Below are 139,042 nucleotides of genomic sequence, written 5' to 3'. Positions count from 1 at the left end.
GCCCATTGCGATAAACAGTTGCACGCCCCTGCATTAAACCAACGTCGAGTGTTGAATATAACTACCTAGAATGACATAAAATTTACCAAATTGCATCAATTCAACTAAAAATTTACCCAATTAAACTTTAAAAATAAAAATATGAAACGTTTGCAACTACAGTAAAACTCGGTTAATCCGGATTCGATTTGACCGGCGATTCCATCCGGATTAGGCGAAGATCCGGATTAACCGGTGACGTTTCCATCAAGCCTGACGTTATCTAGATGTTTGTTTGTTTGTTTATTGGCCGCTGCGAAAAAATATGTACAATAAATCAAAACACAATGTACAGTAAAACTGTTGAAAAGTTTACAATAAAAAAAAAAACGAGTAAAAAATGATGGTAGCATCACAGCAGCGGGAGGCTGCGAAGTGACCGTTCAAGGTCTTCAAGTCAAGCAGCCACCCTTAACTCATCAATGATAATTATAATTGAATAATTGAGACAAAGAGATAATAGTACATAAATAACGGTGAAGCTGTCCAAGATGATAAGAAGTCAAAAAACTGATTAGTAGGTTAATTTAGCATTTGTTTAATATGAGTCAATAATTTTCTTTTTGTACATTCTTTTAAAAGTTGTGAATGAGGATTTGCGAATTTCATCTGATATATTATTCCAAATTTTTGCGCCAGAGTATTTTATTGAGCGTTGTAGTTTTGTGGTTGTGTATCGATAATAATAGTAATCTAGGTTGGTCGAGTTTCGAGTAGAAAAGTTGTGAATTTGGTTACATTTTTTAAAGTAGTTTTGAAAAGTGTCGGGTAATAAATTAAAACTAAACTGATACATAAACTTAGCAATTTCAAAGTTGTACAGATCTTTTAACTTTAGGATATTTAGTTGTTTATAAAAGGGTGTGACATGGTCAGCCCATTTGCCTTTCACAACAGCTTTGACTGCCTTATTTTGCAAAACACCAAGCTTTCCAATATGTGTTTTGTATGACGACCCCCAAATTGTCAGTCCGTATATGAGGTAAGGATGCACAAGAGAATAGTAAAGCTGAAGCATAGCTTTGGTAGATAAACAATGTTTTAATTTAGAGAGTATGCCAACAGATTTGGAGAGTTTGGAAGATATAGCATCAATATGAGGAAGAAAAGATAGATTTTTGTCAATTAAGATACCAAGGTATTTAGCAGTGTGAACATTTTTTAGTTGGGTATTGCCGTAAAATACTTCAACATTAGTTGATTTTTGGTTGGTCTTGGGTGCAATTATTAAAAAGTTAGACTTAGAAGCATTTATCGTAAGTAAATTGGCTGTGATCCAACGTTTGATTCCTTTCAGTTCAAGATTAATTAAATTTTGAAGACTTAATAAATTATCGGTTTTAATAACCAGACAAGTGTCATCAGCAAATAATCTAGGAACAGAAGAAACACAGTTAGATATATCATTCATATAAAGTAAAAAGAGAAGCGGTCCTAATATGGACCCTTGAGGGACACCAAATTTTATTTCTTTTAATGTAGAATTTTCTTGACCAATAGACACAAATTGTTTACGATTTTTCAAGTAGGAAGTAAGTAAGGCATTGGCAACTCCTCGAATTCCATAATGATCAAGTTAAATGAAAAGTTTTTTATGATGAACTGTGTCAAAGGCTTTTTTAAGATCTAGTAAAACAAGTCCAGTCAATTCATTGTTCTGCATTTGCTCGTATGAGGAGGTAATAATGTCTAAAGCAGAATGACTTGTTGAATGGTTGGCACGAAAGCCATACTGAGTAGGCGTTAAGATCGAATGCTTATTTATAAACGGCGTCAAACGTTTGAACATTAACTTTTCTAGAATCTTTGAAAAGCATGAGAGTAGAGAAATTGGTCTATAATTATTTGTTTCGAGTTTGCTTCCAGATTTATAAATTGGAATGACTTTAGCAATTTTGAGAACATCTGGAAATATGCCATTCGAAAATGCGTGGTCGAAAAGGATGGATAGAGGCAAGGCTATGATAGTCGAAGAGATTCGAAGGAAATAAGGCGAGATACCATCACTCCCTGCTGATTTATTTAACTTTAGCTGATGTATTTCTTCTATTATTTCGTACACGTCTGGTGGTTCAAGGAAAATAGAAGAGGAAACACGGTTGCTTAAAAAGTCTTTAAAATTATTTGTTTTATCAGTTTCGACTTGTTCTGCGAGGTGGCTTCCGATATTGGCAAAAAAGGAATTAAAACTCTCAGCTATTATTTTTGGATCGCTTTCCAGTTTATCATCAACGCGAACACAATCAACATTTTGGGTTGTTTTCTTTTTATTGGGCAAAAGAGAATTTATAATACTCCAGATTTTTTTTGGTTCATTACTGTTAATGTTCAGTTGGTTTTGAAAGTACTGCTTTTTTGCTATACTTTTAATCTTTGTTAGTTTATTTGAGTATTTTTTGTAAATGTATTTTCCTGTTTCGCCTCCTGTTAGAAAGTGAGTTTTGTACATTTTTTGTTTGTTTCGTATGGAAACAAGCAATCCTCGAGTCAGCCAGGGTTTACTTTTTAATTTAGTTTGTCTACGAGAGAGTTGTTTAAGTGGAGCATGTTTATCAATTACGCTAGTGATTATTTTCACAAAGCGAGCAAACTTCAAGTTTAAATTATCAGATGTCAATTCAGACAATACTGGTAGTAATTCAAACATATGATTACTAAGGTCATTACAATATAGCTCAGGGTTAAAGTGCCGTTTGTCTCTGACAAAGTAGGCATTTGAACGAGAGCAGTTCTTTAAACCAGAAATAATACAGAATATAGGATAATGGTCCGAGAGGTCACTAGTGATTATACCAGGCAGGATAGCGTTTGAAGTGTCATTTGTTAAAATGTTATCAATAGTTGATGAAGAGGTATCAGTCACTCTGGTTGGTTCAACTATCAGAGGGTACACTCCATTGCTTTCTAGCATGTTTAAATATTCGGTCACACCAGGGAGATTGCAATTAGTGATGTTTATATTAAAGTCCCCAAGAAGATAGTACTTTTCATTCTTTTCGTTCAGAGTGGTTAGGGAATTATTTAGATCTTGAACAAAAGAAAATAAATTAGTTTCTGGGTGTCTATAGAGTGCACCAACTATTAGTTTAGATTGAGTGGTCAAGTTTTTGATACTAATCCATAAGTTTTCACAGTAATCGGAATCGACTTTACAATGATTTAAAACAGAAAAAGAATAACGGTTGGAAACATATATCATAACCCCACCAGCAGAGGTTAACGAGTTTTCATATACAAAGTCGTAGCCAGGAATAGCAATGTTTACCAATGGTGCTGTTTTAATGCGAGTTTCAGTGATACATATGACGTCAGGAAGGGTTTGTAGTGTCGTAAGAAAATCGTACAAAGAATCATAGTTTTTTTGAATGGACCTAATATTAATATGAAGAAATGCTATAGTTTTATTTTGGTTTCTATAAAGTGCTGGAGAATTTTGTTCGTAATAGTTACTTGGGCTAATATTCTGTACAAGTGACTTGTTTAGAGTTTCACACAAATCAAAGTTGTCGTTAGGATTGCAAATGAACGTGGCTGGTTGACTTGAACGCAAAAATTCAAAAGGATTATAATCAATCGAGCTAGACATGAGCAAGCAATTTCAGGCGCATTCTTAGAACAACACATTAGTTCAGGGCTAGTCGCTTTCTATTTCGGTGTCAGAGGCAGTTTCCAATGAAGATGGAAGAGTATCGGTAAAAATCACCGAAATTGAACGCATTAGTGTGGTCATCTGGCAATTCCGAGATGCGCGATCACCACATTGGCGACTCAGTGATAGAGTTCTTTTGAAATGCATGTAAAATGAATGCATTTGTAGACTCTGCGTCTAACGCAAGAACACACTGGCAAAAGTTACATCTTCAGACATGCGTGTCGGAATAATCCGTAGTCACTCAAAACTTTTGAAAACAGTTACCAAAGGCGAGTTTCTATGGAGAACTTACAAAAAAATTACGTTTTAGGGGAGACTGGGGTTAGTTGGAAATTTTTTTTTTTTAAGTGGAATTTAAAACAATCGGTGCATAACCTGACCACTTAAAGCGGCTTAAATTATCACCTGTGGTGTTCTCTATCATACAACTAAAAATAAGTATTCAGTCAATTAAGTTTTAATGCAAATTTAAAATAAACAAACATACAATTGATTTTCCAACTAACCCCATGCTTGGGGTTAGTTGAAAAACGTCAGTTTAATGCCCACTAATTAACTGAATACTCTTTTTTCAACCAACAAACATTTACATGGTGTTGTAAGAAAATATGTTTACTTGCTTTGAAATCAAAATGCAATAAATTCTACACCTAATCACCGTAAAAACGTTTTTTAATAAACTCATTCAAAAAACTTGTGATACCGTATATATTGCACTTTCCAAGCTATTCAAATTAAAATTTTACCAGTATATCTGCTTAAAACAAATACATTGGAGCTTATACTACTTACTATCGTACCACGACGATATACTCATATCATACTACATCTTCATACTGTTATCAAAACATTTTCCAACAAACCCCACCCACTATTTTCCAACTAGCCCCATTAGCATATGACAAACTATTTTCCTAAAATATTCAAGCATGGTACATTTGGCTAAAATTTGTTTATTTCTTGGTGTTGTAGAACACCTACAGCTGACACACACCAAAAAACTTCTGCCTATCTTTAACGACATCGACGCAAAAGATGTTTCTTAAAACGCCCAAAATTTTACTTCGAAAATACAAAATTGTCAGCCAAACAGGCATAACTTGACTCAACAAATCGAAACTAACATGGATTATGTGTTTTTATAAACTACATCATATGGTGGCAGTAAATATTTTAAAAAGTCATCGAGATTCAAAATAATGATAATTTTTCAACTAACCCTGCCTTCCAACTAACCCCACTCTCCTCTACGTTACGTTTTAGCAGTGACGTTCGGTGGCTTAAACCATTGGGAAAGCAACTTGGAAATATGCTGCAGCAAGGTAGTAGGCATGAAGGGCGTCACCGTCGGGCGAAGCCCGAAGGCAACACTTCCAGCGGGGGGTCTGGGGGGCCTCCCCCAGAAAATTTTGAAAAACTCTTCCAATTTGGTGCGCTCTGAGAGCATTTCCAAAACAAAATTTTCGGACTTTCCCAGTCCGAGGATAAAGATTTAATCAATCAATCAAACTGGGACTAGTCTAGAATGTTGGCTACGTTTTTAGACTGAGCACAAAAACTTATTGTCAATGTCATCTGTAAGCATTTAAGACATGCATTGGACTGGTGCACTAGTAAAGAGCAAATAATTAGCCTATAAATTAAGCTAGTCCATTCTTGAAGAACACAAGTAAATTTGCTCTGAACTTGTGATGTCAGTCTATTGACCCAAAAGAATTTAAAAAACACTTGTGCTGTTTCAGTAGCCTACTGGTTGGTTAATGTACCCTTTGGAATTGCATGTTTTATTGCAGAATCTATGTTTTTTTTGGTAAGAGAACCAGCTTTATTTTCAGCCTACTCAGTAGCCTATAGTTACAAGCGCGGAAATCACTCATGCGTAGAGGTTGTATTCCTTTCGTCTGAAACCAAAAGCAGCCGCTATGAGATACGCATTGACGTCACTGGGAAAGCACAACTAACCATAACACATCTGATTGGCTAAGCAGCTGGTGACGTTTTGCAAAACGATTGAGGATTGGATAAAACGAAGGCGTTTTTTGATATTCTTGAACCTGGGAAAGCAACTTTGAAAGTTGATTTCCCTGGAGCTTCAGTGATGGTTTCTGACAAAAGCGTTTGCGTTAATTGGCATTTATAGGCAAGACATGCGGTTTGGTGAGGACTTAGACTACTCACAAGCGTTACGAGTAATTCTAGTCACGAACACAGTAATTTTCAAGTTAAAATAGACTTGATAAAAATAATAAGAAGTTAAACCTAGAATTCAGTCATTATATTTTGCATAGTTTTTGCTAAGGTAAGCACTGCTTTCCTTGCTTTCCCTCACCGATCGTCACTGCGTTTTAGCATAAAATGGCAAAACTGTCGTGCAAATCCGAATAAAGCGATAGAGAAAGCGCAACTTCAGTATGCCAGGCGAAGATCCGGATAATCCAAAGCTGTTTCTCAAGAAAAAGATTACAAATCATTTGTACTTCCAGTTTTATCCGGATTAGGCGAAGATCCGTTTTAACCGAGTTCTACTGTAAATGTGTTGTAGCTATCTAATTTCTGCTCGCATTTTAATTTTTACAATAAAAGTACCAATCTAACACAACTGCAAAGAGTATGTTTTGCTTTATGCACGTGGAAATCTTATCTACAAAACGGGCAATCGTCGTTCAAACGTAGCCGCTCGGCGACACTTTTTTCCAATGCGTTGTAAAGGCAAATCGATCCTTATTCAGTATAAGCCACCCCCTGTTTGCTGTGATCGGTAAATAGTGCTTCCATTAAACTTGCTGTAGTTTCCTCGTTTCTGCTCCGATTTTAACAATTTTGCCATCGTTGAAAAGCACGATCATACATCTACACGAATCAATTAAACAGTAGCACAAAATAAATACTAGCTTTATCTTGTGATAACTTAAACTTCACTAACTTGTAACAATTCTCAGCAACTTAATTTTTGCAATAAAATCATTAAATCTTTGCAAACTAAAAGAATATGTCTTGCTTTATGCACCTGAAAAGTTTCAGGTTTATATCTTATCTATAAAACGGGCAATCGTCGTTCAAACGTAGCCGCTCTGCGACACTTTTTTTCAATGCATTGTAAAGGCGAATCGATCCTTATTCAGTATAAGCCACCCCTTTTTTGCTGTGATCGGTAAAAAGTGCTTCTACTAAACTTGCTGTAGTTTTCTCGTTTCTGCTCGGATTTTAACAATTTTGCCATCGTTGGAAAGTACGATTATATATCTACCCGAATCAATTAAATGCAAGCACAAAATAAGTACTAGATTTATCTTGTGATAACTTAAACTTCACCAATTTCTACCGATTCTCAGCAATTCAATTTTTACAATAAAATCATTAATCCTTTGCAAATTGAAAGAGTATGTCTTGCTTTATGCACCTGAAAAGTTTCAGTTTTATATCCCATCTACCAAACGAGCAATGGTCGTTCAAAATTAACCGCCCAGCGAAGCTTTTTTTCAATGCATTGTAAAGACGAATCGATCCTTATTCAGTATACGCCACCCCCTGTTTGCTGTGATCGGTAAATAATGCTTCCACTAAACTTGCTGTAGTTTCCTTGTTTCTGCTCGGATTTTAACAATTTTGCCATCGTTGGAAAGCAAGATCATACATCTACACGAATCAATTTGCTACAAATCCAAAACAAGTGCCATCTTTTTCTTGTGATAACTTAAACTTCACCAATTTGTACCGATTCTCAGCAATTTACTTTTTAGCCTACAATAAAATTATTAAATCTTTGCAAATTAAAAGAGTATGTCTTGCTTTATGCACATGACAAGTTTCAAGTTTATATCTTATCTACAAAACTGGCAATCGTCGTTCAAACGTAGCCGCTCTGCGACACTTTTTTCCAATGCATTGTTAAAGGCGAATCGATCCTTATTCGGTATAAGCCACCCCCTGTTTGCTGTGATCGGTAAGTAGTGCTTCAACTAAACTTGCTGTAGTTTTCTCGTTTCTGCTCGGATTTTAACAATTTTGCCATCGTTGGAAAGTATGATTATATATCTACCTGAATCAATTAAATGCAAGCACAAAGTAAGTATTACATTTATCTTGTGATAAATTAAACTTCACCAATTTCTACCGATTCTCAGCAATTCAATTTTTACAATAAAATCATTAATCCTTTACAAATTGAAAGAGTGTGTCTTGCTTTATTCACCTGAAAAGTTTCAGGTTTATATCCCATCTACCAAACGAGCAATCGTTGTTCAAACTTAAACGCCCAGCGAAGCTTTTTTTCAATGCATTGTAAAGGCGAATCGATCCTTATTCAGTATACGCCACCCCCTGTTTGCTGTGATCGGTAAATAGTGCTTCTACTAAACTTGCTGTAGTTTTCTTGTTTCTGCTCGGATTTTAACAATTTTGCCATCGTTGAAAAGTACGATTATAAATCTACCCGAATTAATTAAATGCAAGCACAAAGAAAGTATTAGATTTATCTTGTGATAACTTAAACTTCACCAATTTGTACCGATTCTCAGCAATTTAGTTTTTAGGCTACAATAAAATTATTAATCCTTTGCAACTTAAAAGAGTATGTCTTGCTTTATTCACCTGAAAAGTTTCAAGTTTATATCTCATCTACCAAACGAGCAATCGTCGTTCAAACTTAACCGCCCAGCGAAGCTTTTTTTTTAATGCATTGTAAAGGCGAATCGATCCTTATTCAGTATACGCCACCCTCTGTTTGTTGTGATCGGTAAATAGTGCTTCTACTAAACTTGCTGTAGTTTTCTCGTTTCTGCTCGGATTTTAACAATTTTGCCATCGTTGAAAATCACGATCATACATCTACACGAATCAATTAAACAGTAGCACAAAATAAATACTAGCTTTATCTTGTAATAACTTAAACTTCACCAACTTGTAACGATTCTCAGCAACTTAATACTTGCAATAAAATCATTAAATCTTTGCAAACTAAAAGAATATGTCTTGCTTTATGCACTTGGAAAGTTTCAGGTTTATATCTTATCTATAAAACGGGCAATCGTCGTTCAAACGTAGCCGCTCTGCGACACTTTTTTCCAATGCATTGTAAAGGCGAATCGATCCTTATTCGGTATAAGCCACCCCCTGTTTGCTGTGATCGATAAATAGTGCTTCCACTAAACTTTCTGTAGTTTTCTCATTTCTGCTCGACTTTTAACAATTTTGCCATCGTTGGAAAGCAAGATCATACATCTACACGAATCAATTTGCTACAAATCCAAAACAAATACCATCTTTTTCTTGTGATAACTTAAACTTCACCAATTTCTACCGATTCTCAGCAATTTACTTTATACAATAAAATTATTAAACCTTTGCAAATTGAAAGAGTATGTCTTGCTTTATGCACATGAAAAGTTTCAGGTTTCTATCTCATCTACCAAACGAGCAATCGTCGTTCAAACTTAACCGCCCAGCGAAGCTTTTTTTCAATGCATTGTAAAGGCGAATCGATCCTTAGGCTATTCAGTATGCCAGTTGATGTGCAGTGGCGTATCCTGGTGGGTTGAAGCAATACAAGTGGTAGGGGGGTTAGAGTGTGCCGAAGGCACGCGTATTGTAGGGGGGTCCGGGGGCATGCCCCCCCGGAAAATTTTTGAAAAATTACACTCAAATAATGGGTTATAGCGCTTTCTGAAAACACTTTTAGGGTAATATTTGTACGAAATTTATTAGCAGATAAACAGCCATTAACTTATTAAAGATAGCTCTTACACATGAACGGGCAAAAACTGCGGCTAAAATTAGAGAACCGAACACTAAAAACTCAGCTATACAAAAACTCAATAACTACACAAAAACCCAACAGAGTAAGCCATTCTGAAATTGCTTCCACAAATTACAATAGTTCAAAGAAACGTAAATCGCGTAGATTTTGCGCGATTTACAATTTGCAAAATTTATTGGTGTCTTTCTGTGTGTCTAAAACAAGTCCTTGGGGGTGTTAATAGCCAGATGTCTTGGAAAACGATATAAATTTCTACAAACTTTATTATATTTTCAACAAAGGGCTCAACTTTGGAATCCAAACTTGGAAAATTTGAGGAGCATGGCCCTTTTCGCCCCCCCCCTGGCTACGCCTATGCAGTGCCGGTCTTAGGGTATTTCGGGCCCTGTGCGGAATATGCTTTGCTGGCCCCTATGACAATGATCCAATTCAGTAGCGTAGCTAGGTATTTTGAAAGGGGAGGAAGGTTTGACGGCCGGCGGACGAAACCTGAAGGCTTGTTTGCCGAAGGCGACACTCAGTGGCGGGGGTCTGGGGGGCCTCCTCAGAAAATTTTGAAAAACTACTTTGAATTTGGTGCATTCTGAAAGCATGTTCAACAAAAATTTAGGTATGAATATTATTGTAAAATGGTGCTGTCCGGTGACATAGCAAAAGGACAAGATCATGTTTTCTTTGGCATTTTTCGAATTGAATTGAAATTTTTCCATTGGAAATGACAAAAATTACTGCATTTTTTGAGTAAATTGCGGGCCCCCTAATTTGCGGGCCCTGTGCGATCGCACGGTTTGCACACCCCAAAAACCGGCACTGCGCCTATGCAGCGGATCACCTTCTTGTTTGCCCTCGGCTTGCCACCCGGTGCAGTAGGTGGGACCTGTCAGTGTATAACTCCGTTGCGGAAGAATGTGTCAATCTGTGGTGTACGGTATCAACAAACTTTAGAAGACTCGATAGAAGAAGAAGAACTGCATCATATCTAACTGACCATCTTGTATCAGATAATGTCTTCAAAACAAGCAAACCATCTAGCTTTGCAACAATTCAAAAAGTTCAGCGGCAGAACGGCATGTTTCAACAGGACATTTACCGATTAAATTAAGTGAATGTGCTGGGCAAGGGACATATTGAGCTACACTACATTTCTCGCGCAGAAGAGCTTGAAGACCGTTATACTTGCCACTCATATTGGCAGCATTATCATAACTTTGACCCGCAATCCGTACCATTTTCGGATATAAAAGTATCAAATAAATATGTTTTTTGTTAAAAAAACGAAGAAAAATTGAATAACTAGGATTGGGCAGGGGTGCTGCAGCACCGCAGCACATATGGGTGTGCCGCCCTTGCTTGTTTGAGATACGAATTAAAGCAGTAATCTCCAGCTGTGCAACTAAAAAAATTAGATTTTTTTTCTTTGAAGTGGGGGCCCCCACAAGTGGGGGCCCTGGGCTTCAGCCCAGTCCGCCCCCACTTAATCCGGCACTGGTATGTCTTGCTTTATGCACCTAGATAGTTTCAAGTTCATGTTTTATCTACAAAACTGGCAATCGTCGTTCAAACGTAGCCGCTCGGCAACACTTTTTTCCAATGCATTGTAAAGGCGAATCGATCCTTATTCAGTATACGCCACCCCCTGTTTGCTGTGATCGGTAAATAGTGCTTCTGTAGCGATCCATTATTTCAACATATAAGTTTTCCTGCCGTTTACTAAAGTTTCTGTAATTTTCCATGCAACACTTCCACTAAACTTGCGGTTAAGTTTGAGCGACGATTGCTCGTTTGGTAGATGAGATATAAACCTGAAACTTTTCAGGTGAATAAAGCAAGACATACTCTTTTAATTTGTAAAGGATTAATGATTTTATTGTAAAAATTAAATTGCTGAGAATCGGTACAAATTGGTGAAGTTCAAGTTGACACAAGATCAATTTAGTACTTACTTTGTGCTACTGTTTAATTGATTCATGTAGATGTATGATCGTGCTTTCCAACGATGGCAAAATTGTTAAAATCCGAGCAGAAACAAGAAAATTACAGCAAGTTTAGTTGAAGCACTATTTACCGATCACAGCAAACAGGGGGTGGCTTATACTGAATAAGGACCGATTCGCCTTTACAATGCATTGGAAAAAAGTGTCGCAGAGCGGCTACGTTTGAACGACGATTGCCCGTTTTATAGATAAGATATAAACTTGAAACTTTCCAGGTGCATAAAGCAAGACATATTCTTTTAGTTTGCAAAGATTTAATGATTTTATTGTAAAAATTAGGTTGCTGAGAATTGTTACAAGTTGGTGAAGTTTAAGTTATCACAAGATAAATCTAGTACTTATTTTGTGCTACTGTTTAATTGATTCGTGTAGATGTATGATCGTGCTTTTCAACGATGGCAAAATTGTTAAAATCCGAGCAGAAACCAGAAAACTACAGCAAGTTTAGTAGAAGCACTATTTATCGATCACAACAAACAGGGGGTGGCTTATACTGAATAAGGATCGATTCGCCTTTACAACGCATTGGAAAAAGTGTCGCCGAGCGGCTACGTTTGAACGACGATTGCCCGTTTTGTAGATAAGATTTCCACGTGCATAAAGCAAGACATACTCTTTGCAGTTGCGTTGGATTGGTACTTTTATTGTAAAAATTAAAATGCGAGGAGAAATTAGAAATCTACAACACATTTAGTTGTAAACGTTTCATATTTTTATTTTTAAAGTTTAATTGGGTGAATTTTTAGTTGAATTGATGCAATTTGGTAAATTTTATGTCATTCTAGGCAGTTATATTCAACTCTCGACGTTGGTTTAATGTTTTTATTGTAAAAACACAGTAAAATTGTCAAAAAATCCATTTCCATTCCGCTTTATCATCTTCATTTTGCCCTTTTTCAGCATCCTTGTTTTCATCCCTTCTGTAGTAGTTGCGTCCGTTTTGTGACGTTAATGGCCATTCTGCTACGGCAATAAAAATGCTGTCGCAGAATTAGCACTTGAGAGAGAGAGAGAAACCTTTTATTTTGTCTGTTGCGAGAAAAGTATACGGTACAAAATATAGACAATGCAAATAAAATAGCACCATAACTAGAATCTACAACAGACAGGAAGCAGCGAAAGACTATATTAGTCATCGAGTCAGCTGCTTCCCGTGTTTTTAATGTGACAAATGTCAAACATCGGCATTACGTTGAAACCAAGATATGCGTTAAAATAGGATAAGCTTAAGTTCCGTAAAAAATGAAAACAAAAAGTTGTTTACTGCTGCGACAGTCAAGTGAATTGCTGTGATTTTATTCAAATAGAATCAAATATTCAAAAACTTGAATAGGACAAAAATTGTTCAAAGTTTCTTCCTGTGTTATTTACTCGCAGCGGGAGTTTAATTAGCAGAAACATCGCACCAAGACCTCATCTCAGACTATTCTACTTGCTGTGAACACTCACGCAGTCTTCGAAATTAGCATATTTTTACTTCGTCAAAAACGTTGTCGAGACCAAACGGCACAAGTTTAAATTGCCTCGGCAATTGCTGTGAACATTTATTATGAAAAAATTGTACCAAAACGAGAAGCGAAAAATATACTAGAGTAGTCTATCACGACCGCACTGTTTGATTTGTTGTGATATAGTACTGTAAATACCAAAAGAAGCGATAAAGCGAGCAACGCGATACGCACGCTCTTACGCTAATTCACATTAAATAACTCATGGGGGAAAAGTAAGTTAATTTGGGGTTGATTCAACGTTTGAGTCTGCACAAATCAATTTAATTTTCCCTGCGGGTTATACCGTAATGCGTAACAACAATGCCCAATAAGAAATTTACGTTTGTCTTACATTAATTTGACCTAACTCCCTTATTATGGAATCGTGCCAAGGATCTATGTCCAATTTTCCATTCAGGTCATGATGCAAATTTAAAAAAAAAAGGCAGTGGCTATTTGACCGGCTCCGGTCTTTGAATCTGAAACACTATTTGACCGGTCATGACATCACTACATAAGCGCTTTTTTCTTTTTCTCTTTCAAAGCAACAGACGAGAAGCGCCGATATAAGTTCTAACTTCAACACGTAATCTTCAACTCAGTCCGTGGCGCGTGCGATACGTTTCCGGCTGCCACTCTAGAGGGGATGAGTTCGATACTATCCGGAAGCATTCTTTTTTTTTTATTTAAATTTTGACCCGAAGCGCATTTTTGTGGTCAATTTTTAATTTGAGTAGCCTACAGCCCATTTTTTATGTCTTTTCAAATGTGAGTAATAATGTTAGAGTTTTTTTAATTTGCTGGAATTTGAGAATTTCTCTTGGTAATTTTCCGATTGTCATAAGTGAACGTGTGTTGCCGAACGACCCTACATTATTCTCTCAAGTTAGTTATATACAATACTTCTTTAAAAAATGGTTTTACCGTTATCATTTCTTTTAAAAGAAGTATTGTATATAACTAACTTGAGAACTATACTTGAGAACTATTAACTAACTTGGACTGTAGGCTACTCAAATTAAAAATTGACCACATAAATGCGCTTCGGGTCAAAATTTAGATAAAAAAAAAAAAAAAAAAATGCTTCCGGATGGTATCGAACTCATCCCCTCTAGATTGGCAGCCGGAAACGTATCGCACGCGCCACGGACTGAGTTGAAGAATACGTGTTTAAGTTAGAACTTATATCGGCGCTTCTCGTCTGTTGCTTTGAAAGAGAAAAAGAAAAAAGCGCTTATGTAGTGACGTCATGACCGGTCAAATAGTGTTTCAGATTCAAAGACCGGAGCCGGTCAAATAGCCACTGCCAAAAAAAAATGCAAAAGATTTAGTCCTTTCTATAGAATTGTAACCGATTTGAATTGCCAAACAACATTTGTGTAAAAATAACTTGTGCAGTGCACTTGAATTAATATAGTATGATAACTGAGTGTATCATCATGCCTTCGTGGTATTGTTAATCCTTCCTTTTCTGGTCAAGTGGTTAATGACCAGTCTGGTTGACATTCATTATACTGATAGTCCTGCGTTCATGGTTCGCTTCTTGCTCAAGTCACACTTGTGGTGGAGTGACAGAAAACCTATTGCTACATTAAGACCTTAGCTGATACAAAGCGGCATTTAATATAACTTATCAAACGTTTTTTTCTTTGTCAATGGTGAAATGGTATTGAACTTGCATCCTCATAAGATCACTAATCCACGCATTTACCGACAAGGTGCTAGCTAGCATTGAAAACTGGAGCTGGATTGGAGTCAGAGCATGGGGTCAGAGCCGGAGTTTGTGTATTTTTGGAAAAATTGGTTCTCCTTGATGTCATCCAACCATCGTTTCAGTTTTCCCCCTTTTCCTTCCTTCTTTCCCTGTTTGAATACTTTTTCCAAGCTATGCTTTGATATTAAGCCAATTATAGAAGAAATCTTAGCTTATTGGATTAATCTTATGATTAAAAACTAAAGATTAAAAATTAATCTTATGCTGATTTTTGTAACTTTTATATTTGCAGGTAAATAATTTAAGTGTATGAAGTTATTATGTTACAACTGAGGCATTGCAGTTTGACAGAAACAATGTTGAGGACACTGAAAGTGAAAGATGGTCATATTCCACTTTTGGAGAAGCTTGGAGAGATGCAAGAGTTTATGGAATAGTGAAAGGAAAGTCTGGAGAAAAATGGATTGTGCAGTGGGACATTGATCATACTGAAACAAGCATAAGAACAGATAAGTTATTGCTAGATGACGCTTGTCACAATGATATGTCCAGTAAAAGTAAAGATGCAAAAGAATCTGATGTGAGTGTGCCGGATATGGATGTGAGTGTGTCGGATATAGATGTGAGTGTGTCGTATTTAGATGATCCCACCTATGCACCAGTAGTTCCAAAGAGTATAGTTGAACCATTGCTAGCAGACGAAGAAATTGACAATAATCTTACCAAAGAAGTAGTTACTAAAGGAAAAGCAGGGTCTGCTACTATTCGGTGAGTTCGATTCGGTGAGAGCCTTTTCGGTGAGAGCCCTATTTGGTGATTTTTTTGAAAATTATCGGGTACCGTAGCCTAATTATCATTGCCGCTTTTACATCGTTTTAACGTCACTAAACGTTGAAATAAGACCCTAACCCTAACCATTAATCCCTAACCCTTAACCCCTAACCATATAACGGCAATGATAATTAGGCTACGGTACCCAATAATTAAAAAAAAAAATCACCAAATCCGGCTCTCATCGAAAAAGGCTCTCACCGAATAGGGAACTCACCGAAACGGGCCATTCCGGGAAAAGCAGACTCTGCCGATAAAGTTGAATAACAGATGGAGAAGAAGTGTGTTTGTGTTTGGATAATAATGAATAAAATTTTAAAGCAACTTATTCACGAACTGAGACTAAACTGTGCATGGTAAAGAGATTGGCCAAGATGAAGCGATTTTTTATTGTCAAAATTATGAAAGACTGCTTAGACTGGACACTATTTGATACAGATATCCATAGCCGTGGAACATAAAACAGATCTTGACATTGAGCACCGCCAACTTCAGTAAATCAAGGACTGAAGCAAGACAACCCCAGTTGCTGCAGCAAAGAAAGCGAAATCCAAGTAAATGGAAAAAGATTGTGAAGAAAGTGCAATTGCAGAGTGGTAAGCAAAGAATTGGAAGCACTGTAGAAGATTGTGAAAAAGCACCACTTGGGAATATGAAGCCATGTTGCACTCATTGCAGGTTCAAGTGTGGTGAAAAGTTTTCAGAAGAGGCTAGGAAACTAGTTAATGCACATTTTTGGCAACTTGGAGACACAAATCTTCAGAGACTGTTTATTACTAAATGTGTTCAATTAAAAAGAAAAAAAAACAGATTAAGGAGGAGAGAAAAATGTAATTAATCAAAACTGGAAAGCGAAGAGAAAGAGTGAATAGTAGGCAGTCCCTTTGTGGCGAGCGATGTGACACTAGGGACAGTTTTCAATGGCATGATTTCTGCTGTTACATAAATTTTGTCCTAACTTCTTGTGTACCACTGCATAGTGTATGCATTTTATGTCAATGTTTATTGTTTAAAGATTTCATTTGAACCTGGAGTTTTGTTGAGAAATTAATCACAGAAATGATGATTTTGTTAAGAAAAGTCATGTGTTAACATTTCGTTGTTCATTTTTTTTTTCAAACCCCAAACAGGTGTTACTGCTGTATAACATTAACAAATGCTTTGCTCTTGATTATTGGAACTATTTAAGCTTTAACTGAATTTAATGCTTTTGAATACAAGTCAAGATCTGATGAAGACTATAATAACATAAGATCTGCCAATAATCCAAACACTGTAAAAGTAATATCGTTTATCCAATGCAAAACAAATAAACAATACAAAATTATTGTAAGCATAATAAGTGCAATCTGCCGAGCATTACATTTACAAAGTGATATGTTACCATACAATATGTTTCTGTTTGAAGGCACCACCTCTTCACCACATACACAAATTGTTGAAATAGGCTACAAAACTCCATTTGCAGATGACTACATGATTACAAACAATGCCATGCTCTTTCAAAAGCACCACATCAAATCCAATCCTGGTAGTGTAACGGTCTATGTCCAGTAGTGTAACGGGCTATGTGTTTTACAACCGGTTGTTACTTTGAGAACCTCACTGGGCTATGTTCGAAAAAGGGTGTAAAAAAATGGGGGGTGGCACACAATTTTGAAAAACATCTAGTTGTGTGCAAACCAAAGAAAGCATGGTATGGTTGTAAGAATGTGGCACTGGAGTTTGATCCATTTGACACAAAGACATCAAAAATATTCAAAAAGTAAATCGTTTTTTGCATTTATCTCAGTTTGATGATTTTGGACATAACACCATTTGGTTTTACCTCAACAATATCTTCACATACCAACGTTTTTACTTTGGCTACATTGTAGGTCTGAGTTTTGAGATTTCAAAAAATAGGTCTGTAAAATAATTAAAAGCGATGTTGTGGACAACTTCAGTTCTTTTGGTTCTGGTTTTTGTTGGTGCTGTCTTCTCTACAAACAATGAAATATCAAATGATGATTGCCCAAAATATGCCACAAAGTAAGTTATTATTTTATCTGTGATTTTGAAGGGTTGCAGTTTAACAGTTGGTCACCATTGTTGCATATAACATCTGTTTGAAATATGTTATTGAAATTGTAATAAAGCAAATACAGTAGTCCCCGCTTATTAAGCCCAATAGACCCACCCGCTTATTAAAGCCAATTTGGTCTGGTTTAGAATTACTCCCATTCATTCCTGTAATGGTTCTGCTTTATATGCACAAAATCTCGTTTAATAACGGTGCGACACTGATGAGCCCAGCATCATGGGCGAAATACGTGTCTATCGCTGTCAATTCTTGCTACAAATCGGCTGCCGAGAAACAGCCCGATTTTCAATTATATTTGCTTGAATTTGTGTAAAAAAGTGTCACAATTTACTATTTGTTTTCTTGCTTTCGACAATTTCATGATTCATGACGCTGCTAATTCAAATGTTCTACCACAAATCATTTAACCTGGATCTCATTTTACTGTGTTATATACAAAAACATGGCTGCGTTATATATATATACAAAATGCAATTTTCAGGAACAATCTTTCGTTGTGTACAGTTGTTAACAGATTTTGAAAGTTTTAGCCATTGTCCAGTGGTTCACAGTCAATTATGTTTATAAGAGTGGCAGAAATTCGTCCTCGCTTAATAGGCCCACCCACTTAATAAGCCTAAAATCCTCCAGTCTCGAGGTGGGCTTAATAAGCTGGGACTACTGTACTTTCAAGCATGAAATAAAATTCAGAAAACCTAAGGTCCATGTGCGTACTTGCAACCATTGACGTAATTGTGTCCACTTCATAAATTTGTAAATATTTTGCAATTGAAAATAATTTAACCAAAAAAAATTTAACAGTTTATTTATTAATAATGTTATCACAACTTGTATAAGTTTTTATTTTTTTACGCCAACTATATGTGACTTGTTTTTTAGTTTGACTTAAGACATATATTAGGCATATTTGCTGTTTACCATAAACTTTTTTCTTTTCAGATGCACCTGCACATCTGGCATGTATGATTGCTCTAATGCTGATCTTGACACAATGTTGAATAGGACCGAAGAAGATATACGAACTCTTGATATGAGTGGAAATAATATTGCAACAACAATGGTTTGTGCTCTGTACCTGATTAGTGATTGACCATTTTAGTTCTCGTTCCATTTGCATGTATATTTTGGTTACATTGAAAAGAAATTGCACAATGTTTTTTTTTTCTTTTTTACATAGCACTGTCCACAATTATATAAACTAAGTTTTTTTTTGCTGTATATAATTGAGCCGGGCTAGATAATCTGTTAATCTATATTTTATTACGCATCACTTTTGACATCTTTTTTTTTTATTTGTACAGGTTTTAGACGCACCAGCATTGATTTATCTCAGCTTGGCAAACAACAAATTGAAAACTTTGCAATTTGACACTTTTGATAACCTGGATGAGCTGAAAACACTAGTACTGAGCAATAATTTTTTATCAAGAATAACTGATGATATATTTGAATGGAATCCACTGAAATTAGAAGTATGTTTGTGTTTTTTTATGTGAATTGACAAAGTCTCCAAGTTGGCTTTAACACTTAGACCGAGAAGTCCTGCGGTAGAAATTGTTCATTCTGTGTATTTCAATCAATGCAATCGATCATACATACAACCACCATACAACTAATGTTTTTTTTTTTTTCATTCTTTATTTTAATACGTAACTTATGGGTAAAGGTTGGTTCATGAGTAACATGGGCCAGCTATTTAATACATTTTCTTTTAGACATGCAGTATACAGTTATCCATCAATACGGTACTTTTCTTGTTGCAGACAGTTCTGTGTAAGTGCACCTATCTGATGGTTACTTCCTTGTACGGATAGCTGAGCAACTTAAATTTTCTTGCTTTGCAGGTTTTGAAACTAGATGGAAACAAAATTGAATTTATCCAACATTTTCTTTTTTATGACTTGGAGCAACTTACCGAACTTGATATGCATAACAACAACATTACTTTCATCCACCCCCATGCTTTTGTACAGTTGAAAAAATTAACAAAACTGAGGTTAGACGGAAACCACCTTCATACGTTTGAAAGCAGATGGTTTAGAGGCCTTAAAGCTAACATGTTCTCGGTAAGAGTCTAATTGCTGTGATATGGTTATTGGTTAATCAACCCTTGTGTGAATGCTCTTCCAGTGTGTAGCCAAGTTCATGTAGCCTACGAAAGTACTGTACGTGAGTTCAAAAATACATTTCAATGTGCTTTTTATTATTCGCTAATTTTTTAAATCTAAGTCAGAAGAACCGAAACGCTCAAATTTATATGAAATAATTAGCTTTAATTGACTGAAGGTGAAAGTATGATTGTTCATTCTTTCAGCATATCTGTCAGCTACGCTCAAAATTTTGATCTCAAGAATTAGCCAAAAAATGCAACATTACATCAACTAAACGCAATAACATTGCTGATCACAGTAATTCTAGGTCATATAGCGTTGAAATCCCGGCTTATCCAGGATTATCACAGTTCTGAGGAGAAACCTCGAAACTGGCAACTACGACGCCAATCGGCGTGTGTACGCTTGTACAACGTATTTGTTGCATCCGTGATGATTTAACGTAAATGTGACGCGAAAAAATATATATACTCCATACCGAATCTAATTCAAGATTCGAATTATTCAAATAGTTTAGAATTCGAATAGATTCGGATTCGTTATTCTAAACTGCCCATCCCTGGACGCAAATTGGCAACATCACAAGACAACGATGTTCTTTGACTTGTAAGGACCATGTGGTGATCGCTTTGGGGTTCGTTGCATAGCCCGTAGCTTACAAACGCTGTCATGATATACTGATATAACCAGCTCATTAAAAACAACCAAATTATATGTTTTTTTAAACGTCTAGCTACATAGAAACGATGCAAAATTATTCATTTTTGCTGCCTGTGTAGTCTTATCAAGCCTGGCAAAAGCAACAACCTAACAACAAGCGCCCTTGGGTTGAACATTACTTGTCGAATAGATTTTTGTATGACTGACTAGTGACTATACAAACGACGTGGTTTAAATTTTATATGTTTTGATTTTAAATTATGATAGCCTATTTAGAGAGTTTGCGCAAACTCTTTATTGATTTTTCAGAAACCGTAACTACGATGTTTGTTTCTTCCCTGATGCCCCTTTTCAATCATGGCGGCCTATTATTACTAAACACTACTATTATGACACAACAATGCAGAGAAATTGGATTGATTGAATTTTTACAACTAAACTATGCCAATTCAAAGCTTTTTTTATATTGTGCAAATAAAGTCAAACTTAGCATTTGATCTAACTCCTTGCTAATAATACCAAAACTGCTTCTTTTTGCAACTCTAAAGTATTGGCGAAAATATTGGTATCCGTACATCTCTAGTTTACAAGCCTTAAAGCAGCCGGCGGCCATCGCGGCCATGGCCGCTAAGTAGTGCTTGAATGACCGCCGGTGCTACCTCCTCCGTCGGCCAAGTTTGGCCGCCGGTTTCTTCTAGCCAATTATTTAATTTCGCAATAGAATGATCGTTGATTAAATGTCGAAAATATGTAGTATCAAAGAGTGACGCAGAATTGTATGTTGTATGGAATATATGGAATATATGTTGCTGTTGTATGGAATATATCCAGCTGCGATCACCAGCGCTGTAAGTCTTGTTTGCAATTCCCGATGTTTATTTTAACGAAGTGTTAATCCGAAGTGCTAATTTACATCGGCTGGCAATATTGTCGTTTTTATATCGATTCAATGTTGTCGGACATTGAATCGTTGTTAAAAAGGAGAACTAGGTTAGTTGACATCCGAGTGGAAAACACGTGTCTTCATAGTTGAAAACGCTGTGGGTTAGTGACTTCACACCCTCAATGTTGACATCATAACGGAATAAATGGTCAGGTTTTATGAAAGACGGTATGCAGTTGAAACAATTTACTGAGCTACGAGCAGTTAAAACAATTTAGGGTCGTTAGATGGTCCGGCAATACCGGATTACAATCCCGATAAAGCATTTAATGCATGGTACAACGATTCTATTGCAGGACGTCGCCCAGACTTCAACAACGCTAAGTGATCATTTTAACATTGTTGCAAGTTTAATGCTATTTACTTGTGCTATCATTATTGTATTTTGGCCTCCAAGCACGCAGATTTGGCCGCCGAGAAGGAGCTCTAGGTAGGCCACGATGGCTGCCGGAAAAAAACACGAGTTTTAAGGCCTGAGTTTATTTTGTTTTAGTTGTAATGTAACTCTTTAAGCGGTTTACCTGTTATTGTAATTAGATACTTTGTCAGATTAGAATGTTGTTGTCATTTGTTGTAATTTTTGGCACTGTGGCTTTGAGTAACTTGATCCATTTGTTGTGTGTAGCATTGTATGTAGCTAAAAACAAGATTTTCGTGCTGTGGAGAGTAATCTCTTGAGACGAAAGAAACTTGCTTAAGGGATATGTGGGCTACCAAATTCCCTGAGATGATAAGTTACCTAATGCTGCTACAGATCTTTATTTTTAAATCAAAGAAATCTTCGCTATAACTGAATTAACTCTGCCTTGTTAGTCTTCAATATGAGGTACATCATAAAACCAACTGACAAGTGATAAATTTTATACAATACGATGTACTTCAAATCACAACGGGGTCCTCTATTTTGATAGTAGTGTAGCCTATGCAAGCCAAAAAGTTTGACGCTTTGTATTTCTGTACAAGGCTTGCAAAGTACTTTTACTTTGAAACTTCTGCTCTAAAAGAACGAGTTTATAATCATCATCAAATTTTACAAACATTTATTGAGCATTTACAACTTTGATTTATAAGGTATATGATGGTGTGTAAATTCGTCTTAACTGGACTGACTACATCCTTTGCTTTGGTACAATTCCTAAAAGCTTGACCTTTTTACAGTTTGTAAAACATAATTTAACTTCATGTTTGATATTATCGTTTCAAGCTAATAAACATGACAGCTAATCCTTGGGCTTGTGACTGCACCATGCAACCGAAAGTGAAGTGGTTAACGAGTAAGAAAGCAAGATGGATTTCCAAGGTCATGCCAAGTGAACTTGAATGTGTACTGTAAGTTTGTCATCTGTAATCTGTTCACAAAATTTAGCCTATATATATACTAGTATAATATATGTAATGGTTAGATTTATGTTTTCATGTCTTTCAACTGTTCTAATGAGACAACTGTGAGACGAGTGCGACATACAGTAGTTATCATTTCTAATTTCAAAGCAACAAGCATGAATTTGTATATAGAACAAAACCTGACAGAGCAAATCCTGATGTTTCAGACCTAAAAGCTTGGCTGGTACCAAAGTGACCGCAATAGTTGGAATGAAAAGGGAATATTTGGAATGCAAGGATCCAGATATTACCGGGATATCAGAACCTACTACTTTATATGTACATCAAAGCATTCAGCTTGACTGTGTTGTCAATAAAACGAGTAAGTACATTAGAATTCTTATTTCGACCGTTAACCATAGCAATTCCATATCCAGTTAATAAATGCAATTGAAAGTGTAGAATGGAAAGTAAAACGCTTGTGACCAATGCTTTGAGGAATGAAAACTGTTTAGTGAATACAGAGTAGTTTTATATTCAATTGATAAGTTTAATTCATTATGCTAACCACAAGTTTACCATACCCGATCTGTTGAATTGTTATACGAGTAGAGAAAGAAAACCCCTGAGGAGATTTACAATACAAACATCTTTTTCGTTCAAAATCTCTCTTTGCAGAAGGAGAATACTTTTCAAATTGTTTTTTTTTATTTAAACTTCCAGAATTACCAGTTCCCAGTGTGATGTGGATTGCTCCCAACAAGGATCACTACAACCTACAGACCGCTGACAGATTCGAGGGTATCGAGGTGTTTCAAAATGGAAGCATCATAATCCACGATGTGAAGTTAGATGACGCTGGAGAATATAAATGCGTCGCCACTAACAACCGTTCTTCTGTTGAAGCTTCCACGAGTCTTACCGTTATAAACAGGACGGAAGATCACCCAGTCGTAAAAAACGACCACGCAATTCAAACAAGTGTGGGTAATTTTTTCTTTCAAGACGCTTAGTTTGACTGCACTCTTGTAAAACTTTAATGTGTAATCGTTTGTGTGTTGTGGTTGCAAGGTTTGTTCTAATGTGCTTCATTTGGTAAATGTGCTGACAAGAGAGGAACAGTTGAACAGATCCAGCCTGAACATTTTAAATGCTTACAATGAGAAGTATAAGAACTGGCTCTCTTACACACACTCTCTGTTTCTATTTATCTCTCTGTCTGACTATGAAATGTTTGTGCTTTTCTTTACATTTGAAGTTGTTTTCCTTTTATATTGCACTTGGACGTTCAACGTTTAAGTGAATCTGTTTACATAAAAAACTCAATGAAGGTTAGTTATCCACGAAGTACATTGCTCAAACGCCAGAGGTTGCACCATTGTTGATGGACCTCCCCGTTTCTTTCTTTGCAGAGCCGGTTCTTCATCTACTGAATTACCGTAGTGGATAGATGTGTTTTGCTTTAATTTTTTTTGTCATTTTTTGCTTTGAGAAACATGTTGCTGTTGCACAGGACCGTGAGGACGCAAAAGACACGAAAGTAATCATCGACAACAAAAGTTGTCCGAAAAAGTGCACTTGTGTTTCACAACATGTTGATTGCTCCTCGGATGATCAGAAGAATGGACTGACAGGCAAGGAAAAGTTCTAATCTAGCTAGAAAAGTCTGTTTTTTGTACAAAAAAAAATCAACGAATGATAGTTTTGGCTAGCATTGAAACTATGTTGCCTGTTTAAAGTATTTTTGTTAGAGCTTCGGTAGAGAGTTTGTCTTGTTGAACCATAGGCATACGAAGCCGAGCAACGTGATCAAGTTTAACATCTTCAAGTTTATTACATTTACATAAAACTACGCAACAAATTAAGTATCGAACGTTTTCGACATCACAAGATGTCCTCTTCGGGAATAACATATATACAGTTTTACTACATCTGAATAAAATACAATGGTTATTATAACTATAAACAGGAAAAAACAAAAACTGCACAGTACTTCTGACTAGCTCAAACTCAACGATATGTCGATATATGCTCTGCGAGAATCAAAGGTAACTGCATCAAAAGGTGTTGAACAGATCACATGATGTGGTAGAAAGGCAAAGTGCGAAAAAAAAAACTAATTTTAAAACACAGAGAGCAAGAAAGATGAGTCGCAAGCATACAATTGTCTGTTCAAAGGTGGATTGTTACGTTTTATGTACAAGGCTTCTAAGATTTTGGTTTGATACTCAGACCTGCCTCTGGATATGATCTCAAATTGTTTGATGGAAACGTTGTTTTTACATTCTGTACACGAGAAAATGTGATTTTTAATAGCACTTTTTGTATGGAATTCAAATTCAATTCAAGTATTTTTGTGTTGAGAAACTTCCTTTTTGTAACGACAATGGTTTATTGAAGCTTTCGGTTATCTGACAAAAGAACGGCTGTTTCGTTTCACGTTGATACAACATCCATTTTAAGATGATTGTGGACATACCGCGCATGTATAGTATTCTGTGCCTTTCCTATTGGTTGTAAACAAGCCTGGCTGCAAAACCACAATGCGTTGGCGTTGTATTTGCTATTATTAATCACCAACATCCAAAAGTTTAATCTTTAAGATCCTTATGCGTTGTCATACCATACCTATTAGCGTGGCGCAGTGCTAATGCGTTGGACTCGAAAGGTTTGGTGTTCCATCCCCTGTCAGACGTTTCTTATGTGTAGTATTTAGCGCTAATCGGTTTTTCAAGTCCAGAAAGCGGTGAGGCAAACCACTGAGTATAGCCTAGTTTTCAACACTACTGTTCAAAAACTACGTAAAAAACGTTTCTTATACCAAGTCTTTAACCAAGATGTGGCTATGAAACGCTAGCCTATTTCTCTAGCGCTTTTTGAATTAGGGAGATGGACACGGAAAGCAGCGAAAAAGTTTCAATTCAGGAAGTTTCTCCCTTATACAGCTTGGTCTCAGAGAGCAAAATCCATCATTTTTACATTGATTCAACATTTCCAGACGTTGAATCAATGTAAAAATGACAGATTTTTCTGTCGGGGTTGTACCTAATCACAGTTGTGGTTGACATTTAAAATGGTGTTTTGTTTCCAGAAATTGATTATAACCTATTTCCCAACAACACGGTTACTCTCAATCTCGCGTCAAATTCCATTACGAGAGTTCCCGCAGCTCCTATGGACGTGTTCAAGTATTTGACGGAATTGCGGTTGGACAATAATAATATCTCTCATATAGAGAGTCATGTATGTAGTTATCTAAACATTTTTTCTACTTATTTCAAAGATTATTTTCATTCTATGATAACTCGATATTCTTAAAACTATTTGTCGTTCATTTAGTATTTTAGTGACTATACTTAGCCGATGGTTTACTTTTAGTCCAAGCTTTGTGAGCAATTAGGCAAGCCACTCAAACCTCGCCTGGCGTATCAAGCCGTCTAACGGATATACCTCGCTTTAAATCTCTTATTTTTGTACTGCGTCTTTTGAGTTTTGAAATGGTAATATCCGAACATGTAATCAGTCAATGTTTAAAGGATCTGTGTTTTTGTATATCAGTGTTCAGGGTGCTGTTGGTCACTGGTAAGTGTGTAGATCGGGGATTTTTTAATGTGACAGACGAACATAGGAACCCAAGTACACTTTTTTATTAATAACCGACTTCAGCCTTTAGTTCTGAAGGCTTATGCATGCTGCCTAGGCCATCTATTTTAGTAGGCCATGGTCGCAGATTACCTTCACTGGCAGTTTTGAGCGGCTTTACAAGCTCGTTTCCACTGCGGTTAAAACCTTGATGTGGCAAGTCTTCAGCTTGACTCATTGCTGTCTCGTAGTTTCTTGAGCAAGTCTGGTATTTTTATTATTATTCTTGAAAGAAAAGTTGAAACAATACGGTGGTTCAAATGTGGTCATTTCCTGATCTAAATGTACGGTTCTGCATGAAGTTAAAGTTAGGATTAAAGTAACCAGGTCATACAAAAGAATGTGTTTTGATTTAGAGCTGTATCCATCGCGGAAATGTGCTCTCAGCGCTTTACAAAGCAGCTTGTCAGCGTATCCTTACAGAGGCGCAGCTGAGCACCTTATTACTCTGAATTCATTCCATTGTTGAGTGCCGAGCAGGAACATGATAAGAACATAAACCTTATAAGACACACCTACTGAAACTTAAGAAAAAATTATCTGCTCGCAATAACCTTTTGCAAAAGCTTGGAAACTCAAACTGGGGAGCAGATGAGCACACGCTGAAGCAAACAGCACTGGCTTTTTGTTATTCGACCGCTGAATACTGCGCTCCAGTATGGGCTAGGTCAATCCACACTAAAGTAATTGACTCCGAATTAAACCAAGCAGGTAAAATCATAACTGGCACACTCCGTCCAACACCAATCTCCGACCTCTACAACTTAGCAACTATAGCTCCACCTCATATCCGAAGAGAAGTCGCTACAAAAAAGGAAAGAGTAAAACAAATATCCGACCAACGCCACCCTCTCTATGAACACCAACGTATTTCAACAAGACTCAAGTCACGCAAGAGCTTTAGCAAAGTCGGCCCATTGGAACACAAAGCGCGGCAGCTGCACGATTAGAAATGTGGACCTCTGAGCCCGATAGAACACAACATCCTGCCATTCCAAGTCCTTCCGAAAGTCTTCAACAAACTCCCACCCTTGAGAGAAGAGAGTGGTGCTGCCTAAATAGAGCCCGCTGCGGAGTCGAGAGAAATAAAAGCAACCTTTTACCGATGGAAGATGACTCCTGACCCAACGTGTGATTGCGGCCTAGCCAATCAGACGGGTCTGCTACTATTCGGCGAGTCCGATTCGGCGAGTCCGATTCGACTAGTCCGATTCGGCGAGTTCCCTATTCGGCGAGAGCCTTTTTCGGCGAGTGCCCTATTCGGCGAGTTTTTGAAATTTGTGAAAGGAAATTATCGGATACCGTAGCGTAATTACAATTGCCGTTTTTACATCGTTTTAACGTCGCTAAACGTTGAAATCGTGCAGAAAGGAATAAAAATTAAATGTTTAAACTATTAAATTACAATTCGTCATGTCAGTTCAGTTGTTTTTATTTCTGACCATCATATGAAAAACAATACACGTCAACATAGCAAAGGCGTAGAAAAAGGTAGAAGCGACAAAACACGAACGTTGAAACGTGCTTGTGACCGAAGTAAGTTATTGAGTTGAAAGAAACATACGCGCCGACTTCCAGGGGGCGGCGCCCCCCGTAAATTTATGGTTGAAGGGCAACAAAAATGGTGATGACAAGTGGTGTTTCAAAGATAAAACACTTCGTGAAAGAGATTTAGATAATTTAAACGGTCTTAAAGAATGCCGAAAGCAAGAAAAGCCTACGTTGCTCTTGCCCGCAAAACAGCAGCTGATCGCATGGCTTTCTCATACGGTATGGAAGTTTCAAAGTAGATGGTAGAGTAACTTGCACTGCTGGAATAGTCACGTAACTATTCACTGCAATATTAAGTAAACCAGCTAAATTAGACGCGCTATTTTCAACGAGGCCTTCCCGCTGTGAGACAATTATGATTCAACAGAACGCATTGTTTTCTTCGCAATGTGTGAGAATTAAATCGAAAACCGATAAAAGAAAAGGTGTTTAATGGTCTTGGTCGCAGATATTGCCTGCATTAACGACGTCTCTTACCGCTATTATCACCTAGCTAACCTGACATCATTGTTTTATGCGGCCGCTAAGGTTTGACATCGACTTCAACGATCATGGAATGTTACGTGAAAATAATAACGATTATATCCTACACGCAAAAATAAAAAAATGATCTCCTCTTTCTGTTTTGTCTCGTGAGCTTTGCATATTGCTCAACAAGTGCATAAAGTTTAGAATTGACAAGAAATCATTGAATTTGAAAATTAAGTTTGAATCACTGCAAATAAACGTATTCAAAAGTTTTACTTAGGCCGACGCGATTTCACACTTACGTAATCTACATCGACAATGATTTTTAGTGCGTTCATTTTGAAAATTGCCGAGCTGGAGACAACAGCTTGTCCCGTGTTAGTTGAACTTGTCTTTTTGAGGTGAAAATCACTTGCGAACATCTCGACCTTTACTCGAGTCTAGGCCACGCTCGAGTATAGCCTACTGTATTCAATAAAAGACTATAAAGACTTTCGATAAAAAACAGAAGAGAAAACACTTCGCAGTTGTTAACGCTTTGAAAGTAATTAGCGAAACGAGGTTAATAAAACTGATAGCGGGTTTTCACTCTGCTTGAGATCATGATTTTTTGCGTTTTATTTCGATAACTTCACTGTCTTGATCGTTGTTATTCACTCGCACGAAAAGGAAATGAATCGGCTTGTTTTCCAACAGTTCCAATTATGAGCTAACAATATCAAAATTTTTACGACTAGGCGTACTGCATGCGTAAAACTAATCCTTTCAAGCAGCGCTTCTAATAAATTCAGTTTGGGACCTATTTGTTCATATAAACAAGACACTAAGCTTAATCAAAGACTATTTTAATTGAGTAAAATAGCGTTATGGTTATGACGTCATCACCTTTCTCGCCCCCCAAGGTTTTTTGAAAAGTCGGCGCCTATGGAAAGAAATTTGGCACGGTCGCAACACCTTCAGAAAAATTTAAGATATGAAGGGAAAATAAAATAAAGAAAATGTTACAAAAAAAAATAAAATAAATTTTGTTTATGTCTATAAGTTAGTACTTTTGAATAGTTAAAATGATTAGTTTGGATCAACAAATGTGTGGCCTACAGCTTGGATTGAAAGGAAATTATCGGGTACCGTAGCCTAGTTATCCCGACCAGCAAAAATTTGTTCCAAGAACACAGTTCATTTTTACATTGTAGTAACAGAATGAAAAGGCTAACCAAATGTGTGGCCTATCGTGTTAACGTCGCTAAACGTTGAAATCGAGTAGAAAAGGGAGCTTTTGCTGACTAGGATACTTTGAAACTGAGAAACATTCACAGAAGCCTTTCGATTTGTTCCAAGAACCCAGTTAGCCTAACAGTTCATTTTTACATTGTAGTAACAGAATAAAAAGGCTAACCAAATGTGTGGCCTACTGTAGGCCGCCTACAGCTTGGATTGAAAGGAAATTATCGGGTGCCGTAGCCCAGTTATCCCGACCAGCAAAAATTGCCGTTTTTACATCGTTTTAACGTCGCTAAATGTTGAAATCGTGTAGAAAAGAGAACTTTGCTGACTAGGATACGTTGAAGCTGAGAAACATTCACAGAAGCCTTTCGAATTGTTCCAAGAACCCATTTAGCATAACATTTCATTTGTACATTGATTCAACGTCTGGATACATTATCTTAAAAATGCAACGTATCGTAGGGCTTCTGTGAATGTTTTTCAGTTTCAACGTATCCTAGTCAGCAAAGTTTTCTTTTCTACACGATTTCAACGTTTAGCGACGTTAAAACGATAGGCCACACATTTGGTTAGCCTTTTTATTCTGTTACTGCAATGTAAAAATGAACTGTTAGGCTAACTGGGTTCTTGGAACAAATTTTTGCTGGTCGGGATAACTAGGCTACGGTACCCGATAATTTCCTTTCAATCTAAGCTGTAGGTCACACATTTGTTGATCCAAACTAATCATTTTAACTATTCAAAAGTACTAACTTATAGACATAAACATGATTTTTTTTGTAACATTGTCTTTGTTTTATTTACCCTTCATATCTTAAATTTTTCCGAAGGTGTTGCGACCGTGCCAAATTTCTTTCAACTCAATAACTTACTTCGGTCACAAGCACGTTTTAACTTCGCGTTTTGTCGCTTTTACATTTTTCTCGACCTTTGCTATGTTGACGTGTATTGTTTTTGATATGATGGTCAGAAATAAAACTAACTGAACTGATATGACGAATTTTAATTTAATAGTTCAAACATTTTATTTTTATTCCTTTCTGCACGATTTCAACGTTTAGCGACGTTAAAACGATGTAAAAACGGCAATTGTAATTAGGCTACGGTACCCGATAATTTCCTTTTAAAAATTTCAAAAACTCGCCGAATAGGGCACTCGCCGAAAAAGGCTCTCGCCGAATAGGGAACTCGCCGAATCGGACTAGTCGAATCGGACTCGCCGAATCGGACTCGCCGAAACGGGCCATTCCGCAATCAGACGATGAAGCACATCCTCACCAACTGCCCCCTTAGCCCTTCATGTGATGACAACGACCTCAAAAACATCACAAACAATGCTCTTACCTGGCTCCGACACTGGCGTGACAAGCTATGAATGAATGAGGAACATGATTTAATACCACTTTTGAAAAGTCTTAGGTATGACCTGACAGGGTATCGAACCTATGTTCACTGATTCAAAAGCGGACAGTTTTACCAATAAGCCACCGAGTCGTCAATAATAAAGTACGACGTACGTTTTGCCTGATGTGACTTAAGTAGCAAAACCACATCGGTTGCTTGCCACACCATCTTTCATCCACTCAAGACGGAGCATTTACGGGACCCGTGCTAAGTTCTGTTGCGTTTTTCAGGCTTTCGATCATCTGACACAGCTTCAAACATTGACCATGAGAGACAATCGCATTTCTAAATTGCCTGGCAAGCTATTTCGACGTTTGAACAAGCTCACCATTCTTGTCCTGGACAACAACGTGCTGACCTATATCGATGACCACACTTTCTTCGTAAGAACAATAAATAAACGAATGTAGCAACTAGCAATACATGTTATTCACATGTAATGTTGTACGCACGTTTCTAATCTGTTAGTTAGGAAAATCGGCCTATTCTTGCGTCAGTTTTGTATTTTTATTACATTGCATTAACAATCATCATTTTGACGTCTCACTTATGTTTCACAACAGGGTCTATCTCATCTTCAATGGATTTATATCCGAAATAACCTTATACAGTCAATCAGTGATAATGCCTTTGCCTCTGTACCTGATGTCAAGTATGTGATAACCTTGCACGGCATGCACTCATTTGTGGTTCCATAGAAATGAGATTTATAGTCATCAGGGTTACCATTCCGTGCTTATTTCTATGATTTGTGCTTAATTTCGTGTACAATGTGTTAGAAAATAACATAAACGTAATAACGATAAAAAAAAAGATTTTTTTTTTCTGCTGGATTGTCATCTTATGTTTGGTTGCAAGTCACTTCATTCATTTTGGCAGAGTAGTTGTGGTTGTATAATGCGCCACATCCCTAAATGTGGACACTGGACAGAGCTGTCGTCCTCGTCCTACAACTGCAAATGTTATCATTTGTATAGGCAATTTCTAAAAATCTCCATATTTATTGTTTAGGAATTATTTAAAATCTAGGAACTTTCTTTGAGACTGTTTTTTTTATATTGACTGTGATGTAGAACTACGTTGGATTAAGATCAACGACTGTTTGCATTGCAGATTTATTCACATGGAACACAACCAGCTCCCAAATATATCAGTTGAAACTGTCAAAACCTTAACCGAGCCCAAGGTGGGATGTTATCTTGTGCAGTGACGTAATTCATTTTAGAATTTTGCTTTTGTCGTTTCATGAAAACCAAATGTGTCCTGATGATGTATCACAGTTCAGTAACTCTCAAACGTCGCGGTATGTTGTCGTGAGCCGCCAGGAAACCTGGCCAACCGTCTAGGTTTGGTTTCAATGTGTATATGATTTCTGTTATTCACTGTGTCTTTTGTGGTAAAGCGGTCAACAAACATCCTCTATTCAACTGATTGTTTTGAAACGAGTAATCTTTTGATATTCTAGTGTTTTATAAAAAGTTGACCTTGACATGCAGTTACCACGTGAGTTGCCAGCATCTAACATCTCAACTCTAAATCTTTAATTTTCTGTTTTGATTTTTTGTCAGTGGCAGTGGTAGATGTTTTCCGTTCAATGTAACAAAATAATAAGTTATAAAGGCAAAAGTGACGCACTATCTCTGTGAAGAGAATTTCACTTCAGAGTGATGTTGTGTTGACTTCGCCCAATGATAACTGTCATTGGTAGCAGTTAACCTTTGATTCAATTGAAGTAATTGTCTTCCCAAAGCCTGTCCGTTTTTTAATGATTGGTAGAATTTGCCACCCAGCCAGCAAAAGTTGTTGTTTGTTGAAAAATGCCATTTTTTAGGTCCGAGTGTCCGCACTTGCCAAATTGTAGTCAGTACATATATAATTGAACTTTGTGTGAGCGCCGGTTTGGCAATGATTTTGTGTAGTTTCTGGCTCGGTCATTAAGTATCGGTTTTGTTTTTTGGTACTCTTCAGATTGTATTTTCATGACGTATTGTGCAAAATCCTTTTAATGAAATTACAAACTCAAACCTGTGTATTACAACTACTGTATTACATTGTCTGAACTAAATTATACATCGCAAAACCTATACTTAAGATGGGTGTGGTTCTTACAAATGCTGTGTACTACACACATGTACACACACATGCTTTTGTGCAATGTGGCACATGAAAATCTTTGCCATAGACATATAAACAAGCATGTTAAGTCGAAACAAAATCGATGTCATCGCCGATTTTGCTGTGGTTGTCGGAGTGCCAGTGCAACTGCTGTGACTGGAATTGAAGCACGTTTAATTCAAACTCTTGCTTATGACAAGTGTAATTGTGTAATGTGTATGGTTTGCATATATTTCAGGATGCCGATAAACCTGCCGCAATCAAGAAGATATTTGTCGACTACAATTTATTCAACTGCGACTGCCACTTGCAAGGCTTGAAAGATTACTTGAAAGCGACCCCGCAGTGGGACGATTTGTTCGGGGATGGAATAAGGTATGAATGGAGATGCGTTGTCTTCAATTCAAAGTGATACTGTCTGCATATCTTGTATGTAATTTTATTGTGCGATTTAATTGCCCAAAAACATTTTTTTTATTCTTTTCAAACTACAGTACTCTCAGCCGTTGAGTTTTGGTAAGAAAGGAACGAAGTACTGACTTTTCTAGTTGGGCTTAATTGCTTGGACTGTGTCTGACACATCCTAGCCAACGAATCAATCCATTACATTTATTCAACGTCTACAAACGTTGAGTTACTATTGTGCAAAAAAGGACCGATTTGCGAGTTAAAGATTGTCAACAAAGCGCTCGTCATGAATCATCTGAACAACCTTGTCGTGGCAGCGCAGACTATCCATAAACAAAAATGTTTTTTCAACGTCTGTAGACATTCTAACAACAGGAAATATGTATTTTTTTTACAAACGATAGTTAGTTTCACGTGTGGGTTGATAAATTCGATTCCTACACAGCAAAAAGCACATCTGTCTTGTCTGTTTCATTTTTTGCCTTGGTTCTTTCCTTCGGTGACATTTTAATCTATAATCCAGTTTCAGTCCATATTCTTTTTTGCTTAGCGAAGCTTTCATGCCAACCAGTTTTACCCAGACAGCAAACCATCCTTTTTAACATTGATTAAACGTCTGCTGATGTCAAATCAATGTAAAACGATTTGTTGGCTGGCAAGTAGCGTAAATTTTTTGATTTTTTGTGAGATCTCTTATTTTCTAGATCAAGACTTACAAATTTTTAACACAAATTTTAATTGCACCACAGATTAATCACCGTAAATGTGTATAAAGTTAAACTAAAACATGTAACTGCTTTTATAAGAACAGCGCCACGTGGTGAAGTGAGACAGTCAGCATCGCATCAAAAGCATTGTCGATTTTCAAAATACTAGCGTAAGTTCAGCAGCATTTTATTGAGTCAATTGTGCATTTCGAAAGTCAACACCTACTTGCGTGGACAAGCCAACAAACAGCATTGACGATTTACAAAACTAAACCGACACCATCTGAGTCGCTTATGAATGAGTTAACAGATACATGTTTGGTGTCCAGTGTTAACAAGCTGTCTTGATTATGCAGTTGTAGTTATCCACCAAAGCTTCACGATGAATACCTGCAGCACATTGACCAAGAATTGCTTTGTGGTGAAAAGACATCGGATGGTAAATGACCGCCTGTTTTTCTTTTTATGTGGAATTAACCATCCAGAAAATCAGTCTCTTTCTGCATGTAAAAAGACTGAATTGCTAACTCGGTGTCGTTATTAGAAGCCACAATTGCTCATATTTGTTATTTGCTTTCAATTTTACGGCGACGTTTACTTTCACCATATGATTCACTTTTGGCAACGGGCTGTGTTTAATTATTAACATCTGTTGTGTACATCGATGTAATATTACTGCAAATGCTAAATAACTACAGTAATACGTAGTTTGACGATACTTAAAGATATAGAGACTGGCCTTTGCAAACAATCGAATTTCTTCCATCAAGATACTGTCTCTGCTAAGGTTAGAACTTACGTAGTTGCTGCCAGTGCTCACCACAATCTTGCCGTCGGCTATGAATGTTTGAGGAACTTGAAGTTTCGTAACCAACATGGCGTTGTTGTTAACCATCCAGCACATTAGTCCTTTCTTACATTAGTTCAACGTCTGCAGACGTTGAACTAATGTACAGAAGGACTGATAAGCTGCTTGACCTGACACACAATGACTGTTACAGCTACAGCAATGACTGTTTCTGTAGCTGTAAAATGTCCATTGGAAAAACTTAATATTATTAAAGGAAAACCATATATTGAGTTATTATTCTAACAACACATACACCCAATTTACATATGAACAGCAGAGTGCCTAAACAATACATGCCGCAAACAGCGTAGTAAGCACTTCTTTTTAAGACATCTTTGTCTAAATTCAACCTCATGGTATACAGAATAAACAAAACACGAGATTTTTTTTCAAGATTCAGCAATTTTAACCGTCAGTGGTTCTGACGGCGGCAAAGAATGTAACTTCCCCTTCGAGTTCAACAACAAGATGTACAGCACCTGCATACTGGTGAAGGACGACGCATCCATGCCCAATGTACCTTGGTGCGCCACTACTTCCAGCTTCACCCGCGACCGGCTTTGGGGCTTCTGTCCAAAGAGTGAAAGTAACTAGGTTCTTCAATTGTCGCTATGCTTGATGTCCGTTATCTCCTCAAGAAAGTATTTTTAAGACTCTGGAAAACGTCAAACAGTCACGAAATAGTGGTATACGGATTACGGAGGGTAGACTGTGCAAACATTCGATTGAAAACGAATTTTAAATTTGTTTATGATTCTGCTCATGTGTGCCCAAAGTTCATAAAAATTTGCAGAAATTTAAGTGGATTTAATCTTGTAACTCGTTAGTAGCAAAGGTTATTGATCGGCGACATAGATCAAGTCAAATACGGTGCGCGTATATGACACAACGGTAAATGTATCAACTCGACTTCTTTTCTTTCAGCACACGTTGTTGTGACAGTGGAGAAAAAATCTAATCCAGGGACAATGTCAGGATTATGGTTTGGCGGCTTGATTGCTGGCCTTATTTTGTGCGCTGTTATATTTTTCCTATGGAGGAAATACTCCCACAAAGTCGGGTAAGTGTTTGAACAAGATTTATTGTTACTAATATTAACGTGTTTTGATGTATCCTCTCAGCGTGTTCGAAAGTAGACTGTATCATCCTTATGAAGGCGCAGCGTTAGCTACATTTTATTAGAATGAGCAATGTTTAAATGCACAAAGAAGCCTGGAAGATTTAAGATGATTTGTTTGGGTTTCTCAGGATAAGATCGATGAAGTACAGCAACCTCCCTGGCGATGACAATGCTGAGAGGGAGTCGTTTGCCACAGGGACCCGCGGATCGGAAGCTTTCGTTTGAATAATGACTTTTTTTGTGTCGTTTCATCGCAAAAAGACGTTAAACGTCAAGCTTACAAACGAACATATCTTCCAGCATCATTTCCACCGGCTGAAAATTAGTTAATCGATTTTTCACATTTTATATACGGTGCTTGCATTTTTCAATGTGAAAATGATTGCTAAGCTTTCCTACAATGTGAAGCATTTGAACGACAGTTACTGCACGGTAATCTGCTTCTCACGATTCAAGTGTATGTGTGTAGTGCCTTGTATTCAACTGCTTTTGTAAGCCTGCTTTTTTCGCTTCATATACGATACTTTCATACCACCCCGAAACTGGCTTTCTTTGTTGTTTTTGATGGGAGCAAACGTCCCCATGAACACTCTTTTTTTATATCTGAACGGTGCTCAATATCAACTTTTTGTGATTTTCTCCTTAGTGTGATACTGTAAACTGAATGCCTGTTTATGATGTGCTGATTTTAAACTCCAATTGTCACTTTAAGAAATTTTATAATACCACTAACAGCAATTACTAGTCTCCACTTCATGGCAAAAGCATTCTTCCGGTTGGAGATACGGTAGTTAAATATCACCATCAGGCAATGGGATGAGCAGAATATTCGTTTTGAGATTAGTCAGCACCACCCAACTAACATTTTTACAGAATTTCAACCGAGTGAGACATTGAAATTATGAATATGGAAACTTTTGCTAGCTCGCAAAAAGTGAACAGCTGTTTTTGAATAGAAAAATGTTTCAAACTTCATCCTGTCAATTTCTTTCATTGCATTTACTTCCTGCCCGTAGTCTGGTACCTTTGACAATCTCTTGTTGCGGATACGTAATGCAGTTGCACTTTCTTTGCTTTTTGTAAATATCTACAATCTTGCGGATTTAGTTGCTTCTATAATTCTGTGGTAAACAATTTTGCGGTGCATTATTATGATGGCGTTTCCGCCATAGTTGTGTGTAATTCTGCGTGAAGGTGAAAGCAAAAATTGTTATTTCTTTTTAATCAACCCTAACAACAAGGAAAGGAAGCATGGCGAAAGGGCTGCAAAAACTGACGCACCCCTGTTAGCGGGGACAAACGCCAGGTCTCATGCACTAAAGAAGAGACAAACGAAACATGTTCACCATCGGACTTAAGACTGAATTCTTAAACAAATATTAATCATAAATTTCATGACTAAAGAAGAACGTTTACACTCCAGTTCGAGGTATTCCTACAGCGAACAAAAACGTTTTGGTCTTGTCGCTGTTTGAACATGCTGATGCCGTGGTGCATAAAATACCGTTTAAATTTATGACGAACTTAATTATACTTGACATGGATGAGAGTCCTACAGATCCGGATGTGATGTTCACCTTTAACAAGGAATTGTGAATGAGTTATATAATCCATAACAAGTCATTATCTGTACTTTGAAATTCGCAATTGGTGCTTTCATCTTGTGTATTCATATGCGGCTTGGAATGAATCTTGTGTATTAATGTGTTTTACGTACCGTAATTGATTGCAAATCTGAGTTTTGTGCCCATGTCAAATTCAATTTAGGCCTATGTGTAATAACGTCGGTTTGATGCAAAAACTTTTAGTTCTGAATTGAATCTGTACCTTTTTAATTGACGATGCACTCAATGTTCTCACGCCTTAGTAGTGACGCCTTCTGTAGTTTTTCCTGCCCGAGCCCAGTCAGCAAAACTTGCCATTTCTGCGTAATCGCTAGACATTGAAACTTATGTAAAAATGGCAAGGTCTGCCGGCTGTAAACTTTGTGTCTACACAGCATTGTATATTTCTAGCTCTGCCAATATATGTCGTTGCTTTCAATGATTCGGCAAACAGTAAAAAAACATGAATTATATTTCGATGTGATACAATTTAGCAAACCATGTTGAAAGTACAATGGGCGGGTACCAACATCAACGCGAAGAGCTTGAGCAAAATTGTTAGGAATGGTTTCATTGGGTCTTAGCGTGATTCTGTCCATTTGATCATAATTCAAACAGTTCAAAATTAAGTTCAAAATTAAGCGCAAGTAGAGCAGCCCAGTTGGCGTTTTCAGAACAAAGCAACAAATAAAATATGAAAACAAATCACAATAAAAAGTCATCAGAATCTTGGTCACAATCACACATTTAACACGCCGCCATCAACACACAACGTTTCAGATTTCTCAAACTGCCAAAAAATCAGCCAACATGAAAATTTAGCATAAAAGTTTATAATTTACCTTAACCTTTTTCGCTGAACCTCATTTACTTCAAAGGGCCTAAAGGCAACGCTTGCCGACGTCAAACTGAAAACGCTGACAAACAAAACTAGCTAGACACTAAAATGCGACATCCACTGCCAGTGCTATCACGAACGCACGTTGACATTTGACAATAATAAAAAAAAAACTACTTTGAAGCTGCGACTGTACTGCGTCCATGATTGTCTCACTGGCTTTGGAAAGTGCAACAGAGAGAGTCCCTTCGATCGTCACAAAGCCCAGCACCACAATGCTTGATTTATAAGAAATGTTCCGTTCGTTTATTTTCTCCTAAAAGATCAGCCTCTGTTCTAGGGAGTCCATCGTCTTCGTCGTCATTGTCGGACAGGTCGGTAGCGGTGTCTTCATTGTTGGTTTTCAACTCGTGGGTGTAGTATTCGCCTGAAATGGAAGTTTCGGTTCAAAAAGCTTTTCAAGAGCAACTCAAACACCACATTGCACCATTTTTCATCATTTCTCCCATGTTACGCGCAAGTGTTGTAAGTTGGTGCCGGTACATCAAACAAAAGCGGATATGCTCAACCACAGGGGTTGGTGATTAACAAAAGTTGCCTCATTTTACCGTTGTTACACGGCGAAACGACGTAAAAAAGCGATTTTGCTGGCCGGGTCAGACTGAGCATCCGGATGATAATAATTAGGTGCACTTGACGCCGTTTATCCAAAAAATAAACAGCTGCCGCTGTTTGTAATACTTCAGAACAATATAGTTTTGTAATCAGATATACATATAACCTATCAACATCAGTGGCGCCTACTAGCGTTCGAGTAAGCAGCTCATCAATGTGCTTCATTGAATTCATTCAGCTTCATTGAAACAACTATTGCATTGCACAGTATCGTTTGCCAAAGAAAGTCTTACCTTTATGAGATAGAAAATAGCGGAGTAATAAGATGACTGTGATGATCAAAACAAAAGCTGCCACAGCCACCACTCCTCCTATGACAGCCGCATCCGGACCCGCCTTGACAAACATCTTCGTTGCGACATCTGCCAAACAAACAGAATTGAGTTTTTTTTTTAGTAAAGTCAAGTTTTTCAGTTACCGTACTCTTAACCAGAATGAATTTAGTAAACAAAACCGCTTGACACTGGTTTTAACAACTTCAAATGGACCGGTTTTCCTCGCTAGAAGAATGTTCAGACAATCGTCCAGATGAGCAGAGTGCTCACCGCTATTTGAAGGAACCGTCCATCTGGCTCGCGTGATGGATGCACACCGTGCTCACTGCTAGCAACGGTCGCCATTTTTACATCACTTCAACGTCCCCAGACGTGAAAATGGCACCTTTTGAAGTCGTTCAACAGCAACGTAGGTGGGAAATCTATCAGCGCGAGGTATCAACAGCACGCTATGAGTTGACGAAAGCTTAGAAGGAAGCTTTCTCAACAGAACGATAAACAGCAACACACAATATTGCCAAATGCCTTCGATTAAAAATATTGTGGTTGTGTGGGTCATTCTCATGCAAAGTCGTTCACAGACATGCTGTTAGTTTCCGTGCAACTTCAGACTGCAGTTTGCGCGACAGCACATGCCGCTTTTACTATTAGACCCTTATAATTGCGCGTTAGTAGATGAATTAAGGACGAAATTAAAGACGCACTGCATGAAACAACTTGTACGCATTGGCAAATGTTTGAAAAAGCACACTTTAAAAGGAGATGGAATTTACAGGTAATTCCTTCGATATTTTGGGTGGTACGGTACTGCACTGGTATTCGAGCATCAAGACCATCCAAAACTAAGTGTCCAACGATCACTTGTTAAAGTGTTTTTTTCAGTAAGCATAATAAATTGATCATCAATACGAGTATGTTGTTATTAATAGCATTTATACAGCGCTGCATAACGATAACTATATTCCAAGGCTTTATACATGACGATGGTGAGAAAAGAATTCAGTTAGTTATGTTCGGAAGGTCTTCCAACGAATTTTGAATCCTTTTTTTTGTCCATGGGTATTACGGTTGCAATTTGCAAATACAACAGTGTTGGACCTACGACAACTTGTCGTTGTCATGGCAGCGACGATCCACAAAACTAATGGAACTTTTTTTACTAGACATTAGATGTCAGTTGCGACTTCTAATGAAAGTTTAACGCTTTGCTGTAAATTGTTTTTTACGCAGTATTTGGACAATAAAGCATAGCAGTGTGTAACTAACTACCGTACTAAACATTTCAGTATCTTGCTGTGCTTGAAGTCTGCACTTGAGCGGGGTAGTTTAAAGTTTTATCACAATAAAACATTGCAACTGTCTCCTGGAGCACATTTATAATACGCGACAAGGGAAATATGTTTTGAAAGAGGAAGCATGTCCCTCATTCGGCTCAACAAACGCACTTATTTGGTGCAACACTTCCCTATGAGAGGATGAAAAAGAAATTACAAGGCATTCACAAGACTTCAATCAATGCATAACAATTACTACGACACAATATGTGGACAAACAAATTAAGCATGCAGAATTAACACTTTATCAACGTTTTGCAACGTATAATCAATGAAATGTATGATACATGTTGTCAAGTCACCTCCATGTTTCTCTTGTTGGTTCAAAAAGAAAGCTAATTAAACAGGTTTGACGTAATATCCGCTGTTTATGACTTATCGATTATATTATTATGTCGTGGAGGAACAAAACTTATTCCAAGGATAATTTAATGTTTTGCAACGTCAAATTAAAGTGACATCTTCACTGACGAATGCTTGATTGAATTAATCTTGAAAATCAACCATATCTACTTTACGTCATCAAAGCCGCGTTGTTCCAAAAATTGTTTGCTTCTTATCAAGTTGCAAGAGGCAAATAATTTTTTGAACAGGACGCGCTAAGCTTCATTAACGTTTTGTAGCAAAAATCACAAAAATTTACAACTTGCTGAATCAAAGACACAAACCACACAAGAAAGTACCTGCTACATCCGTGCTTTCCCCAGCAGGCATGGCTGAATGCAAAATTACTGCATGTTAGTACGCGAGGTGGGTTAGTGGCAGAAAATTATTTGAGACATCGCATGAAAAGTAAACGATAAAGGTTGAAACTTTTGCGGCTGCAAGTTGGCTTCTGAATCCATTCTTGCCAGTGACTGATAAGATGGATCAGAAACAAAGCAAAGAGCTTGTTCATGACTAAAAGCTGATGGCAAAAATCCAACCATGTCACTTACTATCGCCAGAAAGCAAAGTTTGGTTTGGTTTCATTGCACAACTTTTGCAATTACACTATTTAGACATGCAAAATAATGCAATAGAAGCAATGAAATCAGCCACGATTTCTGCAGCTATTGCATATCGCTGTTGCTTTAATAAACTATTTGATGTTCTCAAAAGTTCGCATACAAAAGTGAGGTGGATGGGAAAGATAGAATAATGAGATGATGAGTATGATGATAAACCTGAGGATTCTGATGAGGAAATGACTGAAAACCGTCAAAAGAAATAGAGTGACCTCTGTTACACAGTTGGAGGGAGTGGAGTAATGTGAAACGTTGTCAACAGGGAGCGAGCAAGAACAAGGGGATTAAGAACCTCTGTAGAAAAGGGGAGTTTAATTCGTTAATTTGAAATTGCCATGCAGCAGACGACATCAATTTTCACCAAGAAAGGTCTAACGTTCAGTGTTCTACAGTGGAATTCTAGTTCGCTTCTTTCTAATAAGAAGCATGAGCGTGCAGTGGTTGCTACAGTGAGTGAAGTGAAAATTTTATACAAGACTATGGGAAAATAAAAAATTAATTGCATAAATTAACAACTTTTTTAGCGTTACGCCGATATAAAAGGACAATAATTTCTCTGCAAAGTGGTAAAGAATTTCATACAAACACTGCACTAACCTGGCGTGGTTGGAGCCTGGGTGGTCACCGGTAGCTCTGCAAACGATTTCCATTAAATATCTTCACATACGAAATCTCACTTCACAAACACAACGAAACACTTGGGCAGCAAGAAAATTTAAAGCGGGAAAATAGTTAAACAGTGTTTGAATCGATAAATTGAACACTATAAATTATTTAAAGACTTTTCGGGCGGTAAGATAGAAAGTGCTGCGAGGCGAAACAAAATGAAAATTACTACTTTATTCTTATCGACATTGAACACGCTTATTTGCATCATCGATTAGCAATAACTGAATGTGTTATTGTTGCAATTGAATTGATTCTCAATCATCATGATTAAGTTCCTTCCTCTCCTCGAGGGTTGGAGGCAGTGAGGTGTCAAGTTTCTTTGTTGTGAGATTTTTCTACTGCAGCTTTGTAATTAAGTCCTGACCAGTCTTTAATATCATTAGTCCAAATTCTTGGTGGTCTGCGCTGTTTCGTTTGCGGTTATCAATATATAAAAAAGATTATCTTGCTTCAAATACAGTTACTATTCCCAAAAAACCTTAACAGGCTGTTTCACCGGTATTGGGATCATCAGAAGGTTCTTATTTAAATAGAATTCAAGTTTTTTCAAATAGATTCTATTTGAATAAGAACCTTCTGACGATCCTAATAATTGTGAAACAGCCTTGGTAAGGTTTTTAGGGAATAGTAGCTGCATTTCATATAATTCGCTCTGCTTGGCTTTTTGCTTAGCATTAACCACTTTTTGCAGTAACAGTATTATAATATGTTTAAAAAGACGATAGATTGTTGAGTCATGTAACTCGCTTGTTTGTATTTACATCTTACCTTACTTTCAAGCCAACACAATCATAACAAGATATTTCCACCAAACATAGTTATGCCTTCCATGAAAGCTATAACAATGAATTCGAAACCTTCAGCTTGTTGACTCACCATACACTTGCAAGGCGAATGACTTCGATATCGAGCCCAGTTCGTTTGCAGCGTGACAAGTAAAGGTTCCATTATTGGTTTCAAAGCCGTCCGTCAATTTCAAGGCTTGACTGAATATTTTGAGGCCATCTGCAGGAGAAAAATATAAATTTAATTGTAGACTGCTCAACAATACTTCGGAGTAAAGCTTTACAAATGTACATTCACAGTTGTACTGAGTCTCCTACAAGTCGGCGGTCGTGAACAGAGCAGATGACAGTGGAGCAAGTGACAACTGAGCTAGCAACGTTTCAGCAAGTGGCTAACGTTGGAAAATGAAACTAAGCAAGTAACAACTGAGCAAGCCGAAGCTTGGCATGTCACAAGTCAGCAAAATGAGCTAAACAAGCAATGACCAAGCAAGTCCGAACTGAGCAAGTAAACCTCATTTGCTGACTTGGCAGTAGCTGAAATGAACTTGCTAAGTTGAAGCACTTGCTGAGTTGTTTGACGATTGTAGTATCAGCATCAAAATTACTGTTTTTTTTTTTCGCTGAGACTTTTCGGTCATTTGTCCGAAATGACTTGAAAAAATTCGGTCATTTTTTATTTATTTCGGTCATTTTTTCTGATGAAAATATTTCCTTTCAAGTAGCTGATACAAACCAAAATTTGCACTTTCTGACTAGCTGCAACATTAAGTTTCGCTGAGAAACGTTGTCGTGTTTTATCTGAGAAGAGAATTGACTATATATTTTTTTGGACATTTTGACCGAATTGACTATATTTTTTTCGAACATTTTGCTAAAAAATCGGTCACTGACCGATAAATGACCGAAAAAAAAAACAGGATCAAAAATACAACGTGTTTTCATTCTGAACCTGCTGAATCACCGGCGGTAATCTACAGATTCACTTTCTCCAATTATGTTTTTCAACAACGATAATTCCTAGCTAGTTGAAAAAGTCCGTTCTTTTTACGTTGATACAACCTCAGCACTCAACGATACAACTCAGCACGGAAAATAACTTTTAGATAACGATACGGAGACGTAAAAGGACAAGTTTTTTTATCACCTTTCGAAACCATGAAGTTGCTGGGGAATGTGGGTCTTGACTGTTTGACAGAAGAGTTCTCGTCGTCCGTTGGTTCAAGTTTTACGTCAGGTTCAAACGACCACGTGATGTTGGGCCTTGGATATCCTTCTACGTCACATCCGGCTTCAAACATTCTTCCTTCCGGATGGATTTGAGTTTTGTGTTCTATTGCGTTGTCAGTGAATTTAATAACTGGAGGGTCTGTAAAGAGCAAGTGATATCAATAAATGCTATGAAAGGGTGGAGTCAGCACAAGGTCTACTGTAAATGATTAGAATTTCAGTCGAATACGGCGTCTACAAATTCTAACGTATTTATTTTCCGTCGTATCTATATCTCACGATGTTGAAGCGATGTAAAAAGGTAGCTTTTTGATTATTCTTTCCGTCCTAACTTTGCGTAACTAAGCATGCCGTACTCATGGGATGAAAGCCAATTCGCAATGAAGAACACAACAACGACGAAACACAATGTTCAACATTCATCTTTGCTGGGTATCGAGCCAGGAACAAATGATTGGAAACTTATAGAGCTGCTCCAAGCAAATATATTTTGGTATATATTGTTCAAGATTTTAATTCGATACGAAACCATAGCAAAAAAGTGGGTTGAAACAAAGCGAAAACTTTCGGAACAAGTCTTGATTCTAACCGGCCAAGTGGCTGTCGCATGTTTCCTTTTATATTCTCAGCGGTAAGCTGATTATTTCATCAGTTTGACAACGACTCACATTTGACGTTCACTTTGCCAACGGGAAGACGAGACGGCTCGGTTTGATTGACGTGTTTGATCCTGCAGTAATACTCCATCGAGTTGTCCGAGCGGAGGAATCGCTTTACAAGAGAGAGTGTGGAATTGGTCAGTCCGTTGCCAACGGCAACATGCTCAATCTTGTTCTCGCTTTTGACTTCATTTCCCTTTGAGTCTTCGAACCTTGAGAGAGAAAATGTCGACATAACTTGACCAGGAAAAAAACAACTTGATATAACGTTTATCAAATGCAAACAGATCGAAATTTTAATTGGTGTCTGTGAGCCAGGGGCGGATCGAGCAAGTAGCGTTAGAGGGGAGATACACCGTAAATAAAGTCACTTTTCTCTGTTTAAGGAGGGGAAGGGGGCGATCGCCGCAATCGCCCCGTCTGAATCCGCCCCTGCTGTGAGCGAGCACACGCAAAATTGAGCAAAAGTGTTCACAAACGCCATCAACACCGATGCGCAAATTAACCATTGGCTGAAGGAATAAAAGAGAAATCTAACATTTGCTCGCTATGCAAATCTGGAGAAGTTGCCCATATAAAGTCTTCAATTTGCAAACATTTGCTTGAGCGAGAAAACAGTGTTCAATTTGCAATGCATTGCATGCTTTCATCGTCGACATCACGAAATAAAACAACTATTGTCATGAGCATGTGCTGTGTTTGTTACCATATCTTGGGAGGTGGTTTCGACAGGCCAGCCGAACATTTAGCCACGGTAGACAATTCTTTTTCGACAACAAGGTTCCTTTCCTGTCGCGCATCCATCAATGGCAATTCTGTAACAAGCAATGAAGTCGTTCAATATGTCACTAAATTGTGTGGGCGTTAAAAAATAAAACAAAAAATGTCATCACGATATGGGAGTTGCTAATGGCTTTCAATGAAATTTGACGTCATTAAATGTAGATTAAATTCACAAGGATGATCATCCAGACAGCAAATCAACCGTGTCCACATTAATTAAACGTCTGCAAATGTTGAATCAATGTAAAAAACAGTTGATTTGACGTCTGGGAAGACACAACTTTTTCATTGACAAAGGTGTAAAAATGATATGGATGTTCAACTGTCACTAAGTCGCAATGTCCAGTTAAAAGTTTCACTAATTTTGGTTATTTTTAAGCAAATATTCAACATTAAAATGCACAAAGATTAAGGTGAGCAAACGCTGATATCACAATCACAAACATAATATCATCGAGATTACATGATATTTCAAGATGAAACGAGCAGAAAAAATATTGTCAAAAATCGATTTCGTTTCGAAATCGCTTTGCGTCGAACAGATCAATAGCAACATTAAAAACGTTTGTAAAATGTAAACTTACGATTTACAAACAAGCTAACAGAGGCTTGAAGCAGATTGAATTGACAGGTGTAGTCTCCATCGTCGGATAACATTACAGATGTAATTTCAAAATCCATTTCTTGCAATTCGCTTGACCAGCTAGTGAAGCGTAACAAAGTTAAGCTTTGGAAAACTTTCTCTCATGCACGATTAGTGTGGAGGCTGGTAGCCACCGGAGTGAAAAAGCCCTTTCCAGACGTTTAATTCTTACAGCTTAGTGTGCTGGTGATACGACATGGTATTAAAAATGACTCTTGTTCCACAAGTTATCGATTTGAAACTGTCCAAGCAACGGTTGTGAGGAAATTGGCAATGTCAATGTCATTTATTCACGAAACACCGTTTCGATTAACAGTCTTGTTGTTTCGAGCAACCTACCCCTTATAAGTTGCAGTAGTATTTGTAGTTCTTTTTAGACATGACGCAGTTTCGATGACTCAGATTGAAGTTGCCACTTCTATTTGTCATGTTGTTTCTTTAGAACTATTCAATGCGCTGGAATCTAGATGGTATTGCAGCCACGTTTGTCAGTTTGATAAAACGTCAGTTGCCCGGAACCATAGTCGATTACAAAAAAATAGGAAAGCATTCAACCTAACAGAGAAAAATAGCAACTTTGAAATCAATGTGCAGAAGATCTCACCCGCTTTTCACACCCGGCATTTCATAATTATTATTCGTGGCAGTGAACGCGAGAACCAGTTTGTTTGGGTTGAGCCACGAATGCACATTCTGCTCATTCGGGTCAATCTCACTCTCTAACTTGCATGTCAGATGAACGTTTGACCATTTGTCAGGACCAATGACAGCATAGCTCGGAAAGCCAACAAGGTCGGAACATAGACCAGCTGCAAAACAAGAAATAAAAGACGACTTGTGAATAAGCAAAGGCTTGAAAAGCAGATAAACAGACTTAATAACGTTTTATTACAGTGGCTTGTACATTTGGTGTGATTTGCAATGATACTTGATGGAATAAGTTAAAAATTTTAGTTACCTCACGGAAAATACATTCATAGTTGCATTTGAGCGCAAGTTGTTTGGTGCAAAAAAAATGTTCAAACTTACCAATCTGTAAACTATCTACCATGGCAAACTTCATATGCATACGATTCTACTGTTCGATATATGCAGTGGACAAAACTGTGGTTACCTAGCTTCCCGCTCATATGTTGTGGCAATACTACATAACATGTACGATGTACGTAAGTAAATTGAATCACTATTATGAGCCCGTTTCACCCTTTGCGGGATCGTCAGAAGGTGCTGAATAATATGCAAAAGAGAAACCAGTAATATTAAGCAGGCGTGGGTAGAAATTAGCATGGCTCTACCCTCTGCAAGACTCACAGAACACTCCAAAATGTAACCATTAGTGAACCATCGAAGCTCTGAGCTGCCTGACCCTGACTAAATCTGGACCGGCTATACCTTGGCTGTTGTTATAGCCGCGGTGCGCATTGACAGCAATTGGGCTACGTCATGAGAGCTTTTATGACACGATTTTCGGCTGCGTTTTAGAATGTAGGCCCATGGGCGCTGTGAGGACAAAGCGGGGCCCGCTATTAGAAATATCTTAGCTTGAATTTGTTGCGACTTCAGACGACACACACTAACCAACTCGGAGCGCTTAATGGGTGCTGTATGTGGGGAAGTGATTTCTGAACAAACTTGAAAAGTTGATCAAACAACAGTAGATAGTAACAAGCAGGAAACAATCGAAATCACGTATTTACCGCCCCCCAAGGGGTCTACAAACCTAAATCCTTTCCAATTCAAAACTAGTTTAAAAAAATGTTACATCCATCATTAAAACAAAAGTGGAATAGCATTTCGACTAAGAAAAAATTCTGTTGTCAACCGAGACGCCATACAACGGCAGTTAAAACGTCTAATTAAATTCAAACAAAAGTAAGCTTAGAAGAAGAGATTGCCGGTGAAGTGTTTTCAGGTGAACAGAAAAACTGTTATTGTTTGAATTAAAATACGTAAAAGCGCCTTGACCCCATATTTGCACATCTTGAAGTCACTCGTCTATGTGATGAAAATTTTGCGTAAAAAGAGACTAAAAGGGAAATATATGTTTGAATTGACGAAACAGCGGACTGACTTATTTTAGGAGCAACAAAATGATAAAATATACAGTATTTTTTAAGTACTCTGTTTAAGTGTTCATGATAGTGCTGTGAAAATGTATTTTGAAGGCTAATAATAAAAATTAGCTTTGATTCAAAAAATCTAAAACAGTCCGGCACATCAAAAGCAACGAGTTGTTCTAGTAACAACAAAATGTCAATTTGTCCTTGGTAGACACACACGTAACCACAAACAATTCAATCAAAACTCGTGATTGGTTTACTAGCATTGATCGGATAACAATGAAAAGTTGCTAATCCTTTCAACAAATTCCAAGCGAGAGTTACACAATGAGAAAGCGGTGAAGACTAACACAAAGCAAAAGATCAATTGAAAATTTCGCATTCCTAACTTGGCGTACATCACAACTTGATTGGTTGATTGTGCGGTAACAACTTGAGGCTTTCGCGGTGCAGGCATCATTCAGCCGGATAGAAACATTTTTGTATTCCCGAATGTTCTTTTGTATAGTTGATGCATGACATTCAAGGTAATTTATTTCTTACAATGTCCAAACATATCCGCTTGGCTTCACTTTTTAATTCTATGTTAATTTGCACCACTGACGCGTCTGGATAAAGTACCAGCTGCAATAAGCGATGTACTAACACATCAATGAACAGAAAAACGTGGAAAAATATATTAAGTTCAGACACATAGATTGACAGTTGTTTGGATTGTAAGGTACTGGTACACCCTTGTGGCTAGCAGTGTCACGTTCACCAAACATGAAAGACGCAGTGATGTTTAGAGACGTGAGTCGTTTTTTTGTGCTCGCTTTTAAAAAAAAAAAAAACATGCTTTTAAAAAATAAAAATAAACGATTGTTTTTTTTTGCACGAACAATGTATCTAAAATTTAAATGTTGGAAGAAAATTTGCATCTTTGCTTCTCTGTAATATTTGTCCTGAAATAGTCAAGACATCGATAAGTACCAAAATAAAACTTTATCTCTAAACTTTGTCTCCAAGTCGCCACCCATTTCAAGTAGCTTTGCGCTGGGTCAAAGTGATGACATTAAAGTTGCTTGTTTCACTTCGATAACTTCATTCACAAGCAACCAAGCTAGAAACGCTAGAAACCAACTTGTCGCTAGAACCTGATATTGGCTGGCAATGACGTTTGAAAATAAAAACTCCCAACATTTCGCTGTAATTTTTTAACGTGAAACAAATGTGAAATGATCTTTTAAAGACTTCGGGCCTGTACCAAGATAAGTTGCCAACACAACTCACCAATTAATCAAGTAGAAAACATAGGCAACCAATCATCTTCGAACAAAAAGTAGACTTCGCCAAATTTAATTAAAGGCAAAAATGAAATGCAACCCTGGTAAGGTTCAGCAAAAGCTTTAACTGGGCTTCAATATTTTACGTCTACCAACATTTCAACAATGTACAAATGACAATTTTGGAAAGAGAGGTGTTGGAAGTGACGCCTGGCTTTCCTACCTCAAGCAGAGGAAGACGACTCCAACAGTTTATCCACCTAAATGAAAAACAGTCGATTTGGCAGCTGAACTTTGGAGCAGTGGTGTACACTGTACAGGTTGATATATTTTCACTTGTTTGTTTTTACTCTTTACTGCAGAAGTAGGCAGTAAGTCCGGCTGACATGTTTAAAAACAAGCGCTTCCTCTTACGAAGTTGAAGGTTCTTATCAAAATAAGGCAACAGGTTACAATTAGTGCAACCCAGACAGCAAACCTGTCGTTTTTTACATTGATTCAACGTCAAAAAACGACAAATTTGGTGTCTGAGAATACATTGAACTTGAAGCACAAGCCATGTTTATTATTCCCATGCCGCAAGTAAACTGGAACATCATTGTACTTGAACAAGTGAAACTGGAAAAACTGGAACACCATTGTACATCGAGGGCTGTATCAGCCATGATACCTACACACAGCCGCAAGTAAACTAAGTATGTTGCTTTTTTTTTTTACAAAAGTAGACCTATGTCACAACTAAGACTGCTTCACACAAAACTATTTCAAAATTTTAATTTGACAAACAATTCGCAATATTTTGTTTCGTTTCAGCGCAAGTCTTTTTGCTTCTAAATCCTTTCCGATCTTCTCACGGTAAAGTCAACTCCCAACAGCTCTTTATGGATCACTAATAAAACGTGTGGACTTAACTATGCAGTTAATATGTAACTTTATGTAATTTATTCTCTGTTTTAAAATATAATTATTGACATCGAAGGATTGAGTAAACTTTTGCGAGAAATTCTTTATCTTGCCATGTTTTCAGACTTTCATAGAAATATTCTAAACAATTCATGTTCAAGTAACAATCATTGACAAGTGATCAACCAACAGAAAAAGGTTCCACCAATGCTTTAAAAACAAATAAAACTTGTAATATTCGAACATTCGATTCCACAAAACAATTCCCGTGCTTATAATTTATTAACAAGTCTTTGATTCGTAGCAAAGTTACGAACGAAATAAAAAGATAGAACTTATTACAGTTGTAGATGATCTGACAAAAATTTATTAAAAATCATGGAAGAGTGTAGGGCCCCTCAAACCAATGCCATGTAATTAATAGATTTTATTGTTTTCGGGGAAATCCCGGTCAGAAAGCATCGCTTGGTCTTTTATCATCGATGCAACCTCGCCAGAGGTTGACACACCGTCGCAAGTTTCTTGTAAATGCAACTGAATGTGAGGCAAACGAAGATCTTCCATCTTTTAAATTTTTCTTTCATTGAAAACTGGCTTGAAATTAGTGGTGTAATTACCGTAAAATCATCTCGAAAGCTATTATTATGAATTTCAGAATAAGTCGATCGTTAGCTGAGATAATGATGACTGCTGCATCATATTTGTTCGTGAATGTAAAAATTCCCGTTGACGTTCAAGTTACAGTCAAACATGGGTACTTCACAAACCGTTGATTGATCACAAATGCAATAGGAAGATTTTTAACCTAGGAGGCTGGAACTGAAGCAAGAAGACATAAATTTACAGGGGTCAATAAAAACAGCAAGCTGGAAAAAATACTGAAACAACTGGGAGCAGAACATTTTCAAGTGAGAGATATTGCCACGCCTTTCCGGCAACGTTGACATGTTTACAAAGCATCAACATTTCCTTCATCATTGTACCCACTTCAATGATTTACTCGCAGTTACCGTTTAATATCGTTTAATTACGAACAAATATTGTGAAGCAAATGATGTATTGTACAGTTTCCGTAAAAATAGAGAAACAAGCCGCTGATGTTGTGAATCCATGCGCTACAAAAAAAACGCATCTACAAGTTAGGCATGTTGCAAGGTTCAAGATTTGTTTCACAACTAGTTCCTGCTACCCTCAAAGTTAGGGCATTCTTCTAGCGCGTTTGCAAATAAACATTTGATAAGTTTGTCATCGTGGTAGTCAGAACAGAACAGCATTCGACCATCGTTAAGCACGCACGTTAATTCAACAAAATCTAATGTTGGTGCCCCGTGAAATTCCGGCATTATCTTCAGCCTTGAGAGTGTGAACATGCGCACTTGACATAAGTACGTAGTTTATTTTAGAATGGAATCAATGTTGCAGTTAGAACCTACTGTTTTACTAACAAAAAGAAATAGTAATACAATTACAAGTATCTAGCGGCTAGCCGAAAACCAGTCCTTTTTTTACATTGCTTCAGTGCAGTACTTTTCTACTTACAATACAAAAAGGACTGATTTTGCTAGCTGGAATAGCTTTCAACGAATGTAATTTATGTCAGTGAGGAATAAACACTGAAAAAACGAATTAATTTCATTTCTTATTACCCGAAGGCTTATTTGTTAAACGGTATTTACACGTTGTGACAGCAATGTCCAAACAATCGCCAGCCAAAAATTTTCCCGAAGCTCGTCAAAAATTAGATAATTTGCACAAAGAAAGATGTTCTGTCATTTCGATACAAGAGAAGTTAACGAACAAGTTTTGAAACGTTTCCATAAACTGACGTCGTTTTGATATGAAAACAAGTTTCACGGTTGAATGAAGCTCAGTCACAGTTGACATTGCCCATTGATTCCAAGTAGACAACAGACGCATCGTGCTATTGTTAAACACAATACGATGGAACCACAAGGGCATCATTTCAAGCCAATTTTTGGCGCTGCCATGAAAAGCTTGTATCGATCGTAGCCTACGTAATACACATATCAATGTGACCTTGCTGATAACAAATTGTTTTGTGATTGTAATGTTACAATTTTGGTAAAGAGGGGATGTTCTTGAACTATAGACAATTTGTATTGCTTTGTAATTTTCACATCGAGATTTCTTAACTCAACAAACAAAAACCGCGCCAAACCACGATTTTCCAACTGTATCGTAGGCTGCATGAAAAACATCGCTGGCTGAGGCATCCTAAACTAAAGATTCCAAAGCACGAAGATTCCAATTCACGAAGACGACGACTATTATCAACGTAATGTAAGTTGGAACAACTATTCACAGATTTTCAATTTTAAACAGTGACACAGTTTTTTCATTGTAAAGGAAGTTATACAGTTTAATTTAAAGAACCCATGCAGGAAGTAATAGGATCTATTCGGGTTTCAATTACCTGTTGAATTACCCACGCTTAGTGACTAAGTAAACTGGGTCTGCTTTGATGAATCATAATTAGGCGCGCAGTTAGGAAATCTTGTAGCGTGAACGCGACGTTGTACGGCGTATAGTTTCATGGCAAAAAAGTACTGACAAATTTAAACACTGTCGCATTTTACCATATAAGGAAACTTGCCCATTGAGCGGTCAGTAATACGCTATACCCTTGAAGCAGTGACACCACCCATTTGAAGCATGAATCAAACGTATTGCTTCTTGCATAAATAAACAAACGGAGGTTTTTAATTGCAAACTGTAAAGTTATCACCTCTCATCACGCAGGCGAACTTTTATCAAGCATGCGACAATCAAGGTGGTAAACCAGAGAATTTTCGTTTGACGTCGAGAAAATCTAATTTAAAATTTAAAAAATTACTATGAAGAAGCAAATTAGTGTTTTTTGTCCGATAACGAAACCCACAAGTAGCGAATCGGTAATTTGACTAAAACGTATTAAGTAGTTTATTAAGATATTGATAAAGTTAAAACATTGTGCTAATAAAAAAGGTTTTCAAGAGTGAACATATAGACAATTTTTAATATTCTCAGTACTGCAAAAACAACAACCAGCACAAGAGACCCTACATGTGGTATCCTGCAAATCTAAGTCAATTTACGCAGTCTTGCGCTATTGGGGTTGAAAAGCGCCTTCATACAACAACAACCTTTGCGTATCCTTGGGTGTAAAACGCAGCATTTTAACCAAGTCACTTTTCACAGAATCATACAATGTTAAAGCATCAAAGATCTAGAGCTCAGTTGTAAATGTACTTAAAGTCGTTAACTGTGTCAGTAGTGTGTCACTATGTACTCAGCTCACTCAACTGTGAAAGGACATGTCAAGTGCTAAAACAAGCAGCACTTTGGTTTGAAAAGTTGTGTTTACAAGCCAAGGAGAGATTTCGAAAAAGGAAGCTGTCTGACTTGGTACAACAAGAACCAGTAAAAAAAATGACGTCATTTGCTTCAAAATAGAGAAATGAATGCAGTCATGCCAATAAACGGTTTGTAATATTTATCACCTTTCAGATTGCTGGCAAGTCTGTGAACGCTTGCCGGCTTGAGAAGAAAAGATTGTGGAACTGATTTAATTATTTAACCACTAACCACTGTTCCATGATGGTGACACACACCGCATAACTGCAATGGCAATTTTACAAACACTTTTTAACAACCTTTATAAATTTTGTATTACACGATACACACCGTACCTTTTCCAACTAATTAAACATCTTCGACATTGGGTCAAACAACTAAATCTTTCGGCAGAAACGCGAGTGACTGGTTCAGTGATTCTTCTTTCATATTACTACCAGTTACAAAAATAATACCTTTCTGTCACGTGATTTCACGTGTCTGCTTTAAGATGGCAAACGATCAACTCCCATCCACAGAGTAACATAAGGATTCACTCAAAGACTGAAACCAGAGTTTCCAATTTGAAAACAAAAAAATCTTTAATATATACATACGTAGCCTATATAATAGGAAAAGAAATACTAAATTGAGTTCGACACAACTACCTAGGAAGCAATTTTCACGTGCTGAAAGGTATGTGCGTGTATTTTACAGATTAGTAGATAACCTAGTCTTGATTTGTATGGAAAACAATCGTAACCAATCAATTTACAGATTAAAAACTCATAAGACACATATTTTTGAGAAATCTTCTGAATTAACATTGTTCGCAATATATCTATTGAAGAATCTTTCACGTTGTTGCGTTATTTTCAAACCTACCTGTATCCGTTCTGCGTGTGATCGTTATCTGCTAAAATATAAAATATACAGAGCTCCGGCAATCAACCATCCACTCAACACATTGGGTCTGCTACTATTCGGTGAGTCTGATTCGGTGAGTTCCTAATCTCTAACCCCTAATCCTAACCCCTAACCCCGAACCCTAAAACGGCAATGATAATTAGGCTACGGTACCCGATAATTAAAAAAAAAAATCCCCCGTTAAGGGATCGGACTCACCGAATCGGACTCACCGAAACGGGCCATTCCGCAACACATTGCACTCCGAATAGTTGTGACGCGACACCACAATGATCTGGCGGCAACCGACGCCAAAATGACCACCCTGATCTGGGTCGGGTCAAAGATTCTATCTTGTACCCAAAAGCGATTTTCACCTGTTTGCTTTTTGTTTCAATCTAAAACAGTTGTGATGTTAACCCATGAAACGAAGCAACTATGGTTATTGGCTATATCAAATGTGGATGAGAGTAGGCCTACAGTTATAGAAGAGAATGGCAAATATGTATATAATTAATCACAAACCCACTTCAAAGCTTGAGGTGCGTTTAATTTCTTTTAAATAAAAGGAGAACTGGACCGTCTTGAGCTTTTCACTTATTTACAGTTACAATATGTTTATTTAACATTTGCAGACATTCAGTTTATACTGAGTTTATAAAAATATTTAATGCTATAGTCACGCCTATGCTTAATACCAGTAAGTGTTCGATTTGAATTGTAAAAACATACTAACTGTTCATCGTCATTCGTCAGAAAACAAAAAACCGCACACAGATTACAGCTGGGAATCGTTTTGTTTCGTGATTAATACTAAAATGATACTTTCCTGACTCGGCTTGAAGTGTAACACTAACATAGCATCATTCTCCTGCGAATCATTACCATCACATACTGTATCTTCATTTTTAAGTTATCATCATCCGTTACTAGAATTGCTTGTCTTCTCAAGGTGGAAAGACTATAGCTCTAACGACTGGCCACTTAATAACAAAATCTGAAACTGCCAACTTGTCCGAACGCACTAAAAATATATTATATCGCCTATTACATTAATACAAAGTGAAAACCGTTTTCCAGCACTACAATAGATATTGGATATGACAGGGTGAAAGCATTACCAAATGAAGACGTTAATTTTCGTAGGGAGACATTCATTCACACATTGCCACTCATCTGGAGTGTGGTGTTGAGATTAGTCTCCTGCAAGGGTTAACGGGGTCGCCGCGAGAAGGCTCTCAACATGATCATTCAGAAAGTGCTAACATTAACAACTTCAAACCTGAAGAATCACACACAAGTAGAAGATTGCTTAGCTCGTAAAACGCATTGATGTTGTTTTACCAAATCAAATCACTTCATGGCCGAACAATCGTTTCTAATTATTAGAATGAGCAACGCTTGTGCTCACATCGGTATGTCAGAATCGCAGCAGTGTTACTGCTAGTGGTAGAATAGTGCAACTGGGCACTTGACAAGAGCATGTCGGTATGATAAATACATTTAGATTATGCTTCTAAGTTAATACGCAAATACGATAAATAGAAAATGACCAGCTTGGGTTGAAAGCACATTTTGCTCTTGAACGCTTCCATGCGCTCTATCATTATATTCATCAGATTAGCAAGCAAAAGGTGGTAAAACAACTTTACGCTGGCGATATTTCGACATACATCAAAACAAAGAACACCCGACTTAAAGTTAGGTTAAAAACACAGCTTGGGAACAAGTGTTTTATAATACCATACCTGAATACGGAATAGTTCCAAGAAAACATTAATCAAAACTCAAATAATTATCAAGTTTAATTTATGCAAGATACGTGGCATGAAAAGCATCCACCTCAGACAAGAAGTGACGAAAAAACAATGTTGAAACAAAGCACAAAGCAAAGTTAGTTAGAATCGAATCACATAAAACTGGCATACAATAGATAACTATTGACATGGTAACATTTGTATTTGCTTTGTAATGAACCTACTGTATAAGTCTAAATAATACAGTTAAACCAAAATAAACAAGTCTTTGAAATAGTCTTACAAACAGCAGAGACCACAATGCTACTCTACTGTTAACATATTAAATTTTCACATCTTCCTGATAGTCTGGGAGCCTACGACCAGGCCTGGAAAAAATGGGGAATCCGGGAATGACATTCCCGGGAAATTTGTCGGTTCGCGGGAAATTTTTACCGGAAGAATCACGTTACTAACGTCTTTCGTTCACCGTCAACCGTCATCGTAATTTGCTGACACATTGCAGTTCCGACACTGATTCGTATCACTGCGTAGTGCGTATTTACGATTTCCAACTTGTACCTCAGAGCTGAACAAGTTCTTAGCAAAATTGCGCAAATATTTTGCAGTAGTCCGCCCGAAAGCGTCGTAAAAAGCACGGGAAGTGTAATTGAAAAAATTCGAATGTTTGCGGAGGTACAAAAACATCCACAAATAAAAAATAAAGACATTAGCAACGAGCTGCTCTTTCACTGGAATGGGCCTCACATAAGCAAGTGTAATGGCATCGTGAAACAAGCTCTTGACCTACATTTCAAAGGAAAACTATGGCATTTTAGTACTAATGACGTTCGCTCGAAAATGTACAAAGTGTCTGCTGTGGTAGATAGACCAAACAACAAGAAATCGTCCCCATTTTTTATGTCCTGGTAATGTATTTGTAGTAATTTCGCATGGGCAAAACTTGCTTGCGGTTTCTTTGATTTACAAAAACAGCTGTTTTAACATCGTAATTTTGATTTTGTTGTCAAATTAATTAATGCGTTTTCGTTATTCTTCGTGTAACCCACTGGCTGTTTTGTAGGTTACAGAAGTAATTTTCCCAACGTCTTGCAGGCCTCGAAATATCCGGCGGTCATGACCTCCGGAATGACCTCAAATGTCTGCCGAAGCCGACTCATTGGTCGGTCATAAATGACCGCCGCAAAATTCCTGACAAAAATAGAGCTAATACAGCAAAAATATATTTTAAATTTGAATTGTTACAATTGTTTGTTTAACCCGAACAAATACGGAGCTGAAACAATAAGAAGGCTACAGGCAATTGTTTTAAAGATCACATTAGAGTGGCGTGGTTAACGAGCTGATGGCAAAGGTAGCCATTTTTACATCATTTCAACGCCTTGCAATGTTGCCTTGAAATAAAGTTGTCTGAACTTTTCAGCAGGATATGTATTCTAATTTTAACAATGAGGATTATTTCGTTACATTGATCGTTTGTTAAAAAGAAACGTCACAGAGAAGCAAGTCTCAGCTGGGTTCCGCACGTGCTAAGGCGAATGTGGCGACCTTATTCACGCTGATACTGATAGAAATAGAATTTCTGCACAGAAGGGAGGGTGTTAGACACATTTGTCTGCTGTAGAAAATCTTCTTCTACAAACACGACTACACAATACTGTAGTGTGATTTTGTGCAAAATCTACATGCAAAAAATATGTCCGGTTGAGATATTAAATGTCCGCTGAAAGGGCCAGTCCGGTAGGACATGCTTGACCGCTGGAAAAAAATACAAATTTCGAGGCCTGTCTTGTGTTCTCACTCAGCGAAACTTGTTGTGCATTCAGCCGTCTGGCCGTTTTTTTGTGCTATATGCCTATATCGCTTAATAATTAGTTATGCTATTCATGCACATTGCACATACTATCAACCCGTTCAAGCATGAAGCATATTGTTAACTTGTCAAGTACGTAACAAGCGGCTCGTGATGTCGCATTGTTTCATGACATTCACACGGTGGTCGGTGAGTCAGTGAATCTAATTTGTAAGCATGCGGCGTCTAATTTATTAAGCTATTGTTGTTGGCCAATGTATTCCGATCAAAGCGGGCACATCAGGCACAAACAGTGCGCCATGCCTGCTTACGAATACGATACCAAGATTCTTTATTGGAACTATGAAGCTACAAATGGCCGTCTACATTTTTTGCTTGAGGCTTTTCGCCGGAAAACTGTAAACGGTGTAATTATGACGTCATTATCGTGATTGTAAGCCGCGGGAAATTTTTTCGCTAAAAAACAGATTCCCGGGAAGCTAAACATTTTTTCCAGCCCTGCCTACGACAGAAGATTTCACCCCATAAGGTACAAAAGGTTTGACCCCTTGAAGTTACTGGGGTCAACCATATCACTCACAAAAAGTATGGAAGATTGACCGCACCGGGTGGATCTGGACCCTAGAGCCCCCTAAAAAGCCCAAAAAGGGGGTTAATTTCACCCCATAAGGTACATGGACCAAACTTGGTGAAAACGAAGTTCTATGTCAAAACATCACAAAAATATCAAATCTAACAATATTTTCGAGTGGAAAGGTGATGTAAGACCCCCCCAAAGTGACCCCCCCCAGGGGGTTAATTTCACCCCATAAGGTACATGGACCAAAGTTGGTCAAAACGACATCTTATGTCAAGACATCACAAAAATATCAAATCTAACAATATTTTCGGGTGGAAAGGTGATGTAAGATGCCTTCAAAGTGACTTCCCTTAATGTGACCCCCTCGGAAGGTTTATTTCACCCCATAAAGCACATGGACCAAAGTTGGTCAAAATGAAGTCTTATGTCAGGACATCACAAAAATATCAAATCTAACAATAGTTTTGGGAGGAAAGATGATGTAAGACTCCCCAAAGTGACCCCCCAGGGGATTAATTGCACCCCATAAGGTATAGGCTACATGGACTAAAGTAGGTTAAATCGAAGTCTTATTTCAAGGCATAACAAAATATCAAATCTAACAATATTTTCGGGTGGAAAGGTGATGTAAGATGTCATCAAAGTGACCCCCCAGAGGGTTTATTTCACCATAGAGTACATGGACCAAACGTGGTCAAAACGAAGTCTTATAGGACCACCTCGGGTCCTATAAGACTTCGTTTTGACCACGTTTGGACCACAAAATATCAAATCTAACAATACTCTCAATTGGGAAGGTGATAAAAGACCTACCCAAAAGTGAATCTCTTCCTATAGTTTAATTTACTTCATCCCTTACTCGAACCAACCTTGGTGTAACGGAAGTGCTATACCAGGACAGTACGAATGGATTAAATCTAAAAATATTTTTATATAGGTTTTGGTGAAATACATTCACAAGCTGTCCCATGATGCATGAAATGGAACTATAGCCTACTTTACAAAAAGTTTTTGTATAAATCATATTCAGTCAATCGAAAAAAGGCAACAGGACATGACAATACATGGCTTTGTAACACCAAAAACAGAATATACATAAGAAGCATATAAGCTACAGCTACAGTAGCCAGAAAATTGATCCAAGATCTTGATACGACCACTAAATGTTGACTTAATCGAACAACTGACTATCCAAATCAAAACGTTTCGAAATGAATCATTTGGAACGTTAATGCAGGCAATAATGAACATTTTCCAGCTGCTACAATAAATAACCCAATAAACCCAATGTAGTAAATTTTTGTTTAATGCCATTTGCTTTATGTCTCCAATCAGTTATTGTAACTATTCATTCATAAACAGAGATTGTTTGTGTAAATGGTCGTTTCTTTATTCTTCATTGTCACTGCTGTCGCTTTCACTTTCTTCGTCTTATTCTTCAGATTCATACAATTCTCCTGTTATATACAGAGATAAAGCAAGTTGTCTGCGATGTACCAGCCCCCAGCAATGTGGTTATCCGCACGTCTGACACTAACTGTCTTGTAGCTTAATTGGCCTAGGTCGCTATGAAACTTTTGATCCTTTATTAAAGATATGGATAGAAGCTGGCTTGCAAAGCAATAACACGCAGCGGTGCATCAACATCAACCAAGTGCATACCGCACTTGGAGCGACGATTTGCAAGTGTTTACCTACATATCATGCCTTTACAGGTTCTGATTACACCTCGTCATTTAGCAGGAAAGGGAAAGTGCGGCCGCTGAAATTACTCCAAGGAAAGCACGAAGCGCAGGCAGCTTTCAGCCAACTCGGACAAGACAAAGAAATTAGTGAAGACACTATCATCGCAATAGAGAACTTTGTGTGTAACATGTACAAAAACAAGAAAATTAATTATGTCAACGAAGTCCGTTTACAAATGATTTTAGACAGCTACAAACCCAAAAAAGAGAATGAAAGGATATCATGCATACCAGAAGCTACTGTAGATAGTATAGTACTCTACCACTTTGTTCACGAGTACTTCTCCAGAAGACAAGGCGCACACATCTCATCACAAGACGGTGGTTATCTTCAACTAGAAGTGAACAAGCAGCAACATCGCTGCTAGAGTATGGCTGGAAAGAAGAAGGAGGTTGTTATAAAGTGGTGTGGTTTGAAGGTAAAGCTTCACCTACATCTTTAGATGTCTCTGCGTGGAATCTGATCTCATCCAGGAAAGTCAAGAAGAAGGTAAACAGCATCGGATGTCGCTTGGGTTACCCTTTATAAATATAAAACTTTCTCCTGGTCTTCCGTCATTTACTTTGTTACTGTAAACATTAGCCAATAACTGGCTGTAAAGTTTCGTTTTAGGAACCTGTAACCAATAGTTTCTGCAATCTTGAGAAAAATGCCTGGGTGCACTAAATAACTAATAAATGTAGAACTTTTTCCAGTTTATAGTAAGTTGCAATGTTGCATTATTCGAAGAAAAATAGACGTCTGTAAAAGATAATAAAATTACTGTTGTATGTTACGCATATCTGTAGTGCATAATAGCAAATGTTTCGTACAGTCTTTATTTTTCTGTATATAACAGGAGAATTGTATGAATCTGAAGAATAAGACGAAGAAAGTAAAAGCGACAGCAGTGACAATGAAGAATAAAGAAACGACCATTTACACAAACAATCTCTGTTTATGAATGAACAGTTACAATAACTGATTGGAGACATAAAGCAAATGGCATTAAACAAAAATTTACTACATTGGGTTTATTGGGTTATTTATTGTAGCAGCTGGAAAATGTTCATTGCCTGAATTAACGTTCCAAATGATTCATTTCGAAACGTTTTGATTTGGATAGTCAGTTGTTCGATTAAGTCAACATTTAGTGGTCGTATCAAGATCTTGGATCAATTTTCTGGCTACTGTAGCCTATATGCTTCTGATGTACTTTCTGTTTTTGGTGTTACAAAGCCATGTGTTGTCATGTTCTGTTGCCTTTTTTCGATTGACTGAATATGATTTATACAAAAACTTTTTGTAAAGTAGGCTATAGTTCCATTTCATGCATCATGGGACAGCTTGTGAATGTATTTCACCAAAACCTATATAAAAATATTTTTAGATTTAATCCATTCGTACTGTCCTGGTATAGCACTTCCGTTACACCAAGGTTGGTTCGAGTAAGGGATGAAGTAAATTAAACTATAGGAAGAGATTCACTTTTGGGTAGGTCTTTATCACCTTCCCAACTGAGAGTATTGTTAGATTTGATATTTCGTGGTGTCCTATAATACTTCGTTTTGACTACGTTTGGTCCATGTACTCTATGGGGTAAAATAAGCCCTCTGGGGGGTCACCTTGATGCAGGCCCGTAATTATACATTTTAGCCTGGGGGGGGCTCAAAAGCTGTTGCGAAGTAAAAGGTAAGGTTGTTGCACATAACATTTGTAGTTGCAATGAGTCTAATTTGCGGTTTTTCGGGCAAAGGCTCGGCATATGTTGTAAATTCACAAGGTGCTAGATAGCAGTAATTTCGAATGATTGGGATAATTTCAGCCAAAACATGGGTAATTCCAGCCAAAATGATTGCAGAATAGAATCTCATACTTTGAGCTTGGGGGGGAGGCATTGCCCCCCCCCCCCCAAGCCCCTTCGGCAATCATTTTGGAGGTCACTCTCTGGGGGTCACTTTGATGACATCTTACATCACCTTTCCACCCGAAAATAATGTTACATTTGATATTTTTGTTATGCTGTGAAATAAGACTTCGATTTAACCTACTTTAGTCCATGTAGCTTATATTTTTATGGGGTGCAATTAATCCCCTGGGGGGTCACTTTGGGGAGTCTTACATCATCTTTCCTCCCAAAACTATTATTAGATTTGATATTTTTGTGATGTCCTGACATAAGACTTCGTTTTGACCAAGTTCGGTCCATGTACTTTATGGGGTGAAATACACCTTCTGAGGGGGTCACATTAAGGGAAGTCACTTTGAAGTCATCTTACATCACCTTTCCACCCGAAAATATTGTTAGATTTGATATTTTTGTGATGTCCTGACATAAGACTTCGTTTTGACCAAGTTTGGTCCATGTACTTTATGGGGTAAAATACACCTTCTGAGGGGGTCACATTAAGGGAAGTCACTTTGAAGTCATCTTACATCACCTTTCCACCCGAAAATATTGTTAGATTTGATATTTTTGTGATGTCCTGACATAAGACTTCAGTTTGACCAAGTTTGGTCCATGTACTTTATGGGGTGAAATAAACCTTCCGAGGGGGTCACATTAAGGGAAGTCACTTTGAAGGCATCTTACATCACCTTTCCACTCGAAAATATTGTTAGATTTGATATTTTTGTAATGTCCTGATATAAGACTTCATTTTGACCAACTTTGGTTCATGTACCTTATGGGGTGAAATTAACTCCCTCTGGGGGGTCACTTTGGGGGGTCTTACATCACCTTTCCACTCGAATATATTGTTAGATTTGATATTTTTGTAATGTCCTGACATAGAACTTCGTTTTCACCAAGTTTGGTCCATGTACCTTATGGGGTGAAACTAACCCCCTTTTTGGGCTTTTTAGGGGGGCTCTAGGGTCGAGATCCACCCGGTGCGGTCAATCTTCCATACTTTTTGTGAGTGACATGGTTGACCCCAGTAACTTCAAAGAGTCAAACCTTTTGTACCTTATGGGGTGAAATCTTCTGTCGTAGGCTCTCGGTCTATGATGAGTCTCAGAATGTACAAAACCATATAATACGACCAAAGTGAAACACCAATAAAAAAATTGCTAATCTTCTTGTAAGGTCTCTTAAAGAAGTGGTAATAGCTCTGAAAAGTGCTAACTGCACAAATCGATAAAAAAATTAAAATATTGATAGTTTCAAAGAGCGCCTGTACAAGCATATTAGCAACACTCAAGGCAATGCTTTTCAATCTTCAAAGCTTGCAGCAGTGCAGCAGACAAAAGTCTTTCTTAAAAAAAAAAAAAAACTCCACAATTTCAAAACATTTCGGTAAAACTGTGCATGGGACATGGTACCTAAAATGAACTGCAACTGTGAAAAAAACAGCTGTTCGTGTGTGCGTGTGGAAAAAACAAATTTAGCAGACCTTCAAAGGTTGGCACTTTGGTATAGCCTACATTTTAGCATATTGCGCAAAACAAACCTGAACAACAAATTATGTTACACAGACCTACATCAGAAATATCTAACATTGTGGCATTGTACTAAAGGGATCAGGACATTCTGGCACAGCCGACGTGTCGCAGGGACATCTCACCTCAAGACTATTTGGCATGAATTGCCAACATAATGTTTTTTAATACGCACTTGAAATGCAAAAGTGATTCCATATTTTTGAAACAAGAAATAAACAAAAACCCACAAGTGGAAGTAAGATGAGTCCACTATGCATTAAATAATATTGGTTGGATGTGGTAAAGAACTCAAACATAGGGAAGTTTGTGCTGAAATAAAACTTATTTTTTCATTCTATTTTCATTTCAAACAGCATTACCCATTAATTTTCCAGCTGTTTTAATCTAATCTTCAGCACTTTTTATCCAATACTTTTATCCATTGCACTGTAACTTATTGGCTGTAGCTTGTATTTCCTTGTTTCGAGTATTGAATAACTAATGTGTCACAACAAGCATCTGGTGCAGGACTACTCAACTAGCAGACCGCGGTCCGAATCCAGACCTTCTAGGTGACAGTAGGTGTTCATGGTGGACCTTGAGCTTTTGGAAGAATAACCTCATTGTCACGTTTCAGGGCTTTAAACAGATTTCTACTGGGAGAAAACAATTTTTACTGTGATCATCCTAGTAGCTGGGAGGCTTCGACCCCCGTACTCCCCAACACTGTCTCAAAAATCCAAGTCGAGTTACATTTTACGTAAAAAAGCGGTTTGGTACAGGCACTGATAGTTCAACTTTCATGGTTGCGTGTGAAATAACTTATTCAAAGGACCGCTAAAATTATTCAATTTATCAAATTGCACCTTAGATGAGAATTGAACACTGGTGAACAAAAATATCTGTATAAGACAAGATATGTTCAATAGATGAAATTGAAATGTGGCCGAATAGTCTTGCAATGAAATTTCCTAGTCACAGTCAATTGTCTTGCACATAGTCGGCCGTGCTAGATTGTCATAAATCTGTAACTGCATAAATAGGAACTTATTTTTTCACGGAAACGTTAGCTAACAATATTATAACAAAACCTAACACAGTATAACTCACCTTGGAAGAATGCAAGTACGACAAGAGCTATCTTCATGTTTTGATGGTTCATTTAAGTCTTCTTGACAGAATTAAATGACGCAGTTTCATAAAAATTCAAAACAATGGTACTGACTAAAAGCTACAGCACTGTATCTGTGAAAAAATAGAACAAAATTGATGATGCCTATTACCTATATCAAGCCAACCCAGCTGATTATAGTGCAAAGTTGCAAACCCTTGAAAACAGGCTATTTGATTGATTGAAACTTTATCCTCGGACTGGGAAAGCTTCTTGCAGAGCTTAATCCTGGCAGTTTCGCATACTTGTAGAGGCTTTGAATCACTGACGCAGGCCCGGTCACCGAGATTGACAGAGTGAAGTTTCCAATTGTTGAAGTCTTGTTGCCGAGGAACTATTCCATCCATTAGATGCCGCTGAATGGAGAGCAGCCCTTAACGTGTGTTGCTCAAGCGCACACCCCGAGAGTCAAACCAGCGCCGCTTGATCTTGAAGCTTCTTCGTTCCAGAAGTGACGCGCTAACCAATTGAGCTATTTTGATCATTATAACCATTACTGAAGTTGTGGCAAACACATAGATTGATTGCCTACTGGTATTTGGACACTAAATAACCAAAAATTAGATTGATCATTTTCAGTAGTAACTCATTCCTTTTTGATGTAAAAAGATTGATTGAAAATAACAACTTGAATTTTGTGCTTCAGAAATAACCTATGCAAGTTTTAAACCTCACAAGATTTCTTAAACTTTGCCCAGTTGAATGAGGTGCTGATATATCATACATTCCACAAATCAAAGAAATGATTTGCGAAATTGAATAAGAAATATCACCAGTACTACCATGAAATGAGAAGTTCAGCATAAACATGAATAGAGATAATATCACTAATTAGCATGATATATATCATCTTTTGCTACGATTGTGTTCAGGTTTTGGTATTTAATTCACAAACAAAAAATAAAATTATTGTGCAAGATGAGTACAACGATTTCATAAAACTTTGATCTAATATACAATACTAATTGATTATATACTACCGTACCTTATTCTACAACACTAGTGCCATAACCATACCCACGTCCACAAAAAATATTATTCTCCTCATTTAATTTCTGTCAAAACGACATTTTGCAACAATGAAAATACTAGAGCTGGTGTACAAGTCTCCTCCTTAGCCAAAAATACCACAATGTCATACATTGGAATCAACACCACAAACATAGGGAGAAACTACTTTACCTTTTCATACACTTCACCCTACTTTTTGATCAATTTTAATCATTGATGTATGTCATAGCCTAAATGGACAGGGCAGAAACTTGTACAATGTACACCAGCTCTGAATATACTACATCCATTTTGAAAAATACTTTAACCAATAGTGAACACATGAGAGCCTTGGTGCTCTGCCTCTCAAAACCAAAAAACATGCAATTTTTAACGTTTTAACAAAACTTCCTGTTTTCTTTTACCTAACCAGCACCATGAGGGGTTCAACCTATTTCGTCCCCTGAACACTTTGTCTCTTAAAAAGATTGAGAAAAAAATACAACAGAGCCAAAGTCGCTGATTGGAGTTGTCGCAAACATGTCAAAATTTTTACCTTGAAAAAATCGAGAAAAAAATGTGCAAGCGCCGTTCGCTGATTGGAGTTCCCGAAGCAGTTGACCAAGCTAAGAATCTTGAAATAATAGTTGATAAACCAAACTTAGGGTTAAGGTTATTTTGATAAACCGAACCTCACTTTCGGGTTAGGGTTATGAAATTAAGATTGTAGCCCTTTCATTTCAAATGGTCACAAGCTGCCACACCTGGAAGATCTATTCACTTCCAACTAATATTGCTAGACAAAATTACAAAGAAAAAGTCACACTTATTTTGTGGTGGCCCATAAAAATTCAATTCTTAATTCAAGGTAAAAATGTTACAATGTTAGTGGAAACTCCGATCAGCGACTTCAGCGAATGCATCCAAATTCGTATCCTGAACAATTCGTACTTTGAATTTGTACCCTGAAAAAATCGAGAGAAAAAATTAAAAAAAGCCGAAGTTGCTGATCAAAGTTTCCGCAAACAAACAAAAACTCTTAGGATCATTACCGGAAATTTTAAAATGTTTGCGGAAACTCTGATCAACCCTAACCCTTTTAAAATGTTTGCGGAAACTGTAATCAGCGACTTCGGCAAACTCTTAGGATCATTACCGGAAATTTTAAAATGTTTGCGGAAAAACGGAAACTCCGATCAACCCTAGGTAACCCTTTTAAAATGTTTGCAGAAACTGCAATCAGCGACTTCGGCAAACTTTTAAGTTCATTACCGGAAATTTTTAAATGTTTGCGGAAACTGCGGAAAAACGAAAACTGCGATCAGCGACTTCGACTTTGTTCTATTTTTTCTCTCGATATTTTCAGTTTGTTTGTTTGCAGAAACTCCGATCAGCGACTTCGGCTTTTCTTAATTTTTTTCTCGATCTTTTCAGGGTACGAATTGAGGGTACGAATTGGTTAGGGTACGAATTAGGTTGCACCCGACTTCAGCTTTGTTCTATTTTTGTCTCGATCTTTTCAGGGGCCAAAAGCGGGAAACGAAGTGTTAAGTGGACGAAATAGGTTGCATCCTACCATGGGCATGCTTGTTAACAGAAGTATGTAAAATATATCTTGTATACTACAAAAGAAAGTGGAAAAACGTTGGAAAGAATTTCAAAATTTTGTTTAAAGGCTACCAGTAGGCTTTGCAAGACAATACAAGACTGTACAAAGCTTCATCATAAATAAATTATTCAACTCCTTTTGTATTAATCAAAAGAATGATTTAAAACTTAACTTCAATTTGAAACCAAACTTTGATACTCTAACTTCTGCAGAAATCTAGTTTTTAATTTGACAATATAGGCTACGTACGGTACCGATACTGTAGTGTGGGACACTGTGGGTCTTACAAAAAACAACAAAAAGCAACCAATTCAAGGCTAAACTTGTCAAAACTCTTCTAGGGGAAAAGTTTCCCACACCCCCTGACAGACTGTTTGTCTTTTAATACTTCAAAGTTTTGCATTTTTCTTACACTTCTAAACTCTGGTGACCACAAAAAATGTTTTTGTAGATATCATACCCACTCCCAGGGATATCTGAAGAAGGGGATACAAAGGCTTTTATTACGTCTGACAATAGAAGGGCTTTTGTTTATCGTAAATAATCTGTGTTTATCGTAAAATGACAATTGGCACCGATACTCCGATAGTAGTTTAATAAATCTTGTTATGATAACTTGCGTTGCGCTATTAGCATCAGGCCTGGATATTCACAGCATTGCTCATGATTGCTTGTTAATTCAACTACCCATATACTTGCTTTACATCTAGCCTACTGCAAAGGCTTTGTTTAAATAAACAGCTTACTGGTAACTTTTTAACTGTCTTTGTAAACAAGTATTCTTTAAATATGCTCTATGTAACGTTTACTAACTGTCTTTGGTAGCTGACTGTACCAGTTACACCACAAAACTGTCTGCAATTTTGAAAAGAAGCTCATGTTTCACGCGCTACAAACTACCGCCCTGGTAGTGTCATGAGAATAGGGCAATCGCTGCGAGCCAATCCTTACAACCTTAAGTATTTACCACAATTACCCTATTTTCATAGTGATGTAAGCAAAAACTTGGGTGTTCTCATTTCCCTACTGAGGACAAACTTGGTAACCTACAAATGAGCGACACTTGAAATCTTGAATTGAATAGATAGACAAATTGAGAAAATAAAACACGATAGAAAAGCTGAAACAGTAGTGATGCCAGACGCAAACAAGTGACTTTCTCCCCTGCCGCTCCAAAAATTCAACACCTAAATTTTCCCACCCAATCAATCATTGTAATCATTTTATTTTTCCTCATTAACGCGTTAGGAACAAAAAAAGATACTACCAGATACAATAGTTGATATAGCAGCACGCCAATAAACTGGAAAAGGTTGCAAAACCTTGAAAGGTTTAAGATATGCCTAAATATTAAGTTAGTTTATGCAGGAGGTATATGTCTGTACCTAGCACGGCCACAAACCTCCCACCCCCCCCAAAAAAAAACAGCAAAAAATATAACGAAAACAAACAGAAGCACGAACAGATTGCAGATATATAGTGTCTCGCAACAGCCCAATGGATTCTATTTCAATATTTATGCAGATGAGCAGCATGATAAAAATAGGATGGAGAAAGAAAACCGGACATAAAAGAAACCCATCTTTTGGCAAAATTCCGTTTTGATGAGGCCATGAGAGCATGGTGTTGAGCTCTTTTTATTGTCAAACTGCACATCACACAGTAGCCTACGACAATTGAGGTTCGAGATCGTTTAAGTTACTGTTTCTTGTCCTGGTGGATCGTGGAATGGATGAGCTGGTAAAGGCTAGCTAAATACAGTATAAAGTTGCACTTTTGAACTCTGATAAATTTGGTTAGTTTTGAATTCTTATCCCCGGACTGACAAAGCCTATATGATTATTCCTGGCAGTATCGTACACTTTTAGAGGCTTTCCATCATGCAGGGCTGGTTACCGACATTGACAAAGTAAAGTTTCTGATTGTTGCCAGGGAATTATTCCATCCACTAGATGCCGCTGAATGGAAACAGTCCTGAAATGCGTTGCACAAGCGCACATTCCGAAAGTCGAACTGGCGTCGCTTGATCTTGAGTCGGGTGCTTAACCACTGAGCTAACGGGGTAGACTCGATGAAAAGCACTTGTTAATTGTCCAGTGAGTTAGTTGATTTACGTGCGTTAAGTCAATGCTTTCGTTAATATGTATTCAACAGAACATCTTTTTGTTCATTATTTCATTCCAGACATGTTTGTCAAAGATTATTGCAAGAAGTGGAAATTTTTTAATCCAAAAGTAAGCTATCCCCTAAGTTACACCAGGGTTACTCAACTAATGTTAACAAATGTCCCGTTTCACAAGTTGAATGTTTTTAGCGGTCCGGTGAATAAATTATTTCATATGCAACCACGAAAGTTAAACTATCAGTGCCAGGCCAGTACCGAACCATTTTTTTTAGGTAAAATGTATCTCGACTTGAATTTGTGACAAAGTGTTCAGGGGTCTTGGTGGCTTAGCTACTAAGATAATCACAGAAATTTTTGTTTCCTCCCAGTAGAAATGTGTTTAAAAAGGCCCTGAAATATGGCAATGAGGTTATTGTTTGTTTGTTTATCTTTATCCTGCATTGCGGGAAAGCGGACTTGAGCGCTATGCATCGGTGTACGCCTTCCGACGCACACCTGACCCACGCTGCAGCCGACGGCAATGTCTGTTTCCGGTTGTCTACTCTACTTATGACTTAAATTTGGAGTACCAAATTTACTACCCATTACTCGAAATCGATCACTAGGTAGAGGCAATTATCGTAAAGTTTCTTGCCCAGAGAAACAACAGCAAGTGCGGGTGGCTGGAGTCGAACATGCAGGCTCTCGACTGCGAGCCCAACGCGCTAACCACTCGGCCACGACTACCCATTACTCGAAATCGATCACTAGGTAGAGGCAATTATCGTAAAGTTTCTTGCCCGGAGAAACAACAGCAAGTGTGGGTGGCTGGAGTCGAACATGCAGGCTCTCGACTGCGAGCCCAACGCGCTAACCACTCGGCCACGGCTGCCGATTCTTCGAGAAGCCCGAGGTCCACCATTAACACTCAGAAGGTCCGGATTCGGACGGCGGTCTGGTAGTTGAGTAGACCTGCCCTACACTCATATAGGCTAACTCCTAACTGCGTAGTGCGTACACTCGATTGGGGTCACTTGCAAATTTCTTCATGTCAAGGGATTAAGATAGTTCTCGTAACTTCTCGACATGGAAAATCAACTGTGAACTTGGACATCCTTAGCTTATTACTAAAGACATTGATGACTGCGTTGTGGAAAGACCTAACTACAGCTGTCAAAATCACGCAAGGAACATGCATTGAACCAAGGGTGGGCAAGTTTCTTTGTACTGCTGATCGTTTCAAGATAGTGTTCACAAAATTATTGACTTGACTCGTAGATAGGGCTAAGTTAATGTCAGGGTCACGAAATGTGATTGATTAAAGCGTATCAACAAAGCAAAAAACGTCGTTTGCAGTAGATTTAACGCTATTAAAATCATCTTGCTGACATCACAATGTCTGAAACTTGCGCAGTGAAGCACTTATGAAACCAATCTAAAAGCTATAAAAATAAAGAAATCCACAAAAATCGTTACATAGCCTAATTTCATTGAAGTCAATTTGTGACAAATATGAAGAATATTAACATGTTTTGCTTTTATCTGCGATAGCAAAAAGTTATAGGCCGACAATTCAAAAATTCAAACAACAAGAAGTTTTAAAACTTAATTTTTTTCAAAATTGAAATGAAATTAAGTTACTTGAATTATCAGAGCCTTTCTGATCAGAGCAAGGTTAAAAAATTGATTTAGAGCATCGTTTCGCAATAAAATCATCAAAATGCAGCCTAGCAAATGAGAGAAAAAAAAAATTAATCGCGTGTAGCCTACTACAAAAGGCTACATAAAAACAAAAAGTATCAACAAGTTGTGGACATCCAAAATGACTACTAGCCTATAACAAATCTAAAAATAGTCTACAACACAGTGCTTTGCCATTTAGTACAATTAAAGCTATTTAGAATGACTTATAAAAGATATGAAGAGATTTTAAAACAAAAATTCGGAATTATAAAAAAGCAAGCTATTTTTGCAACAGTGCAGATTTCGAGTACGTTATTGAAAAAAAAACTTTTCACAAACCAGGGATATTTATATCCCTGTCACAAACTAACAATTTCACAGCTATTGTAATGACAAGTTAAGACCACTTCTACACATAGTACTGTAAAGGTTATACAAATGCAAACGTTTCATATGTATGCTTGATTTTAGTTAAATTTGAATCAAACTAATAAAGTTTGCTGTCGTTATTTCAAATTCAAGCTGCATTTTCGTCCAAAGCGGATCGAACACTTCGAATTTTTTGCAAGATTTAACTGCTGTGAGTAAGTTTATCGACTTGTGGTGACGCTGTGAGGCAACTTGTAGTAAACTAGTTTTATTCGGTTTTGAAGCATACGAAACAAACATGCCGTACTTTCAGCAAAATCAGCGTTTGGAAATAATAAATTGCTGTTGAAAAGACTCGAATGCGAACCACAGCGAACGTAGAAATTGCACAGCAAAACAAAACGACTATAAACTTGTACGAACAAACAAATTAGACAAGTTTTTTCTAGAAATCTACAATACTAGCGGGAACTAATCCAAGTTTTAACTCAGAAACGATCAGCTAAAAAGCCTACGTTCGTTGGTGACTGTAACGACAAACGTTTTTTTTCTTGCGTTTGCTGACTGTTATAAACTGCTAGGAATATAATACAAAGTAAAACCACTTTTCAAACATTGCTTACAAAATTGCAACAAAGGTTCAGTCTAGTCACTTTCGTTCACAGTAGTATCTCTACAAAAACCACTTTTCCAAATTTCACACCGATTCAATGTCAATACGTCTCAACATGTTGAAACTGCGCACTAGACCACTTGACTTCGCACCAGTCTACGTGACTTTATTGGGTGACGACATTTCTGCAACGATGGCTTTTTCACGTTCGTGCCTATCGCGAAGGCTTTTCAACAGCTCCCAATCCAGCATCTCATCAGCTTTTTCGATTTCACGTGATTCGTGATGCGCATCATGTGAAGTATCATCTTTTCGCTCGCGAATCTGTGAGACTGTCGGGATCACTTTCGGCTTCGGAACTCGTCGTGCGTATTCTATGGCCTGCGATAAATAAATGGTTGTAAAAAATTGAAAGGAGATTATATTTGGTTTCTTTAAAGAATGCATGTTCTAAATTGACCTAACACAAAATGATGGTGTTGGTAAACGTCAATCACCGGTTAAAAAAAATGAACTTTTGCTTTATCAAAGTAGAAATACCACAATAGTTTCATTTCCAATTCCAACTATTACTGCTATGCAATAGATTGAGCTTCGCTTTTAGCAGCATGACCGATGCTTACTTCACAATGTAGATATTAACGGGCTAAAACAGGTCGTTAGTATTTACATTGTGAAGCATTACTGTGATAATATGCAGAATAGGATGCATTGCTAATCAAGCAGCAACAGTTAACCGGCCTCGTTTTAATGAGAAATTGATTTTGTTACAAAAACATCTTCAGTCTCACAACGTCAAGTGATGTTATTAATGTCAAGATTTCTTGAGAAAGGCTTTACAGGAGCCGAAAACACTCAAATTATTTCTTTTTATTTGTTTTAATGATTTTGTTTGAAATATATTGCTGCAAAATTTGTTGGTTGTTCTTTAAGTTTATACGATTGCAATAGAACAAAATCAATTCAGGCAAGACCCTAAAAATCGTGGAACAGCGCGCCCTAGCACCATCTAAATCAAATTAGTTTTGAGCAATGCAGTATGCACAGCGGAAATCATGTACATTTCCTGTTCAAGGAAAAGAAAATACTTGATAAAACTACACATTTAGTAAAATCCGTCGCATTTCCATTGGTTTAACGTATTTAATCAATATAAAAAAGACGGTTTTTGCTAGATAGCAAATTATTTTTACTCAGGTAGCAAATTAGTGCGTTTTTGCATTGATTCAACGTCTGCAGAGGCAATGTAAAAACGCACTAATTTTACTAGCTGGGATAGCATCACGGTATATACCGGCGGGTGGTAGAAGTATGAAGTACACCCTTTGGGGCAGACGGCTAAAAGATAATGAGGACAAGAACAAACCCTTTCTCGTTTCTCTTGCATTTCTTTTTTCTTTTTTTCAGTATCTTTCCCTAAGGTGAAGCGATGCCTCGCCTCGAGCACAATGGCCAGCTCAGGCATGTCGCTTTCGCCCTCTGGTGACTTGGTCGGTGCTCCGGTGACGTTGCTTTTGTGTTGCTGGCGGATGAATTCCGCGTATTTCCGAGCGCGCTCTACTTTTCCCATCTGTGTCGAAAAAAGAGTGCGCCACAGATATTTAACAAGGAACTAAATGTACGAGGAAAATATTTTCGCTCAAAAACCTGAAATTCTTGACCCTTCACAAATCTGAGCATGCAACAAAACGAAAAAAAAGTCATTTTATCTCGAGCTCAAACCGAATAGGAAACAGTAACAGAAGGAAAAACTACATAACTTCAACTAGCATACGGTTAATTTTTATCAGTAGCTGTTACCTTAACTTTAGCCGTCAAAAGGTCTGGTCCAAGACCACCTAAGTTGATATCCCGTTTCAAGCCTTTGTAATCTTCCAAAGTGTATTTCTGCAAGTCATACAACTAATTAAACCTATTCATAAGGATAACTGCTTACTTTACAATCAATTTTAGCCGCCCTCAAGCAGTAATCAGACAAAGTTACGTAGTTATTTCAAAATCTCCCATAGTTGATTGGTGGTACAGAACTTGTAAATAGCGAGTAGAAGGTAGCAGAAAGTCGGACAAAAAACTGCCGATTCGAGCTATGAGCATTGAGCAACCTTCTCGCTTTTTATAAATAATCTTTCCAACGCAAAGTCTATGATGAATATAAACTCCAGATTCCAGTCATTCTTAAACTGAGCGGAAATTTCTTTGTTCTTGACTGTGGAGTGTAAATCATTTACAAAAACTGACGGTGGCAACATTAGTTGCTAAGTTAAAAACAGTGCTAAAGTTAGCACCGTTGACTAAGAAATACCTTTTGTTTTAGTGTCTGCTATCTGCTAAACGCTTGCGTGCATTTGGAACCGAGTTAAATCTAACCAACTTGCTTTATAAGGCATCAAAGCTGGCTTAAACTGTGCTGTTTGTTATTATTACAACCACTCGCCTTGTATGTTGGTTTTCTTTTGCTCTTCTCATGCTGCCGGAGGTAGCCACCTGGAGTGGTTTCGGAATCAGAGATGCTGTGTCTCGGAGTCGGCTCCATGATCCCGCTGTCATTGCTTGAATCTATCTGAGGAGGAGACGACTTTGCTCCTAATATGGGAGGCAGGCGAGGAACAGCTTGCATCCGATTGGATGGAGATACTGAAAAGTATAAGAAAAAATTACCAAGTTTCTCACGGAGTACCTCATGGGATACAGTTTTGTCGTACATTTCAGCACTTTTTACTAACATCTAATGTTGTAGCAATGTAGTTGTGATGTTTCAAACTCGTATGAAACACGCGACAACATGAGCTTACTTTGCTCGCTGGCCTTGGAGTAGACCTGCTCAATGTGGTCATTGTGAGGAGGGGACACGGATAAGAACTTGCGTTCATTTGATCTTCTTTGAGGAGGAGAAGGCGGCAGGGGCATCTTGTACCGAGGATCGTCGATAAATCCTCCTCTTCCAGGATAGGAAGACACTGCTATAATTTTTACATTGTGATATTTGGATGGGATAAGCGGATGTTGAGGTCAACCTGTGATCTTGTGTCTAATCACGCAATTAAAGACCTTGTTGGTAACATATATGGTTGGTAGGAATACCGCAGCGCTGCGAATGCCGATGATACCAATTATTTCTAACGTTCCATCACTTTTTACAATTAATTTCTTTTTGGAACCCGAACAAGCGTCGAGTATCAACGTTTTGTCTCATATCAAAACAGAAAATAGAAAAATGGGAAAGAAACAACAAAAACGGTAACAATCCATATTAGATTTAAAACTCTTTTCACATTATTCGGATGATTCGCTTTGATCAAAGATACAATTACCCAAACTTCAAATACGGTACACTACAAACCATCTTGGTATGAAGAGTCCTGGTTGTTTCTTTTCGGGCTCAAGGGGGCCACGTGGCTCGGGGGTAAAGGCATCTTATGACTCGCTTCAGGTTGGTTGCGCTGGTGAGCAAATCGTTGTTGATACACCTGCAGGAATAACGTAATCAGATGTCGACACAACGTTATCACAAGACAGATTAGCACATAGAGGTGGATCCGGCCACCCTCGGTAACAGGGACGTCACCGGTTAAAAACTGGACTATTAGATTAAGACAACTGCTGCCCACAAGCAACAATAATTGCGAGTCGTTTTTTCTAACTTTCTGAAGGTTTATGCAATTATTCCACTGCAGCGATATGCACCTGACAACTCACTGATAGCGAAGCCATTCTTATATCATTTTCATATCTAGATTAATTAAACACAGTCAAGTATTTTCCCATTCCAAAGTTGTCAGCAGACCTTCTAAGTATTAGATCTAAAACCTGCTAAGATAAAATTTAATCTTAACTGACACATCATAGACTAAACTTACCTTCATCATGAAACTTTGGTGGTAATTTTGCACATCTTCGTATTTGACTTGGTGGTACACAGAAGGCTGCTGCATCTGGTCATAGTTGGAATGTTGCTTAAACTGTTGCCCTTGTTCGTACATGTCTTGATTGAAACCTGCTTGTCTGTGCTCGGTGCCTTGATGCGAAAGGAACTGCTCGAGTTGTTCATTGTCTGTGTGTTGTGCAGGGTAAGAGCGGTTGGAATCGCTGTAGTCACTGGGATGATAATACTGCTGATCTGGAAAAGCAACGGGATGTGGCGGTCTCATGTGATGAGGACGTCGATCCAGAGTCTCAGGACGGAAGGATGTCCGACTGGAAAACGGGGAAAACGCGGGATGGTCACCGAAGTCGCTTTCCGCAGCTGGACCGTGTCTTCTTGGAGATGCAAATCTTGAGCCATGATGACGACTGTCTGTTACAGAATGGTCGTCTGCATGACCAGGTGACGTATATTCTTGTTTCTTTATTATCCCTGCGACTTGTGAAGGGGAGAAGAGTGGCTTAGAAACTGAGTTGTTCCCAACTTCCCGCAACGTCTTTCGCGGAGATGGTTGGGGATTTCCCGAAAACTTGTCCTCCCTGGCATACTTCAGTCGTTCAGCCTAAAGCAATGTAAGCAAAACACAGCTCAATAATTCGATTAACAACCACGCCAATGTCACGGAAAGATGAAATGATAAATTAATCTCTTCCAGACAAACCGGCGCAGTAATTGAGCAGTTAAAGTAACCAAGTTTACTTTTTGGACGTGGACTTATGGAAATATCATCGAGCTTTACTAAGCGTTCATTAATGAAAGGGAATGTTTTTTTTTTTGCAAAAGAGAAGTTGTAAAATTGGCGAATAAGAATGGCAACCACAATATAACATGAATGAAAAATGTGTATGCTTATTAAGCGCGTATATAAATAATAAGTATGCAATATTTGTGCAGCACGTATAACAACAACAGCACATATCCAACGTCATGTAATAATGGTGGTATGAATGGACTAAACTAATAAGATTAGGATAAAATGACTTCAACCAAAAACGAAACAACATATCAAACATATCATTTGACTAAAAAACTTGATAAAAGAATTTGGTCAAGTAAAAGCATAAGAAGCAGCAATGTACCTGCTCTCTCCATTGGTCTTCAACGGAAACATTCAATTGGCCTTCGTTAGTGTAAAGTGAAGGTTCAATGTCTTCTGTTTCATATTTCTTCTAAAGTTAAGGATGAGCAAAGGGTGTTAGAAAGTCGGCAACTTTTGACAATTTCAAAGCAAAGAATAGTTAAATCGGAGTTCTCAAGCGAGCAGGAACTACACCAATCCAGACAAGGCTACTGACCTACTACTTTGGTGCGGTCAAAATCTACAATAAAGTATCACTGAAGGAGTAAAGGGAGACCATTTTGTTCCGTCATGAATGAATAGATTTTGTTTGAAAAAAAATGATGATGACCTGACTTTGGAAAGTAGGCAAGGGCGAATGAGAGTTAAACTTTAAAAACCAATGCAAAAAAATTCTATTGTTTTAATGCAATGTATGTTGATATAAAATCTAGAACAGACGTCCTTAAAATACAGCTGTTGAAATACTATTATATATGATACCTTGACATTTCTGTTTGAATCTGATCTAGGGCGTCGTGGGGAAGCTTTGACCTGCTCTTGTTGCTTGTTCTTTTTCGAATACATTTCCAAATAGGAAGCGGAGTTGCTTTTTCTCCCTAATCTAAGAAAGTTAATAAGATTGCCCATAATTGATCTTTGTTAAAGTTGCAGCAAGAATTTCTTTCCGTACCTGGACAAATACTTTCTTTGGACCAAACTTTGAAAGTTTGAGAAAAAAGGGATGTGATACTGTATAAGTATTAAGTAATTGAGAAAAAAAATCCTTTTTATATCTACGATAAACGTATGTCTTTTACGACAGGGCGTCACATAGCTATCAAATTTTAGTAATGTATAATCAAACTTTCTAACTGCAATTTTAATAGATTTCTTTTTGTTGGGGTTCAATTAAACAACACGGTCCTTTGTTTTCTTGTGGTAAAATTAGTATCATCACGTTAAATCCTGTGTTGTTGTTTTTTTTTGTTTTTTTTCTTGTTCTGTGCATTTTTGGTACGACAAAGTACAGTAAAGTCTTTTCCAAAGCTAAGTTAGGTGAATCAAAATTACCGATTTAAAATGAGCTTCAAATCATAGTATTCTAACCTTGCTTTATTCAGTTCAATGTAATCCTTGTTAGACCGAGGAGCTTTGGGAGGAGTAGGCGCGAAGTTCTTCAGAGTCTTAGGGGTAGCTGCGGATGATTGGCTGCTGTTTGAGGAGGTTTGTAATTGCTGAGACTGGGTCTGTTGAATCGGTGTGGCTGGAAGAGAAAAAATAACAAATATTCATCTTTTAAATGATGCAAATGCTGGGCTTATGAATGGGAGACGACCAAGTCAAATCACAGTACAATCTTATGTTCAGGTAGCGGGCGACAAATTGTATGGTGCCAATCACTAAATAAGCTTTGTGGTCCATTGGCTTGTGGCGGGGACGTAGCTTGTTTTTACCAAAATTAATATTATCACTCAAAACCACAAAAAACAGCTCTACACAAAAATTGTAGTACACTCCTTTCTGTTTTTCCATCTCATTTTCCGGATGTCGGGGTAGAACGAGGTCTAGCAAGGCACATCCTAAACTAGGAAGACTAAAAGACAAAACTGTTGGACCATGACCGTGGTGACATGTATTACCTCGAACTTGTTGAGTGTGCGGAGCAGGTACGTTGTAGCCTTGCGGATCGTTGGTCGGAGGGTTTGTGGCGACTTGGTAGGCCTGATCAAGTTCGTCAAATTGCGGTTGAGTCTTACGTTGATAAGAAATAGGAGGTTTCAATTTAGATCTGCAAAGCAAACAAATCTGCACATTACAGTGAGTGGATGTATTGTACGAAGTTAACAGCTCGAAAGAAAAAAGCAAAGTTATCTCAACTGTTATGTTTATAAAGGAGTGGTGGGGAAGGGTACAGAAATTTATCAAGCAAGTAAATGGGTTTCAGCATACCAATCATAATAACCGTAAAATAAAATAAAAATAATCTATACATCTTAGCCTAGTGTTTAGGTTTTGTTAAACTTCATATATATTAGAAACAACACCGCTAGAAACGAAGGCATTGAGACTGTTATAAACAATTCTTTCAACAGCGACCTTCAATACCTGTCAAAAAGAAGTCGCAATGATATTACTAATATTGTTACGATCAAGGAAGTGTCGGTTTCAGCAGTCTAAACATTTTAATTGCCATGGTCTCATGCGGTATGGTTTACAAGGCCGTAGCGCAAAATTACGCTTGCTCCAGATGCATGTTAACAATGTAAAATGTTGCCGAAAACATTTTGTAAGTACGGTGCTTTACATCAAAGGTGCTTTACATGGTCATGGGTACGTACCTGGGGTTCGGAGTGCTGCGTTTCTTGGGGATTTTGGTGAAACTCTCTTCGGACCGTTCACTCTCCTCCGCAACTGACAATGACAGTGCTGTTTAATTTTTATTTGCTTTTTTTAATCCTACGGTCACACTGAGCCGGTTTCATATGATTTTTACCTTGCTGAGTCGATTATGACATCACAATTCTATTTTTTTAATTACCAGAGTCTCAAAGTAAAAAGTTCGAGAAACTTGTCACTTTTTAGTAGTAAGGCTTAAATCGCCCTTGTTGCACTTGCAAGTGTTAATTGTAACAGTAAGCCGATTTTTGTACTATTTTTAAAACAAACCAAGGAAAAGTTTTTCTCTTTCCTTCTCAGTTTGGTGGCTACGCAAATTGAATGGATGGTGATTGGTGATTCCCAAACACTATCTATCGATGCATTAATTTCAACCTTTGGTTTTGCTATTTTTTACTTTTGTTGGTGCCAAATGCGTGTTTGCTTTGTCGCTCTCTACAGTCTACATGTTTGCGCCAACAATAAAAAATAAAACTGAATTGTACAGCAGTATTCCAGTGTCATACTTCATCATTGGGAAACTAGAGGTGGAATCTTAAGTTTAGCAGAGCAAATTTTCAAGTTAAACAAATTGAAGACATGGCTGGCAAATTGCAAGAACCACTTTGTTGGTAGATTTTTTTTTTTTTAATTGATGTTTTAATGACGAAATCTTACAAACGCCTTGATAGGCAGGTTTGACCACTCCTACGGAAAAGACTGTAACAAATTAAGCAAATCGATCTTGCACAATACACGTATAGAAAACATCAGTGGCCTATGTTAATCTTTTTGTCGTATCCAGGCTCACACCATGTTGATGAAGATTTTGCAGAATAGTAGGGAAGGCAAAAAAGCCAGTTCACCTTCAAGCGCATAAGGCACAACGGCATGCTCTCGATCGGTATCGAACCGATGTCCCTTTGACTGCCAGGCAAGACCTCTCACCACTAGGCCACGAGATCAATGGTTAAATTACAGAAAGTTAAGTTTGTTTTATTGAGCGAGAATGAGGAACACCTCTACCAACCTGTTGGCCACTGACGCTCCAATTCTAACATGCGGTTGAATTCATCTTCGTATTTCTTGTTCATCAACAGCAACCGACTGGGGTCTGAACTTAGTCTAACTGGCGAGTCTCTGCAATAAGCACAAAGAAAAAAAAGAAGAAAATTAAATGCTGGGCAAAACATCGCTAAAAACAAAATGCTCAAACTTGCCATTTTTAAGCGATCTGCTCGCATGTAATTAGCTATCTTCAATACGTGAAACTAACTTTGCATGATTTCACAAATGCATCTGTCCAATGATAAACGCTAATCCACAAAACTTGACTTCTTTTTTTATATGTCCCATCAAAGTAATAATACAGTATCGAACTTGTTCACGCCTGGACACAGCAAGCCATCTTAACTCTAAAGAACGCGAATCGTAGCCAAGATTTCCAATACATGAAAATGGCCACAACAAACTGAAAACTGTGAGCCAGGATCAGTTTAGATCCAGAAATCTCCGTCATTTACCGTTTCAATACATTTAAACAACGTAAAAGTTGAAAAAATATGTGATTAGAGTGCAGTTGGTACAAAGAACCATTGATAAAAAAAGCTTTCATAACTAAACCAAAACCCACTCCTAAAGTGAAGAGTGTTGATACTAACACCACTTCACACAATCACCCAACTGTGTGCTTTCTATTTACGCATAGCCATAAGGTACCAGCAGTAAGGTAATATAACATACATCAGTGGTTGAAGAAAATGTGTGGACATGATAACACAAATGAAATTACAAAAGATAACACAAAGAATCAGATTGATTAAGGCCATTTTTAACAAGCAATCTAACGTTTCTTAAAGTTGAAAAGACATTAAATGTTTCTGTGTTGGCATATGCTGTAATGCTGATGAGTGATGACGTAAAAATCAGGGTAAATTTATTGCTGAACCATCATGTTCTCACAATTCGAAAGGAACAGCTTGGTGAATTAAGCTGATAAAATCAGACTCTAACAATTGCTGAGCCAATAATTAGGCAAACGCGAATAAAGAATTCCAACTAAAGACAACTGATACTCTTCAAGCTATTTGGCAATCTTTCATTGCCACTCATCTAAACTCATCCAATGGCAAGATGCTCTTAGCGGACTGTAATAATAATAATACTAGATGAGGAATTAAAATAAAAGAGCAATTCTGTAATGTTTTGCAGCGAGGATATAATATTCCATCTTAATGGTAAATGGTTTTGTTAACAACAACATTTTTCGAGTCAGTTGTGTCTGGTGTACAATATTAGTTGTGAAGACGTTACCGCAATGCACAAGATGCAAACATACTTTGAAGGATAAAGACTTTCATTGTGAACAATTATGGCTCCCTTGGGTTGGCTCCCCAATGTTGTGACATCGGAAGAATCCATGTCGTGTTTGCCGTTGATGTTTACGTCACTGGAGAGAGAAGATCAAAAAAGGTCAAATTTTTCACTGTTAACTTTAGATGTCTTTGAATAAAATGTTACTTTATAGTCGTTGAATTGATGCAAAAAAAATATTTCTTTAAACTAAATTAGGTTCTTATGTAATGTCAGAGAACACTGAGCCCACCTCGAGGGAGCACTGCTTCTAATTCTATTTTCTTTTGTAGGATTTTCGTTCGTCCTCCATTCCGGATTATACCGCAGATGAGAGTATGGATCGCTTTGATCGGACTGTTCTTTAGCTGTCGGTCTGTGAAGTTTTAAATGTAAACTTTAATACACTGATGTACCGTAGGCCTTTCGGGAGCAACTAAATTACAAAAAGATAAGCAAAAAGACTTGAACATATGAAAAGGAGAAAAATCTTGAAAAAAAATTGCACACCCAGGAATAAAAATTTCAATAACAATGTCAAAAACTTCATCTTAACTAACATATTTTAAACCACACACCAACGTAAAGTAATATTATATCAACAAAAATATTAACATTTTCTTCTGCTTACTGATTGGGTGGTGGATAATCGTCAACATCAAAGGAAGGATCTCTTTCGTTGAAAGATAACGAATCTTCTAGCGCTACAGTTCGAATGTCATCATCGTCTGAATCTTCCATCGATCTCGGAGAATTTAAAGAGTCCTGAGAGGTGGGGGAATCGCGGGACATCCCGGAAGCAAGAGGAGGTTGATATTCTTCAACTGTTCTCTCTGTTCGACATCAAATATACCATCAAAATTATTTGGTTCAGATTTTTTAGTTCCATATGCACCTGAATTACTTTCAAAGTCAGATGCACGTGGAACTACATAACAATTTATCCTTGTTTGTGTGTTGAACGAATACTGACTTTTATCACTTGATTAATAGAAATAAATTCCAGTCTCTTGCAGACGACTTTCTTTAGTTTTAAAACTCAACGTCACAGTTTCATGATTTAAAAAAAATAACATGCGCAGTTGCACAGTGCACACACGTTGGTAAAATCACAAGACAAACATGTAAATTGTTTATTTAACACGATGAAACCTATCCAGTCACGTTACATTTCTTCTCAAACAAAATCGTGAACCCTTACAGCACACAAACGTTTTCAAATTATCTCCTTAGATTTTGCTCTTAAAGTCAGTTAAGAAATCACCAATGTAACCAGCTGTATCTGTAAACCAAACGCTACAACAAGAGCAAACACTGCTTTTATTTTCAAACAGAAGAAATCGCATGTTTGTGGCCTGAAGTCGCATTTTAGAAATGTCTGCATAGAAGTGGTAGAATAAATAAAACAATGAGGCTAGAAATTCAAACATAAAAATTACGTAAAAGTTGCAATTAGATTACGTATGCTCAACTAAGCATGACAACTCGCTGACTGTACAACAGCTAGGCATTTTAGAATGCAACCTACATCCACAATTAAAAAACTTACAAATGTAGCAGCATGCATAGTATACACTATTTAACAAATATAATTACCGCTTTCGCTCGGAGAAGCTTTAGGTGACGCAAATGTTTTGTTAAATTGAACTCCTTGCAATTTCTCGACAATTGGATAGTTTTTTATTGAAGATTTTCGTCCCCCTTGACTCTTCATCTGAAACATCACCTTCCATATCAAACATTGGATTTAAATACAACACAACAGCAGCCTATGTCATATACTACAGGCCGAAATGTGTATTGCAACAGAACAAACCGCCCCGTTAGCTCATTGGTTACGCACCTGGCTCAAGATCACGCGACGCTGGTTCGGCTCTCAGGGTGTGCGCTTGAGCAACGCATTTCAAGACTGCTCTCCATTCGGCGGCACCTAGTGAATGGAAAATTCTCCGGCAACAACACTTCATCAATCGAAAACTCCACTCTGCCAATCTTGGTAACTAGCCCTGCATCAAGAACCTCTACAAGTATGCGAAACTACCGCAGGAATAACCTATCAAGGCTTTGTCAGCCCGAGGATAAAGATTCAAAAACCAAAACCAACAATAAAATAAATTACATTGTGTATGTGAAGTATAGCAGCACTTCTGTTTCAGTCCAATTCCTGTGGTTATTTAAAATAATCTCACATGATGAAATTGCTCATTCGAAATTAATTTTGCCATGGCAATAGCCACAACCCTGCGTGTACCAAATTACCAACTAAAACATGGACTCCTCATTTTACCATTTTGATTTTGTTTAAATCTTCTTGGTCATAAGAAGTTTCACTCAATCTGTCCAGACTAAGATGAAGCTCAGCTTGCAGACTGTCAGTAATTCTGTTGGAATCATGTTGTAGAACAGGGTTTCTTTGATTCGGATGAGATACATCTAAGAAGTATAATTTTTCTGCATCATTGACACAACTAAACTATCTTGCGATGTTTATCACATAACATAAGTATGGGTATTTGAGCATCTCTAGTTTGGAATACGTAATCATAAAGACTACAGAGTAATGTACACAGTACAATCAAAGACTTTTTCAACATCACCGTTTTATTCAAATCAATATTCCAAGATCTGTTAAACCTAAGCTGCCCAGTCAAAAGCATATCGTTTTATAGTTTATACAATCACATTTGTCATAAGGTGCATGGTAATGTAGCATAAAGCAAGAATATTTTCAAACAATACATAAACATTATGGCTTATAATTGAATTACAAACATATTTTAACTTGTTCTGCATATGTACAAAGGTTTCATTGTGTTTAGTCAGTAAATATGAGGCTAAGCTCCTTTTGACCAAAACACAAAGGTTTCTTTACTACACCATATGTTCATACTTTTTAGTCGTTGTGGATTGTATTGGTTCTTAGCCTGAAATTTCTGTTTTGAGAGAGGTGAAAACTGTTTAATTTGTCGTCCACTGTTTGTGACAAACTCTTCTTCATTATCAATGGTACGAGGATGAGGGAAATCCACACGATAAGTGTCCTGAAAACAAAGAAAGCATTACTTTAAATAGGCTTAAAACTAGTTTCTGTAACAACATGATAAAGCATTGTATTAAGATTATTTTATAAAACTAACAGTACATCTTTTTGTGAAATTTGTTGGTTCTTTTCTTTCCACAAGGATAAGACTTAAACTGAGTAAAGGCATAAGAGTAAAGGCAGTGGCTGATAGTCAGAATTAGTGGTGCTATACTGACGCGCCCAGCCTCATGGCCAAAACATGATGTCTATCACTGTCATTCTTGCTACAATCGGCTGCCTAGAAACAATACATCTGTCATGTGCTATGACGATTGGTGTTGAAGTCAGTTGGTCATTGTTTTATGCGGCTCTTTTGTTTGGCTTGAGGCTGCTGTATGTTAGGTTATGTGTTTTCAGGGGTTATTGCTGTGAAATTTTGTTGAATCAGTTTATTACTAGATTAGGTGACATAGTTCTTCTATTTCGGCACAGTTGTTGATCTTTGGATTATAACTACTTATGAAAATAGTCTCATTAAAGTGCAATTGTACCGCGTTGTTTTCTCTGGCAATGATTGTAAATTCAAAGTCAGCGAGGCACTGTTGTTGATGATTAAAGACCAAACTTTAATCTAAGCTAAGATGTTCTTTCAGGCAGGAGTGAAGTGGGCGGATTGCGCTGCCTATGTAGCTTTCCCTGTATATGAGCTTGTAGACACAGTTCTTGGCGGTACACATGTCATCGTTCCATAGTGGGCAGTCTTGTAGCCAATAAGGTTTGAATATCCCAGGAAATTCTTATGATATCCTATGACTACAAAACTGTGTTCCAAAAGCTAATGCAAATCGCTATTACCACAGCAAACTCTCAGCATCAGGCTAAAACAGGTCATTAGCATCTACATTGTAAAGTTACTAATGTATGTCATACTAAAAGTCAAAAAAGGGTATATGCTAATTTTTAAGCAATGATTTTTACAGGATGTTTTCATTGGCAAATCTTCTTTGAATTCAAATAGGTCCATTTTAGCAGCTGATGAGTATATGGCAAACAGTTTCGACACTGAAAACTGATTCAGCCAACATGGAAAGGAAAAATGTCGCTTCAAAGCATTCAAAGCGAGCTTGGAAACAATACAGAAAATACTGTAATTTAATCTTAAATTTTTTGAGTTTTTTATCTTTTAATCTATCTATGAGAAATTCTGCCACTCTCTCACTAAGATGAGAAAACTAAAATTTATCAGTAGCCTAACTAAAACCTTGCAACAAATTTTGATTAATCAAAGAATTCTGTTTTATTGTCATTCATGAGCCACAGTTTGGCATCATTGAAATAGTTTATGCTTAACACTTAATTGATTGATTGTATGTTTATTCTCGGACTGGGAAAGCTTCTTGCAGAGCTTCATCCTGGCAGTTTCGCATACTTGTAAAGGCTTTGAATCACTGATGTAGGCCAGTCACCGAGATTGACATAGTGAAGTTTTTGATTGTTGAAATCTTGTTACCGGGGAATTATTCCATCCATTAGATACCGCTGAATGGAGAGGAGTCCTTAGAGTGCGTTGCTCAAGCGCACACACCAAGAGTCGAACCAGCGCCGCTTGATCTTGAAGCTTCTTTGTTCCAGAAGTCACGCGCTAACCAACTGAGCTATCCGGGCGGACTTTATTAAAAAAGTAGCAATTGACTACTTATTTTTTGGATTTCAATTTTTTTTTATTCAACAGAGTGAATGTATAACCATGTATACATGATGCATGCAACATTAACTGGATTAAAAACAAATATAAGTAAGCCTGATCATAACAGCACTACTGATGCCATAGCTTACAGTGATAGTTACAGTACAGTCTAAAACATACCTCATTTTCAACATCCAAAGAATCATTTAAAGACATTTTAACATGACAATACACAACTACTGTATTCTAACCCAACAAAAGAGAAAGTATATTAAAATAAAATGTTTGAATTAACCTTGAAACTAGCCACTATAACAATACAAGGAAGCTTAATTGAAACTTATGCAGATGGTTAATTACACATTTACACTAGACCAGTAGTTTCAACCTGGGGGTGGCAATTCCCATGGGAGTCATAGTCAGAAAAACTGTAAATTATATTAAACAACTAGGTATGAGATTTCACACTTAAATCAAACAATAACAAGCTGAGTAAATTATTAAAAACAGTCTGTGGTAGAAGCTGCCAGGACAATTCTGTTGCAACAATGTGTGATAGCCTAATTTATTCTAATTCTACTACTTGCAGAATTACTTTTTAATAATTCACCTTTACAATAATTTGGTCTATGGGTATACTTTATTGATAAATGCTATTATTACTACAAAAAGTTTTCAATGGCAAGCAAAGCGAATTAGATCAAAATGAGTTACCATACTAGTTTATCAAAAACCTTTTCAGAATTTTAGTAAACTAGTAACTAATTTTGATGTAATTAACGCATTGACATTTATGTATCTTATACCCAAAAATTCATTAGAATATCAGGTGATTTATCTTGGTTCTTCTAGAAAAAAATCTGGAGCGTGGGCACCCTAACAACTTTCAAAACAAAACGACAGACAAAGTTGCCAGATGCAAATTTAGTTTTTGGTCAAACCTGGTTAAACAACACCTAAAAAGCCGTCAAATCCAGATAAATAAAATCCAAACGTGATTTCAAGAATGTTTTGCTCATTGCTTAAGTTAATCTTATTCATAGTGCGAATATGCCGTAAAATTCTTTCACATCTAAAAAAGTGAAGTTCTTCTTGCAAGCGGAAGCTTTTAAAATGAGGTTTTGATTTTCTGCATTTACTACAGTATAATTTTTTTCAAAAATTTTTCACTATGAATCAAAAAAAATCTGCTGATCAACATTTCAAAATTTTTCAGACGTCTTTTTATTGGTTAAGTAGGCTAAGGTAAGGGTTATGGTTAAACCACTCCAATCCAATGCACTCGAATTTGGTAGCAAAATTAGCAAGCTGGCAACTCTGACAACTGGCTTGGATTTACAAAGGAGTTCAAAATTTAATGCTTGCATTATACACAGAAGCGGCCAAGCCGGTGGTTCTCAACCTTTTTTCTTTTGTGGCCCATTTTTGTTTGTATAAAAGTTCTGTAGCCCATTCAGTTTTTATGTAAGAAAAAAACTTCAAAAAAGGTTTATAAACAAAAAGCAGCAGAACATTGTCTTTGGAATGTTGCTGGAATCCCCTTGTTGAATCCAGGCGCTGACGCTTCACACTATCTTCTTTTCGTTAAAAAAAAGTTCACATCTTCATCTATGTAATTTGGATAAACTTTTTCCAGGTGAAGTCTCAGTTTTGATGGCCTCAATGAATGATGACTAAGAACTTTACAATATAATGCACATTGTCCTTTTTCTTCTCTGTTATCAAAAATTGATGTACATACTGAATATAAGTTTCATCAAACTTAAAGCATTAAGTATTGTCAATTCCTCCCCAAAAAAATCCACAAAATAAAATGCTGCACGTACTAAAAAGCGGATCTGCAGAAGTTCAACAAGGCTACCGCTTATAAAGATGGCTTAATTGTAACCACAAACTAGTTTATTACATCATAAAGTGTTGTAAAAACTGAGTTGATGTAAAACTGTATGTTGCAATAATTAGAATGATGATTGCCACTTTGTAGCTAAAAACAGCAGCATCATTCATTGTTACTAAACAAACAAACAACGAAACAAGTGTAAAATTGACTATAGTGACAAAAATGAAACAAAATGTTTCAATAAATCTTTCAATTTATTAAATATGTCTGTGGCCCACCTCGAAATGCTTCTATGGCCCACCAGTGAGCCATGGCCCACTGGTTGAGAACCGCTGGGCCAAGCCTACCATTCTTTGAGGGGAAAGCTTTGAATACTCATCAGCAGTGTAGAAAATTTTAAAACGTGAAAAATCTTTCTCAGATAAATACCGTTGGTCACAGCGGAAAACCATAATATCTCCGTGAGAAAGTTGCAACATAAAATTCCTGAATCCTTTCGTCTGTATGCGATGACACCGAAAAAGTACTCTTCTGAAAACGTCTTTTCACGAATTGCCTTTCAGCAAAGCATAGCCACAGGCTGTCAAAAAGGGAGAGCAACACGTACACGCTAAAACTTGTCAACACAATACAGATTTCTGGGATAAAAGACGGAAATTTCGTCTAGTTGGTAAGCACAAGCAAAACAGTTCTAATATTCGACCAACCTTTTCAGCGACAATTCTAAAATGACGAAACTGACTTGGGACATTTCAAAACACATCACTTGCATCTGTTACGTAATTGTTGGTAGTATTGCTATGTCATTCCAGCACGAGGTAAATTTTGGCTTATGCAAAATTTCGTAATTCAAGATTTAAGATGATAAAATAGTTCACAGGTGCTACAAAAGAATGATGAAATCTCTGCTCATTTCTTAGCCAAATTCCATGACGTAAAACGCCAGGTTAAGTAGACTTTAACGGTTTTATGTGACGTTTGATTTGGCCTTGGGGAGCGATTGTTCATAACAACCGTACGTAATGGAAAGACTGGCTGAGTGGCTGTGTTTCCGTAGTTTAACACATGTCATAAAATTGATTTAAGCTGTAAAAGCACTAGGCACTGTGCTTGCAACACCATTACTATTATTATTTGTCGCCTTGTTTTGTGGCATTCCAAAGAGCTTTAGAACAAAAGGAAATAAGATTCTTTTTAACTGTTACAAAAGATTGTGAAAACGTTTTTAGGCTTACAGAAGTGTTCAAAAAACATTGCGTTGTTTTTCATTTGCAAAAATCGGTGCGTATTTTCACACACGTCACATAAGTTGGAATTGAAAATAAAAACTCTGCCATCGGTTTGTCTGAGGCATCATCATCATCATCCGTTCAGTTGCTCTTGACCCTTGATCATTTTATAAATTACGGTAGCCTACCTCTTTTTAAACCTCTCAATTCTTCACAATCTCCTGCAAATAAATAATAATAAGCATCGAGTTGCTGGGCTGATGCAGTCGTATGCTTGCTGTAGTGAAAGATCCAGAGTGGACTTGTTCATGTGGCCCCGTAAATCAAAAAACACATGCAATTTTGTCCATTTTTCTCGCTCCCAGCCAGCAATGACAACTGGGTCACAAATGGGCAATATTTGGGTTCCAACTTGGGACCCAAAAACTCCCAACTAGGCTGCCAATTGTTTATCAATTAGCCAATATTTGTCCGCGGGCTCCAGTCTTCATCCGACTTGGCAACTCAGTTTGAAAAAACGTTTCGAAGCAGTGTCGAACTGACATCAATTGGAATCTGAATCACAGACAGACGTGATAGCCTACGCCACTGAACCTCACGCCACAAACTTCGAGTGGTTGCCTAATGACAGCGGCTTTCTTTGTGATTGAAGAGTCGGAAATCTGTATAATTGGTTTGGTTTGGTTGGTTTTGAATCTTTATCCTCGGACTGACAAAGCCTTGATGGGTTATTCCTGGTAGTTTCGCATACTTGTAGAGTTGTAGATGCTCTTGACGCAGGTCCGGTTACCGTGATTGGCAGAGTGAAGTTGTCCGATTGTTGAAGAGTTGTTGGCAGGGAATCATTCCATTCACTAGGTGCCGCTGAATGGGGAGCAGTCTTGAAATGCGTTGCTCAAGCGCACACCTCGAGAGTCGAACCAACGTCGCATAACATAACCTTTGAGCCAGGTGCGTAACTACTGAGCTAACGGGGCGGACTTTTCATTGATAGCCTACAGCTCTCACCACCATAAACGGGATTTCTTCAACTATCTTCTTCAAATATAAACATTCCAGCATTCTATTTGAATAAGATAGGCTACTAAAGGCTACAAGACATTAAAAAGGACTAAAGAAAATACATTATAATGTTGAGAAAAAGTTAAGATTAGTATAATCTGGATGAAAACACAAAATACAGCATACTGTGGACACTATCTGGATCCCATCCGCCAATAGTGGCGTGACAGGTAGGCTACCTAACAGCAATCCTAGAAAAAAGATTGGGGAGGGCAACACAGTTTCAGAAAAAAGCAAAAATTCAATTCTAAAAAAAATGGACAATGTAAACACCAAGGTTCTAAGAAGCAAATAAAGGGGCTGGGAGACTTTTTTCAAAAAGTTTTGAAAAAAAATTGTCTTGTTTTTGCGTAGACTGTTGTGGTCCAGTATGTACCGGTAGGCATGGAGAAACCACGTGGGCCTGGGCCCACCTACTTTACTTTCTGGGTGGGCCACTTTCTAAAGCCAAATTTCTTTGAAAAGGTAGCGAAAACAGCAAATTAGAGAGGGAATTCCAAAAATAGGTCTTCACTCATTTGAATACAAACTAGTTTGATTATCTTTGATGGCTCAATTATGAAATCCAATATTCAAACTTTTCTGTTTAGCCCACTATGATGGGCAGCACGTGTGGATGTGGTTGCGTGTGATTGGTGGAGCAAGAGCAATCTATCAATCCATATAATTATTCTCTATGGTCTCTATGGTCAAAACAATGATATCATTGCATATGCACGTAGCCGGCTGTATAATGCTGCAGATTATTACTCCCAAGTGGTATTATAACTGTGTGTGTATTGCTGCCTTTTTATTTGTGGGTACATAGCCATATTTTGTACAGCACTATAGAGCAATTTAACAATTTTGTAAACTGTTTGGCCTAATCGGGCCCAAAAATGGAATTTTCGCTTGTTAGCACGAAAGGCAATAATGAAAACATAATAAATTAACGATTTCAAGTATTAGGAATGCAACAATGTTATGGGTGGAAGTTGGATCGACTTTGACTGCTGCGCCTCTTGGACCCACCTACTTTTTAAATGGTTCCTCCATGCCTATTATTAGGCTAATAGAGGGTTGACTCTCAAAACTCCTCTTTACGTAATTCTCGCCCCTGTGTAGCAGTAGGCAAGGGAGTAGTCATTGGGGGGAAGGCAAAGGGGGCAATTGCCCTTTCCCGAAATATTTTTTATAAACATTTCAACCTGTGTTATAGCATTTTTGGCAGAGGTTTACCATTGATTTAGGCTGGAAGTACTCTCAGAACGCACAATTTAAAAGTAAATTTTTTTCAAAAATTTTTGGGGCCGTAGCAGCCACTTGGGGGCGTAGCAGCCACTTGGCGGTTCTGGCTCTACGCCAGGGGCGGCAGGCTGCAAGGGGGCGGAAAAATGAGGCTGCACAGTGCACACAGCACGAGAAATGAAGTAATGCAAAAATAAATAAAAAGTAAAACAAGAAAATGATTTATATACAAAGAGACAGCTAGCACATCTTAAAAAATTTAATGATAGAACAACAGCTAAAAAGCTCGAGTTGCTTCTTGCGTGATGTTGGATAGCTGTAGCCTGTACTGTACTCCGTCTGTTGTTCAATTCTTAGTAACATTTATTACGTCATTCTCAGCAGTAGTTTCTGTAGTCAGACCTCGTGTGCAGTAAAGCTGAGATACTGGTGTATGTTATTGTTTTAGCGTAGTTAGATGGGGAAGGCAGACATAGTGTTGAGAGTTGGCTGGGCACTACAGATTCAGTTTAGTTAGGGCAGGATAGGTTTTCTGCGCCAGCATCATAATTAGCTAGATGTTTATTTAGGATTTGAAATAGACTACCAGTGTGTCGTTGGGAAAGACTCTTCCGGTTACTTAGAAGACTTTTGGCGGCCAGGGGTGGTCACAGCGGTAAACCATAATCTCTTCGTGGGAAAATTGTAACATAAGATTCCCGAATCCGTTCGTCTGTAAGTAATGACCGAAAGAGAAACACTCTTCTGAAACGTCTATTCAAAATTGTATTTCTGTAAAATTAGCCACCTGGCTGTCGAAATGGGACGCAACACGGTACGCCACTAAAACCTGTCACTACAATACAAACTACTTAGATAAAGACGGAATTTTTGTCCAGCTAGCAAGCACTAAGCCAACAGTTAAATGTGCGACTAACTCTCAAGCAACCATTTCACGAATGACCAGAAGAGATAGCAATATCTCAAACTCACGTACGCAGTACTGTGACGCAATATTGAAAGACATTGTCACGCAATTCAAACAGGTGTTCAAAGGTGGTGATCCAATGTTTCATGTTTAAACAGGTTTGACACAAGTCTTACGAACGATGGTGCAATTTTGGCTCATTTTTAGAAAAAATTCCATGACGTAATACGCTAAGATTCAGTAGACTTGAACGGTTTTTATATGACGTTTGATTAGATGAACCATTGTCGGGAACATAGCGGCCCCTAGTTATGACAGTCTGACATGGCATAACTAAAAAAGAATTGACGACAATTGTGAGCCAATGAATAAAAACACATGATACACAAATTGTTTGAATCACTCACGTTTAAGTTAATACGCTAATACAAAGGGCATGCAAAGAATAAACAACAATAAGAATAAACACGACGATACATGAAATTGGTACCATAGGTAGTAGGTACACGCAAAAATGACGCTATATACAATGGTTGCGATAATAACCGACTGTTCTGGGCTCAAACAAGTGTCGGCCACCGCAGACAAAACCAGGCTCAAACCCTAACACTTAGGTGTTCTTTACGGGGGCGAGGCACGAAATATCCCTCAACACGTAGTCTACTTTCACTTTCCCCGTACTCTCATCATAGTTGCAGACGGCAACTTTAGCTCTACGAACCACAGGCTTCCCTTTCCTAATTTGTTGAATTACCTTATGCACCCTCCCAAGTTGATACTTCCCACGTTTACCAATGTCTTGGAGAGAACCTACCACTACAAGTTGACCAGGCTCCAAATTCTCGGCCATTTTTAGCCATTTTTTCCGGCCCTGAAGACCTGGCAAGTAAAAATCGATCCATTTACTCCAAAACTGCTGAGAGAGTGACAAATTGAACCGATAATCCCTTCTTAGTTGGTCACGATCATGTGGTTGCCCAACAGCACAGTATGGGTCTAAGTATGGGGTCAAAAGTGAGGCAGAGGTGACAGGCCCGTAGCCAGCCGGGGGCCAGGGGGGCCTCGCCCCCCCTGAAAAAAATTTCGCCCCCCCTGGCAAAATCCCAACATTCTTGAGCAACAGCTGCAATTATAATGATTTTGCCCATTTTCCTGTTGCACAGCTCCAACTGGCCCAATTAACTACAATTGTTTTGTTTAGTTAACAGCTATGATGATTAAACAATTTCGCCCCCCCCCCCCCTAACTCCTCCTTTGGCAACCTCACTCAACAGGTTCAATTCAACCAAGGCCAACACGTGTTAGGTTGGTAAAAAAATTGTCAGAAACTGTGTAAAATAAAAATGTTTTGGGAAAGAATGATAACCTAACAAAGAGGGAATGGATTTCCAGCAGGCCTACAAACCGGTACAAATTAGGCTATACTTAATTCTTACCATTCTTAAATACTTACCATACTTAATTCATACTTAATTCATACCCATTACTTACCATACTTAATTCTAAGGGTCTGTGATAACCAATCTGTGCAGTGATAAACCAAGTTTGTGTTACAACCCCGTTACATTTGTGTTACAAGTTACAACCCCCCCCCCCCTTTGGCACGCGTGTGACGTCACGATACTGAGAATGATGCTTTCAGTCTCTTTATGCTTGAGCATGATGCTTTCAGTCTAAAAAAATTTGCCTAATTTTAAACAAAACTGCATTAAAAGAGCGAGTTGTGCCAATACCTAACATTCAAACATCTCAGCCAGGAATTAGCAACAAGAAAACATAGAGACTTAGCTTTATTTCCGAAAAATGCTGAAGAAAACATGATCTTATCCTTTTGCTATGCCACCTGACAGCACCATTTTACAGGAATATTCATACCCACATTTTTGTTGAAAATGCTCTCAGAATGCACCAAATTCAAAGTAATTTTTCAAAATTTTCTGGGGGAGGCCCCCCAGACCCCCCGTCGCTGGGTGTCGTCTTAGGCGAACACGCCGTCGGGCTTCGCCCGCCGGTCGTCAAAACCTCTCCTTTCAAAATTCCTGGCTACGCTACTGGTCTTAACACTAAACTGACATATTGCAATTTTTGTGGATACCGGTGTTTAAGAGGTTAAAATGCCAAAATCATTCAAATTTTTTCGGCCCCCCCTAACGAAAAGTTGGCCCCCCTTGCTCTGCGGTCTGGCTACGGCCCTGAGGGGTGATGACAGTAAAATCCCTAGGGTCGTCACTCAAAGGTACCAAAGGGCGTTCATTCACGATCCGAACGGCACTGCCTGTGTACGTAAGCAGTTCAATAAAATTGGGCTTGCGTATTGAAGAGTCCAGAATGTGAAAAAAGTACTTGGTCATATCGGCTACAAAACCAAATTTACCAAGCCGAAATCTAGCCAAGAGATCTGCCAGAGGGTTTAACAAATCAGGACCCGAAAATATTACAACATAAACACAAGTTCCTCGAAATTCAGACTTGCCATCGTAAACAATACGCTATTTTAATTGTGACGTCACAAAGTATGGTAAATACCATTCAAATCCCTTGACATTTCCTGCTTCACCAGCACGCTCAATATAGCCATTGGATTTAAGATCTTTCATGGTGTCAGTAAGGAAATCACGAAGTTCAGGTTGTTTTAAAGCCTTCTTCCTTAAAGCAGCAGCTCTATCTGACGCCAACACAAAATTGTTAGGTAAATCAATATCTTCCTTCAACAGTACAGGTATCTCAAATCGACCATCTTTCAACTCAATATTCGGTTCAACAAGTTCTCCAGCCAAAATGTCATTGCGAGACAATTCACAGGTTTCATTTTGCAAGGTCAAATCCTGAATGACTTTATTCAGGTCTGCTATTTCCATATCACGAGACTAAATTTTACGCTGAAAGCCAGAGATGACATCCGACTCTAAAGACGTCTGTACTCTGCATACGTTAGCAACGCTTTCATCTAAGGGTGACTTACCACCACAAGCCAACCAACCGAGAGGAGTGAGTAAAGCATGCGGTTCACTACGATTCTCACCAACACGCTCTTCTTTAGCACACATCAAATAAGCGTTGTCGTTGCCAATCAGCACATCTACAGTACTACAATCATTCAAATGAAACAAATTCACGTTATGAAAATGACGGAAACCTCTTAAATCCTGCTTATGGGGTAAAGTTTTAACATCGTCAGCCCAAGCTGGGTTAACCACCGAGGTTATATCACAAAACAGTTCATCTGTCTCTAACGACTGGATGTTGAGTTTGACAAGGTCAGCACAAGTAGCTTTCTGACCAGCCAGGGTATCCATTTTAAACGACGCTTTATCGTACGGTTTCAAACCAAGTTCACACGCCAAATCACTCGAAACAAATGTCAACTGCGAACCAGGATCATGCTGACAATACACCAACTTCGATTTACCAGTTATTGGATTCAAAACACGAGCAGCATAGTAACGCGGTTAAAAGCTGCTTTAACATTTCCAATCTTAACATTACGCACAGGAACTTTGGCACGAGCATCATCTTTCTCAACCGAATCCAGAGAATCACGTGACGTCACATAAAAATCATGCAGAAGAAAATAGTGTTTCCTATCGTTGTTAGGCCCACACTTACGACAGTTATTTGCATGAACGCAATCACTAACCATATGCTGGCGCAAACAATTCAAGCATTTGCCAGCTTTCACAATAACATTTCTCCGATCTTTAGGTGTCAAGCGCAAAAATTCTTTACAATTAGACAAAAAATGATATTCAACTTGACCACGTGACGAACAATAAAAACATGCCGGTATGTCACTACGTCTGGCCACACCACCGCGTGGTGCGCCAACAACAGTCGAGTTCTGCGAACTCCCTGAAATCACATTATGATGGGGTTTTGCCGACGTCTGCCTAACCGGACATGAAGGCAATTTTCCTTTGCCAAACTTTTTAAATTGCTGCGACTCACCAGAATCGCCCATTAGCATAATGCTAAAATCAGTCGACTTGCGCGTTTCCTCCCGTACTACAAATTCAAACAAACTCTGAAAAGTAGGTTCATCAGTGCTACCATACTGATCACCTAAAAAGTCAAGATAACGCTGCTTAGCGTCAAATGGGAGTCGCTTAGCTAAATCCAAAACAAAACGTCTTTCCAATTTGTCACGCTGACCATAAGCTTGCGCGTAAAGCAGACACTGCGACAATTCATCTTTAAACTCTTTCAAATCACTGGAAGAGATAGAAGTCAATTTGCTACCATAGCGATACTTTCTAATTTCTGGTTCTGCGAAAAGACCTCCACGAACCCCAAAACGCTGGGACAAGCGAGCTAACGACATTTCTATTCTGTCTTCCTCTGACAAGCCAGGAGTGTCGGAAACCAAATTAGCAATCGTTTGCGCAGCTATTCTAACACAAGCTGCTTGTAACAAAGTCAAACGAGTTCCTTTAAAAGGCGAAGCTGCCATTAAGGCCGTAACACGATTTTTAAAGAAGATAAATGGCATATTATTACCATGGTAACCAATCAAGGCCGCCTTATCGAAAAACGTCCTACTATTTTGGTATTCAAAAAAGCAATCTTGTTGTTGAGAACTCGATTTAGCGGGAGAAGACAAGCTATATCCCTTAAGGGGCTGAGGGGGCTCAGTCACATGCACAGCCCGATCACGATCCTCACACACGTTAAAATCAGGAGACGCGATACGCCTCTCACAACCACCCAAATTACGTATAGCTGGGCGATCAAAAACTAGCGGCGCAGAAAACTGTGAAGGGGGCAAAACATTACTTGTGATAGCGGCCCCGTGACCTATACGCTCTGGGGCAGGAGTTCGGCTATAATTCGCAGGCCTTGGCTCTAGGTCCTTCGGAAGACCCTTAGCTGCGGCCCCGAGACCTCCTGAAACAGCTGGAAAACGTGTGGATTGCACTGGTCCACTTACAGATTGAACAGGCGTCTGGAAAAGGTTATGTAAATTAAACTGTGATTGCTGTTCACTTCTGGAATGCCTAGAAGATCCCTTCTTAGAGCTACGCCGGGAGCCCACCTCTGATCGATATTCAGCTAAAGCTACCTCCTTACGTTGTTCAGCCCTCAACTGTGCGTCTTTGAGTGCGAACTCAGCAGCTCTCGTTTCGGCTTTCGCGGCAGCCTCAGTTCGTACGGCCTCAGCTCTCGCGGCGGCCTCAGCAGCTCTCGCTTCGGCCTCAGCTCTCGCGGCAGCCTCAGCTCGTATGGCCTCAGCTCTCGCGGCGGCCTCAGCTCTCGTGGTATGGCCTTGGCTCTCGCTGCGGCCTCTGCTCGTATGGCCTCCGCTCTCATGGCAGCCTCAGCAGCTCTCGCTTCGGCTTGTATCTGGAGCTCCTCTCGTCTTAGCTGTAGGTTAATTTGTGCCACTATCCGAGACGAACTCCTAGACATCCTAGTGCTTACATTTGAGGCGCTATCCTCAGGATGTATGTCAGCAACCAACATATTTGAGAACTCACTTTCTTTTTGTTCGAAGTTATTTTTTAACGAGTTAAATTCGTGATCTACCCTATCACGAAGTTCTGCCAAGATTGCAGAGTTAAAAATTTTACTCAAAAGAGCATGGAAATGCCGTGAATCCTCTTCCAAAGTAGAGAACTTAAATCTAAAAATTAACAGTTCCTGCTTATCACTCAAAGAACCTAGGGCTACAGAAAGTTCCCCAATTTGAGTCAAAATATCCCTTCTAAGATGCCGGGCCTCTCGAACTGACTTAGCCTCATCGTTACTGGGTCCCTTCCCAGAATGGCCTGCCCGACCGCAAAGAACATCATCAGGCTTAAACTCAGTCGAGTCTACGGCGGTCGAGTCCCTGTCGCCACCGAATGTAGACATATTAATTGTTGGGGCTAAATTTAACAATTAAAAAATTAAGTTACACAAACACACAAAATTATTACAGTAGTTATAAAAAACTTAACTTCAACGACTGTAAAAAATACAAAAAGAATTTAAATGCACAATACCGTAGTTGTTGGGGTATATAAATGAAGTCTTAAAGTTCCACAAAACTTGCTTGGATTCTTCCACTTGAATCTTCATGCACAGATCGATTGTCTTTAATCTTTTTTCTTGCCAATGAATGTCAATGTTGTTTTTTCTTCAGAACCAACAAAGAAACGCCTTTAATTTTTAACTTGAAGTTCTTCTGTACCAACTGAGAAGAAAACGGCTTTAATCTTTTGCTTCTGTAGACTACCAACCAACAACTTCGTCTTTATTATTTTGCTTCAGTACCAAACACTAGACAGAGTAACGTCTTTTATTTTTTATGTACTTCTGTCTTGCCTGTGCTTCTATACAAACACTAGCCAGAGAATCGTCTTTATTATTTATGGTCACAGCGGTAAACCATAATCTCTTCGTGGGAAAATTGTAACATAAGATTCCCGAATCCGTTCGTCTGTAAGTAATGACCGAAAGAGAAACACTCTTCTGAAACGTCTATTCAAAATTGTATTTCTGTAAAATTAGCCACCTGGCTGTCGAAATGGGACGCAACACGGTACGCCACTAAAACCTGTCACTACAATACAAACTACTTAGATAAAGACGGAATTTTTGTCCAGCTAGCAAGCACTAAGCCAACAGTTAAATGTGCGACTAACTCTCAAGCAACCATTTCACGAATGACCAGAAGAGATAGCAATATCTCAAACTCACGTACGCAGTACTGTGACGCAATAGTGAAAGACATTGTCACGCAATTCAAACAGGTGTTCAAAGGTGGTGATCCAATGTTTCATGTTTAAACAGGTTTGACACAAGTCTTACGAACGATGGTGCAATTTTGGCTCATTTTTAGAAAAAATTCCATGACGTAATACGCTAAGATTCAGTAGACTTGAACGGTTTTTATATGACGTTTGATTAGGTGAACCATTGTCGGGAACAAGGGGCTCTTATTGGCTTTTGACGCTAGCAAGAAAAAAAGTTTTAGCGAGTCTCTCACGTTTGGCCCTATGAGAGGGGAGGACATTGTACCCATTGAACATGAAACTATTTCAAAATTTTCTGCAGTCTACTTAGGGCGGCATTTTCAACGAAAGCCAGGGGCGGCAGCATATGCTCCTACGCCACTGGGGAGCCCCCCCCTTGGGTACTTTGTCTTCGCCGACTCGTTACCGGACTCGCTGACATGTGCAATAACGATGAGTTGCCCCCCTTCTCGAAAGTTTGTGCTGGCTACTCTACGTTCCTGGCAGTAGGTTACGGTAATTGCCTACCGTATTTGTGAATACTTTAGAATTTAGATCATGTTGTGTTGTTTATCAAGGAAATGAGAAACACAAAAATTAGTAAACTATTATGCTTTACGATGTGGCGAGCCTTTTCTTTCAACCACTGTCCCGACTTGCAATAAGAAAAACAGATTTTCTCTTTGTCTGAAGTCCCGTGTTGTCTTTCTGTGCCCACACACAATTTAGCCTACTCATTTGGCCTCGTAGTAGGTTAGTAAGTTACGATGTTACAAGAAAGAAATGGTCATATTTTTGTTGTTTCAACTCTTTGAGATATAATGTTCAAAACAAGTTCAGTCAGCTGGTCCAGAAGAGTTTTAAATAATCATAAACGAAGCTACAACAACACGACTTCAGGTTTCGGCATCAAATTACCAAACGTTGAACAAACACAAATTGACGACTATTGCCTTTTTTGTTTGGCCTACAAATGAATTGAAAGCAAGATAACTTCACAAAGTGGCTTCGAAGCAATATCAAGTTATACTACAGCCGCAATGCCACATGTATCGCAGTAAGCTCGTATATCAGTGCAAGCATAAGTAAATTATTGTTCTTATACACATCAGGACGTTCATTAATCAATTACTAAAATAAATAACTGAGGTAAGTTTCAGAGATGCCCTAGCTTATTTCTGTAACGTTTTGATTAAACCAAATCACTTCAAAAGGCGTGCACAGAAATGCAGCTTATTATCGATTTTATTATTCATGTTTAGATATTGAATTATAACTATCAAAAACGTAATCAGACACACATGCTACCAAGCATTGCTAATAGGATAGTATCATTCAAGTCAAACTACAGATGTAATGCGGCAGCAGACGAAGTGGACCGACTTATCTGCAGAATGATGTAAGCCTTGTAGTGTATGACAACGTATGTTTGCTAAGCTTGACTGACCACATCCTACGCCTTGTAACCGCAAATCGCAACAGCGCAGTGAAAGTGCAGTTTTGTACAACCGGCACTTCTATATAAGTCCACGATCGAAGCAATAGTCTACTTAGCATACCATTTCAAATGGATTTGCGACGTTTTCGTCATCACAGCAGATGTTTCAATGTAAAGCAGTTGTTTTAGAATGCAGTTGTGGCCTATGACACGCATTTGCCATTTATGTATGTTTTTGAAGGAGACATGAAAAAAGGTAGCCTAAACGTACATGCTGTTATCACTTGGGCAGTCACAGGTACCAAAGTCAGCAAGAACCATCAGTTTATAGCTGCGAGAAAACGCGTTGTAGTCTAATGCAAGCAAACTTACAGAAAATATCTATAGTAAATAACTAATTTTATATCGGTCGTTTACGCCTGACAAAGTGCTGAGGCGGATACTGAATGTTCTGGCTAGGCGAATCTTCTGGAACGAACGAATGACGAAATGAAGAGGAGGCTGACTTTATGAACAAGTGAGGTCTTTCGCTTCCTTTTCTGATTTCAGTAGCCTAAAGTGTATTATTGTGATATCTTGAGAAACAAATAAACCAGTAATTGATTATTACATTCACGTTATCTGGTAATACCATTTATAATTATAGCTTCACCATGATGGGCGAAGATGTGATAAATTATATGATCAAATTTTTTCTAAAATTAAGACATGTAGCCTAGCCTACCTCACCACACCTAGCAAAATTAAAAAGGTTTCACTTTTTATTATAACAAAAGAAAATGGCTAAGCAATTTTCTATATAGGCCTACTTAAAATTAAGAAGTGATGGGTAGCCTAACCCTTATTGTTTTCGCAGCGTGTGGGCTGACATGTCCTGAGAAGTTTGGCTGATTACTTTATTTTAATTCAGCTTTCATCTTTGAAGATCCTTCTCTTTGCATCAGGGCCAATCCGACCGATGTTTGCAGGAACAAGTCTTCTTTTTATAATCAACGCAATCAATTGTTTTGCAAAGCACAAGAATCTGATTGTTTTTATGTTGTTCTTAGAATGAACGTCTACAGACGTCGAATCAGTGTAAAAGCACGAATTTTGTTATCTGAGACAGGGTTAGGTGGTAGAGTTGTGGTTTAGCAAAAAAAAATCACTTTTATTGTAAAACAGTCTAAACTCTGGCAAGCAGGTGTCATTCAAGAGTAGCCAAGTGCTATAAGTGCCTTATTTGTTGTGAACTGTCGCGACTCAAAGTGTGCAAAGTTCAGTGGTCCGTTGCGACAGAACGAGTTCAAACGAGGTTGACCAATTTAACCGCAAAGAAAGGGTGACTCGTTTTCTTTGTTTCAGCTTTTAATTATACCGGCTCTAGGCAGGAAAAACAGGGCACCGTCTAGTTATCTTTTTATCAACATTTGATTTTAAAAATCAAACAAGCATTTCCTGTTGGCGTTAAACTCTTAAAGCATCTAACGAAACACATTGAAGAACTTAATTAAACCCTACTAAACTTTTATCCCTGCGTGTCCAGTTACCGAAGTTTGTCCTTTTGTTGTTGTCTGTTTCTTGTTTTTGTCGGTGACGTAAATGCTGGTGATGAGCGAGCAGCGCAGCAGCTCTGTCTGTAGTGAGAAAGTGATACTCCAACCTTGTGAACCAAGTGATTTGTGTAGCTGTATCAACTCATCCTTTTCATTAGTTTTGTTGTGTTTTGCACAAAAACGAATAAACGTTCTGTTTTCTGTTGTAATTCAAGCTAGGGTAGTTCAATACGGTAACTAAAAGTTGGAATAAGCTTAGTGTTTTTCAAGTTGAGTCAGAAAGTGCAGACAAAGCAATCAGTGAGACAAAAACGAAAAACTTCAATACACTGCCTGAAAATGAAATTCTTTACAATGTTTCGGTCTTTTCGGAAGCCTTTTTCACCTACAATCGGACCCAAATAGATTCTAAAACAACAGCAATGGCAAGTCGATTAGCTACAAGTACAAGCTAGCAGCAATGACAAGTTGATTACAGAAAAACGAAGCGAAATTTGAATGGAATCAGGTCAAGTGAAGCTGCAACTCAAAAAGTAGGCTTGATGGCTTTACTACAAGTCTACAACATTACAATAACATTTCAATTATGTAATTTCACACAATTTCTGTTGTTTTCAGCTACTTTACTTTATTCTTTATTTCCTTTTTTTTGTTTTGTTCTCTCTATTTTTTAACTTCTCATTCACTCAATTAATCACCAATCATTTTATTTTTTGTCATTAACGCGTCCGGAGCAAAAAAAAGATAGGCCACTACTAGCTACAATAGTCGAAATACCAGCACGTCAATGAACAGGAAAAGGCGTACTGTTGTATTCCGACGAATAAAAATAAATTGATTTGAACTGATGCGTTTCCAATCGTTATGAGAAAGCAAGTATTTGATGACGTTTATTTTACTTCCATGTAACGGTAGCAAAATTGTTTAACTTGTTGCTTTGGGCAGTGTATTTGACGAGCACTTTTGTTAAACACCTTGACAAGCCACTCAGCAAAAAAGTAACTGATTGACCACGAAGATGGACCAAACAAATCAGATGTTTAGAAGTACCGGTAGAAGGCTTTTTTTGTGACCTGTTAATTTAAGATCACGCTGGCAACTTTTGGAAACTGTCCTTCACATTTCCTTAGTCTCAGTGAAACATTATTGTACGCTGTTTCTACGGTAGGAAAACGAAATCTGACGCCAAATTGGAGACAAATGAAAGGTTGTGGCGTTTCTGCGGTGGGTCATTTAAAAATTTTAACAGCGAGGTATTTTTGGCCGGATTGTCCGACTAAAATAGGCCAAGTTTTGGTCGCATTCGAAACAACAATCTTCAAACGATTGGTCAGATCATTTGATTACTGTGCTACACATATGATGGAAAGTACTATCCAATATTAGGGGTCTAATATTCATTAGCCTGCCTTAATTTATTTTTTTCCCAAGAAGCAGCATTAATTACCAGTATGTATGTACGGTGTGAATACTGAATAAGCTATGCGTTACAACAAAATATTATTCTTTTTTTCTTGCAGATACTTAATAGCATATATTCATATTACAACTTTTTATTTATTTTTTGTTTTCTTTGGTGTGCCTAACACAACTTAAATCACAATGTCTTATCGTGTGAGGGCTATGGGAATGGACCGTGAAATTGAACAAAAAACGGAGCAAAAATATTCTCTGGATGATGAAAATGAGATTGTTGAGTGGATTGTTTCAGTGTTGATGTATGGAGAGGGTAAACAAGATTTTGAAGATTGTGATATAGAGGTACCAGAATGCCAAGGAAAACAGGTACTGATGTTAGAGTGATACTTTACATATTTGAAAGTATATACTGTCAAAATGGGAACAGCTGCAATTGCATTGTTATATGAGCTGTCAAAATAAATGAGCACAGTGATAATTAGTTATTGCCATCGGCATCTTGCAATTTCTGAAAGTAACAATGTCTCATGCCTAATACACCAAAATGCGTTTTCTTGAGATAAAATTCCTAGATAACATTGATGACCGTTGTTTAAACAAATCCTGAAGCTAAGTTTGTATTAATTGAGCCTACTAAGGTAAGCATTTGGATAGTTTCTGTTAATAATATGACTTACATTAAACGTATTATTTAGATGAAAACGTTTTGTTAGAGTAGTTTTCAACCAGGTTGTGTATAATCTTGATGCATTATTGTTTGGGTCTTTCGCTGATGCATTGCAGATTTAACTGGGTCAGTGGTAAAGTTTGTATGAGTATTGTTCAACACTCAGACTAGTATGCTACTGCTGGTAAAAGACTGTTTCTATTATTTCCTGTATTGAGGTGTATTGCCTTCTGTGGAGCTTTGCTCTCTTGTGATGCTTAATAGGCTACTAATTTGCCCAACATTAAATCATGAAACTTCAAAGAACCAGCTGTACCCACTCTTTGAATACTACTATTAACAAATCAATGGGCACTTGTGTATTTGAAGTGGTTTAAACTCCAAGTTATAATGTATCACCAGCGAAAGATTGTATTCTTTGAGTTAGATTGCAAATAGGATGCCCTAATAACCTTTGATTTCCTAAATCGGTATCTTTGTAACAATCTTTTGACTCCATTTTGGACTGCCATAACACTAAACAGAAAAATGGAGGTAAACCCAAACAGTTTTCTAAAGACTGCTCATGTTTGTCTGAAATTCAAATGACCTAAGACTTGTATAGACTTTTGTATACTGACCTTGGTCATGATTATCATGTGTTTTAACTGAATTCATTGAAGGCTTTCCAAGCGTGGCTTGCCAATGGAAAAATTCTGTGTGACCTGATGAACGTACTTTTTCCTGGAAGTTGCAAATGGCAAAACACAAGCAGAATAAAGTTAGAGGTAAGAAAAGTCAAAATAATTTTTCAAGAAAGAATCCCTTCTAAATGTTTTGTGGATTTCTGCTTCTTACTGCTTTTCTTTCTTCCACTCATCTACATCTTCGGGTATTTAGCCTTTCTTTTCATGCTTTATTTTCTGTTTTTTTACCTAATGTTGGAATTTTAGTCTTCATCTTGATTTCCTATCCTACACCGTCAATTATGTCGTTTGATAATTCTGTGGAGTTGAGTGCATCCAATCTATTGACCTGCTTTCTAAGCTTCTATACACCTTTTGTTTTCATTGAATATCTTTTATTTATCAATTTAAACGTCTCACGACATTTAGTTTCTTTTTTCAGATATATGGCATTTATTTGATTATTTGCTCTTGTCAAGTCTGTTTGTTTCGTCAATCTGTAACACACTTGCCTTTTTAACGTTTATGCTTATCCGACACCCTTCTTCCACTTGTACAGATTTGTTCCTTGTATTCTAGAATCATTACTCCAGCCATCTTGAACTTGCAAAATACAAACATGTTTCAAATCTAACTGTTAGGATAAGTAATTTTGGTGTCGGACAAAAATCTTCTTAACAAGTGAAACTGTATCTTGACTTAGTTTTATTTGAAACTGAAAGAACGTTTTCCTTAGTATGTTTTATCAAATTCATTGGTTAAGTGTGAGTCGATTTGTCAATGTAAAACTTGTGTTATTGAAATTTGTTTCCATTTAGATGCGCTTGGTAGGGTTCACAAACGGTTTATCAATTGGTTTGACTCACAATGGTTGTGACTCAATGCAGTTTTATCAACACTAAAATCTTATTCAATTCTGACTCAAAATACCAGAAATGAAGCAAAGAAGAATTAAAAGCTCTCAAATATACCCTCAAGCTTTTGAAACTAGGTAGAAAATTAGAACAAAACTCTTTCGCTTACAGCAGTTTATTTCAAGATCCAAATATTGAATATGATACATCATTTTTATGCAGTGAGAACATCAGATAGATCTGACACAAATTTTTTGTTTGGTTTAACTTACTTTAGCAGTCGTGGGTTAAAACTGTGGTTACATGATTTCTTATCCAACATTTACCGCTTTTTCATCTGTATGCACAATTTTGAATTAGTTTTAAAACAAGAAAATAATTTCAATTGCAGAGAACCGGTTTGTGTGAAAAATTACTTCCCAAATATTCCATGAGCGTATGTAAAAAATACTTGTTTCAATTAGAATGCAAAACGTAAACTTCAACCTGCAATATTGCATCATTCCTGCCATAGAACTTTATCTTTTCTAATCACAAGCGGTGTCATCATTAATTTGAACCAAACAGGATTTCGTTGAGTGATTACATTACGTTCTACGGACGATGACAAACGTAAAATAGTTGTAGCCTACTGGGTGGTTAACTGAGTCAAAAAGGGTAAACGATGTGAGATAATTGTCGAACTTAATAACAAATCTTTTCATGTTGTTTGCAATGCAACCGTACAACTATCATCTCACTTCTTGCACGATTCTATGCGACGTTATGGTGATGTAAAAACGTCAAACTTTAGTGGTTGAAGAGTTGTAGATACAGTATTACCTGTTTTGAAGAGTGCTGTGCTGTTGTTTTAAGACGTTTTGATTGAAATAAATGGAAATTTAAAATCGTGAAAACTTTACAATTTACATCTTCTGAATTGTCAACTTGTCCTTTTCAGACTGGGCGACATGAGTTAAGAATGATTAGTTTAATTGCCTTCTGTTGCTGGTAATATCACAAAGGTTTTTGAATAAAGCAGACTTACAGCACTAAATTGTTCTCCTAATCACGCAATCCTGAAGAAATTACAAAATCATTCGTAGTTCATAAAACATAGACTTTTCATTTAATTGGTTAAAAACTAATTGTGTTAATCAATAATATGGAAGAGAATTTTAGCCCAACATAATTTAAAGAAGCTCCACACATTAAGCGCAATATCTTCTTGTTGGATGAGGAATTGCACACTTGTGTTTTTTTTTACTGTGATGAGGCATCATGTGATAACTCGCAGTTCACTATTGAACTGAGACTTTCAATGATTTTGTAGATAAAATTATTTTAAAGAAAACCTTACTCAATTTCCATTCCAACATCAGCCACGGATCCCATATTTTCATCTCTCGCCACAAACTTACAAGAATATTTCTTCATGTTGGAATTGGAAAGCAGATTTGTTTCTTCAAGTGTTTTTCTGCTTCCTGATCTCACACAGGAAGAGCTCTTCTTTTTTATGTCTTATTAAAATCGAACCATTTTGTTCGCGCTTTATTCGCGCCTAATTCGCAAAGTTTTGCAGATATTGAAGGGATGTCGGACCCTATTTCGTGAGTAATAAAACTTATCATTTTTTTTTTAACCACCCAGCAAACTGTTCACTTGAAGCGGTTGACTGTCTCTTATCATTAGTCTCGTCCTGTTGCTCAACACAACAAACAGTGTACCAGACTCATTTATATCATTTATCATTTTTACCAGCCTCATTTTTATCAGCCCTATTTCGTGAGTTCGGTGTTTTCTGAAGATGCTTTGTTGCATTGTGCACATTATGTGGCAACAATTTTCTTGCGCAATTGAACCCTTGTTTGTTTACAGGCAATGCGGAAAAGCATAGAGATGAATAATATAGGAATATTTTTGGCCGCTGCAGAATGTTACGGAGTGAAAGTTATAGATTTGTTTCAGGTATGTTTTTAGCTTTGTACTTGTTACTCCTATAATTTCGTTTGATATCACTTTTTGATACGCTGTTTTGCTGCCTTTAATGTGTTATAATTCAGCATTTTTAATCAGAAAATCGTCAACTTTGTCAACGCAGCAGACGCTGAAAACAATTGGACATACCGATATAACCTTTCAGAAGTTATTACAATTTTAAGGCAACAAATTGCCAAGAAACGTCAAACTTAAAAATCTATTAGCATTCAAACTCCGTTGCACCAGAAGACCATAGTTGTACAATTCAGTGTAATTTTTCAACTGATGCACAAATTGCAATTGCACAACTGCGTTGCAATGTGGTTTGGATTTGTCTTTTTCACCTTGTCCTTTGTCTTGGACTACTCCCATTTTGTGTTGTTAGTTTTTGCGAAACAATTTGTATGTACAAGGTTGCTTATCGCAAGTTACTGGAACGATAAGGTGACATTTCCTTATCTTGAAGACTGCAGTTCTGGCCCAGCCAACAAATTAAGCGTTTTTTATATCAACGTCTCATGTCAAGTTCAATCATTCAATCAATCAATCAATCATTTTATTTTTTGTCATTAACGCGTCCGGGACGAAAAAGATACTAACTACAAAAATCGATATAGACCTACCAGCACGTTAATGAACGGGAAAAAGTGGCAAAATCTTGAAAGGTTTAAAACGTGCCTGAATGGAAAATCATGTAGTAGGCTATATATCAATAGTTAGCACGGCCACTAAACCCAAGTTTGTAGACTTTTCTGTTTTTCAAACTTTCGCAGATGATTTTTGGTCTTCAAATACATTTTTTCTATCAATATTTTGCCAGCAGAATTAGTTGATCAATTAAATCGTGTTAACAAAGAAGTTGTTATGTTGTGCTAGCAATAAAATTTAAAATGAAGTTTTGTCATTTTATTGCAACAAGCATTGAAACAATAAATACGAGTTGAAAGTTTCGGAAATTAAGTTTAATCACTATTTTATTTATCATGACTAACTAATTATCGTTGGCTATTCACCGCAGACGATAGACTTGTACGAGTCACGTGACTTGGCCCAAGTCCAGGTCACCCTGTACAAACTGGGTTCTGTCGCCCAAAAGAATGGGTTTCGTGGCCCGGTTATTGGGGTGAAGGTCGCTGATAAGAATGTTCGAAAGTTTGATGAGCATTTGAAGAAAGAAGGAAGAAATGTGATTGGATTGCAGGTATTGTCAAATGAGTTTTTACTGTATTGATGACCCCACGACGGCACAATTCGTCGCAATACAGAACAAGTTTCTTAATGTATTCACTCGCAAATTAAATCCAATTCTTCCACGAACCATTTTTACATTAAAAATCCCCGCTTAAAAAAATCAAACTACTGTTTTTGAAATCCTTTTTTTGTTACACTACACCAGGGTTACTCAACTAATGTTAACAAAAGTCCAGTTTGACAAGTTAAATATTTTTAGCTGTCCGGTGAATGGGTTATTTCACACGCAACCACGAAAGTTAAATTATCTGCACCAAACCACATTTTTAGGTAAAATGTAACTTTACTTTGATTTCTGAGAAAGCGTTAGATTTCGGAGTGAAAAGATTTCTGAGTGAAAGATTTCTGAGAAAGAAAGGGAGTCTGGGGGGCGAAGCCCCCAGCAACTAGGATAATCACAGTAAAGATTGCTTCCTCTTAGTAGAAATCTGTTTAAAGCCCTGAAACGTGGCAATGAAGTTATTCTTCCAAAAGCTCAAGGTCCACCATCAACACCCAGAAGGTCCGGATTCGGACCGCGGTCCGCCAGTTGAGTAGCCCTGCACTACACAAAATACTGGTTTTATCTTCTCATGTTATCAAGAGCTGCTTTTAAAGTGAATTAACTATTTATTACATTAACCTGATTAAATGTAATCACAATATAAGACACTCACTGTGCAGCTGATCGTTCTTTTCAAATTGTAATGACGTGAGTTTACAATTCCCAGGCAGATTTTCTGTTCAAACTATGTCCATCGACAATATTGTTGTCAAAGTGCTTTTCTTAATCGCAGCTTGTTTGCTGACGATGGGCGGACGATCAAAAAACACGTTTTTACAACTGTTTGTTCAACAAACACACGTTAACTGGCATTTAAATAGCTTTAACTAATCAGTTCACTCGAATTTCCAGGCAAATTGCGACCCACCTAGCAAATTATCCCCTTTTTACATTGGTTAAATGTCCACGGACGTTAAATCAATGCAAAAAGGACTGATTTTTGGATGTGAAACACATGACGTGTTTCAGTCTTTTATTCAGTTAACTGGTTCAATCAATCGTTTTTGTGACATGTTACTTTTAATAGATGCTAAATTGTTCGCTTCATTTTACTTGATTACCGTCATGTTTCATATTCTACAAAGCTACTGGATTTTGCACCAAAGTCGATGTTTCATCACAAGATAGCATCCAAACGTTCGCCAGTATTTTTCAATGAAACCCATATAATAATAATAATTAGATAGTAGTATTTCTGTAGTCTCTAGAACTACGAAATGTGACTACTGACCATTGCACGCCCCGTGCTTGGAAATACCGAGGCCACATCCACGAACTATCAGGGAGAGCAAAAAATCTGACGCGTTTACATTGCTTCAAAATACTGCACTTACGTAGAAACGATGTCAAAAGTCCTTTTGCAGCTTGATTCAGATGGGAATATTTACCAATCAGCCTGTGCGTATGGCTCAATGCTCAGGAGTGAGCCATGAGAGTTTTTTGCATACGTTGTTGCGAGCACCGTAGGCCTGATGCATGAAATTAGTGCTGTTTCTTGACTTGGTTCATGTCCAGCACAAGCGAAAAAACCTCCACTTTTATTGATGCAATTTGTCCCTCTAATTGCATACAGCGCCTCGCTATTGCGTTTCCATGTATTCCAATAACTGTCAATCACATGTTACGACATCCGCTCTGCCCATTCTCATTGCCTGTCATTGCGCACGCAGGCTTGTTCGAAATGTTGGAAAGCCATTCTTTTTTCCATGGTTACAAACAGTTTCTGTAACGACTAACGAACATTCTATTCTAACCCTGTCAGCAACTCAGTCATTTTTTACATTAATTCTATGCCTGCAGACATTGAATCGATTCAAATAATGACTCGAGTGGCCGGCTGGGGTGATTTCACTACTGTAGCAAGAGACAGCCATTCAGCACACTACAAAGTATCCGATCCTAGCATACAAAAGTTGGTTTTTCATATCGTTTTAACGTCATAAGATCTTGAAACTGGGAAAAAAACAATAGTTATTTGCTCTGATACGAACTTTTATTACTTTTGATCAAAACTCCGTTTTAAGATGACGAAATTGTGACCCTTTTTGCAGATGGGGACAAACCAAGTTGCTTCTCAGCGGGGAATGACGCCTTATGGGCTAGGCAGACAAATGGTTACCAAAATTCAATAAGGACTCAAACTTCAGACATTGGCAAGGTCAGAAAATACTGTGGAAATTGACGACTTGTTTTGTGCTTCTTGAATGACAATACGAAAGCTACTTTTTTCCAAAACAGCAACATGGTACCTCATCATCATTGTTTTAAAAAGACAGAAATCATGACACTGTCTACCCCTGATGGAAAAAGACTACGCGGAAATTGCTTGAAATCAAAAACCCCGCGCTATTTGCAATTCCGAATTCGTCACTTCAAGAAAGTCGAAGTTGATATTAAAAAGTTTGTGTCACTTTTATTAAATTCCATCCAACCGGCATTGTATCTTATTCTCGCTGTTTCAATCACTGGGAATTTCAATCTTTCAATCAGATATGCTTTGCATGATGGCCTAATCATAATCGTGTACTTTTTTAAGCTTCTCTTGCTTTTTATGAAATATATTCCTCCGCGCAGTCTGTGTTCATTTGCGATCAAATATCATTCCTCCTGGGTCAATGTTGCGTGTTTCAACTGAAATTAACGAAAAAAAACTGATAGAAAGTTGCGACTTTTATTTCAAATTTTTATTTTCAACTTTAATTTGTGACAAAAAACGTTAACCAGAAATGGATGAACTCTCACTTCTAGTCCTTCCGTGTTTTTCTAATATTTTATTTACCACATTTTGTATTTTCAGTCATTGTTTTGTGTGTCTTTTGTCGCCACCATTTTTAGCCTGGTCTGTATCTATTATGTTTTGCTCAACAAAAGCCACATCATTTTGCGTATATTTTGTGTTTAAAAACTTAAAAATAGCAAAACACATAGTTATGTTATTAGCCTTTGTGTATGTGGTATTTTGTGTAAATTGATGAACCACTGAATAATAAAATCACCGTAACTTTACGTATTTCCAACGAAAAATTAACAGCAATTATTGCTGCACTGTTATTGTACAATTTTCAAATTGTGAACTAGTAATTTGTAAGTCACTCCAATGAATCCATTTCGAACCCATTAAATGTTCACATCGTGCTTTCTGTCATTGAAACTGCGTTTATTCAAATATAAACAACATCAAACTACCATTAAATCAACGGAGCGTTACAATCTAACCGCCATCGCTTACTTGATGTCTGCCTTGCCAGCCGCTGGGTGTGCTTACGTCATAGATATAGAAGCTCACCTGATAATAGGCTCCGTTTCAATAACTGCTCTTGTGGAAAACAGTTTATTATTTTTGCACCACAAATGGCAGCTCGCATCCGCTGGCAAGGTACCGGCTTGCAATCAGTTTTTGTTTTACATTGATTTAACGTCGGCAAACGTTGAATCCATGCAAAGAATAGTGATTTGCTCTGTGGATGAACCGTAACATTTTGTCTGATAACAATGAAAAAACTTTTATTTTTATTATTAGAAATGTTAACGCTTTGGTGGAGAGTTCGTTTTGTGGAGCCATAGACAGACAAAACAAAGTAACTGCAACGGGTTTAATATATTGTTGCACAAAGAAATATAGCATAATTAAAATAATAATTAAAATAAAACTCAAACGTTTTCGACACGTGCTTGTGTCCTCATTAGGAATTATTTTAAATCTGCAATACATAAACGTTACAGTTATAGTGCATAGTCAGGTTTATCTTTTAACTTTCGTTTTATTGCAGATTTAAAGTGATTCCTGATACGGACACTAGTACGTGTCGAAAACGTTGGAGTTTTTTTAATTATGTTACTTTGTGTAATAAATATGTTAAACCCGTTAAAGTTACTTTGTTTTGTCAAATTGTCAGTCTATTAGAAATGTGTTTTGAGTTGCATTTCTGCGCTGAAAGTTACATTCTTTTTCGTTGCTTTAGCATCAGCTGATGAGCAAGCATAAGTTCCTTATCACAACTTTTTTAGTTAGCATTTATCATTCCGAACAGTCCGAACTGCAAACAGCATTGTTGAAAATCAGCTTTCAATGTTAACAAATTTTATTAGATTTTGTCATAGACCGTGACTCTGCTTTTAACTACGGCCATGTTTTATTTTGAATGTTTTCGAAGTTGAAAGACTTTTTAAACCTTCCAATTCTTGTTGTGTCATATATTACGTGATAAATGTTTTGTGATTGCTGTTGGTTATGTCACGTCGCTGAAAAGAATTGAAATTAAACAAAAAATACTCGCATTCTGAAAGTCTGGCCAAGTAATATGCCTTTCAGGCTATCATGTCCAAACGACGTATTTCCAATGTAAAAATGCTTGCAACTTTTGTTTTCAAAGGATTATTTAGCAACCAATTTGTAAGATCATTTCAGTTCTGCAGCTTATGTTCTTGAAGTTCAGCTGGGTTCTTTTGTTCAAATCCTTTTGGATCAGACTAACGTTAAGACATGGGGCAAACGTTTTTGTAACATAATTTGATGAAAAACCACCAACACCTTATTCACCGACTTGTTGCATAAGGTTTTGCAATCAAACGCTATCACGGATTGATCAAGTTTACGTTGCTTGACGTCGCACTGACGTTTTAATGCAACTAATCAAATGGATGCAACTACCCAACCAGCAAATCAGTCCTTTTACATTGATTCAGCGTTTGCAATCGTTAAATCAAGGTAAAAAAGACTGATTTGAAGAATAAATAGCTCAAACTTCTGTTCCCCTTGTTTTTACGTTAGACAAGAGTTTTAATTGCTTTAAGCCTTTTTACGATCGTTTTCGAAAAACCAAGCAAAAATTAGCTTAAATTAGGAGGAAAACAATCTCAACTATGCAATTTAGCTAGTAGCGTTTTTGCGGTAGATCTTTGAACTTGAAAGATAAATATTCTATGGATATTTTTATCTTGATTTGTTTATTTTGTAAAGGTTGGTTGCCAAAGGTGCGATTTAAAAATCAAAGTCTTTTTGTTAAAAAAACACAAAGTAGTTTATTAGGTCATCGTATCATAGGACTGCTCACTGAGCCTACTTACATATAGGCCTAAGCTTTATCTAGGGACGGTACATTACGGGACGCGCAACTCCGTTGTTCCTTCAACATCAGAAGGGTCAATTGCCAATTTGACATTTTTTTTTACGCTTTACTGCAGGCTTGCTTTCAACTAAAAACCTTAAATTACTTTAAAACCAACTTAACTCTTCTTATATAACCCATAAACAATAAAATATTTTGTAAATTAGAAAAAAAACGTAACCTTTCTAGTGTTGCGGATAAGCCAAAAGCGGATGAAGTTTCGCATCCCTATGATCTACAAGCCCTAGCTTTATCATACAAACCACAAATGTTTTGCACCTACCAGCTACTTCTTTTTCTTCGGCGTTTGAAATATTTCCACTTTGGTGTTGATAAATAAATTGAGAATTCAGACAATTGAGGCTGCTAAAAACGCAGGCCAGTTAGCCAGTAATGTCACAAATCACTGGAGATGTAATGCGAAGGTGAAACTCGGGATTTTTGTTTCGATATTGGAAATAGTAATTCTGAACTTGTACTCTAAACTTTAATATCAGCAGGCTACATTACTCAAAATTGAAACCGAACTAAAATCACTATAATCTGAATGAAAAAAGTATAGTCTGAAAAAATTATCTGCCCTGACAATAATAGATAATAATGTTATGGTTTTATTTATGGTCGCTCTGCACCAACTGAGGTCTTTTATCGCCAAGGCTCACTTTTAATTTTATATCAGGTTTACGACGTCATCACATTATTATCCGACTTGTTCTCATTGTGTTATGCATGAAAGAACACAATTGGTACTATTTTTAAAGTCTTCGGTCTGACCCGATCTGGAATCGATCTCAGATCCACCAGCACCAGAGCTAAAGGCGAAACCACCCCGCCACTGAGATGGTGAAAACAGTAGAGGAATTATCTGGAACTGCGAAAAAAGAAGCAACAAGATTAAACAATAATGGTTCAACCCGAGGCGTGAGCTATTGGGTAACGCACTTCATAAACAACTCTCCGTTCAGCAGGGGGGTTTAGGTGGTACTTTTGGACCCGAGCCCGGATTTAAAAAATTCCCCGCAACTTCAAACATTATCAAGATCTTAATATAACCAGATCTAATGGAATTGCCATCAGAGCCACTAAAACTTAAAACAGCCACTTCAGCCGTCAGATGGTAAAGTACCGGGCCCCTTCTGGGTACCGGCCCACTTCAGCTCTGTGGTGGTGAAATAGCCACTTCAGCCACCAAACAGGAAAATAAGAATTTAGTTTAGTATGTAAAAACAAAATATAGTAGGCTAGGGCCCAGTGGTTCTCAAACTTTTTTTTGTTGTGACGCCTATGGAAAAGTTTTCTGGACTTGCGACGCACCAACAAATAAAAGTTAAACAAGTTAGTTAAAAAGAGGAAACTTACTATTAAAGTTGTGTTTATTAATACAACAACACAAAGCAATGCATATTATTTAATGTGACGTGTGGACTTGCTTGTTTTTACAAAGTTCATTGGGAGAATTTTTGAAATTGGCACCCGCATTTCTCTTTCAGTGTTTATTGGTGATCGAAATTTGCTTTTCATCACCGCCAAGGCAGAAAATCCTGCTTCACATAAATATGACGTGGCAAATGGGATAATAATTCGTAGTGCTTTCTTCACCAAAGCTGGATAATAGCCATTCATTGAAATCCAGAAATTTTCCGGATTTCCTGAATTAAACATCCTTTTCAGGGAGTTGTCACAAGAAAGGTCAATGTAGACTTCTTTATCTTGTGCAGTAAAAGACAATGGAGTAGGTTGGACGAAAGGATCACGAATCCATTCGTAGTTTGATACATTTTCTGGGAAGTATTTTGCAAATTTCGACTCGAGCTTGGACAAATGTTGCCCAAATATGCTTCGCAAATTTGAAGGCAGCGTCATATTTTTCTTTTCAAGCAAATTGGACAAGAAAGTGAAGTATTGAGAGCTTCCAGACAGGTTTGCTGTATCTTCCTTCTACAATAGCAGCTTTTTAACAAATGCTGCAATTTTATCTGAAACGTCATTTTTATCCGGCCCTTGCATAGAAATGTTCAGTTTGGCAAAGATATCACACAAGTAAGCCAATTTCAATAAAAAATCGTCTGAGCTAGACAATCTGCAAGTGGATTATTTTCTTGCTGCAAAAAAGCCTGAAATTCATCCACCAATTCGTAGAAGCGTTCAACGGATTTTCCAAGCGAAAGCCACCTGGATGAAAATTAAAAGAGCAAACTCTGATGCATTCATTTCTCCACAAAGTTTTTTGAAAACTCTTGATTTCAGTGGGCGTGTTTGAATGGAGTTAATAACTTTTGATGACAACTGCAACTGCTAATCAAAGGGTTAACCTTATTTTTATAAGATAAACTGAGTTCAGCTACGAAACGGAACTATTCTGCGACGCCCTTGGAAAATTGAAACGACGCACCAGGGCGTCGCGACGCACAGTTTGAGAACTACTGGGCTAGGCTATAATGTTTTTGACAGTTTGAGTGTAGACATTACATTTATCGATAAAATACATTGTAATAAAATATCTTTTCCTTGTATCTGTCAGGAACTAGCACAATACTCGTGATCCTTCTTAGAAATGGTTGTTCAATGGTCAGGCAACCAATTTCATATGCTGTACTGGTATATGCTTCGAAGAAACAAATTTCGGTTTCTAAACAATAGTCTGCTTTGCAGGATAAATTACTAGTGTTTAGTCTACCGTATAGTGATTTCCCTAACCACGAATATTTAGTGAAATAACCCGAAACACGAATTTCAAAATACACAGACTAATGTTTGCTTAAACTCAAAAACTGAAATGGCACCGGTAAGAAGATCGCTATCCTTATTTCTGCACTAAAACTAGACCAAAACCGCTTTCAGATATCAGCAATCAGCAAATGTTTGACCTAGGGCCCTAACCCCTAGGCCTAAAAACTTTTTTCAAATCAAATTGGACACTTTCTGACCGTCTACACTAACTTTGCTGTAAATTCTCTTCTGGTGAGCTTAGAATAGCCAGTGAAGCATCAATTAAATGGAATCGGGAAGTAATACTCTAGTGCCATGTGACAAATAAAAGTTCAAAAAAACAACTGCTAGATAGAGATAGTAAGTTTTGCGGTTCGGGAAATTTTAAGATTGCACAAGATTTGTTAAACGGCCATGCTTTTGGCATACTGGGTTTGATCGAGCACAGAATAACAAAAAGCTCTACGTCTAACAAGACTGACACCACAAACAAGAGCAAGCTACTGCATTACATTACAGGCTGCCAGCAGCGCCAAGATTGTGATAAGTTGTATGTAGTAAAATTTTAATGCCTTTGAGAATATAATAATATATATATAAATGATATTCCTCTTAATTTTCTACTTTGAACAGCATGTGTCATCCTCATTTTAACAGCACACCGATAAAAGTTTGTACACAACCTTTATATTCATAACATTGTCGATGAAGGCGTCCCGAAAATAATTGGTACCGGGCCCGAGAAATCTTGTCAACGGCCCTGCCGTTCAGTCTCACCTTATAGCAAGTGAGGCTCGCCCTAATAGGCTGCAGCCTTCCCTCGTAAATTGGTGAATGTAATGTAAAACATTATTGTAGCCTATCCATTAAAAACAGCTGCGAGCCGCCACTGCCTTGTAGACGAAATGAATTACGGTAGCCTACCGTACTATACTGGCAACAAGCATAGCTTTTTTTGCTCACCTTGGTTGTTTAAACCTATACAGCAAACTGTCAACATTAAGCCAAGTTTTAGAGTTTTTATCAGTCCGAAGGTAAAAATTTCTACAGTCAAATTTTAACTCATTCTCAAATAGTTTGTGATAGAACAAACTCGAGCAGCTACAATACCAGACAGCAAATCAGTCGCGTTTACATTGATATAACGTCTGTGGACGAATCAATGTAAAAAGCGACTGATTTCCTGTCTGGGATTTGATTAGCAATGCATTGTTCTCAGAGCTTTGTAGTGCAGAATGCAATAGTTTCAGCACACACTTATAGAGACAGGTTAAAGCGAAGTGACAGATCATAACAACACTTCCATGTGTTTTATGAGATGAAAAAACTAAATTCTTGAAATCGATAAAAAATCGTCCAAGTCATTTGCCAATGACATATTTAAGTTTTTGTAAATTTTGAATGAAAATTTTAAACCAGTTTCAGAACGCAGATATCAAAAGCTTGATGACCAGATAGCCAAAATTGATATAGTGGTAGGCTACACCTATACGCACGAAACAAACCATAGTAGCCTATTTCAAAAGCTCAAAATGGTAATTTAAAACGACTTTCTCTACATTTGGCTTTAGCCAGCTCACTTTTCTGGGTTATAGTTTCCGCTTAATGACGCTCTAGAGCAGTGGTTCCCAACCGGGGTGCCGCGGCACCCTGGGGTGCCAATTGCAATGCTCAAGGGTGCCGCGAGATATTGCAATACTGTGGCCCAATCTTTATTTTAACTTTAACCCGTTAAGTGCGGAATTTATTTATTTATTTTAACTCTAATCCGCGGTAAGCCTTTGTTTTCTCGCCCAGGAAAAACAGCGTAAAAAAGATTTTGATTCGTTGCTGTTCTTTCCAAAAAAACGTCCGCCCCGATGGCTCATTGGTTACGCGCCCGGCTCAAGATCACGCGGCGCTGGTTCGACTCTCGGGGTGTGCGCTTGAGCAACGCATTTTTAGGACTGCTCTAGATTCAGCGGCACTTAGTGAGTGGAATAATTCCCCGGCAACAACACTTCAATAATCGGAAAACTTCACTCTGCCAACCTCGGTAACCGGCCTTGCGAGAGCCTCCACAAGTATGCGAAACTACCAGGAATAACCTATCAAGGCTTTGTCAGTCCGAGGATAAAGATTCAAAACCAACGTTTCATGATTTTGTTTTGCGTTTCACGGCGCACAAAGTCAAATTGCAGTGATGGATTTTATCGAATTGTGTGAACCAGCACGATTATAAAATTGCACGATTGTTTGCGAAATATTATAAAATTGGAAACTTATGTTGGATAAAAATTTGACGAGTTCTGGATAAAAATTCAAAATGAATATCCTTGCGTTAGAAAGAAAGCTCTTGTACTTTTGCTACAGTTTCCACATCATACCTATGTGAAAGTGGATTTTCCGTATTAACGAACATTAAAACTAAAAAACGAGAACGACTGCTTATAGTCGAGGAAGAAATGCGGGTGGCTTTATCGAATGTGCCCCCAGATGTTAACCCTTTGAAGGTTGGGGGGGGGGGCTGCCAATTCAACTTTTTTGTATCAACAGTTGCATCTCTAAAACCACTGAGGCTGCGACTACGAGATTTCTTGACTCTTCCTAACTTTTATTCACCTTTATTGAGCTGAAATTTTGAGCGAATAAAGGTTATAAATTAAGAGATATAAGGCATTTCTCAGCACATCCTCTGAAATATTTCATATTCTATTGTTCAAAATTTTCCCACCAGCTGGATGAAAGTAATTAATTTGGCCCATGTCTCGTTAATTAAATGATTCAAATTGAGATTATGTAAAAAAAAATTAATCACAACATTGCAATGCATGTTCTTCATTTCTCTACCAAAAAATACTAAATAATCCAAACGTCATAAGTCACCTCAACATTTCAACGTATATCAGCAGTTCTAAAATTCACATAGCTTTAATTTTCGGATATGCTCAGCGTGAATAATTTTACAAAGTAAATCTCAACTTTTGAAACCGTGCCTTAAAAAAATCACAGAAATATCACTCCTAAACCATAAGAAGAATCGACAGCCCCCCCCCCCCCAAACTGAGCAAGACTCCAGAAGCCCAACTTTCTAAGGGCTAAGGGACTTTGTGCAAGAAATCAAGCTCAAATTTCACACTGACTTTTGAATAAATACATTTATTTACGCGCGCTATACTGTACAACTCATTCTGTGTTATTTCATATAGTTATTTGAAATACAGAAACCTCATAAAATTGATCCAGTTTTGCCAGGGTGCCGCAAACTATTTATCTCTTTGATAGGGTGCCACAAGGTCAAAAAGGTTGGGAACCACTGCTCTAGAGTCATGTGGAGTGGAGTGTCGACAAAGCAATTCAAAATTGATTTTCGACCTTTTTATTGTCAGTTTTATGCGCATTGCAATGCACCCAGATGAATGCAATGCGTTTACGTCGTGCATTTATCATTGAACCCCAAAACTCACCTTCGCAACAAAATAGGCTACCTATTAACATTGCAAGGTTTGGGTTCAGTAAAAGCCTGTAAAAGATAGAAGTGAGTGACGCTGTTTACGAGTGATGAGATTTCAGTTGAATAATGTTCATCATTCCCACTTTTTATTGTAATACCTCACATGTGTTTGCAAATGTTTACTAAAATCGAATAAAAAATAAAATGCTGCAAATAAAAAAGGGCTAAAATTCAACTAAAATCTCATCACAAGAATCAACAAGTTATTTTTGTTTACAGGTCGTGATTCCACGGTTCATTTTGAGACTGAATTTCGATTCAAACAATGAAATATAATATACATTTTACGTTTAAATAACACATTGTTTGCTTTGGGTCACCAGAACCGCTTGCAGAGACTGGCAGGTTGTCAATGGTTAAATTTGTTTGTGATTGATTGTTAATAAAAATATTTGCAAATGTTGACAAAAGCAAAATAAACAACGATCACCGCAAAATCAATTTGCTTCTATTTAAGAAAAAACATTGAGTAAATATCAAAAAGGGTTTATTAGCTCACAGTTATCACGAAAAATCCTGATTTGACAAATATGTTAACCTCCTAACAACAAAAAAGGTGATCACTGAACAATAGCGAAGAACGTGCCTCACTTCACCCACGTATCTAATGGAAAGCAATCGGCAAACCGCCTCATCAGGTTAACAAAACAATGTAAAAATAAACCCCTTCTGTTTATGTTTTCACTGGAAAACATCGTAACTATCAAAAGTGTGTTTACTGGATCCTACTGAGTACTGACTCCACTTTTCCCCTGAAAAAACTCTAGTTGCGCTATTGATTGGAAAGTGCTCCTCAGCCAACAAACGTGGCACTCTTTACGTTGTTTTAAGGTAGTCAAGCGTGGAAACAATGTAGAAGTGCTTGCTTTACTGGCTACTCAAAAGCTATTGAGCTTTTTGAGTAGACTAGCATAAGAAGATTGCCCTCCAATTCAAAGGGTTTGGTTTTGATTAGAGTTGAAAAAACGACAAGCTACCAGAAATTCTTTTCAGTCGAATGCTTGTCTAAAATCGAATTGTTTTGATTGTTCAAGAAACCAACCTTTTTTGGTTAGATCTTTTTCCTTTAGTAGTTCCAATGAAAGAAAATTCTTTCTTTTCTAATCGAGAAAAAATGTAGAGGTTTTAGCTACATCTGCTAAACCAGCCATCGATTTGTGTTTATCTTATCATGACGTAATGTAAGAATTCGTACCATATCTTTGATCGACTTCTATATTCGGTGAGAGAGCCAACAACCAATGCACGTCTGGCTGGTATTGATTTCCGTGACATCATAACGAGAGGTCGAAAGGCAAGTGCACTTTCGCGACGTCCTTTTAGATGAAAACAATGGCTGCTGTCTAAGTGAATCAGGAAGAGTCATAATTCATTTGCCTCACGCTATCGAATGATATCTCCTGTGTATATCTACTAGTCATAGCGCGAGTTTGTGACTGATTTAATTATTTATATTTATTAACAGCATTGGCTCCCAACACTTTGTTAAGCGACACTCCTTGTCGAAATATCGCCAAAGAACCTAGACAGTAAATCAGTCGTTTTGTTTTACATTCATTCAACGTTTGCAGAAGTTTAATTACTGTAAAAAACGATTGATTTGCTGTCTAGGTAGTTGATGTAAAGCAGGTTGATGTCAAACTTTTACTTTTGATGAGCTCGATCAGATTGTGAAACACCAATAACTCACTTCAGCACATGAAAAGGCGTGCTGCTTTCACCAAAGCTTACATATCAAATAAGTGAACCATTTTCTGGCATTCCTCAAATTCACTCCTATGCGGTGTAAGCTTTTCGTCAGGACAACGTCTGGCGCGGTAACACTGGTTATCAACAACGATTAATTCCACTGGCGTGGTATTTGCTTTACGCACGTCCGGACAGTTCAAAATCGCTTTGTTTGATTAGTTGAGTGAAGAGAATAAAACTTTAAGTGGCAGTTTGTGGTGTGGATTGCTGGGCGAACAAATTTAGCCGGTAAGTGGCTCCAGCTCAAGAAGACGAACTGTAAGGTACTGAAGCACTTTCAACCGGATAAGCTATGTTTTCAAAATAGATACACGCCTGGCTTTTCACGCACAGATATCCAAGCTTGTTTCAGTCACTTCAGGAAGTTCAGGCCAATGCCAGCATCTCCACTAAGGAACATGCAGAGCCTTGTAGGTCAAACAGATTTTTGACAAAATTTTCTGACAGGACTTTTAGAATGGATTTTTTTGCGGCAATAAAATAATCTATATAAGCAGGGCCGGATTTAGCTGATGGGGGGCCCGGGGCACTTTCAGATCGGGGGGCCCCCGTGCAAACAAATTTTTCGCGCCTACGGCGCAAAAAACACCTCTACGTCTATAGTAGCATTAATCCAGCACTGCACAGCATTTTGCAGAAAATTCAAAGGCTAAAAGAAAAAAATAACACACAAAAATCACATTTATTTCACGTAGGGGGGGCCTTCAAAAGTCGGTGGCCCTTCAAAAGTCTGCACCCTCTGCCCCCCTAAATCCGGGCCTGCATATAAGTTGTTTCAAAACAAACCGAACACAAGGCATTTAAATTATTGTGCATCAAAACAAAATCGCGTGTCGTTAAATTGTTTGTATTGAAATACATGTAATCCCTCAGGATTATTAAATGTTCAAATATGGCACAAGGCCATGTACTTGGAATATTATAATATAAGGGATATTGTGTTTTGAAGTTGCGTTAAGTACTCATTCAGATATTTTAGTTTGAAACAACAATTAAATACAAAAATGTATTTCTTTGTTGAAAAGACCATAGATTTTATAGCAAAACTGAAGAGTGTTTTACGTTCCCGTGTTTCAAACGAATGTGGTCTTGAATCTGATTCCTTTGTACCGAATACAAGCGCTTGTTCAAGGTATTTAATTACCGTGTAGCCTACGTAAAAAGTTTTAGTTACGCTCGAATAAAAAAAAGTTTCCGTAACATTACAACCTTCACGTTTATGAAGTAACGTTGACTCTATTTGCATCGATTACACATCATGAGACGTTCAGTTGACGTAAAATGACGCAAATATTTGTGTTAATTGCATAGCGTAGTCTTTTAATGTGGGATGTAGCGATACAGGACAATAGAAACACCTACAGTCCTACAGGTTTCTGATTCTGTAGGCAGAACTGTTTTTCTTTAAGTCTAAAAAGGATACGCAAGTGTGTGTTGCTAACCATGACATAAGCATTTGTTGGTTACTGTATGGTTGACAAGAAAATACTTCATTCAGCAATTTGTTGCCAGCCACCACGGCATTCGCTTGAATAGATTCAAAAGGATAAAGTCGAAGCCATGCGTGACGACGACTGCAGTGTACGAAAAAGGAAAGGTTCACAAAACTCCAAATATGGTGCCAAGCGATTCAAAGCCGCGATAGATCAATTTATTTTGGTACAACTGTTTTCCCAGGTAAATTTCAACTTTTAAGGCGAGGCTTAGTCAGAAGTTTGATGTGACATTTCGATTGCTGGCAGACAAAAATGAAACATTTCTCAGTGTTAGTATTCGGCAACAACCACCTTGAGGTCTAAATCAGCTTGAAAAAGGACAAAAAAATGTAAACGCTTAACCACTAATAAGAAAGCATTTCAATGTGATGAGAATTTCTGTTTGGTATGTTGAGAATTTTAAATCGTACAGGTTTGACTTAAGTTGCCTTGAAGTGCAGTGTATCATCGACAAACAAGGTTATGAAAATTGATTTTTGACCGTATGAAGTAAAAGGCTCAGTGAGCGTGAGCATTGCTGAGCAAGCAGACCATGTTGTGCTATGTCGTCTGTTGTTCGGAAGCCGAGTAAAGAATCAACTGAGCTCGTAATAGGATTGAAGGCTTATTAACAAGGTGAGCAGATAAAGAAATAAAAGAACAAAACAGAGATGTTTACGATTCAGAGGTTTCTCATGTGTCCATAAGCTTCGGTTTAATTAGGTAGTTCATTCTTGACACACAGAATTTTCTGTCAACAGAAAACTTTTAGTCCTGCAAACTTGCAATGTGTCATGCTGCGGATCAGAGTTGTTCGAAACTACAAGTAGTTTCGTTTCGATGTGCCCGTGAAACGAAGCTTAAGAATTTCCAAACACGGGTGACGGGAAGAATAGAACATTCATGTTTTTTAGGGATTTTATGCTACAAATTTACATTCATCAGAATAGTTCGACATGCTGGTATTTGCACGACGATTTAATTTCTCAAAATATTTGGTGCATCAGACTCCATTTCGCTATGGTAACTTAATAATAACATATTTAGCTTAATTTAAATATGAGATTGCTTACTGAACTACAGTACTTGCCCTTTGCAGAGTTTTCACTGTTAACACACTGCATACTAATTTACGTGGTGTGAATGCATTCAGTGCAGCACACACTTTCAGTTGTATTTAAAACTTCGGACAGTAGGCATGAGCTTAAATTTTGTCTACTTTGGATGGTCAAATTTCATTCAATTAAATTGAACGTGTTTGCAAGGGTTTTATATTTAAAAGAAATTTTGACATGCGACACAACGATGGAAAATATATGGCCCCTCTTTGCTCGGTTTCCTTTTCTCTCGTCATTCAATTTGGAATAGATGTCGAAAGGTTTGCCTACAATCCTTTGCTGCTTTTTGTGTTTGGGAAATGTAATTTGATCGGTGTTTTGTTGGTTTGTTTTTTATATCGTTTGCACTTGCATTATTCACACAACAGGCAAATAAAGCGTTTTTTCTTTACTAATGCTGTAAAACGTAAATTGTGCTTAGTTTCTCAGCAACCGATTTGTAGCAAGAATTGACAGCGATAGACACGTGTTTCGCCCATGAGGCTGGGCTCGTCAGTATTGCAAGTCAATATTGGTCCTTGTGCATTTTCATCGGTGGCTTTATGGTTGTTATGTTAGGAATAGATGTTGAACGCAAATTTTCAAAGAATGTAACATGAGAACTATTCCGGTTTACAGGCAACAACTCGACATTGACTTTTCTTGCAATAATTTTGAGAAAAGTGCCGTCGAAACTCGAAAGCATAATTCAGGCCCACCTCACCTGTGAGAGTTCCGGAACGCAGAACCTCCTCCTCCCGCAAAAAAAAACTACCGTGATACTTCATCAAAAAAGTAAAAACTAGTACAAAACGAAGATGTAAACGAGCTAAAGCAAAAGAATATGCGGCATTTTTTTAAGTTTCCCCCTTCCTGGAAAAATTTTGGGGTCCTAAAATCATATCGGGTTCAAAAATTCAGCCTGGTACCCCTGTCGATGCTACTGGGCATGAGATAATGAGACTGTGGCTCCAGATTCACCAAAATTATGCTATACCTCGTCGCTGATAGCACCATTGTAAGAGCAACAGACCTGATAATTTTGGGAAAAGTTTAGAATAAGATCGGCACAATTTTGCGGCTCTGTTTTGTTAGGTGAAGGTGGCGTTAATCTTTTTCCAGTATTGGCGCAATCGTGGCTTGGCACAATCTAAATTCTAAACTATTACCAATAAACTGAAAATTATTTTAATTGACAATGACTAAAACGAAAATTGTCACATTTGACGACTAATTCTATAACGTTTCTCGGTAGCCAAGTGTAACAAGATTTTACAGCGATGCAGGTGGACTCTGATATTCCAGTTATCATGGTTTCGAAATGCAAGTTTTTAGGTACATCAGCTTCGTGTGCACACGAGCTTCTGCTAAAATAGAGCAGTCATTTGTAGCGGAATATGTGCAATCGGTTGCACATACGGGATATTACATCACACCGTCTGTTGATGCTGATGCAAAGCTTTGTGATCCTCGATCTTATGCAATGTTTATTCAATGACGACTAAGTTAGATGTTGTCATGCAGCACCGACTTGTAGACGTATTGAACACACACCCACAGCCTGTTACATTAGCAATGGACAGTAGTGCACACCAACGTAGAATTTAACAATGCAATGGAAACTATATGTTAAATAAGACCTTAAACCCCGTTTCAAGAAGATACATTTCATATATAACTTAGTCTGATAATTTCGAAATCAGGTGTTTGTGTTTTTGTGAGCTGCGGTTACCAAGCCTCTTTACGTTTATTTCCGTTGTCTTGTGATTATGCCCACAGTATGAGTAAGGATATTGTGAAGCATTGAGAAATCTTGGTGACATCCTTTATGTGCCTTTTACACTGTTGGCAGCAACCAGCATATGTGCTGTAGATTTCATTAGCTGAGGGATTTAGTTACTTTAATTTTAATGTTGCCTCTTGATTGTAATGAGTAATCAAGTAAATGAGATTAATTTACGAAGAAAATTACCTACTATACTGATGAAAAAAATCTTTACATTTAGTTAGCTGCTAATTATTTTACAGTATGCTCGGTATCAACACTGTTTTAGAAGACTAGAGTCAAGGGCCGACAATTCCGACCTGATGCTTGCTCTTTACGGGACGAAATGCCACACTTGGAATAAGTATGTGATAGTAAGTCAACAGTTGCGAACTGAGCAAGTGACAACAGGGCTAGCAACATTTCAGCAAGTGGATAAAGTTAGTAAATGATGAAACTGAGAAAGTAATAATTGAGCAAGCCGAAACTCGGAATGTCACAAGTCAGCAAAATGAGTTTGACAAGCGATGACCAAGCAAGTCCGACGTGAGCACGTAAATCTCATTTGCTGACTTGGCAGTAGCTAAAATGTACTTGCTAAGTTATCGCATGCCGAGTGTTCCAATGACCCTTTAAAGTGGTTTGGTGCATAAGATTGGGATGTTATAGTTATAGTCAGGGCCGGATTTAGCTGATGGGGGGCCCGGGGCACTTTTAAATCGGGGGGCCCACCTGCAAAAAAATTTTTCGCGCCTACGGCGCGAAAATCCACCTCTACGTCTACAATAGCATTAATTCAGCACTGCACAGCAATTTGCAGAAACTTTAAAGGCTGAAAGGAAAAAAAATAACACAAAATCACATTTTTTCCACCTAGGGGGGCCCTTCAATAGTCGGGGGCCCGGGGCACCTGCCCCCTATGCCCCCCCCCCCTAAATCCGGGCCTGTGCGAGTGTAGTGATGACGAAGATCTTTGACTTCAGTTTCAGTGTTATTGATTTTTGCATCAGCTTCACCATCGGCTAGCCGTAACTGTAAAGCAGCGGTTTTCAACGTGAGGGTCGCGAGACGCCTGAAAATCCAGTGTATAATGTTTTTCAATTTAGAATCCTATGTCAAGTATGGAGGTGTCAGTATCGTTTCCAATGTCATTGAAAAACCTCAGTATTGAAGTTTTTTCAACAACAGTTTTACGCATTAACAAGCTTGTTGAATAGTTGCAACACCAACCATCTCACTGAAACTGATTTCAATAAATCCATAAATGCATAAAATATTGTTACAAATTCAACAGGTGAAAATGTGGCTTTTATTCATTTTGTTTATAATTTACATTTTAGCCAAGTTTGTTTACAAAGTGAAAATTGTGGTCGAGGAGATGTACTAAAAGCAATATAATGACATCACGAAAAGACGTTCTTGATGTCATAAGTTACATTACAACAACTAAACGAGACATAGATTAGATGTCGGCATAAATCAAATGTGGTTAAAATTGCATTATATGGGCTGTCATTAAATATGTTATTGGGGGTGCGAGCCTAGATTGATTGCGCTTAGATTGCACGCAGTGCACAACGGGTTGAAAATCACTGCTCTAAAGGCTATGAGATATTATTAACTTGATTGTTGATTTAAACAATAGGCACAACATTTTACTGAATAATATTTGCCAGTGAGCATTCTGTTGTGACTCTCTTATTAGCCCAGCTAATTAAATTCCTACTTTTTCAAACTAGATCTTTTTACGCGACCTCAGTAGAAAGCACGAATTCTTGAAGCTAATTGCATCTTCCTGTAAATTCCCAAGTTTTTTTTCCAAATTTTAAATACTACGATTACAATTCACGCAGTAGTAGGATCAAAGAGAAGCTTTCGGAGTACATTCCGTCAAAAGCATACATTATTGTAATACTTTTAATAGAAAGTTCTAGTTAAACTTTATAAAACGTTGCTTTAAAATTATCAGTTTTTTATTGTATGGATCAACCGTCATAATTGTACATATCAGTGTTCTTTTGTGTTTAGCGACCTTAACCTGTGTAAGCTCACTTCAAACAATATTGCAAAATGGCAAGTAGACCGTCAGGATATGGCTTTTCCAGGGAAGTCGCCCAAAAGCTTGATGCAAAATATAACGCAGAGGATGAAAGCGAAGTTGTGTCATGGATTGAAGCAATGACCTCGGAATCTCCCAATAGTCGAGGTCGTCAAGTATGTGAGCATATGATAGTTTTGTTGAAATTTCTGCAATTCGCCGTCTCAGCCAGTAAACGTTGTCTACATTCTACAATAAAGTTGTTAAGGCTTGCAGAGCTATTTAAAGGGGTGTTGATTTAATTAATATGACATGCATTTTTTTCTGCACGTAGGATGTACAAAACCTCGTTCTTTTTGCGTTTACCGTCGCCGCAGGTTACATTGTTGGATTTAAGCACCGTAGCTAATGGAATGTGTTTTCATCGAGCGTTGTATAAGGTCCACATTTTTATTCTGGGGTCAGTATAGAACCGTCATTTAAAACACAAATACGCTTTTAGACAAAACTGAACCACAACAATAGAACTGGACTTGGTCAACAGGTCATTGATTGTCTCTGCTCGCTTACTGTACATCTTTCCCTAAGTGTGGGGTAGTAGCCTAATCCTGTAACATAACAATTCACGGCGTAACGCGTACACTGCATAAAATCAGTTAACAGTAGAATGTCACAATCTGTTTCTATCTCTTACACGTAAAGAGACTTTGGAAATATTAGGACGTAGTTTATTGGGATATCAAACGATAAACAGACAGATAAATGGTCGAATAGTTTTATTTGTGAGATGATAAAGTCCTTGAACTGGCAATAGTTCACCACTTTCAGCAGGTAAAGAAATCAAATTTTGAACAGCAAACGTCTTCGTCGATTTTAAAATAAGTATACACTACTATTTGCAACAGCTACTTTACAATTGGCAATAACTTACACTTTCACAATCTATTCAATATCGGCAGAGCTCTACAATGGCCTTCAACATACTTTTAATACCCAACTCTAAACACAAATTACACAACTATTCACAACTCTAATAATCATACTCAAATCACGCAGCTATTTATATAGCAGGTTTACTTGATCCGAAGCTTCCAGAGACTAGGGAATGTTACATCACAATAACTCATTCTTCTGTTTAACAAGTCAAAAGACATTTCGAGAATCGCACATAATGCTGAATCAGTAGTAGGTTTTGCAATAGAATATTGCGTAATTCAAGGTTACTTCAGCACAAAATTTGTCATCAACAACTCAGTAAGAAATACACAATAAAATAGTTCACCTATTCTAGAACAAAAATGCCTGCCGCGGGGCTACGCGTATTGATTGGGACATAGAAACATATTATGGAGAGGAAGTTTACTGATTTTTCCTAAATACTTGGCAAAGAGCACAAAAAAAAAAGTCTTTCAATAGTAAGTTATGTAAAAGAAAAAAACGCTTATTGCTAAGAATATTACTGAAGCAAATATTGAAGTATTGGTTGCATCTTGCATGTTCGTAAACAATTGCTGACAATAGCCTACTCAGGAAGGGGGTCGTGGGAAAGTAGACGACTACTTTTGTGTATGCAAACAAGAATAAGCCATTGACAAATAAAACCTAACAACCACACGGCATTTAACATTGCCTATAGTTCAAAAAAATCACCTCTTTACCAAAATTGTACAATAATAAGCCTGCTGCTACTACTCCAATAAAAAAGTAGTTAACCCCGCATTAGCCTATTTGGGAAAGTCAACAGTGACGCTACTGAGCAAATTGAATTGGCAATTTATTTCATATTACAACAAATAAATTTATGCCGGTTAATAGGTTATACTTTTTCCCAGTTATCTCTACAAAATGTAATCCTATCCATGTCCACGCCTTTAAAGTTCATAATCTGTCATGGTTTTGCACTAAAAAGCCGTCTTTGAATATCTCTACTTTTTTTTCTAGGGGTTTGCAAAGGAAATATTGAAAACCATTACATTATACGTTACAACTAACCATAAATTGATTTTATTTTCTTCAAGGCTATCCATGAATGGCTTAAGAATGGAATGGTACTATGCAAGCTTATGAACGTTCTCCAGCCTGGCTCATGCAAACCTAATGATCTTAACAAAGGCTCCAAATTAGCGGTATGATTGATGTTCTACAGTAATTAATATCTTTTAGGAATTGAACACATGAATTCACAAAGGATCAAATTCCCACAAATGTGTTTTGGAGATAAATGCGTTTTAATCATTTTGGTCATTTGCTTTTTTGGTGGAGTTTCGATTACGATTATAAGCTCAGTGAGATATATTGGAAAGAAGAAGTATACTCGAAAATTTCAATCAGTGAAGTTTCTGTGAAAAAAGTTGAAATCCAATTACTGGAATTGGGCCGTTTTTAAAATCAATGGAAACATTGAGGGTGGTGTTTTTCATGTTTAAGCTTGAAAATTTTGGCAGTTTTATTTGTAGTACCAAGACATTGAAAAGAATCGGCAAAAAACAAAAACAAGATTTGAAAAAAAATGGAATTGGGCCCTTTTTGAGTTCACGTACTTAATTGTTGGTTGGGATGTTTTTCACCTCAAACGTATCAATATGAGTTGTACGATAAAGAATAATAACCAGATTATCCGCCTAAACATACTTTGCAAAGACAATCTTTACAAAAACGTAGAAGTGCATTAAATGTTCCAGAGAAGTTAATCCAGGAGTTGACTCAGCAGCGTATCTTACCGGTGCGCCATGGCACACTGGTGCGCCATGGAAGGCTTCCAGGTGCGTGCAAAAAAATGGAGGTCTACAGGTTGTGCTGTGCGTTTTCATAATTTGAAATTATTACAATATTTAAGTCTTTGTTGTTATAAGTTTTTTCTTTCTCTTTTGGCTTATCTCAATGAGCTACAGTACTTTGAAGATAAAGCAACAATGAAGCCTATGTAATGAAAACGTGCAAACAATTCAAGGCAAACACCAGTAATACCCAAACATTTTCGTGTTTGCTTTGATTGCCCGGTGCGCCATTACATTTTTAGGGGTCTGTAGGTGAGCCCTGGGTGAAACAAATGAAGAACACACTGAATTAATGCAAAGACTTTTCTGCCGACAAGTTCTCTGTTCCTGTGCAGTGTGCACCATGTTTGGATGCAGTTAAACTGTGCACAGCAGGTAAAAGCAGCTTGCAATTAAGAGCTGAAGAGACAACGCCAGCCTTTTTTCCAACCCCTCCCCCCTTTAATGTCTTCAGTCTTGGGTACAGAACATGGCTTTATTCACGTTATGTTTTCCACGTCAAAACTCAGGCTGCCTCTAAGGAGATTCTCGTCCTCATTGGCTTCCCTACGTAGAGAAAGAGACACGGGTCCTTCATCCAACAAATGATGCAGAAGGTCTCCACTCCATGTCTTGTAAGAACGAGATTCTTGTGATTGCGAGAGCTACCAAAGGTTGGCAGCATATTTAGGGCAACAAATTATTTGTAAAAGAAACATAAGTATAATTGTTTGAAGTTACGAAATACCACATTTCGAGATGCCAATGTAACGTCATTATTTTGCTTTCCACTGTACTTTGTGAAAAAACGTTTAGTTTATGTGAAAACTGTAAGAAATTAACCGGGTTTTGTATTTTTTGCAGGCAATGAGAAAAAATAAAGAAATGGAAAATGTATCTTTTTTTTTGCAAGCTGCTGAAAAATATGGCGTCAGCAAAATAAACTTGTTTCAGGTAATACTTCCAGCACCAGAGATATTGTTGCGCGACTGTTTACAAGTCTACATGATATCTGCAGAAACATCAGAAAAATATTATGTTCCAAAAAAAGCATCTATATTTTATCATAGAGCTGAAACAAAATCATGGATTGCGGTGTTTTCTTTCATTCAGTTTCCGAGCCTCATAGAAATATTCCATTGACATAAAATCATCCTGGGCTTGGGTTAAAAAGTACACCTTACAGTTCCTGGGTCTCATGTCAGCGCTGCTGTACACCACAAAAACAGTAAAAAACAAATTTTCTTCTGCCAGTGTTAATATCTTTGATTTCAGCAGGACTTGAAATGATTGTTGCATTCAATAACTTTCGGTTTCAAGTTGTTTCTGAAACATTTATTTTACCCAGAAAGAGATGGCAAGAAATAAATTAGGTCAAATGTGGATTTAAGAAATAGGCAGGTTTATTTCCTAGTCTTATTTTCTTTTATACATTTAATAAGTAAAGAGGTAGTTACATTTTAATCTGATATATTACAGCAAGAAATATCTATAAATGCTACGAGCCTACGACTGCCTTGACAATAAATTTTGTCGATAGAACCTATCAAATTAGCCCATGCTTGGCTCAGATATAGCTTTACTCTTTTAAAATGAAATTAGCTTTTAACTTGTTTTAACAGACCGTTGACCTCTATGAAAATCAGAACATGTCGGCTGTTCTTACTGCCCTATTTAAACTAAGCGGTGCTGCTATAAAAAAAGGTTTTACGGGTCCTAGAATTGGTGTCAAGGAAGCGGATAAAAATCAGAGAGATTTTGACGAACAAAAGCTGAGAGAAGGACGGAATGTGATTGGACTGCAGGTATTGGTTTTGTTGCACAAGAAAACATTTTTGTTGATATCAATTGACGTTTAAGTTAAAATTTAGTGGCAGTTGAAACGCTTTTTTTATAACCATTATCACATGAAAAAAAATCGACTACCTTTTCTATCCGGAACCAGACCAAAAGTGGGCCAAGTAAACTTGAATTCTAGCAGTTTTGCATACTTTTATAGGCTATGAACCACCGACGCAGACCTGGTCACCAAAATTGACAGAATGAACTTTCCGCTTGTTACAGTATTTGTTACTTGTAAATTATTACATGTACTAGGTGCTGTTGAATAGAGAGCAATCCTTGAAGTGCGTTACTCAAGCGCACACCCCAGGGTCGAACCAGCGCCGTATGATCTTGCCGTATCTTCGTTCATTTTATATTTTGAGCTCTATTCTTATTGTTCAAATTCACTTAGTATTATTACCAACACAATTGAGTGATAAAAGTCCTGGTACCACGCTCGAAAGAGTGTTGGTTCGACACCGCTCAAGAGCATTTGGTTGTGTCTTTGGTAAGGCATGCCTGAAAGTAGACACGAAGATTGATTTCCTTGCCTTCCCGTTCACACTAAAAGGCTTCCACCACCAAGCGCAAGCTTGGATACGACAAAAATCAGCCTATTAATCTTTAGCGACCTTTAAGTTAACCATGAAAAATCTCAGGGAGGGGTTAGCAGAAAGCATTACGATATTGACTTTACATTGGGGAGAAGAGAAACAAAAGCAAGAACTGGTATCACATTTTTAACCTAGTTGTTGCAAGCAAAGCGTCATGACATTTACTTGAGTGGCCTTGCTGAACTACAAATAAATAGATAGTGAAATTTATGAACTGTTTTGCCAATCGACCTTTCAACTATCAAAATCCAAAACAAAATAAATCTGGAGAAAAAAATGCGGGATAAAATTAAACTGTACTTGTCATTGCTGTGATAACATTTCTCCACAGGGAATTATGAAAGCACTAGTAACCCTTTGTTTGCTTTTAAAAGTTCAATAGGCTGTGACCGGAAAACGTGATACGCCCTTGTTTGCATATTATTCATCTTGATTCTAGCATACCCCGTGGCTCATACTGTATTGTTACGTTAGATGACGTTGGTGTATTGATATGACGACAGTAGTGAGTTAAAAGAAGAGGTTGACCATTGTTTTCAAAGTTCTATCCTTAAAGTAGATGAACCTGCCTCGACAAAAAGCGTTTGTTAACATTTTGTTTTATGCAGATGGGCACCAACCAAGTAGCCTCACAAGGGGGAATGACACCCTACGGTCTTGGTCGACAACTGACGCCACAAAGCAAGTAGACATCGTAGATTGGAAAAGAAACACAAACTTTCAATCTTGTCTCCAAGTAAACATTGCCCATTGCTGAGGTTGCTTTTACAAGAAAATGCATGGCGCAAAAAATAATAATTTAGTGGGAGCGCAGCTTTGTTATTCACCAGCATCTACAAAATGCATGATCCAGTAATTTTCATTTATACGTTTCATTGCAAACCTTTGTTTGAGAAACCGTTTGCTGTTTTCATGCACATACTTCAGCAGCTGCTGAGTTGGAAAATGGCGAAAGTTGTGACGCTTTATCCCAACATAGTCATGTTGCTGATAAAACTAACTCAGTGATTGTCAAATTTTGAGGCTTGCAGGACAAACCCTAAGCCTTTATGCTGTTTAAGGATTGTCATTTGGTGCACGTGCGCAACACAGTTTTCATTTTATGGTTATTATCACAGTAACTTGACTGACAAAGGACAAAAATTGCAAAAAGTCCCATAAGCAAGCTCAGTAAATGCAGAAACAAGACTAAGGTGATTCTGTGCTTACTGTTTGTGTCAAAATTGCAGCATTTAGGTCGTAAATGTCAACATAGCTTCCATTTTAGTTATGTTTGCCTACCACATAACAAAAGTTCAAATTACACCGGTGGCTCTACCTCTACTTCAACGATGTTTCAATTCTGCGGCATAGAATTTGACAATCACTGACTTAACAAGAGCTGGTGCAATCTTTTGCAGTACTCAGCAAATCACTTCCTTTTTGCAATGATTCTGCAAACGTAGAACCAACGCAAAAGGTCTTGGTTTTCTGGTAAGGTGATTTTCTTAATAAATTCTTGCATGACGTCACATGTTTTCGAATAAAACTTTTTCCTGCAGCTGCACTCATGTGTTTCAAAAAGCGTTGCATCTGGATTTTCAGCGAACATAAAACTTCTTGCTTTCTGTGGCATGAATTTGTGGTGCGATACTGATGAGCCTAGTCTCGTGGGTGAAACACCTGTTTATCGCTGTCAATTCTTGCTTTACTCGGCTGTCTAGAAATAGCATACAGCATCAATTGAAAAACTTTTTATTCTATTTCAATCCATGCAACAATAACCTTTTGACCTTTCCCAATTTAGTTGTGCTATGTAATGAGTTACAACGTTTCTGTGGCAAGTAACATGTGCATTGTGCAGCCTATATGCATTTAACTGAACTAATAAAATCATAAAATAATAAAGAACCTATACAATAACATTATAACTAGTGGTCTAACTATATATGTTTATTTAAAATAATGACGCTTTTATTTTGTTGTTCCGACAAAGCAGAGACGTTGTTTGTGATTTTAATGATAGAATTTACACGCTTTGTTTGAGAATTAAAATTTTTAGAAAATCAGGTTTATACTGTAAGTTATATCAGATCGGCGCATGCTTTGCAGTCTAAAAAACAATAGCCTAGCTCTTAACATTTCAATGGATGCTATGAAAGCATTAATATTTTTTTTTTGATAAAATATATTTAAAAACGTGATTTCTGCATATTGTCTACCAGTAGTTGGCACATTTGCTAAATTTGGTTGACACATTTTATAAACGCTATTATGAGGTACAATTAAGCTCAAGAACGGTGGTTTACAATCCTGTACCAGGGATGGAGGAACCACATGGGCCTGGGCCCACCTACTTTATTTTCTGGGTGGGCCTGGCCTACCCACTTTTGAAAGCCAAGTATTTTTGAAAAGGTAGCGAAAGATTTGACCAAGATAACCTGCAGTTTTTTGTGATATAGAAAAAGTAATTTTAGCTGCAGCAAGGGTAGAGGGTGCAGGAACTTTGTTTCTAAAGGAAGGCACAAAACCAGGCTAGATGGGTATATTGATGTTAATTCTATCGAAAAGGAACTCAAGCTGTTAAAATAGATAAAACATTTACATAAATCTATCAAAACTGATACAGTTTTACCTGGAAATCCCTATGTTTAATGACTATGCAAAAAGGTCTTTTTTGTGCCACAGACTGGTGAAAAAATACTTAAAAAGCAGATTAACCCAAGAGCACTTGAACCATAGGATGAACAGTTGAACACATTCACAAAAACTTGATCGATCAGGTTGATCTCGTATAAATTTTCCAAGACTTTATTGCTTTCAATAATCGTATTATTAACTTTTTTAGGGTAAAAATTTCAAGTGTAATACAGTAGCAGCAGTGTTGTACGTTAAGGCCGTCAATTTGACGGCGTCAACTTTTTGTTGACGCTGAGGCTAGGGCCGTCAGTTTATTTTTTAGTTGACGGAAGTAATAGCGCCGTCAACTATTTTACCGACTTTAAGCGTCACGCGCTATGCGTCATTTTTTGTTTTCATGGAAAATTTCGTTTCACAATGAGAGTTTCACAATATGTAGGCTATTCTGGCCAGCGTGGCATTCGAATTAGCCTACCAGTTTTCGCGTTGGTTGAAATGGCTACCTGGAATACAAGCGGAAGAAGTTCGTCAAATGGTGGTCACTCATATCGTGAGGAGTATCGAGAACTAGGGATCAGACAGAGGAAGCGAAAAATCAATGAAGGTCATCGCGGAGATTGAAGATACTTTATTTCAAGAGCTCTATGCCCATGAAAAGAGCAATGTTGGTGCAGTGGAACTCGCTAAAAGATTTATATAATTATGCTAAACCATCACAACACGCTTGGAACAGTGATACTTTTCAGAGTAAACGTTTTCAAGGCTTGTTTTTAAAATACAACACACCAATACCATCCAGCGCGGCTGTGGAACACATGTTTTCACTTGGAAAGGACATTATGCGTCCCAAACGCTGTCAGACAAACGTTTATGTTTGTGTTTCTACAAGGAAATAACTAGTAGGTTAAGCCGCTACTTACAATACAGTCTCAAAACATAATACCTGCTCTTTATTTATAGCTAGTGTTAGCGTAAACTTGGTTGAAATACTTCCGTTTTGTGAGGCACTGGCTAAAATAGCGCTAGAAATTAGCGGTGACGCTGACGCTGTCAATTTCTTTAAGAGCTTACGCAGTACTTTACGCCGTGAAGCTTTTAGGCAATTCGAGCTGACGCTGTCAATTTGTTTCATTGACGCGTACAACACTGAGTAGCAGTCACCTATATAGTGACAGTCGAAGGGACCTTGTTGTTGTTTGATACCAGTAGTGGCCTATTCTACTGTATTTGTATATTGGTGGACGGTGGTGCAGCTGTTGTGTATATGCACATAATAAGTTACTGCAGGCTGTTACTCCCGGATAACTTTGCTAACTGTTAAATATGCAGTCCTCGAATTTAGCGGCGGCACACGGCAATTGCCGTGGTAAATGCCGCCGCAAACGTCATGATGGCCATTCTGCTACGGCAATAAAAATGCCGTCGCAAAATGAGCATTTAATTTGGACAAAAATTATTCAAAAATTCTTCCTGTTTGATTTACTTGCAGCGGGAGTTTAATCAGCAGAAACATCGCACCAAGACCTCACCTCGGACTATTTTACTTGCTGTGAACACTCACGCAGTCTTCGAAATTAGCATATTTTTACTTTGCAAAAACGTTGACGAGGCCAAACGGCAAAAGTTATTGCTGTGAACGTTTATTACGAAAAAATTGTACCAAAACATGTAAAACGAGAG

At 37.7% G+C, this 139,042-nt stretch overlaps 5 protein-coding genes across 8 annotated transcripts; 3 read left to right on the top strand and 2 right to left on the bottom strand.

Moving 5' to 3' along the window:
* Positions 1-17,360: 17,360 nt before the first annotated feature.
* Positions 17,361-38,149, top strand: LOC145781433 (uncharacterized). The gene is made up of 17 exons (XM_082593215.1): positions 17,361-17,506; positions 18,498-18,618; positions 18,860-19,030; positions 19,403-19,624; positions 22,477-22,601; positions 22,823-22,977; positions 23,319-23,578; positions 24,109-24,229; positions 25,687-25,838; positions 31,115-31,267; positions 31,448-31,536; positions 31,998-32,070; positions 33,238-33,374; positions 34,471-34,553; positions 35,359-35,550; positions 35,889-36,024; positions 36,213-38,149. Exons 1-17 carry the CDS (start codon positions 17,403-17,405, stop codon positions 36,307-36,309), a joined length of 2,391 nt encoding a protein of 796 aa, XP_082449341.1. The 5' UTR covers positions 17,361-17,402; the 3' UTR covers positions 36,310-38,149.
* On the bottom strand, positions 38,140-65,598 carry LOC145781434 (cell adhesion molecule 3-like). Of its 2 annotated transcripts, XM_082593216.1 has the most exons (11): positions 65,462-65,598; positions 47,191-47,395; positions 46,528-46,646; positions 45,867-45,975; positions 45,170-45,372; positions 44,419-44,640; positions 43,363-43,491; positions 42,415-42,450; positions 41,494-41,526; positions 39,435-39,563; positions 38,140-38,953 (listed from the first exon to the last, which is right to left on the bottom strand). In XM_082593216.1, exons 1-11 carry the CDS (start codon positions 65,511-65,513, stop codon positions 38,811-38,813), a joined length of 1,380 nt encoding a protein of 459 aa, XP_082449342.1. In that variant the 5' UTR covers positions 65,514-65,598; the 3' UTR covers positions 38,140-38,810. The 2 variants fall into 2 exon arrangements, with proteins under 2 accessions (XP_082449342.1, XP_082449343.1); XM_082593217.1 differs by lacking the exon at positions 41,494-41,526.
* A 7,159-nt stretch (positions 65,599-72,757) lies between these two features.
* Positions 72,758-87,604, bottom strand: LOC145781147 (uncharacterized). Of its 2 annotated transcripts, none has more exons than XM_082592911.1 (20): positions 87,490-87,604; positions 85,491-85,641; positions 84,888-85,033; positions 84,197-84,314; positions 83,232-83,433; positions 82,854-82,976; positions 82,587-82,697; positions 81,279-81,388; positions 80,212-80,284; positions 79,513-79,661; positions 78,980-79,136; positions 78,374-78,494; positions 77,892-77,981; positions 76,748-77,374; positions 76,231-76,357; positions 75,683-75,850; positions 75,325-75,524; positions 74,691-74,777; positions 74,257-74,460; positions 72,758-73,271 (listed from the first exon to the last, which is right to left on the bottom strand). In XM_082592911.1, the coding sequence occupies exons 1-20, from the start codon at positions 87,523-87,525 to the stop codon at positions 73,047-73,049; spliced, it is 3,225 nt and encodes a 1,074-aa protein (XP_082449037.1). In that variant the 5' UTR covers positions 87,526-87,604; the 3' UTR covers positions 72,758-73,046. The 2 variants fall into 2 exon arrangements, with proteins under 2 accessions (XP_082449037.1, XP_082449038.1); XM_082592912.1 differs by having other exon boundaries at positions 75,683-75,847.
* A 14,559-nt stretch (positions 87,605-102,163) lies between these two features.
* LOC145780826 (transgelin-3-like) lies at positions 102,164-114,388 on the top strand. 2 transcript variants are annotated; one of them, XM_082592470.1, is made up of 6 exons: positions 102,164-102,239; positions 104,877-105,042; positions 106,006-106,110; positions 108,720-108,809; positions 109,840-110,022; positions 112,167-114,388. In XM_082592470.1, the coding sequence occupies exons 1-6, from the start codon at positions 102,232-102,234 to the stop codon at positions 112,245-112,247; spliced, it is 633 nt and encodes a 210-aa protein (XP_082448596.1). In that variant the 5' UTR covers positions 102,164-102,231; the 3' UTR covers positions 112,248-114,388. The 2 variants fall into 2 exon arrangements, with proteins under 2 accessions (XP_082448596.1, XP_082448595.1); XM_082592469.1 differs by lacking the exon at positions 102,164-102,239 and having other exon boundaries at positions 104,783-105,042.
* A 10,443-nt stretch (positions 114,389-124,831) lies between these two features.
* Positions 124,832-136,926, top strand: LOC145781151 (transgelin-2-like). Its single transcript, XM_082592918.1, has 6 exons — positions 124,832-124,851; positions 129,540-129,725; positions 131,568-131,675; positions 133,170-133,259; positions 133,928-134,110; positions 135,352-136,926. Exons 2-6 carry the CDS (start codon positions 129,582-129,584, stop codon positions 135,430-135,432), a joined length of 606 nt encoding a protein of 201 aa, XP_082449044.1. The 5' UTR covers positions 124,832-124,851; positions 129,540-129,581; the 3' UTR covers positions 135,433-136,926.
* The last annotated feature ends 2,116 nt before the right edge of the window (positions 136,927-139,042 follow it).

Source organism: Aplidium turbinatum, chromosome 12 (genome assembly GCF_918807975.1).
Source record: "Aplidium turbinatum chromosome 12, kaAplTurb1.1, whole genome shotgun sequence".
NCBI classification, from domain to species: domain Eukaryota; kingdom Metazoa; phylum Chordata; class Ascidiacea; order Aplousobranchia; family Polyclinidae; genus Aplidium; species Aplidium turbinatum.
This window is presented reverse-complemented; position numbering and strand designations above follow the sequence as displayed.

Coding starts and splice junctions, on each gene's coding strand:
- LOC145781147 (XM_082592911.1), bottom strand. CDS start 87,525: ATGTCTTTAAATGATTCTTTGGATGTTGAAAATGAG. Junction 75,851..76,230: donor GGACTCTTCATACCAAGATG/GTTTGTAGTGTA, acceptor TAAAAATTATAG/CAGTGTCTTCCTATCCTGGA. Junction 75,525..75,682: donor CTCCAAGGCCAGCGAGCAAA/GTAAGCTCATGT, acceptor TATACTTTTCAG/TATCTCCATCCAATCGGATG.
- LOC145781151 (XM_082592918.1), top strand. CDS start 129,582: ATGGCAAGTAGACCGTCAGGATATGGCTTTTCCAGGGAAGTCGCCCAA. Junction 133,260..133,927: donor GCAAAATAAACTTGTTTCAG/GTAATACTTCCA, acceptor TTGTTTTAACAG/ACCGTTGACCTCTATGAAAA. Junction 134,111..135,351: donor GGAATGTGATTGGACTGCAG/GTATTGGTTTTG, acceptor TGTTTTATGCAG/ATGGGCACCAACCAAGTAGC.
- LOC145781433 (XM_082593215.1), top strand. CDS start 17,403: ATGTTGTGGACAACTTCAGTTCTTTTGGTTCTGGTTTTTGTTGGTGCT. Junction 23,579..24,108: donor ACCACGCAATTCAAACAAGT/GTGGGTAATTTT, acceptor GCTGTTGCACAG/GACCGTGAGGACGCAAAAGA. Junction 36,025..36,212: donor AAATACTCCCACAAAGTCGG/GTAAGTGTTTGA, acceptor TGGGTTTCTCAG/GATAAGATCGATGAAGTACA.
- LOC145780826 (XM_082592469.1), top strand. CDS start 104,860: ATGTCTTATCGTGTGAGGGCTATGGGAATGGACCGTGAAATTGAACAA. Junction 105,043..106,005: donor CAGAATGCCAAGGAAAACAG/GTACTGATGTTA, acceptor AATTCATTGAAG/GCTTTCCAAGCGTGGCTTGC. Junction 110,023..112,166: donor GAAATGTGATTGGATTGCAG/GTATTGTCAAAT, acceptor CCCTTTTTGCAG/ATGGGGACAAACCAAGTTGC.
- LOC145781434 (XM_082593216.1), bottom strand. CDS start 65,513: ATGAACCATCAAAACATGAAGATAGCTCTTGTCGTACTTGCATTCTTC. Junction 45,373..45,866: donor AAACCACCTCCCAAGATATG/GTAACAAACACA, acceptor TTCTCTCTCAAG/GTTCGAAGACTCAAAGGGAA. Junction 42,451..43,362: donor ATTCGCCTTGCAAGTGTATG/GTGAGTCAACAA, acceptor AATCGTTTGCAG/AGCTACCGGTGACCACCCAG.